Here is a 144,179-nt window from a genome sequence, read left to right as displayed (position 1 = left end):
TCTGAACAGCACTAACCTAATCACAGCTTTGCTGCTCCACAGTTATTAGACACAAGCCTCGTGCTGTGGACATGACGGAGCCGCAGGAGAGAGGTGGAGGCTGAGATTGAGCAGCAGCCTGAGCTGCGACTTCCTGTTGTCTTCTCCCCGCTGGTTTCAGGTGATGACGTCGTTCAGGTACCTCAGACTGTAGAGGATTGACCTTCATCTCTAACAACAGGTTAATCTGTTTCTGTGCTGAAATCCACCTGTTCTCCTGTAGTGTCTGAGCTGCAGCCATGATGAGAGGTAAGGGAAGGAGCTTCACTGCTTCCCACTTTATCTCCTTTAGGAGAGGAAACGCTGAGGAAAGATGCACAGAATGCGCCATCCCACAATTCCTTTCTGCAGCAACATTTAAAGTGACACACTATTGTAGTTTAACCACAGCAGAGCCACATACATTTAGAAACTACAGAGCAGCTGTTCAGTGTTTGTGACCCGATCCAGGACTGATGTAAATCCTGGTCTAAACCTGGTCTGAGCTCCAGATCATAAATAAAGATTTATTTAGATTCAGTGAGGAGTCATCATGAATTTAGAGTTAACACCATAACATAACACTGCACAACAACAACAACTGCTGTTTCACTAAATCTATTAAATTCAGTTAAATTCAGTTAAATTCAATTTTATTTGTATAGCGCCAAATCATAATATACATTATCTCAAGGCACTTTACAGGGTCAGGCTGAGACCTTACTTTGTCAGTTTGGTTTGTGACCATGAGCCTGTTGAACTGATCAGCTGGATCAGTCCTCCAACCTGAACAACCTGAACAAACACACAGGTTGTTTCCTCCAATCATCTGATACGACCTGTAGGAGTGTCCCTGAAATAAGCCTGTGAATATTCTCATTTGTCCAGGTCATAGTATCTCAAAGGAATTTTAAATCGAAAGCAACTGGACTTGGTTATTTGTCTAGGAAGACGTTTCACCTCTCATCCAAGAGGCTTCATCAGTTCTGATCCAAGAGGTTTCATCAGTTCTGATGAAGCCTCTTGGATGAGAGGTGCTTTCGATTTAAAATTCCTTTGAGATACGTCCCTGAAATACTGCTCCTATGGCAGCTGGTGTACCTGCCTTCATCACTATGGTTACTATAACGGCTTGGTTAGGTTTAGGAAAAGATTGTTTAGACGATCTTTGTTGTCATGGTTACAATAATAACAACAAATGGTCATGGATAATAGAAACAACATAAACTGCTAATTTCACATCCATCCACCCCAACCTCCTTCTGGCGTGGACTTTGTCACTCTATAAACTACATCACCGCACTTTTCCCTTTGCTCCTGTCATCATTACTACAACCAATTCAATTCAATTCAATTTTATTTGTATAGTGCCAAATCATAATATACATTATCTCAAGGCACTTTACAGGGTCAGGCCGAGACCTTACTTTGTTATAGAGAAATACCAAACAGTTCCCACAAAGAGCAAGCGCTTGGCGACAGGGGGGAGGAAAAACTCCCTTTTAACAGGAAGAAACCTCCAACAGAACCAGGGTCAGGGTGGGCGGCTGTCTGCCTCGACTGGTTGGGTTTAGAGGAGAAAGAGGGGGTGGGGGGAGGAGAGATGAGAAAAGAGAGAGAGAGAGAGACCAGGAACAGCTGTGTAGGTGATGGTGTTATCAATAATAATGATAGATAACAGTGATTAAAAGTAATGATGAGTAGTGGTGGATCTGGATCCTGCTGCTCCAGAAACAGAGATACCTGCAGAATGTGGACAGAGAGAGGGAGAGAGAGAAAGAGAGAGAGAGAGAGAGACCCCAGTGCATCATTGGTATCCCCCAGCAGTCTAGCTCTATAGCAGCATAACTAAGGGATGGTTCAGGACATACCCAAGCCTGCAGTAACTATAAGTTTCATCAAGTTTGAAGCCTGATCTTAAAGGTAGAGAGGGGGTCTGATCCTAGACCAAGACTGGGAGCTGGTCAAATGCAGCACTAAGATCTAGTAGGACAAGTACAGAGACAAGTCCATTGTCTGAGGCTGTGAGGAGATCATTGGTGACCTTAACCAGAGTTGTTTCTGTGATGGATCTAAAACCTGACTGAAAATCTTCAACCAAACCATTCCTGTGCAAATAATCACAGAACTAGTTTGTAACAACCTTCTAAAGGATTTTGGAAATGAAGGGGAGGTTGGATATAGGTCTGTAATTGGCTAAAACATCTGGATCAAGAGTAGGCTTTTTCAGTAGAGGTTTAATTACTGTGACTGTAAAAGCCTGTGGTACATAACCTGTTGATGAAGATAAGTTAATCAGACTTGATATAGAGGTGTCGATTAAAGGGGAAAAAAATCTCCTCCAACCATGTAAAATGCTAGAAATGAATTTTCAACCTCTACTTAAGAGATGGATAAAAATGTCTGAATATTATTTATTCTGTTGTTGAGTTCCTTATTTTTATTTCATTCTTATTTGAATGGATCAGTTTCTCTGCTTCTGTTTTCCTTTCATTTTATCTTATCTCAACATATCAGTTGTTTGTTTGAAAAAAATCTATCTCCTTCACATCTTTCCTTCACCTCCTAAGGTTTTCCATCGAGGTCAAGGAGATGAGGTTAGGAAAGGAGATTATTTAGACTTTTCAGCTGTGGATCAGAAATCAACACATCTCAGCCTCTGCTGTTTCGCTCATCACCACTTTTTAAAAACTCTCCAAACTTTAAAGACGTGCAGAAAATAAAACCACTGGAGCCTTTAAAGAAAGAGCTTCTGCAGGGTCATTTTAGATTCTCTGCACACAGCCACATCAGGAGGACTGCTCCTCATCAGACAAACAACACAACACAAGATACAGATTCCTTCAAATAATAAGATAAAAAATCTGTACAAACACTAAAATATGAAGCTGAGTTTATTATATTGCACAGTAATAAATGACATGAGCAGAGAAACACAAAACATGCACCAGATGAATGAACAGAAATCAGTGAAGCTGTGGAGGAGGAAACTTCAGGAATAAATAAAGATTCACATTCAAATGACGTCACTGAATCATGTAATGTTTAATGTCTAATGAAGCTGCTTTCATATCAAGTTAAATAATAATGACCACAGAGACTTGAGTTTCCTCAGAGGTCCTGTGTGTCCCTCGGGCCGCCCTCGCACATCAGTGAGTCTCCATGGAGACAGACTGTAGGTATATTTTACAGCCTGTTGAAGGAGCTCAGGAGGGTTTCCTCCTTCACGTCTGCCTCTCCTTTCAAAGCCGTACTCTATTGGAGAGTAACAACAGCACAGAGAGTGTTGGCTCCGAGGCTCGCTGTAAAAGTAATTGGCTTCATTGGAAAGTGGATAAATAGCAGTGGCTGGTTGCGGGGGGCGTCCTGCCGAGTCTGACCGCTCCTGGGTTAATCGCAGTCCCTCTGAGGCTGGAAGCTTTCCCAGTCAGCACTGGCCACCAGCCACTGGAGGCTCTGACTTACAGCACAGCCAGCTGGGGTTCAGCTGCAGGGAGAGGAGGAGAGGATGGGAGTTTATACCAGCACAGTGACACCAGGAACATGATCTTCTTACACTGTCTGTTAACACTGTCCGACTTTTTACTTTAAAGCTCCATCTAGTCTAGAGGTAAATGTCCATGTGTTTCTGATTATAAGGCAGGTCTAGGTTCTATATTAATTCTGTGAAAGTATCAAAGCCTCAGTCCACAGAGAACTGCACACAGTCTGTATTCAGAAACTGAGCCTTAAAACCAGGACATCAGGACTTCTGGAACTTTGTGATATCACAACAAAGCAGTCACTGCCCCAAGCCCCGCCCACCTGGACTCACCATCCAACCTTGCAGGATTTGGTTTCTCTGAGTGTTTACCTGAAATCTGATTTGTTTTTATTGGATCACTCAGAAAATAGTCAACCAATCAGATAAGAGGCTCAGAGCCTCTCTTCTGATTGGCTGACTGTTACTAGAGCTCCAGAGAGAAGCCTGACAGAGGAGATTAAAACTACATTGAGATGGTTTTTGGTTGTTAAAACCTCTGATGGAGATCAACACTTCAGATAAAACACTGTGTGAAACATGGAGCTTTAACAGCTGATCATTTAGTTAATATTTGTGACCACAGTGTAAAATTGTGTTGTTATTCACCGTGTGTAGACTGACACAGGTGTTGTTAGTTCACATCATGTGTCTGATTTACACTACAGCTCCTGATCACAGAGAACAGGTTAGACTGCAGGTGATGTCTGCAATAGGTGTGAGAGTGCAGGTTGTCTGTTAGCCTGAGGTCTGGGCCCTGATCCCCCAGTCCTCTGGTCTGGTCTCCTGTCAGAGGATTAAACGTACAAGGCCTGATTCACTTGACTGAATGACTGAATGGATCTTTTACTCAGTTATCTGAGTTCAGTCACTTTAGTTTACTCTGTCTCTGGCAGAATCATTTACCCTCCCTAAGCAAACACACTAGTCCTTTAATTCTAATCATTTTAATAAAACCCTTATTTGAAGGATCCAGTTTCCACATTTCCTCAAATCAAAGCGGCATTTTTACACATTTTAATCAAACCCTGAATCAACAGTTGTCAGTGTCTGTGACTCTTTAGAAACTCTCAGGTTCTCGGTCTGATCCGGATCTGCTCTGCCCCCTCTGAGCTTCATAAACTCCCAGTTTTCTGCATGCGGCTTTTGTTTTTGATTGATTTGACGTCCGAATAATGCTGACTTTCTCCGGCCCATCGGCTGACTGAAACGGCCTTTTTGTGCCACTTGACTCCCGCTCACACACACAGCTGCATTTGTCTTGCAAATCCATCCCCGCTGCGCCGCGTTCAGACGAGGAAAAGAGAGCAGTCGGACGTCAGTGAAGTTCAAGCCAGCGAACAAGCGGAGAGGCTGTTCCATAGCAGCCGCTTTTGTCGATATCAAAACGGAGAGCTGGTGAAAAATGATGCATGCTTTTACACCTCTGAATCCTGGCAACTGACAGCGCGAGGGATGGGGTTGGCGGTGGAGGACTGGGGGGGGGGGGGGGGGGGGGGTAAAAAGTAAAAAAAAAAAAAAAAACCTCTCTCTTCCCTGGAGGCTGAAGTCAGCGCTGGAGCGAACAAAGAAGGCCCGGTCTGAACGGGCTGCGTGTCCTCCAACGCGCGACGGGGATCAGCGGCGCAGAGAGCGGGAGATGGATGGTGACGCACACGTACAAACGGCCGTGACTGAAATTAGCATATTAGTAATTTATCACTTTGTGGAGTTATTCAGGGATTTTTAAAGAGTTCAAAAAGAAAATCGATCATTTGTCAAACGTGCGAGCGGAGGTAGAGCTGCACAACAGTCACGTGTGAGGCCTGAGATCATGTTATGTACTTGTTTGTGTGTGTGTGTGTGTGTGTGTGTGTGTGTGTGTGTGTGTGTGTGTGTGTGTGTGTGTTGTTGTGTGTTGTCCTCTCCCTGCAGCTCAGGCTGCTTCATTTCCATCTCCTTTCAGCGCCGCTTCCTGCTGAATGGACTGTAGTAATATTTCATGACGGGGCACAGAAAAGCTGTGCACAATGCCGCTCATATCCACCCGCTTTCAGCCGCAACAAAGATCATAGCGAGACGTCTTTGTGGCTAATTCAGTCAAAAGCGCATCTCCCGCCCTCCAGCGCGGAGGTCAGGCCGCCGTGTTCCGTCCACCAGGGGGGTTTTCAGAGGCCAGAGGCGGCCAGCTGGCTCCGTCTCACACACACACAGGCACACACACACACACACACAGACACACACACAGTTTACCGGTATGAGCATTCCGTTATTTCTGCGGTCAGAATGGAAACATTTTAACTGTTTTAAGGTTGAAGATGTGAGGAGCTGAAATTCACTGAAGCAAAAACATCTAGAACCAAAACGTCTACGAACTACTAATTTTCAAAACTAAACCGTTGAGGTGATTTAGCCTTTGACAGGATGCGACATCGTGGGGAAACACCCCACAGAAGCAGAGGCCTCTTCTCTCTCTCAACACGTCCGTGAACCGGACTGATGTCAGACTGTTTCCCCTGCAGCAGCTCCGCTCTGAGAGTTCTGTTCAAACTTGAATTCAACCGGTTGTGATTTGTCCCAGATCAGACAACAAATGGCCCTTTACGCCTTCCATACAGTACGGTTCCCCGTCACTAATGATCATGTTGTATTAAATCTGTGACGGCAGTGAGATGACGGGAGACGTCACAGCTCCTTCCACCGTCACTTCATATCTAAAGTCCTGTCGTGGACAAGGACCAGGCCCTGGCTGGTGCATCAGACCAGCGCGCTGCAGACGCACCATTACGCAGAGGCACAGTGGAAACCCGCCTTCAGCTTTTACGCATGAACACACTGCAGCTGAAATCAGAGTTAATAGTGTGTGTGTGTGTGTGTGTGTGTGTGTGTGTGTGGGGGGGGGGGGGGGGGGGGGGGTCCACTTTCACAGGACTGTCCCCGGGTAAAGTTTAAATGCGACACATTCTGAGACTCTCACCTGTGACTCGGTCTCTGCAGCTGACTCTTTCCTCCCACCACACACACGCACTCACCAGGAGGCTGCAGACTGATTGACTTAGTTTGTTTTATCCTGAAATTCTACCTGAGTTTAACCTGAGTCCACGCGCACTGAATTCAGCCGCAGTCTGCCCGCGCGTTGCCAGGGAAATCCGTGCGCCACAACAACAGTGGTTTAGAGCCAATCCAAGCTAACGCACCTCTCCACGAGGTCAAAAATATAAAGTAATCTCCTTAAAGTTTATGACAGAGCCCGAGACAAAGAAATAAAACCCTGTGACGCAGCCCCCCCCCCCCCCAATGGGGGAGGCTGCTCGTGCGCCCCGGAGCCACTTGCTGCCGGCGCATAAAGTTGGAGCTTTTGAGAAGTTAAATATCCCGGAAAGAACACAAGTTAGTATCTCAAGGGCTCCGCGGGGACAAAAGACCAGCCTTAGTACCATATGCTTAATGGCTACAGCCGCGCAGCCTTTATCAAAGGTAAAAAGTGTTCCTTTAAAAGTTGGAAAGGCTCCTTTATTTGAGTTAGATGGAGCACTTGCGCACAAAACCAGAAGCGCGCGTTGCCATTGACTCGGCCCCTTTCTCTTTCTTTCAGGAGTCTGAAGCGGCCACCGTCATCGGCCGTTTCACTCCAACATAAGCTTTTCATCACCCGCCTTTGTCCTCGGTGAAAGTAATGCTGCGAATCAAAGACATGACAATATTTTCCATCAGCTTGGAGATCCCGGACAAGGGCCCTCGAGCTTTGGCAAAAATCAGGGCCGGTTATTCATCCTGTCACTCCGCACCTGTGGTCCCGCATTCAAAGTATACAAACCTGTCCCTATTAACATTAATTATTCACAAACAACACAAAGGCTGAAATAGAGCAGGTTGAAGTCTGTTTATGGCTCCTAAATGTTTTTTTCCTCTGAAGATGTGCCCAAAGCTCTTTTCTCTCCCTTGCTCGCCACCGAGTGCTCGTCTCTCTTTCAGCCTTGAGTAGCCCTACACTTTGGATTTTACAATCGCAGCATCTGCTTAATCTTGCGGATGAAAATATGACACAAAACGTAGCAGACAGCGGATTTGTTAAATCCCGGTAATGAGTGATCAGCGCAGGAAACAATGGTGCAGGGTGATGAGAGCCGTATGGTTCCGGGGGCACCCGGGACAGTTTGCTCTCTTGGAGAGAAAGCGCCAGGTGATGGCTGGAAAATCGCCGTTTCCGAGGAGGAGAAAACACCAAATCCACCTCCTTTCTCTCCTTGAAAAAATAGGAGACATAAATTTAATTGGCTTATCAAGGCGCGGCGAAAAGAGCTCGCTGTTAATTGGCTGGGGGCGCACAAAACAAACGCAGGGACGTGTTTAGCCTGGCTGGCCCGCGCTGCTCTTTCAGCCCGGTGTCACGTCATTGAAAATGTGTTTTATTATTGCAAAACGTCATGCTTTACAGTTGCCATATTGTGTCTTGGACAAAGGCTGATGGAACATTAAAGACGTGGAAAACGGTGCCAACCCGTCTCGAAGACACTGCAAGGGCCTCTCTGCTTGCTTTCAGGCAGCTGCTGTCCAGGGACTCAGGCGCAAGGACATGAAAAGAGACATCGTTCAGCTACCAGGTGCATCCCCAGAGACCCCGGTTCAGACCGAGCTGCTCCGGCGGGACAGGGAAGCGCTCATAAAGATGTCATTTAGCTCGGAAGGTCACAAGTAAAAGAAAAGAGCGCACGGCCACATCTCCTCCTGCTTCCTCCCGCGTCAGCGCGGAGCCAACAGACCTCAGACCAGACGCGGAGCAGAGAGCCTGGAGCGGGGCAGCCGCAGAGCTGGCGGACTGATGCCAGGCTGCACGGAGAGGTTCATGCTGAGTCTAACCTGACACCAGGCGGAGTGATGCAGAGAGATTAAAGGACTCTTCCCCTCATCTGGTGAATGAATCCGCTTCACACGGACCTGAACTCCTCTTCATTCAGACACATTCAAACACATTCACACAGTCGTGCGTAAAAGCGCTGCACATGCTCTGTATGAAGACATCCGGTGATCGTCAGCTGTGACTGAACCAATCAGCAGCTCACTAAGACACCACAGTTATAAACCATGTCTCAGGAAGTCCGGTCCAGACCTGACCTGTTTATCATCATGACAGTTATTATAACTATGATCATATCCTATGATCATAATGAAAACATTACAGTTAATGTGAAAGACCTTTTAAGAGTTAAAGCAGCTGAGTTCAGATGAGTCATTTACAGATCTCTCAACTTCTCATGTTTCATTTCAATAAATGTCCCGCTGATCCAATATCTGACCAATAATCAGAGATCAGAGAAAAAAATCAGGTCTTTTTTTTCTTTTCGTTCTCGTTAATCACGTGGCGACCCTCAGATTTATCTGTGAGAGATCAAGTTAGAGACGGAAACAGTAACTTTAACTTGAACACATTAATAATAATTCTGTAGGTACTTTTCTGTAGTTCTGGAAGATTTTTTCATGTTGAGTATTTTTACATTACAGTGTGTTTTTTTTTAAATTAATTCTTCTGCCTCTGTTGCTGTCACGTTATTTATATGTTGAAGCATCTTTTAAAAAATAGATCTGGTACAGGGATCAAACTCGCTGAAGGAAAAAAACTCCTCAAAACTAAAATGATCAATATTCACAATAATTAATCAATCAGAACATCATCAGGCGCCACAGGAGAGTTAAAGCGTCACATTAACATCAGTGATCAAATGTACTAGTTAAAAGTACAGAATCAGCTGTTAAATGACTGTGAGTTTATGAACGTCAGACCAGCAGCAGCCATCACTTTAAATATATAATACTGTGACTGAGCCAGAGGAAAGTCTGTGTGTGTGACCCGGTTCACACTGATAAACATCTGAACGCATTTAATCTCTGAGTCTGAGTCTTCAGATTATTTCACTGTCATTAATCAGGTTTTATTTTCACAGCTGTGTCTGAGCCACACACACACACACACACACACACTCGGTCAGAGCAGCGTGCAGCAGCCTGTAGGTATGAGAGTCTGTCTGTGGTGAATCAGGCCTTTCTCAACCAAATTAGCGCTTGACGTGGCCCATAATGTCCAGTCTTGCTGAGAGCGAGAGGAAATAAAACCTGTCACAGTAAAATGCTCGCGTCCTTTTAAGTCGTGCCAAGCCCGGAGCCTAGTGACAAGATAGCCGGGAATATTTCAGCCTGTCCCTTCCGCTTGGCTGCGACCGCACCAAAGGCCGTGGAGAGGCGCGGAGCGGCCCGCGCTCTGAAAACCATCAAGCACACAAAGGTGCGAGACTCCACAAAGCTAGCAGTGTTTTAACCCCGGCTCACAGAGAAGCGGCCCTGCCGCCACAGAGACCAAGCTGCTCCGCATTGACTCCTAACATTTGACTTTCTAATGGCTGTAATAGGATTACATGCTCCTGACGCGCGGGTAATGAGAAGAGGACTCAGAGGACCAGGAGAGTCTGAGGAGAGGGAGAGAGAGAGAGAGAGAGGGAGAGAGAGGGAGAGAGAGATTAGAGCTCCCTGAAGCTTTAAATAAAGTTAAACAGGAGAATAATATCCGATCCTGAGTGTGTGAAACTCTCGGGCTCAGTCTGTAAACAGTGAAAACACACGAGGATCATCTGACACTGTCAGGACGAGCAGAGACGTCCCAGAACCCACCTGTGCTGCCGCAGCGCTGTAATCCAAACTCTCAGTCCTCTCCGCACGCCTCCCGCCTTGTGTTGGCAGCCTCTGGGTCCACCATGGTTCATATATGCGGCGGAGTGTCGTTGGCGTGGGGGCGGCCGCAGAGGAGGCCGCGGGGACACATGTTGGAGGGAAGTCGCTACCACGGGAAAATCTGTCCCGCAAGCACCTGGCAGCACAGAGCGGCATTCAACAGCCTCCCAAACACCTTCAGCTGCAGTGAGTATACACTGGCTCCTCATTAGCATCCCATTAGCATATTTATGTCACAATATTGGGCTTGATTAGTCTGAGTTAACTGTCCCCGTTTGATTCTCTCTCAGTTAGACTGTTACAGTCTCATCTGTCCGGAGGCCGCACCCTGCTGCTCACCGGAAAAACATCAAGTAAAAACTTCAGGTTAATGAGATGCTTCATTTATGTAAGTGTGTATTTTGTAGAAATTTATTATTGACAGGTCCAACTAGTGTGAAACTAAATAAGGTTTGAATCTGAGCTCTGATGAGAATAAAAAGAATAAACCCGTTTAGTCAAAAACAGGAAATGTCAAAATTATGTTTAGATAAAAAAAAAAAACTTTACCCTCAAATATTTCTTCATTAAAAAAATATCTGTTGTTGGTTTGACAAACAGGAGCAGGAGCTTTCAGTCACATTTCGTGGAGGTCGTTTACTCAGCAGGCCTACAACAGTCTACTAAATGTCCCCCTTACTTCTTTTCATGTGATGCATGAGGTTCATGCAATCTCTCTATTGTGAAGCGCTTTGTGCAGCATTTCTTGTATCAACGGTGCTGTACAAAAAATGTATCGTTATTATCATCATCATTATTATTATTATTATTATTATTACGAAGAAACTTTCTGTGATTGAACCTTGTTCAACTTATACTTCTCGTGTGTGTAAAAGTAAATATATAATTTACACATTATTTTTAACATATAATTTATTTATATTAATTATATAACCTATTATAAAATAATTATTATAATAAGTATTATTAGCCTACATATTTTGATAAATTATTTTGATAAGACATATTAAAGAAAACATAGAAAACATGAAGTTTTATGAGTAGGTCTTTTATTATCAGATTGTAATCTATAAATAGAAATCATTATACAACAATATAAAAATATGTTTTCTCTCGTTCATTGCAGTTAAATTAAAACATATATTATCACCTGTGAAAAAATAAATACATGATTGCCAGTTGCCTGAATTACAAAAAATAAAATTATCAACATGATAAAACTATATACATCAAGTCAGATCACGTAGTGTTCTACAGCGCACCTTCGGGTGCAGGTAAACAGACAGGAGCAGGATCTGGCTCTGGGTCTTCACACTGCGCGTCCCACACGACAAGTCCGGAGCGGGACTATGGGGGTGGGCCTCAGGCCACGAGGCCGAATGGAGGCTCGTTTTCAATGTCCGTGAGGCCCGGTTTGTTGTGCAGTTTTCTGGGGTCCTCCGGAGTCCAGACCTTGGCGGTGCGGATGATGTTCTGCTCCCGGAGCTGTTTCTCATCCGACCAGGACAGAGAGTGACCGGCCAGCGGGGGCAGGCCGTAGTCCGGGTCGCTGGGGGAGGGAGACCCTGAGGAGGAAAGAGGAGAAGAAGAACATTAACATCTTTGTTTTTTCATCATCTTCATCATCATCACTGTCATTGTGTTTGTCTGTAGACCAGGACTAAACAAAGAAAGAGACAAATCCACATAAATCTGGATCAGAGGTCTCAGACAGAGTCCTTATACAGTGGGAATGTGGAGGAATGATCTGAAGTGGACCTACTTGTTCCTCTGTGACAGATGATGATCTTCTTGGGCTGCGCGTGCATCTCGCTGCTGGAGTTTCTGATAGGCAGATCAGACTGCACGAGCTCGGCCAGGAAGTTGATGTATCCGATGGCGAGCCGCAGCGTGTCCACCTTGGACAGCCTCTTCTCGTAGGGCAGGGTGGGGATGTGGGAGCGCAGCCCCTCGAATGCGTCATTGATGGACTGCATCCTCCGCCGCTCCCGGACGTTGGCCGCCTGCCTCAGCTGCTGCATCTCCATCTCAGACCTCATCCGCCTCCTGCGCTTCAGGAGCGGCCCGCCGTGGTGGCCTGTGTGCGGGGACAGGTCCGGGGTGCTGTCTGCGCAGCCGTAGGAGAAGGTGGAGGAGGAGGAGGAGAATGACAGGTTGCCGATGTCGTAGTCCCCGTCATGCGGCACCGCTCTGCCGTCGCCGTCTTTGCTGTAGTAGTCTTGGAAGTGACTGGTGAGGAAGTCCACGTCGTCATCCAGAAAGTCATCAGTGTCCAAGTGTCCGTCCCTCGAGGACTGGTCGGTGAAAAACTCGTCATCGTCGAAGTAGGGGGGGGAGGAGAAAGAGTGGAGTCCGGAGAAGGGGTCCAGCACAGTGTCCATGTCTGTCCGGGCGCGTCTCTGTCCTGTGTTCGCGCCAACAATCACCTCTTGTTTCTGCTTTATGATGTGTGCTCGCTGCTCGCGCTCAACACTCAGTTTTGGTTGAGAACCGGCACGCGAGGGTTCTTTATAGCGACATCCATAGTCGCGTGCCGTTTGCCAGGAGGGCCAACCAATCACAGTTCGGTCCGCGAGGCGCACCTCGAGATAATCCCTCAGAACGCCACGCCCCCCCCCCCCCCCCCCCCCCCCCCCTCGACATCCACTGTCCGGGTAGAGCTGACATCTCAACTCGACGCTGACACCGGCTGCTGTTTAAAAACCAGCACATTTACATTCACACCACCTGTTTAATGTTTCTGTGGCGGGGTTTAATGAAGACCAGACTGCACGAGCTCGGCCAGGAAGTTGATGTATCCGATGGCGAGCCGCAGCGTCTGGGCCTGCTGGCCCGGTGACTCTGACTGCTGCAGCTTCATTCTGACAGAAATGAACCTGACGCAAACCAGTTTTCGTGAACTCTGTAGTTAAATGACTGAAAACAACCTGGTGTCTGGTAAAACCTGAACACTACGATCTGGACTCAATTTCAATTCAAATAACCACACTACACTAATACTTCAGAGCGGGGGTGTCCCTCTTTAGCTCCAGTCATCTGTTGAAAACTCGTCTCTTCAGAGAGCACATCCTCTCATAAAACCTTAATATGTCTAATTCTTACTGTGCACTTTTGGTTCACTTCCTTATACAATCTCCTTCACTTATTAAATGTAGAAACTTGCACCAAGGTTTCCAACTGCACTCCGATGTCTTCACTTGTAAGTCGCTTGGGTTAAAACTGTTTGTCAGATAGATTTTATGTAATGTAAAGGTAATGATAATTTACATCTAAATTAATGACTGGCTCATTTTTATAGTCTGGTTTGATATCACCCTGAAACCCTCAGATTATTCTCTGAGAAGAGTCTAAACAACTGATAGAGGAGCTCACAGGACTGCCTCAGGTCAGTGTGAGCAACAGGTGAATCCAACAGGTGAGACACCTGAGAATGTTTTTTTTATAAAACAAAACAAAACAAAACAAAAAAATGCGTCTTCTTCTTCTTCTTCTTCTTACCATTATTATGAGTAGGCTACTAAAGTAGTACTATTACTATTACTAGCTTCTTCTTCTAATAACAATACTAATGATAATAATAATTCTAAATTCTAGGCAAATGTAATTAAATTGAATTACAACAGAAACATAAAATCATATAATATAATAGTTCGACAAATAGGAGCAGGAGCTTTTAGTCACATCTTGTGGAGGTGATTTACTCAGCAGGCCTACAACAGGCATCAGATCATAAAATAAAGTCGGACACTTGATAAAATCTAAATGTTTCGATAAGCTGAAAGTTTGGATGACATCATGTTATCCTGTGATCAACGTGATGTTTGCTGGAGCCGGTAAACTCCGGGCCGTAGCGCCCTGCAGGTTTGATGAACCCGCTGCAGTTTTCCGCCTCTGCAGTGGAGCAAATTGTGTGTTCCGCTGCACTGATGTGCAGAGGGAGGCTTCTTTTTTCTAACAGATAAATAAATACATTCAGACATGAAGGAGCTCAGGCTGTCACCGCGGCTCCTCTTCCCGCGGTCATTTATTCAACGGTAAGTGGGCAGCGCCGCCGCCGTAAATACGTGCACCAGCAGAGTGGTCGGTTTTGACTGGGAGAGCTGGTCGACCAATAAAAGCACAGTGGTGGGCCCCGGGTCGCGCGCCTCTCTGACACCTCGAGCTACAAATGAAGGCTCCCCGGTACACCGAGAGGAGCCTGCCCACCGGCGTGGATCTCTAAGTACGCATCTATTCAGCCCATTGAGTGTGTGTGTGTGTGTGTGTGTGGGGGGGGGGTGTCACTTTGTTCTGCACACTAAATGGAGCTTTTGCAGTGCGAGTCGCGTGTGCGCGCACCGCGTGTGTGGAAATGGGTGGAGAGGCAGAAAGCTGCAACACGGGCCGCGGCCGTGGGAAGAAGGCCACTTGCGTCTCCATCGCCACTCAATGCAACACGTCGCGTTATTAATGAGGTTTGTGTTGCTGTCAACATAATGAAGCTGTAGCCGCCTCACAACAGACACACAATACATGCACAGGTGCTGAACGCAACAACAACACAGCACCAAACACTGACAGCGCCCCGCTGCAGGACCCCGGTGCAGGCCCGCGTCCAGCAGAGGACCCCACGGTCTCAATCAGCCTCTTGTGACCACTGAGCTTTATTAGACTGTGACTGATTATCATCATCATCATCATCATCATCATCCTGAGGGAGCAGGTTCGGGCTGAGATTAAAACGTGTTGTATTCTTTCTTTAATAACTGAATCAAGCAGTGTGTGAAAACGTGTTACTGCTGTTTGATTTCTGTGAGAGCTGCAGAGAAACAAACTGACTCACGGAAACAAAGATGAACTTTAACCTTTTAACTGATAATCAGTCATTTCCCGCCTCTGCTGACAGTTTAATCTATAGTGCCATTCCGTTAGACCGTAGTTCAGATACCAACAGGTAAATATAGCTATTACATCTGCATATGAAATCAAATATGAAACCGATAGAAACTGGAACAGTTTGATATACTGACCTGTTCATCTGCACCTCCGTCACACTGAACTCAACAACTGCACTGAGCCGCAACTGCAAGGAGCTATAAATAAATCTGAAGTTAAATTCTCTTATTTGACTGGAACATTTTTAAAGTTGTTTATGTATTTACAACCACAATTGCAGGTGTTTCTCTTAAATGTGAAAATGTACAATGTCTGCCTGTGTGTCCATTTTAATGAATTTATGAGTCAGTCTATGTATCAACTGTATACGTCTATTTTTGTACCCTTGAAAAAAAAACAAAGATTTAATAACAATAATGTTTAGGTATGAATGCTTATAAATGCTTATAAACATATATGTATTATATGTATGTTGTTATAATAAAATAAACTATATAAATGAAATATATATTGTTAACACGGTATATCGTGAAAAAAATACAATTACATATTTTATTATATGTACATATACAATTTTTACTATAATATATACAGTATATATTTATATTTAATATATATATATATATATATATATATAGTATATTATAAACTTATTATAAACTTATAGGCTATCTCCATATATCCAGAGGATGAATATATGTGATAGTAATAATATTGGCTATCCACTTATATGTGACACACAGGTTGTGTGACGTCATCTGAAATGTGTTGCTGTGGATCACACACAGTTGTACTGTTGTGTGATCGGTGTGTGTGTCATTAGTGTAAAGTCTCTCTGTTTCTCCTCCTGACAGGGATGCAGGGAGGTCCTGGTCCTGGTCTTCAGCTGGATCAGTGGGTCAGACCCTCAGACTGGGAACAGATCCTGAGCCTCCGTCAGTCTGTTCAAACTTTATCACTAAGGCAACAGTGTGTGTGTGTGTATGTGTGTTTGTGTGTGTCGCCCACCCCCCTCACTTTGCTGAAAACCAGATGATAATTCGAACCGTGCAGGTTTTTAACGCACCGTGACCGCGCGCTCCACGCCGTCTCATTGATGAACGGGCAGACCTGCGCGAGCGCACCAAGTGTTTCGGTTCCCATGCAGCCCCCGGTGTGCAGCATGCAGCCGGCGGGACGCTGCATTCAGCCCCGACACACCGGTCACGGTGCACGACAGGGGAGGTGGTGTATGATGAGTGGAGGGAGGGGCGCACACACACACACACACACACACACACACACACACACACATACACATACATAAATTAAGAAGAAAACGCAATAAAAATAAATAAATTACAGATATTAGTCGCCATGATGAATAACAGGCTAAATTAAAACGACTGTCTCCTAGTTACAGCCTGTATGATTGATAATAATGATGATAATAATAATAATAAAAAATAAACTTTATTCGTACAGAACTTTTCATAGAGGAAATGCAGCTCAAATAAATGACGTCACACGACTGCTTCAAAGGGAAAATGTTAATATTTCACATTCACCTCTAACAACCGCTCAAACATTTGATATGAATAAATAAATACTCAATCTACAGCGAGGCCTTTATTATTCCAGATTATTATTTATTTTGTCCAATTAATTTCTGAATCATTTCCTTTGAGTTCCTAGGACAGAAACGTGACATGTGTTTATCTGTAGAGGAAATAATCATCTACATTTAAATATTCTATCATCATTCTTTTATTATCACTATGTATTTGATTAATTGATTTTCTAAACTTAAAAGTAAAAAATCATTTGAACACAATTTACTGATAATTACTGAATGACAGGAAATGATGCTGAGAACCATCAACAGCCTCAGTGCTCCTAGAGTTTGTCTTCCTCTGCTGCAGTGCCTCTGAGCCTCAGCTCTCCTGTCAGTAGGAGGAAGAGGAGGAGGAGGAGGAGGAAATCCAGAAAGTGAAGGAGCAGACAGAATGAGAGGAATTAGAGCTGCAGCTAATCCTCCACTCAGTGGTAATCCCTGTAATCTCTCACAGGGGATTATCCATCTGGATGACTACAACAAATTAAAGGGATTTACTGAGCAGTGATTTAACAACCTCATTAGATGAATCTTCAGCATCAACACAACCTTTGGTCTGTTGATCACTTGAAGGAAGAAGAAGCTGAATTAGCTGATCCCTGATGTTTACTTTATTCCTTCAGTCCAGGAGGGTCACAGATGTTTGAATGTATGTCACATGTAGAATTCAGTTGTTTGACATTTGTAAAGACATCACAAGATCATATGGTTTTTTTTTTTTTTAATGATTTGATCTATTTATTCATTTATTTATTTTTCCTTTAGGCTACTTATTCTTTATATAACTTTCCCTTTTCATTTTGTATTTAATGATATTAGATATTACAACTAATGAATATTCATAATTATTCTAATATTGTATGATGTAAATATTTGTTATATTTATATTATATAACAATATAATTTACTAATAGTGTCATGATGTTCTATACAGAGACAGATTGTTGTGGTGTCCTTCCTTCCTTCAGGTTCGGGGGAAATGGGAAAGACTTAATTTACTTAAATTGTAATTATATATTTCTGTATTCTGTATAAGAAGATGATTAATAAATAAATAAGTGAGAGACGTATTAATCATTTCACTTCACTGATGATGGGGAGACATGGACATGAATCAGAGGCGTTCTTGCTACAAGAATGTGTGACTCGATTTCCTCCCCACACACACACACAGACACACACACACAGGTGGTTCAGTGCTGTTTGACTGTGTGTCCTCCAGAGGACGTTTCCTGTGGACTGCTGGGTCCTCAGCAGCCTAATGACTGAGATAAAGAAGTGGTGGTGGTGGTGGTGGTAGACTGATAACTGATGGACTTTGACTGGAACAGCAAACTGCTCCCGACCAGAAACACCATCATCATCTGTACACACCTATTAAGTGAACACACACACACACACACACATCCAAACAGTGGTGAAAACAGGTCACAGGATGTCAGCATGTAAGTTGCTGCTTTAGCACCTGGGAGGCCTGGGAATCCTGCCACATGCAGGCGGGGCAGAGAGAACAGAGGGAGCTTGCTCTGCAGGCTGACACACACACGAACTCTGTGGAGGATTATGAGAGTCCAGTGCTCCTCCACGTCAAGGCCATGACATCACTGTCTCAGCAGGACACTCAGGTGGTTTATCTGAAGTGTTGATCTCCATCAGAAGATATATTTGTGGTTTTAAGAACCAAAAACCATCTCAGTGTAGTTTACATCTCCTCTCTCAGGCTTCTCTCTGGAGCTCTAGTAACAACAGGTCAGTCAGCCAATCAGAAGAGAGGATCTGAGAAACAACAGCTCAGTGAGCCAGTCAGAGGAGAGGATCTGAGAAACAACAGGTCAGTGAGCCAATCAGAAGAGAAGATCTGAGAAACAACAGGTCAGTGAGCCAATCAGAAGAGAGGCTCTGAGAGACAACAGGTCAGTAGTGCAATAAGATGAGAGGCTCTGAGAAACAACAGGTGTGGGAGCAATTGAACCTGAATTAAGGAACAGAACAATATGAACAGCCTCTGTAGCGTAGTTAGCATTACTTCATTATTCCAATTCTCTCAATAATCATGAGAAAAATGAGGTAAAAATCAACAAGACCACTGAGAACAGGAAGAAATATCTACTCAATTACAAAGAAAATACATGTGAAGAAAAAACATCTATCTGATTAGAGCAGAGTGAGCAGAGTATAAATCAGTCCTGTCTGAGACTGAGAGGAAGACCTGAGTCTGTCAGTAACAATTATCATCATCATCAGACTGGAACTAAACTTTATTAACAACCACACTGATGATCAGTGGATTAAACGATTGAAACAAGTGATGTGAATCAGTGAGGAGAAAATTATTTCTCACTGTATAAAAACACAGGAAGTAAATTCATGACCATGTGACCTGAACGTTATTCAAATAACCTGATTCATCCTCAACCAGTCCACCAATCCTCCAACATGATCAACCAGTCCTCCAACCAGTCAACCAGTCCTCCAACCTGATCAACCACTCTTCCAACCAGTCCACCAGTCCTCAACCCACAGCAGTGTCTCCTGACGTAGTGCCCCTACAGCAGCAGTCATACCGGGCCTCGGTTGTCATGGTTACAGTAAGAAATATGTGAACAGCAACATACTTTGTTGCCATGGTTACTACAGTCATGGCTGGGTTAAGTTTAGGAAAAGATGGTGATTTGGGCTAAAATAAGTACTTCCTCAACGTTAGACGATCTTTGTTGTCATGGTTACAATAATAACGACGAACAGTGATAGGTAATAGAAATAACATAAACTGCAACTTTCACATGGGAATCAAACGCTGCTCTCCTGTGTCATATTCCTGTGTTTTGTTGACCCATCCATCCACCCCAACCTCATTCAATTCACCATCCGTCCCCTCCCTCACAGGTCCAGGTCCTAAACACCACTGGAGTCTGTGTTATAATCCTCAGAAGTCCTTGAGAGTGCTATAGTGGGGGGGGCTGGGGTCAGTCTAGGGGGGCTGTAATTGATTTGGGCGTTAATCTGGTGGCTCCAGACTCAGAGCTGGGCTAATATATGGGTAGACTGGAGAGAGTCCAGCTCTGCCTGGGGGCTGTTGACGGCTAAAGGAGGATTGAAGCAGATTAGCAGATTTCTGAGCGTCCTGCAGGAGCTGCTCTGTTTGTGTGTTCGTCTGTCAGGGCTACCAGACTGGGTCAGGGTCCAGGGAGAGTCCTGCATGCAAATGTGGACATATTTAAAGAGTATTGTTGACAGTGTTTTAGGAAACTATGGGCTTCCAGGGAATTTCCAGGGCCCTTGACTTGTTCCCAGGTGTCAGGCAGGGGGTTGTGGAGGTGCTTCACTGGGATTCGAGTGGGTACTATAGATTGGACTGGATACAAGTGGGATATTCAGGTCCTTGACAGGGTTGCAGGGGTCCTGAACTGGGATCTAGGGTCCTTGACTGTACTTTGCAGGTAAATTACTCTGTTCTTGTGGTTGTTTACTGGGATATCAGATCTGGTCTAGATTCTGGACATCCACCATGCCGTGTGAGTTATCTGGTAGAGACTGGACTGGGGTCTGAGTTTAAGAGACATCTGAACCCCCTGAGGTCTCTCTGTGAGGTTGTCTGAGGTCTCTCTGTGAGGTCAATCGGACAGGTATTGGGATGTAAATTAAAGAGCAACTCTGTTTCCAGGTGTTTCCAGGTATTTCCAGTACTCCTGCATAAAAAAGTAGTAGAGAGCAGTGTGAAGTCTGATAAATGTCCTCAGGTGATGTCACCTGAGTCAGTGTGGGTGGGGTCTGAAGGTCTGGAAAGTAAAACAATCTGAGGGGTTGGAGTAAGAGGCTGCTCTTTTTTTTAAACTTTATTTATTACACATGGACAACAATAAACCATCATTTAACCTCAAAAACAAACAGGATTGGAATGATGAAATAAGACAATATGAAAGGAAAACACAAGCAGAGAAACTGAACCATTAAAATAACAATTCAATAAAAAAATGAACTGATCAGAGGTCAGAATAATTTATATTCAGACAGAAGTTTATAGAGTTTACTGATATGGACGCTTCCGACCTTTTATAGCCTTCATTCATTAAAATGGGAGGGGATTTTAGTAAAACAACATTTATGTATATTGTATTTTGTTATGATGATGATGATGATGATATGTATAAATTCAATATTCTTGTTCTTCATGACAACTCCTGACTGGATTTAAAGAAAATTAATCTGTTTTATGATCTGGAGCTCAGTCAGTCAGACCAGGATGTACATTTCCCCTTCAGCTCACCTCACTCAGTGTGAGCCCGAGTGCCCTGGGCCCTCTGGAGGACAGAGGTGTGTGCTGCAGGATCACTATAATCCTGCAGCACACACTGGTTCTTTAATCCTCAGTGCAGTACCGCCATCATGTGGCAACAGGGGAGAACACATTCAGATTCACTCATGAAACGTGAAGAGATTTTATAGATTTTGTGTCTGTCTCTGGAGAAGAGTGATAATAGACACACTCACCAACAGACAACTCAGTGATTAATTTGGGGAAACACTTCACATCCATTATTTCTCCTGCAGGTGGAGGAGCTCAGCACCATCCACACTTCCACAGCTGTGGCTGCTTTCTGTTGTGTTCTGCACTGAACCTGATTCTGTCTGTTATTTTATTTTATATATACTTTCATATATTTCATCTTCTTTAATTCAGTGGTTCCCAACCTGTTTAAACTCATGGCCTACATCTGAGCCCATAACATTGCGGAGGCTAGATAATGCCTTGTCAGAGCACTTTTTATTTATTAATCTATTTATTTTTTCTGTGACACTGCGCTGAGGCAATACTGTGATCTTACAGAGAGCAGGGTTTGATTGTATCATCATGTATCTCAAAAAAATGATACAGGTGAGGTGAGTGGGTATAAAAAATCTGATGTCTAGCTGAGTAAACAGTGTACTACTACAGTGTGGGGTTCATAATGTGGTGTAGGTCTATGAGACAAAGTGCTGACAGAGAGTTCTGGAAGTCTTCAGATGCATGTGAGTGTGTGGGCATGGAGCAGTGAACAGATTTATCTTGTGTCATGTTCACAAATGAATTCATATCTCCCTCAATAATAAGTTAGAAATCTTGAAGATGCAGTAAAACTGTAGAAAGAAAAACTCTGGTTCATATTTGGACGGAGGATAAACAGAAATAAAAGCTCATTTGTGCCCAGATATAAGGTAATCCAACCATCCTCACTACCAAACTTTCCTCGTATATTATTTCAGTAATAATTAGTCTTTATTTTTGGTCCATTGATGCAGAGCACTTTTTATTTTAATGATAATGAAGATTCAGGACTGTAGCTCAGCTTTTCTTTTTTACTTGACAGAGATCCCCTGTTGATTCACCATCTGTCTCCGACTCTTTCCTTTAACTTTTCCTGCTGTTAACCAGCTCTCCAGTCTGATTCTCTGAATTCAAAAACTGAATCTGATTCAGTTTTTACCATGGACATGATCTTTCAGTGCACATCAGACTGAGAAAGAAAACAAGTACATAATGTGGTCCGGGGGCGACAACATAAAAGTTCCTATCATTGGTTTATCACAATGAGGGATCTTAATAAGCCAAAAAAACAAACAAACAATGACTGATTCAAGATTTCTTTATTTGTCATTTTTATGGTGCACATAAAAACGAAATGGAGTTTCATACATCCACCAGCCAGAATTCAGCGCAAAGAAGCCTGTAAAATTATAAGTTAATAAATAAGATCACTAATACATAAACTAAGATGATACTAAAACAGAATAAAATAAGTAGTTTAATAAAATATTTGTTTTTAAAGGAAAGGCCTCTTGTATGCAGTTGCTGTAGTAGTGGAGATTTTTAACATTTATAATTTTTTAAGGATCATTTTTGTTTTAATTTAAAATTTTAAAACATTATTTATATTTATTTATTAATAAATTATTTACGATTTTGGTGAAAGGATGTAATAAATAAATTATATATATAGGATGCAATAAATAAATTATATATATATATATATATATATATATATATAAAATTTATTTATTGCATCCTTTCACCAAAATCGTAAATTATTTATTGGCCACTTGCAATTCCTTTGCAGCTCAATGGTGGGCCTCAGCTCACAGGTTGGGAACCACTGCTTTAATTAATTTTCTGACCCAATTGTTGTACTTTTAATTGCTCTATTGTTGAACTGGCTCTGCTCTGTTTTGATATGTTGGTATAGAGATCATTGACGGAAGAAGAGTTGATAATTCATTTTATTATGGGTTCATCAATAGTTATGGACATATAATCATCTCTTTACAATACAACAGAAGATCAGAAGAGCATGACAGACCACTTCAACAGAATCTCATATTTTTAAAAAAATCAATAAATAAGAGCATAAATAAACCAAATACATGTTTTTAACTTAGATATAGGTTCATAAGTACTAATATTGTGTCTGCATGCGTCATGAAACACCCTCAACCATTGTCTGTACAAACACAAGAGGTTGGTCCAGGTACAAGTGGAGAGTTCATATACAGATGAGTCTATGAGGCTACTAGACCGTACTGAGGAAAGGCCCGACATAGAAAACAAGGACTCAGGAAGCACTTTATAGAGACCTCACACACACACAGTGCATCTTCCATTATGGTGATATATACACATGAAACGCACACACACTTACAAACACATGGACTGTCACAGTCACTCACTCACTCACTCACTCACACACTCACACACAGTTTGAGTAACAGACCACCATGTCTGGGAGACCCTGATTTTATAGACTACATTTCCCATCTCTTCCTGAGGGAAAAAAAGCACACAGAGCTGGCTCATAAACACCTCTGGCTGGAGTTACATGGGTTTTCAGCAGCATTACATCCATGGTCGTCCTCTATGGAAGTCCATGGCTGCCTGAACAAAGTCATTCTGCAAAATTCAAATTTCATTCTCCATGTGTGCACATCAAGTTTCATGTTTCCTGTTTGAAAATGAATTCAATTTGACAGACAAATACTAGTCAGGTATAAGACTGGTATCACTACAATGAAACTGAGTGGAAAATGGACATTTTCAAATTAGCTTAAAAATTTTACTTAAAAATTGTAGCCTGAGATCTATTTTGAAAATTTTAATAACATTTAAGTTATTTGCTAATGACCACAGAAGAAGGTAATTTTCATTAGAAATGAACTTAATTCAAGGTATATCTCAAATTCAAAATTTACAACACAGAAAAATGTTGTTTGTTAATGATATTGATTTTATTTTATCACATGACGACTTTGGATACTGATAAATAAATGTTGAAAGATGGTTTCATTACATATCAAACACACATTTTATTATATGTTGCAAAAGCAAAATTTACATGACATTGAAATTCACTGTACTTAATTCAAGATATAGTAATTGGTGAGAAACTGAAAAACCAACTGACTCTTTTAATATAATTATTATGAGTTCATTTGTGCTGCATTAATCTGTTTATTTTATATGTCTCTTATTTCCCTTTATCCATTTTTAATGTATTTTATTGTTTATTTTTAATTTGGGGAGGGAATACAGAATAATCTATGGCATCTTTTATTTTATTTTTTTGTATTGTGCAAATAAAAGTTTATTAAAGCAAACTAAATTTTCATTTCATTTTCAAGTTTTTTCAATTTGAAATTGGTAATGTAATGTAATTGTGTTAACGTTTAAATTAAAAATCATTATTTATTCATTTTGGCAGTTGCCATGGATTTACAGACAATAAAAAAAGAAAATGAAATTTCAATTTCATTAAGATTTTCTCTGAATATTTGCAGCCCTGATCTTCCACAGAATAAAAACAGAAAAGGTTGAAACCTCTTAGTTTTTATTTCACATTTGTCACTATTGACAGGATGACTTTTACATCACCAACGAGAAGCTGATGAATCTGCACTAACGTTTTTCATGTGCGAAACTTCAGATCGACCATGAACACATCTTCCTGTTTTCTGGTTCACATTCATGTCATGTTGTTCCTGCTCCGATGTTCCTCCCAAACACACAGACAGTAAGCTTGCTACTAAAGAAATGACTCTGTAAATGGTAAAAAAAAGCATCTGTATGGCCCTTTCCTCTTGATAAGAAGGGTATTTCACATTAAATATGGCTCACTGTCATTGTCACTGTCATCATTTAAACACAGAGGTAATCAGATCCTGTACAAAATTACACCCCTATCCCCCCCCCCCCACACACACACACACACACACACACACACACACACACACACACACACACACACATACACACTAACACACACACACACACACACACACACACATCTAACCTTTACAAAAGAGTAAAATAAATACAGAATACGTTCATCACATCATCATCATTATCTTCATTATCATTGTCTGTAGAGTCCTGTAAAAGCTTCTATTGATTTCCAGACTGTGGCTCTGGAGAAAGTATGAATGGCAGTTATATAAGAGGTCGTCACAGACAAATGTTGGTGTAAACAGATGTTGATGTAAGCAGGAGCAGTATAAAAGATAATTTAACACAAATAACGAGAAGTGGGTCTAAGAAAATCATCTTGACCCCAGAGATGTTTTCTGACACCGGGTGCAGATCAGCTGTGGAGTCCAGCTGTGGAGCATGAAAGTCAGATGTGTCTGGACTTCTGGTCTTCTTATGGCACTTTAGTCCTCTAGACTGCCGCTCCCCAGATGTCTCAGGAGGAGACGTCTCTGCTTCAGAACTCGCTGAAGTCTGATGCTCTGCTTTAATCTTTTTAATCACTTGTTCCTCAGTTTCTGTTTCCATACTCCAGCAATTCAGTTGGAGTACAGAGACAGATTAAAGCAGCAGAGGCCGACAGGTCCTGATCTTTAGCTCCAGAAATGCTGGATCCTACATTTCCCATAATGCAACTTTAAAAGTGTCTCCTTGTCAGAGCCTTCCTACCTTACTAAGCACCCATACCTTTCAAACTCCACATCTCTAGTCTGTAACACATGCTTTCTGTTATCACCTTATAGCCTCTACCCCTGATGACATCATAATGATAGGTTAATGTCAGGGTTATTTTCTGAGAGTTGACGGAGCTCCCGCAGAGACAGAGGATGTTAAACACCAGGACTTTAGGTCTCTGGAGTTCCTCGTTAAAAGAGACAGCAGAAGAAATTAAGAATCAGAACATGAATTATAATTTAGTTTGGTTTAAACAACAGTAGTTATGGTAGAAGTAGGTTATGTTAGGTTAGCTCACCTGACCACGGCAACATGTAAATAATGTGGCTTCCTCATCTAACCACCAAAATAAAGGCACAGATGTTTCAGTTAAATTTCAAGAAAAAAATAATTTAATTTACTGATTTATTTATCCTGGATGGTCATATTCAGTGGACTGATACTGTAAAAATATAACATTGATTTTATATGTATCCAAGCAGAATATTACAAGTCTGTGCAGCTGAGGACGTTCATGAATAAATATCATGTTTTAAACAATTTAAGTCAATATACAGATCAGTCGTACCTCTGCAACCAGCCCTCCAACTTCATCAATCAGTCCTTCAGCTTGATCAACTAGTCCTCCAACCTGAACAACCAGTCTTCCAACCTAACAACCAGTCCTCCAACCTGATCAACCAATCCTCCAACTTGATCAACCAAAAACCCTCTGACACAACCCATAGCAGTGTCTCTTTAAATAACGCCCCGACAGCAATGGGCATACCTGTCCTTGATTGTCATGGTTACAACAACAAACACGTGGACATCCACCCCAACCTCCTCCTGACGTGGACTTTATCGCTCTATAAACTACGTCACTGCACTTTTCCCTTTGCTCCTGTCATCATTACTACGACCACTAGATGTCGCCTAGCGATAAAACCTAACGATGGGTCATAATAACCTTCTGACAGATGACCTATGGGCTCGCTTGTCACAGGATAGTCTCTTGGTTACATAGTGTTGTGGAGATCAGGTTTCCTGTCTGTGATCTATTAATTAATATTACATATTTAATCTAATTCATTATTAGTTCTGACACTTTGTGTTTAGCAGTGAACCATTAGTTTTCTTGTTGCAGGTTAGACGTCCACATTACAGTCTTATTTTCATATTACTTGCCGTGGTCAACTGAACACACTTCTTCTTCATCATCATCATATCTATCATATCATTTTCTGTCTAAATTGGCCACAGATGCAGTGTAGATTCAAATGGCCTCATGTCTGGGAATTAAGGCTAAACTCATCTGTCTGTGTGTCAGTGTTGTGTCTAATTGAGAAAATCTGTTGTTTTGTTGAGGAACCTCCAAATCACCTCCAGCTCCCTGGAAGCTCTTGTTCTCACTGCCACAGTCTGGATTCAGAGCCTTGTCAGCATCAGTCTGTCACCTACAGTCTAAAATCATCTGAGCATCTATCAGATGAATGAAAAATTGCACCTGAACATCTGAACCTTAGAAAGATCAGTTCAATTTTGTTCAAGAGATTCTGCACTGCATATCTGACACAGTCTGACTCCACCTCACTGATTATAGGCTCTCTGAGCACTTCCTCCACCTCCACTAAATATTGCTAAAGTGTAATTGTACCCTGTAAAAGACAAATCACCCCGAAACCCAAGAAGAAGAAGAAGGAGGATGAGGGACGTGAAGGTCAAACCAAAGAGGGAGAAAATGTGTCACCTGTGCACAGGTGGCAGTTACACAAATACCCAAACCATTTCATTATTAGGCATCGTTTAGAGTCTCTGATCCCGTCAGCTCTTCATCGTTCACCTCATGGCGATTGAGGATTTACAGCTGAACCTGTGTTTTTGTTGTTTAGTACCTCAGGCCACCACCTGAGCCATGAGACAGATCTGACACTGATCCCCGTACGAGACCTGGTTCTCCCCATTTTTATAGAACACCAGTGGCTCATCATGTGAAGTTCTTTAGTTCCATGAAGAACCGATGTCGTGTGGGGATAAAGAGGAAGATGACAGAGAACAGTGATCATGGCATCCTCTTCTGTTTCTATATTACAACCACTTGCAGCGTTCATTCAGCCACCACACCTGAAGGAGGAGTTACCTGCGAGTACTGATGAGCTCAGTCTGAGTCAGTTCTCATATGACACAAGGTTAGGAGTGTGTGTGTGTGTGTGTATGTGTGATTGTCCACACCTCTGTACAAACATACTTGTGTACCAAGACCCACAGAGAAAGTCAAACCAGGTCCTGCGTGATCTGACCAAACCTGTAACACTCTGCAGCAGGTCACACAGCTGCAGATGTGGACTGTCCTGGGTTAGGTACATCCAGGTGCAGCTGATCTACCTCTGTCCTCTGTTGGACCAGAGTCACACAACAGTGTCACAAACAGCAAACAGGAGGTAGTAGACCTATCCCTTTGTTTGCCAGCCATGCAGACAGCAGAGCCTCTCTTCTGATTGGCTCACTGACCTGCTGTTACTAGAGCTCCAGAGAGAAACCTGAGAGAGGAGATGTAAAACTTCTCTGAGATGGTTTTTGTTTCTTTCACTGATGGTAGAGTCGACTGTCTGTGGAGAACCAATCACAGAGCAGCAGTTTTATAAAAACGGATAACTCATCATTTGGACTGTAGACAGTGTTCAACACCACAGACATGCTGCATGTGAGTACATCCTGGCTCAGACTGTGGAGTCTTGGTGTACTAGAGGTTTGGGCAGCTCTTATAGGATCTTGTGGGCTTGTAAATTCTGTGTTAGCTGTAACACACAGATACTGTGTGTATCTGTGGAGGGTCTTGGTATTTCTGTGTGCCAGACAAAGGCAGCTGGAGTTTCTTGAGGTTCTTGAAGAGTTCTTCAAGAACCACACTACTTAAGCTGCCAACAAAATGAATTAATATCTTAACCACATGCCTGAATAAATCAAACAATAAAAATGATTTGTATTTTAATTCTACGGAGCCCCTAAAGTCCCAAAAGGTGATCATTTTTTATCTTGAGCGAGCAACTTATTCATCTTCTCATCCCACGATAATTTACTATTAATGCATATGTGCCTCTGACGACTTCAGATCAGTCAATGAAATTCTGGTTGCTCTTGCTTGTAGACATGAGATCGTCATCAGAAGGAATCATTTGCTGTGCTCAATGAAGGAAAACTAAGCTGATCGTCGTGAGTTAGGTCGTGTCATTAACTTCATCGAGGAACAAGTACAGGGTCTGGGAGGAGGCGTGGGTATAGATGGAAGTTTATTCAGAGAAAAGCAATGGAGACTTCACAGGAGATAGTGCTTCTCAAAGGAACCAATTCATATGACAAGTTAAAACCTCTTGGTGTGAGCATTAATGTGTGGATCAACAGGAACATAAAACCAGCAGTGACCCCAGAGTTACTGGGGCTGTTTTGTAGAAGCTTGTTGTTTGGGACGACATGAACACCAGTAACAGGAGGGAGAAGCAGAGCACTCCCTTCAACCAGATCATCCAACAAATTATCAAACACACAAACCAAAAAACAAAAGAAAACTGACTGAACAAACAAAGCATGTGTCAAACACACCACATTTAATCAACAAACTCTTTAAAGCTCTTTAAAACACAACGTATGACACAGACCTCTAATGACTTCACTATGCAGATATTAAAGGTTCTGTAAATGAGATTAATGAGATTTTAAACAATAACACAGCAGTAAACAACTATTTTATATGTAAAGATATTGTGGAGGGACGGTACGTAGAACGAAGTCACATTTTCTCTGTGTGTGATGTGATCTAAGTTTCTCTGTTTTGGTGACTGGTCTGGAAATGTGGGTGGGTTTGAGTCCCTCCTGTTAAACTATTGGCCTTCCCTATGTTTATACGCACAGGCCCTGCCCACACCTGAGCTGACACAGTGCAGTACGTAGCATTCAGGTGAAAGTGACCTTCAGAATTTCCTTCACTGAAGAAGAAACCACATTTTCATCTAAAAAGGCTCTGACAAATAAAGAAATTAGACCAGAGCACAGGAGGACTGGACTGAGGACTAGAGGCTCAACTCCTAGTTGGTTGGTGGCCCATCAAAACAACCAGAAAGTTTTTTAAGTTCTTACCAGCTCCATCATAAAGGTTTTAAAGTCTTTACCAGCTCCATCAATGTTTTTACAGCTACATCAGTGTCATTTGTGCAGCCGGTCCTAGTGGATCAGTCCGAAGCTGAATCTCTTTCCCAGTCCGACAGTGGATCCAGTCCTGGTCTGTCTGTACTGAGATGGAGATCCCTACGAGCTGCTAAAGGCTCCAGCTGGACTCCGAACTAGTTTTCTTCTCCTCCATATGTCAGTAATTCTGTTTTCATTAGTGACGGCTACAGTAGCATTATAACATTAGCTAACTGCTGTTACCAATATTATTAATGTGTTCAGCTAATGTTGCTATTGCTAGCTGGCTGGCTCTATAGCTAGTTAACTGTCAGCATAGCTGTGGTGCATATCACAGCAATGTTAGCTAATGGTTGTGTTTGTTGGCTCTCATGTTCAGAGTAACTTTATTCAGCTGTGTCTCTTGTGTGTTTAGGGACACTTTCACAGGGCTTCATGACACCTTGTTGACAGCGAAAATGATGGGAGATGGTGGTGGTCTAGTTGCTGTGACGATTATATACAGAACCTTTAAGTTGCTCCCACACGATAAAAACTATGACCTTTTAGCTCCATAGAATTCCACCTTCAATAAAAGACAAATAAAACTAGAAATCAGTGATAAAACCGAAGAAAACAGGTTAGATCTTGTCTTGACAAACTAGAGATTGTGAATTAAATAGAGGGAGGCTCAGGTGAGTGTACAGCTGGTCTGAAGTTGGTCTGACAACCCTGACACCTCTTTTGTGAGGAGTGATTGCAGCCAGGTGAGACTCTAAGAAAGGTCAGGGGAGGGGGGGGGGATGGGGGGGGGGCAATATCTGTTCATATTACACTTCTATGTCTTGGTGTGGACAACCATACATTTTTTTGTTTGTGTGTGTGTGTGTGTGTGTGTGTGTGTGTGTGTGTGTGTGTGTACTGTATGTGTCCCTGGTAGTGTCCTCATAGCCTGGTCTGGGCCTCGGGGATGTAGATCTCGATGCTATCGGCGCTCTCTGTGGCTGAGTTCTGTCGTACGGATGCGGCTCTCTTGGCAGCCATCAGGCGCTTCCTGGCCTCCTGCCGCTGCTTCTCCGAACTCTCCAGGGAGCGGTCTCTGGCCAGAGGGGGGTGGTGGTGGGGGCCCTTAGGTGGCTTTTTTGGCACTGGAGGTGGGAGCCGCCTCTCCTGGTGGGAGAGGATGTAGAGGGAGGGGTGGGGTTGTGGGGGTGGGGGTGTGGGCAGAACATTTCAGGAAAAGACAGACAAGTGTGTATGTGTGTGTGCTATAGGCTTTGCTTTGATGTGATAAGAAGAATAAGGTGAATCTGATGTCCTGTACATTTCAGTCTCTCTCTCTTTCTTTCTCTCTGTCTCTATCTCGCTCTCTCTCTCTCTCTCTCTCTCTCTCTGCTGTTTCTATTGTTTCTAAACTTGTTGTTTAACTGAACTGTTTCCATTCTCTCCATCTCATACACTTTCCTGTACAGAGATCTACTCTACACGGGGACAGTAAAACTGCACCAACCGTACAGGACTGTGAAACATGTGCTTGACTCTGTTTAGACTTTCATGCAAGGCAGGTGTATTAGTATTATAAAAGGCAATTTTAGTTCATTCATGCAAATCTTGTGGCAGGGTATGTATGTTTTCATTAATGGTACACAGACATACTCCACTTTCACTATTACGCAGACAACAACATGTTCTATCTTTCTACTACCACTACAAATGTCCTGAGAGGATAAATCTGGTTTATTGGATCTTAATTTCACACTTCTTCTCTCCTGTAGATCTCTTTGAGCTCACTTCAACAGTTTCTTCATCTAAACCGTCGACTTGTCTTTTAACCCCGTTCCAACAAGGCTGTTCAAAGATGTTCTTCCTTTAATCAACACCTCTATATTAGGTAAGATTTTCTGTCAGGTTTTTGATCCATCACAGAAACAGCTCTGGTTAAGGTCACCAATGATCTCCTCACATCCTCAGACAATGGACTTGTCTCTATACTTGTCCTACTAGATGTTAGTGCTGCATTTGACACCATCAATCATAAGATTTTATTAAAGAGACTAGAACATGTCGTTGGCATTAAAGGAACCACACTAAGCTGGTTTAAGTCAGACTTATCTGATAGTTTCAGTTTGTTCATGTTAATAATGACTCTATTACCAACACTAAAGTCAGTCATGTAGTTCTTCAAAGTTCTGTACTAGGACCAATACTTTTCACCCTATATATGCTTCTTTTAGGAAACATTATCAGAAAGCAAAAGATCAATTTTCATTGTTACGCACATGACACCCAGCTGTACTTATCCATGAAGCCAGATGAGACTAACCAGGGCGTCAAAATTCAGGTGAGTCTTAAGGACATAAAAACCTGAATGACCAGACCAGACAAACTGAAGTTATTGTACTTGACCCCAAACAACTCAGAAATACATGATCTGATAATACACTGACTCTGGATGACATCACCTACTGATTGGATCTCTGCATTTGTCATGTGCTACAGTGCTTATAATATTAGGCCCATGTTGTAATAAACCAGATATATCCTTTAACAAGGTGAGCACACTCCATTCACAGGACCTTAAACTACCAGGAATCAAAACCTAATTAGATTTAAATGATTTAAAAGTCTGAGTAAATCGTTATTGGTCCTGAAACTGCCCAAAAACAAAAAAGTAAAAAATCTTCAGCAGGAAAATTACAGCCTTAACTACAGTAATGTTGGGGTTGTTTTCAATTAACTAAGCTTTGACAAGCATTCTACATCTGTGTTTAGTCCTCTCTTGACTGTAGTAATCTGTTAATCAGATTAAACAGGTAAAGGATGTGTAGACTGCAGCCAGTTCAGGTTCCCTATGAGAGACGAGAGGCTGAAACAGCTGCTCTGATTTTAGCTCCCTGTGTCGTTTTACTGCTGATTTTGAAATTTCATTCTGTACTGAGCTGAGCCAGGACAGACAGAGGTATCCTGAACACAGGGAGGTTAGTTAGACTTACTCATCACACCCATGTCTCTCCTCGTGTTGGTTGTATTTGCCTCTTTGATGAAGTGTGTTGAGGTTGTAGTTTGTGCATGTTTCTTATGAAGCTGCTGTGTAAACTCCAAAATGCAAAATATAGTTTTGCAGAAGGAAGATTAGCTGCTCTCCCTCCTGTCCATCTATCTTCACACTGGCAGCTACAACACACAAAACAAAAACCACACGTGGTGAGGATGCTGCAGGCGGCAGATGGAAAGAAGGAAGGAAGGAAAGAAGTAAAGAAGGAAGGAAGGAGGGAGGGAAGCATGGACAGGCAGATGGAAAAACAGACTTGATGGATCTACGGAGGCCCAGAGGTGTCAAGGCCCTGTGGTGTTGGCATTGCAGTTATGTTGACTGATGCATGGCTGTTTGCAAGCGCCTTCACTGTCAACACACAAAACACAAGAAAGAAAAAGACAACAATGAGAGCAAATGAGGAAGCCATCAGAGTCAGTATCACAAGCAAGATCACAACAGACACTGCAGAGAGAGCAACACAGCAGGCAGAGGACACCTAAGACACAGTTACACACACCTGCACATATGCAGAGGGAAAAGCACCTGTACCCCAAAACCATAAAACCATAAAAACAGAAAACCATAAAAACATGAAACCAGAGCTGTTTTTCTGTTTTTTTTTGTCAGACAAAAAACACAAACAAGAAACACTCCAGTTCTGGTGTTTGTAGATTCTGGACTCAGAGTTGGATCATCTTTGAATGTGAGTTTTTGTCTCTGAAGTCTGGTGTATGTTGAGTCTCTGTCTGTAGGGAGGGGAGACTGACGTGTAAATTATATGTAGTTCTGGTTACTTTGCTCTTAATGATTGAATACACAGCCTAAGAGCTGCCTACCGCAGATATTATGATGATCAATACCTTTGGCAGATTGATCAGTCCTTTTGTGATGTCTGAGGACTGATGGATTTCAGAATCAAGGTCATAGTGTCTGCTGTAAGCTATAAACAGTGAACATTAGCTTGATCATGTAGAAGAATATGAACTCATAATAAGGGAGAACAATAATCAGGTAACAGTGGTGACCTCTGCTGGTCACTGTAGACACTGTAGAAGGACCACACAGTGTATTTATACATATTAATTAATTCAAATAACACATCAACCACCTCTGATTAAATATTTTTCATGTCTTAATGGAAAGAAAAAAAGAAAATCATCTGTCTGTACTTCTAAAATGTTACACTATTTAGAATTGATAGTTTCTTTTATTTTGAAACATTTACCTTTACTTCCGTGTCACCTGACTACCTGTCTTCATTCTTCAGTGCAAGAAGGGAAAATGAAAAAGTGTTGGAGTTGGATAGTTTCTTCTTTTTTGTTTTTTAATTCTGACAACAAAAACTGAAAAACAGATCCTTTTTAATGTTTTAATGTTTTTTTGTTTTTACATTTTTATGTTTTTTGTTTTTATGTTTTTATGTTTTTGAAAGAAACAAACTGCCTGAACATACACAGACCACTCTGGTTCATGTCTTGTCAGTGAGACGGAGGAAAAAAGTTTCATGCTGTTTAGAGGCTTCTAAGTTTGTGTGTGTGTGTGGTCATTATTCATCCACAACACAAAACTACAAAGAAAGACAGGGAGACATGTCATCAGCTGGATGCTTTACCTGTACCTGTCTCAGGTTTCCACAGCACAGAGCTGACAGTGATTACAGTCAGTGTATTTACAGCTGTGTTGTAACTGTGTGTAGACATGGGCTGTAGCAGCAGTCATAGTGTGAGTGACACTGATGGTCTGACTGATTCTGGTATCAGAGAGTGAAACCTGACAGAGCACATGCAGTGAATGACAGGGTCTTTCATTCATTCATATCAGCTCATGTGCTGTATGTGAAAGGACTGACTGACATTAAAGGTACTTGTTCAGACATGAGACCTTCAGGTTAATGTGAAGGGGGCTGTCTGAAAGACAAACCTCACAGTTTATAGGGTCCTCTAATAAACCTGTCTCAGTGAATCTGAACCTAAACATGAACCCAGAGACCACATCACTAATCAGAGCTGTTGTCAGCTGTGGTTCTGAGTCTGTGGAAAAAACTGGTCTCACACGTGTGATGCAGTTACCCCTTTAAGCCAATCAGTGTGTTCCAGTGTGTCAGTTTCCTTCAGGGTCACTGTTTGAAAGAGGTCGTGTTCATTTCAGTATTTATTCTGTATATTCACATTCTTTATTTAATACTCTTTAATTGTTGAATGGCATTCACCTACTGCAGTTATTTCTCAGACAAGTACAAAAGGTACATTTAGGAAAATAAATTAATTAATAAAAATAAAAGAAGAGAAGAAAAACTGAAGACTGAAAGCTATTCTTTATCTATTTTTTTTATTATCAGTATTATTTTTTGTATAATATTCACTTTCTGGACCTTCTTCCATCTCATATCAAACAGTTCAGTTAGACTCCTGAGGTTGGGATGTGTTATTTGGTGCCTCCGGTTTCAGAGAGTTTCTGGTTTTCTGTTTGAACGCTGCTACTCTTAATATTCTACTGATATTCATCACTTTGTTGAGATAATCGCCGTGGTGTTCTACACAATGATTACTCAGACCCTCAAAGGAGTTTGCACTGAAGAATAATATCCACAGCTTTAGTTATTTCTGTCCAGTATTTCTGCACAGAAACATTTAAGAAATTAAATTAAGGTTCTGATGATGTATCTAACCCATCTGATATTTATTAGATATTAACCGGAGTATTTATGACAGGACTTTCTTTTCCACATGTTTGTGTTTTAAGAATATCTGACAAACACAGTGTGCAGATGTGTATACTAATGTTAAATAACTGTGTGATCAGGATGGCTGGTTTCTTTTGATCTGTGTGTTGTTGTTCACCTGAGCTGACTTCAGATCAGTGACTTTGCTTTCAGCAGAGTTTAGGTGAAAGAATGTTCAGTTTCAGGCTCCGCCCACTCTATTACCTATTACCTCTTAAACTTATATCTGCTTCTACATTTTAGTTTAAACTCATCTCTTTGACGTTTTAATTTTAATCTCATCTCTTTTTCAGTGTTTTAGTTTAAACTCATCTCTTCTTCTAAGTTTCAGTTTAAACTTGTCTCTTCTTCTACGTTTTAGTTTTAAACTCATCTCTTCCTCTACGTTTTAGTTTAAACTTGTCTCTTCTTCTACCTTTTAGTTTTTAACTCATCTCTTCTTCCACGTTTTAGTTTTAAACTCATCTCTTCTTCTACGTTTTAGTTTTGGACTCATCTCTTCTTCTCTTTTACCTCCTCTGTCCACTCTCCTCCAGAGTCTTCAGCCCCTAAAACAGAGACTTTCAGAAATCCTGCTGGACCTGTTTTAGCCTGAAGCTCCAGGTTGAGTTGTAGTCTGGATGGACAGAAGCAGAAACCTTTGGAAACGATGATGTAGACGCCCATGGTGGCTCCTGATTGGCTCATATCAGCCTGGACTACCAGTGGTGAAACAACATGGATAATGAGTTAAAGTGTCACTGACCTTGTTGTCTTTGCAGCAGCTGTTGTTCAGTTCAGTTCTGTATTTGAACTCTACAAATGTCTTTGCTGTTCCTGCTTCAGAGGATTTACTGGAACTAACCAGCTGAGAGGAGACAATCTGCTTCCTGTTTAAACCAGCTCGCACATGCTCAGTGAACCTGTGTGGTCATGTGATGTGTGTTGTCAGGTGTGTTGGTGTGGACAGAGGTTGTTTTAGTTTTAAAAGAAAGATGCAGTGTGGACATAGCTTCAGAGTAAATGAGATGAAGAGATATAACGGTGTAGTGACCTGTCCCTGTATGGACCACAGACAGAAGCCACATGTTTCCAGAGTTGGACTGAAGCTCACAGTAAACCTGCTGCTCTCCCTGCTCCTCAGCCTGTGTGTCAGTACCTTTCTCTCGGGGGGGTCCAAGGGTCTCCAGTTGTTGGCTCTGAGCTGGTGAAGCTCATCAAACTTCAGGCTTATGTTCTCAATCGACAGCTGCAGCATGTCCCAAAACCCGGCCAGGTCTGAGGCCACAGGGCGGGGGTGGGCGTTGGGGTTCTGTGACAGTAGAAGAAGACATTTCACAGACAAGGAGGAATAAAAATAAAAAAATAAAATGACAACAGGAGCAGCTCACAACAGGTTTCTAAGATGAAGATATGATGTACATCATGGTGAGAAACATTCAGATTTGAGGGTGTCGCTCACACTGCTGTTGCTATTGTGTTTCACCTCCTTCAGACAGATGAAGAGGTAAGCGTTATCCTCCAAGACCTGCAAACAGAGACACTCATGGTCCTGCAGCACAAAGACTTCACCCATCAGGGACCACACAGAAGCAGGTCTAACTGTCCTCAGTGAATAGAGACCAGTCCGGTCCTGATGAAAATGTCCTCGGGTTAAACCGGTTCAGCTCTGACGCTGACACTCACCCATCAGTCATCATAGACCTGGTGATCATGATTTAATCTGATGGATGTGACACAGTAACTGAAGTTGATGTTAGATTATGATATTTCTTCTATTAAATATCTTAAACAGTTTGTTTTCATTGAGGATCAGCATTCTCCTTATTGTCTGTCACACACTGTGTCCTCCAGTCCAGTCCACATGACACTGGTACTCCACTTCATTTATTTACAGTATTCAGGGACAATCCACATGAATCAACATGACTGTAAATGTGCCAGTGTTAGCCTGTTGGCTTATGTATCCTGCTAAAGGTTTCTCTTCAAAACATTTCTCACTCACTAACACAACAGGAAACACACCTCCCTCCAATTACATCTTAGACCCAGCAGTGCTTCCAGCTAGATGCTAAAGACAGTATGCTAATATGCTGATGTTGTTAAGCAAGTATGACGTTCACCATCTCAGCATGTTAGCATGTTAAAATGAATGCAGACTGAGGCTGATAGGAAACCACAGCACTGGACACACTGATGTTCTGACCTGATGGTGATGCTGCAGAAAAAGTCAGCACCTGAAGAGTTGAGCTAACAGCATGGCTAAAATGTACAGAGTCAGTGTTTCACATCTAGAGGCCAATAACTGACAGGGACGTCAGAGAGGATGGACAATGAAGACAGGAAGTGTCACACTCACCAGGTTCTCCTCACACAGCTCCCTGAACTGCTGAAACTTCTGGGACATCAGGAGCTGAGCACTTCCCACTGCACTCCTCATCTTCCCCAGGACTGTGAGCAGAGACAGAGACAGTTAGAGACAGAGACAGAGTCAGTTAGAGACAGAGACAGAGTTAGAGACAGAGACAGAGTCAGGAACAGAGACAGAGACAGTTTCTCAAGATACAGCACAGGAGGCCAGCAGACGAGTAATGGACCAAATCAAACACAGGTAACCAGAGACATGAGATGTGGTTCTAGATCTTCAGGACTCGGGACCCCTTTGAAGTGTTCACATGCAGCTTACATGTGTCTTCAGGGCTCAGCGGCAGAAAAGGGTTGGACTGGTCTGTGTGGACTGTGAGTCAGTTATTACTGAAACACTGACTGAATGCGGGGACAGAGTGAAACTAATGATTCTTCAGACATTGACGACAGAGAATGTTTCCTCAGCTCCGTCTCTATGACACTAACCTGAAACACAAACACGTTCAGTATCATTACAACAGAGTCTCAGGAGGTGGTGGAGGACCTACAAAGACCAGGACTGACACCAGAGACCAGGTTCACATCCAGAGACCAGGCTCACATCCAGAGACCGGGCTCACATCCAGAGACCAGGTTCACATCCAGAGTCAAGCTTCACATCCAGAGACCAGGGGCCGGTTGCACAAAACACCTTAAGTTTTCTTATTAACAACTGAGGTTTAATTTCTCCTCTTAAAAGGTTTCCTCAGTTAAGGAAAAAAGTAAAGTAACTTACAGCAGTGAAAGAGATTTTACAGCAGAGAAATTCTACAGTTTCCATGGAGATCGTTTGTGATACCTGTTCTCACTTTTATGAAGCTGGTAACATTAAGGGAGTCGCTGCTCCTCATCCCCCTGTTGTTCTGATGGGAACGGTCTGTGACCCAGCACACAGGGATTTATGGTCAGCTGTAGACAGGGAAGTGCAGTGATCCAACTGTAGACGGTCAGACATGTCATAAACTGACCTGAGGTGTCTCCTGGTCTGATGTTCTTCATTTATCAACATGAATTCATCATGGTGAGTTCAGAGTCAGAGGAACCTTTAGTTTTTAACCTTAGTTTAGTCTCTAAGGTTGAACTGACTTTAAGTGATTCCTTAAGTATAAGACTAAAATAAGAGAAAACCTTAAGAATACTACAGTGAACATTTTAAGGAAACCTTAAGGACAGGACTTAAGTGTGTTTTTTGCGACGGTTTTATTTTAAGGAACTGGTCGGCACCAGGTTCACATCCAGAGTCCAGGTTCACACCCAGAGTCCAGGCCACATCCAGGGACCAGGTTCACACCCAGAGTCCAGGTTCACATCCAGAGTCTTTGGTTTAGATTAAAACTGTTTCTGTATTAAACCAGACCAGGATCTCAAACCCGAACCACGATCAGTGAGAGTCTGAACAGAACCATAAGCCTGCAGGTGGAGGTCGTTGTTTGTCTGTATTTTACTATATTTTACTGATTCGTTCAGAGTTAATTGTGACCTCTGTGTGAAGTTCATCATGTTAACAGAAGATTTAATCAGGTCACATGTTTTTTCCTATAAAACAGTGAAACTTTAGTTGTATAGAAACAAAATATTCACCTCCATCTGTATGTTATATCATTACACAACTTTTTATGTTAGAGTTCTTCCTTCTCAGATGACAATAGAAACTTTCCATAGCTGTGCAGAAAGGTATGTTTGTTTTCTACTCCAGCGCACCTGTTATGAGCTGTTTATTTTCTTCCACTGTGCCCACACACACATGCAGCTGCACTTTAATAACAGAGGTAGACCCAGTTCATCTTAAACTAACAGGACAACTCGAGTCAGACTTCACCGTGAATGATGTGTCTTTCATGATGGAGACACAAACACTCACTGTCTTCAGGCAGGTCGTTCTCCTGCTGGTCCAGCTCCATCTGTTGACACCAGCCCTCCATGCGGTCAGTCTCAGCCTGCAGCAGCTTCAGGAACCAGCGCCCATCTCTCTGACACACTGAGCGCTGCACCACCTGCCGGTCAAACAGTGACACATGCAGAGACTCACCTGCAGTTTGTACAGTCACAGTGATGTCACAAAGACAGTAATGTGGAAAAGTCAGAAGAGTTAATATTACATCATGAAGATCACAGTTCCTGGAGGAGCTGATAATGAAATATGATTACATAGGAATTTATGGAACTATGTTTTTATGAACAGGGTCCATTTGGTTTTTATCTTGTGTCTGCACAGATGCTTGCATGCTGATGAACTCCATGTTCCTGCTGCTCTGCCTCTTCATGGATCAATAGCTGGTGGCAGTAATGCTCCAAGAAATATAAAGACGTCCTAGAATAAAGGAGGAAAAAGACGGCACCTAGCAAATCTGCAGGGGACACACTGCCTGTACAGAAAGCCAAAGTGGCCAAAATATGTTACTTGATAATTGAGTATCCTGACAGGTGTTTATGTTGTATGAAAAAGGGAGACTCTATAGACTGATCATTGTCTAAGGATGACATGAAATTATACTACGACCCTTGTCAGGTACAAATGGATTCATTAACACACAAGTGATTTAACGGATTTAACCACTGACCAGTTTTCTTGAATGTTCCACACAGCAGTGGTGCAGAGCTGCTGAATGAGTCACACACAGACTGTCTGTGTTTGGAGGGAAACACATGATATTATGATGATATTATTTCTGACTTATTTCAGCACAGTAACATGTAGTACACTGTAGTACTCACTGCCAGCTGTGCTGGGTTTTCTGCAGGTGGAAAAACTCTGTTGAACTAAGTGTAAAATCACCTGCTGGGTAATATTCCCTCCTCTCACTCTGTTAGTGTCTCGTCTCCTTCACTCAGTCCCATCTGACTCATGGAGCCCTGTGGTTTAGGTAGGAGCTCCCTCTCTGTTTGTGTCATATGATCACATGATGGCTGTTTTAATGTCGTCTATTTGTTTGAACTCAGTTGTTGTGATGCTGACACAGCTGACAGTGTGAAGCTCCTGTTTGACTGCAGACCTGAAGCTCCACTGTAATCAGTTCTTCTTTTCACTGCTGAAAACAGCTCGCCACTAACAGAGAGGATCAGCCAGCCTCACGTCACAGCCTGTGGGGGGGTATGGGGGGACAAGATTAGGGGCTTTACATCTATGTCTACTCTGTGACAGAGTGTTTCCTCTTCAAAGACTCTCTTCAGCGAAGCTTCAGGTCAGTAGAGACCTCAGTGTTAGGACTCAGTTCTACATCTGTTAAATCAGTGAAGGAGATCAGATAAAGAAGTGACAGCCTTAACTGTAACATCCTGTATTGTATAATGATAATGACGCTGAACCTTGAACCTTGTAACTAAGTTGCAAACTGTACAGAGATGGATGGAAACCAACATCAGCAGTGTTGATGATGAAAACAGTAAGATCCAAGACAGTGAGATCCCAGATCACTGACAGTCCTGAACCATGAGGAGGTCTGGGAGCAGCTGGTGTTAAAAATAGGCTCCACTGTCTAACAAATACAGCAGGAGAAGGTAATAAGCACAGAGTGGAAGCTGTGTGAAGCAGTCTAGTCACTGCCGAGAGCACGGGTAAAATCCCTGAATATGACAGTGAGATAACCAAGGATTGATTTTATTATTGATTGATCCATCTAATTATTTGATTGTTTGATTAAACCTTTGGAGTTAATATTTCCCATATGACAAGGGACCATCAGAGTCACGTCTTAGACTCTAATTTGATGCTAGTTTATGATTCTTCATGTTCTGATTACTTGACAGCACTGAGGTCAGTCTCTTTTACAGTGGATGTGGGACAATTGATTCTGTATCAAGGAGTGATAAAGTGACAGAGGCCTCATTTACACTTTATATTTCAAGAGTCTTATATCCAGAATCCAGGAAAAGGAAGGAGGAAATTAGCTCTAGAGACCAAAACAGTTTTTTTTGTACCAGGCTGTAAACATGTTTATTTCTGCTGTAAAGTTGGACATTTTAACATGGGAGTCTAAGGGGACTGACTCACTGTTGGAGCCAGACTCCAGTGGTCATTAGAAGGACTGCAGCTTTCAGCTCTTCACTGTTGATGCTTCATATTTCAGACCTGGCGGATGGTGCTTGGTTAACACTGAGACTTTTAAAGCTGGATGAAGTTTTGACCACTTAATAGTTGATGAGGTGAATTTGTTAGCAAACTGTTATAATATTACTGAACAAGCTCCCTTGTACCTCCAGTATAGTGGAGCTGTTGAAGTTGACATCCAGCGGGTCATCTGTCACACTATCTATCCAGGGGTCTGGAGGAGGGAGGATGGACGGGTCGAAGCCAACATCCTCATAGTCATCAGAGGCACAGGCGTGGTAGTGGTTCCCTGAGCCCTGGATGCTGACGGTGGAGGTGGCGGCATCGCGGGAGTATTGTCGAGAGATGGCACCAGATGACAGGACCTCCAGGTCAGTGTCTGGGGAGTCCAGAGGGGTGTCCAGCAAGTCGGGCAGGTCCAGATCTGCCTGGATGGCATCATGAATAAATCTTAATGACTGACTGAATGAACAATGTTTGATACCAACCCTGTCAGCTAAAAAATCTATTTTTATACAAATAAAAACTGAAACAGCAGAGAAACCAGATTAGGTTTTCTCTTGACTTGATGAGGAAATGTTGTTCTGCTTATTTTCTGATAAAATATCTGATGTTGCAGAACCATCTCCACCTGCAGTGACTCCAACATTATCAAACAGGTTTATGGTTCTGTTCAGACTCACAGATCCTGGTTCAGGTCAGAGATCCTGGTCTGGTTTAGTACAGAAACAGTTCAACATTTAACCTAAGCCTCTTGGGTCCTTTTTGGATCAGGTGTCATTTCTTGAAAATGTATTTTCAGCATGTGCACCAGGTTCAGGTTTCCCAAGGGTTCATTTTTGATTAAGTCTAGATTTTGGCTGTCTGATGACCACAGCTTCATGAACACATGACAATGTGTCCATCACTAGGTTCAGCGATGAAGTCAAAGGCTGTTTGAAGGGATTTCTACAGAGTTACTAGTGATGGAAACACGTCATTTCTGGTTTAGTATCTACTACCATGCTTTCAATGAAATACACTCATCCTTCAAACAGTGAATTATATGAGAAGACTCATACTGCGGTTAACCTCAACAATAAGAATGCACTGAAAGGTTATTCTCACTACACAGTGATCAGATCCTTTGCCAAGGCTGCTCAGCCCTCGAAATGGAGTGAATGAAGGAATATTTTTATCCAAGTGTCAAACACATGAAGGAGCCCAGCACTCATGGGCACTTCTCACACCCTCAGAGACAAGAACAGACAAATAGAGAGGAAAAGGAGGTATTTAACAAAAACTGAGCTATCATCAAATGTCTTGCATGTAAAAATGCCATCTACATTAATCTGTCTCACTAAGCAGACTGGGATGTCCCACAGACATTTTCAGGAATCTTTCAGAAGATAATGATAATGTTATGAAATGTGTGATGGCCAAATGATTCTGCACTTTGATCAAAATACAAACAGTGAAAATCAGGCCTCACTTCCACTGAATTTCACTAAAATCAGGGGATATTTTGTTAAGAGCAGTGGATATAAAGGAAATAAACATTTACAGTATGTCCCTTACAGGACATAATGATTTGAGCTGAGTAACTCTAGAACAACACAGCAGAAGTGGGGACTTACCTGTACAGCTGCTGTCACACTGTTGGAGCGCTGGAACCGACGATACCTGACCGGCAGGGAAAAACAAACAGTGAATACTAAAAACCACAGATTTATTTGTCACATTCTCATATTTCTTATCAGTGTTAATGATAGTTCCCAATGATCATTGTAACCACTGATGTTTCTACAGGAACTAGGTTGTTGCTGTATCGTGGTGGAGAGATTTGAGCATTCCTGTGACCCTGGCACCTGCATTGTTGGGACAGGAGCTTCTGGTAAATTGGTCCAACATGAGGGGCAAGGCTTAGAGCATTTCACAGACCCTGAATGAATCAGCCATGATGGAGATGACAGGCGGCAGGCGGCAGGCAGGGACCTAGGTGTGCTGACCCCTGGCATCATATACAAGTTCCAGAGATGTGGAACGTCCCTTCTCTGGTAGGGAAGGAACCTTAGCTGGTTTGGGAGGTTGAGCGGTACTAACTAGAGAAGAATTGCCTTTTATTCACAGCACTGGGTCTCGATCTGAACTCCTGGAGAGGGCTGAACTCTCTCTTTTTCGGGAATTGCCTGGTGTGAGAGGTGCTAGGCAGGTGTGGGGATACTCATCAGCCCCTAGCTGAGCACCACTGTGTTGGCGGTCCCCACTGGGGAGCAAGAGGGTTGCCTCTATGTCACTGAATTGCTGAGGGGAAGGATCTGACTATTGTTTGAGCCAATGCGCCACAGACAACAGAAATCCTGTGCATCCAGCCTTACTGGAGTCTCTGGCAAGGGTACTCCCTGGGGACTCTATAATTATGCTAGAGGACTCCAACTCTCACATGGGAAATTGTGGAGAAACCTAGAGGGTTTTGACTTGGAGGTATGGTCTGCCAGATTTGAACCAGATTGGTGCTTTGTTATCAGACTTCTGTGCTAGTCATAAATTGGCCATAACAAACAAAGTATAGAGCAGGGGTCGGCAAGTAAGTTTGGGCTCAGGCCAATTTTTTCCTAACCCATTACATGGTGGGCCATGTAAGCAAGCCACAGAACCTTTGGAACTTCCTGTTTCATAATAAAAGCTAAAAGCTTGTTTGAACTATAGAATTGCAGAACAACAAACTTGCTTTTATTTTGTAGAACAAATCACTAAAGAGGAAATGTTTCTGTGGGTAACTGCTACTGCTATGATGGAGATCTATTGTAGAACCAGGTGCCGTGCATTACTCCTGATGTGTTGTGTGTATCATTCACTCTCAACGTGGATAAAAGTATAATAAGCATCTTCAGGTGGGAGGAGTTTCTCAATACTATATTTTGATACTAGCTACACCTTAATGTGAGACTGTCAGTTCAATATTGTTGGATTAAAGAAAATCAGATTATCAAAATAATCTGGCAGGCCAGATATTATTGCTGGTGGGCCAGTTTTGGCCCATGGGCTGGCAGTTGCCAGCCACTGGTATAGGGTGATTCATACCAGAAGACATTAGGCCAAAGAGCTGCTTGGTAGTTTATCAACAGATGTTTTCCCGTATATCTTGGACATTTGGGTGAAGAGAGGGACAGGGCTGTCAACTGATCACCACCTGGTGGTGAGTTAGATGAGATGATGGGGTAGACTGCCAGACAGACCTGATGAGCCCAAAAGTGTAGTGAGGGTGAACTAAGAACATACAGTATTTTTGAGTCCTTGAGGTCTTAACTCCCTCCTTTCTCATGCATGCTGGGGGTGATTGGGGACATGAAATATGAGTGGGCTATGTTCAAGCCTCCATTGTGGAGGCAGCTACTTGGAGCTGTGATCAGAGGATTTTTGGTGTCTGTTATGGCAACAACCTGTGAAGGAGGCCATTAAGCTGAAGAAGAAGGCCTTTCGAGCTTGGTTGGCCCGGGGGTTTCCTGTATGCGAAAACCTGGGAGTGGGAGAAGATCAAGGCCATGTAGAGGGACTTTAGGTTTGCCTCAAGGAAACTCTGGCTTAGGCTGTGTTCAGCAGGAGAGGACAACTACTGACCCTGGCTAGGGATATTGTAGAGTGGTGGAAAGAGGACTTTGAGGAGCTCCTGAACCCAATCAACACATGGAGGAGGTGGAGATGGAGGAGGCAGAGTAGGAAGACTCCAGAGAACCCTTATCCATGTTCATTTCATTTCATTTAGTCATTTAGCAGACGCTTTTATCTAAAGCGACTTACAGAAAGGGGAACAATCAAGGTTAAGTGCGATAAGAAGTGTTAGCGCAGCAATAAGTTCTAGTGATGATTCCTTAAGTGTAGATTTGTCGTGTAGTGCTAGGATAGAAGGTGCTCTCTGAAGAGCTGGGTCTTCAGGAGTCTTTTAAAGGTAGAGAGGGACGCCCCTGCTCTGGTAGGAAGTGGTAGCGCGTTCCACCAACGTGGTAGTGCGTTCCACCAAGAGAAGAGTTTGGATTGCCTTGAATGAATGGGTGGCAGAGCCAGGCATCGTTCGTTAGAGGAGCGCAACGGTCGTGAGGTAGCATATGCCTGTACCAGGGCATTCAAGTAGGAAGGTGCAGTACCAGAGACAACTTTGTAGGCAAGCATTAGAGATTTGAACTTAATGCGGGCTGCAACAGGTAGCCAGTGGAGCTCGATGAGCAGCGGGGTGACATGTGACCTTTTGGGTTGGTTGTAGACCAGGCACGCCACCGCGTTCTGGATCATCCGAAGTGGTTGCACTGTGCGGGCTGGGAGGCCCGTCAGGAGGGCATTACAGTAGTCTAGTTTTGAGATGACCACAGCTTGTGTCAGGAGTTGAGTAGTATGTTGAGTTAGGTAAGGTCTGATTTTTCTGATGTTGTAAAGTGCATAGCAGCACTGAGGCGACATGATTGGAAAAGGTTAGTTGGTCATCAATCATAACCCCTAAGTTTCTCACCACCCTGGTGGGGGAGAGCCATAGGGAATCAGTTTTGATGTTGATGTCATGGTATATTGTAGGTTTAGCTGGGAGAACCAGCAGTTCAGTTTTTGAAAGATTCAGCTGGAGGTGATGTGTCTTCATCCATGTGGCGATGTCTGAGAGGCAATCAGAGACCCGTGCAGAGATCGAGGGGTCATCAGGAGGAAATGACAGATACAGCTGAGTATCATCTGCATAGCAGTGATAGGAAAAGCCATGTGAGCGAATGATCAGACCCAGGGAGGTGGTGTAGATAGCAAATAGTAGGGGCCCCAGCACTGAGCCCTGGGGGACCCCTGTGGTGAGGTGATGCGAGGTGGACGACTGTCCAAGCCAGGATACACTGAATGAGCGCCCTGTCAGGTAGGATTCAAACCAGGAAAGAGCCAAGCCAGAGATGCCCATGTTAGAGAGAGTAGAGAGGAGGATGCGATGGTTAACTGTGTCAAAGGCAGCTGATAAGTCAAGTAGAATGAGGACAGAGGACAGCTGCTCTTGCTTTTCTTGCTTCTGTCACAGACAACAGGGCAGTTTCAGTTGAATGACCGCTCTTGAAACCAGATTGATTTGGATCAAGAAGATTGTTCTGTAGGAGGAATTCTGAGAGTTGTTTAGCCACTGCCTGTGGCATCATTAACCTTCAGAGAGGAGAATGTGCTGAGTGGAGGTAAAGCAGAGGCAACAGTAGAGGAGAAGTGGGTTGGTGAGTTACGGCGAAATGTAACCATTGATGGAGGAGCAGAGGGTTGCTCTGATAGAGCAACATTAAACTGGATAAAAAAGTGATCTGATAGGTGGAGAGGCGTTACCACCAGTGCATCTGCGGCACAGTCACGGGTGAGAATCAAGTCAAGGTTTTTGCCAGCTTTGTGAGTAGGAGGGCTCTGGACCAGCTGGAGGTCAAATGAATGTATTAATGACATAAAGTAATCAGAGTCTGGACTGTCTAAGTGGATGTTCATGTCGCCTAGGACAAGCAACGGACAGTCGTGATCAGGAATGGATGACAACAGGGTATCTAGCTCGTCTGTAAAGCCACCCAGTTGGCCTGGTGGACGGTAAATGACAACAACGTAGGCCTTAACAGGGGATGTTACTGCAATGGCATGGTATTCGAAAGTGTCGTAATTAGTAGAGTGCGACAGTGGAGTGAATTTCCATTTGTTGGAAATTAGCAGACCAGTCCCTCCTCCTTGGCCAGAAGGGTGGGGGGTGTGGGAGAGGGTGTAGTTAGTGGAGAGAGCAGCTGGGGTGGCTGTGTTTTCTGGTTTGATCCATGTCTCAGTGAGAGCAAGGAGCGTGAGAGAAAGGTGGTTGGTATAAGCCGTAATAAAATTGGTTTTGTTAACTGCACATTGGCAGTTCCATAAGCCCATGGAAAATGAGGTGACAGTGTGTGAGGACTGTTTTAGAGGCCGGAGGTTACTTGGATTTCTACGTCTTTTGACAGAGTGTTTTCTGTGCGGACCGGAGACCACAGTAGGTATGGGGTGGCACATATTGTACTATTAAGACTGTGGAGGGAATAGGACCGGTTCGCTTTGCTCGGTGAACTTGCACAGGTAAACTTGCTTGTCTTAGCCTCGTCCGTCTTGCACAGGTAAACTTGCTTGTCTTAGCCTCGTCCGTCTTGCACAGGTAAACTTGCTTGTCTTAGCCTTGTCCATCTTCACCGAGGACGGCTGAACGCTACGGTTGACGCTTACGCTGACGCTTCAGGGACCACCCCTGTTTATATAGTTTCATGGAATTGAACGTGGCTGTTCTCACGTATAGGCTGATTACGACTAGCGTAGGCCGCCCTCTGTCGTTGCCGTGAATGGTTTTTCAATTAAGGTGCAAATTGCTCATACCTGAGTCTTCTGATCATCCGTGGATGACCGAAACTCGCAGCTCTTATTGTTCACTTGGCCTCAGTTGTTTACAATGCACAGAGTTGAATTCTAAATGATTCCAGAATTCAGAAGGATTCAGATTTAGACTGCCACAGAAATATTCAGATATTCAGACCGCCCCAGTAGTGTAATGCTTACACTATGCTGAATACTCTGACCGCCCCAGTCAGTATAGTGTAATGCTTACACTTTCACTCACTCAACGCACCAGAAGGACCTTGTCCGCACCAGAAGGACCTTGTCCTTGTTCCTGACAGAGATCTCTGGGATATCATGTTTCCTGTGTCTGAAATGAAACATCTTTATAGGAAGAAAAGATCCTCAGTGACAAGGCACTGGGCCTGGATGTGATTAGCCCTGAGATACTGAAGGTTCTGGACACTGTTGGGCTGTCTTAGCTGACATGGATCTTCAATGTCATGTGGAGGTCAGGAGTACTCAGTACCTGTGAAGTGGCAGACCAGGGTGGTGGATCATGTTATATATATATATATATAGCAAAGTGTCAAACCTCAGATTCAGGAGGTGCAATGTTGATTCTGTCCTTGATTTGGAGCAGTGGACATTTACCTCCAGTAGAGCTCTACATCCTTGTGGGTTACAAGAGGGGTCAGGGGATTTTGCCCATCCAGTGTACATGTGTTTTATGGACTTGGAGAAAGCTTACAACCATATCTCCTGAGGTGTCTCGTAGGGGGTGCATTGAGTGTATAGGGTTAGGGTTAGTTTGGCATTATCAGACTATGACCTCCAGAACACATGGTTCTTAGTGGTTTGCAGCTGAGTGTGAAGCAGTTGATCTGAGAGTCAGGACGTCCAAGTCTAAAGCTGTGGTTCTCTGTTGGAGAATGGTGGTTTGCTACCTCTGGGTTGGGACTGAGTTGCTGCCCCAAGTAAAGGTGTTGAAGTATCTCAGAGTTTTGTTTATGAGTGAGGATGAAGAGTGAGATTAGCAGACAGACTGGCGGAGGAGGAACAGTAATGCTGACATATTATGAGACTGCTGTGATGAAGTGAGAGTTACTGTGGATACAAGCGTCTGAACTGTGTTTTCTGTACAGGGTGCCTGGGCTCTTAAGGACAGGGTAAGCAGCTCAGGGCTGCACGGGAGTAGAGCTGCTGCTCCGTCTTGTCAAAAGAGACCAGTTGAGGTGGTTCAGGGATCTGATGCCTCTGGGGTTACCCACTGTGGAAGTTTATATATATATAGGTTTATAGACCACACTGGAGTATCTGTGTATCTCATTATATTTCATCTGGCCTGGGAATGTTTTAAGATCCTCCAGAGCTGGTTTGTGGAGGATTTGGATGAGGATGCCTGAGCTGCCTCACTTTGCCTGCTACACTCAACAACGTTTATTAGAATTTATAACATAGGATAATCTTGGCAGATGAGTGTGTGGGTGTTTGTTTGTGACCAGAGAGAGAAATAATTACACGACAGTCGGAAATGACTCAGCTAGATCTCCAAATCTGCTCAGACCAGTGTCTGACGGAAAACACACCACGTAACATGATTTCAGTGACTGAATATATCATCTCATCAGATTACAGTGTTTATTGATGGTGACTAACTAAAAAGATAAATAAGGACCAATGATCTTTATCTCTGACACATTGTGTGCACTAGTGTAAAACACAACAGTACATGAGGGACATTTTTCATAGTTTTTTTGTTCTCCAGTCTCTACTCATGTTACCATCAATCGAAACAATGAACAAAACTACCAACAACATATCCTTTAATAGGGCTTTTCTGTTTTTCTCTGCTGACCGTCAGTTGACAACAGCTTCAGCCATCTTTGTGTTTATAAGACCAGAGGTTATAATATGTCTCTGAGCAGCTACGTCTTCAGGACAGACCGGATGCTGCAGTGAGGAGATGGGCCAGAGCTAACTGTTAGCATGCTAACTTCCGTAGATGGGCTGCAGCTAGCTGTTAGCATGATATCCTCAGTAGAAGAACAGACGTGATAGAGTCAAGAGTTAACACTGGTTGTCTCCACCTCTGGAGACAGATGTTGGTGAGTGAAGAAGGAAATTTGATGATGAACTCACCGTCGGGTAGAACCGACATACTGACATCATCCCCCACATAAATTTATTGACAGGAAATTCAGATTTCTTCTTTGATTGAAGTTTGATTGATTTGAAGTGTTCCAGTTGCCATGGCGCCGCGGATGGCTGCCTCGGTGCGTTGGTGCGCACTCTTTTGCCTTATTTTCTTTGTAAATCCAGTTTTCTGCCTTGGTTTCCGGAGCTCTTTCACCAGAGAAGAGCTCATTAACATCAGAGAAACAACTCCAGAGGATTTTTTTCCACCTTTCTCGACTCACCTGTGGAATTATTGGACATTTTGGTCAGAGGTGCACTGACCGTTACTCTCGCAGTGAAACGCCGGAGGAGAGGAAAACGTGCTGGTGCGCTTGCGCGTCTCCGCCGGCGCGGACTCCGCACACCGCTCCCAGGTATCTTTCTCTCCAAGGTGCGTTCACTGCCCAACAAACTGGATGAACTTCAGCTACTGGTGCAGAAGAACAGAGACTTTTCTTCATCTTCTGTCCTGTGGTTCACGGAGACGTGGCTGTGTGGATCGGTTCCGGACTCTGCGATGGAGCTGGCCGGCTTCCAGCTCTTCAGAGCGGATCGCAACACAGAGCTGTCCGGCAAAACCAAAGGTGGAGGAATCTGTTTTTATGCTAACAGTGGCTGGTGCAAAGACATGACAGTGATCCTGCAGCACTGTTCTCCTGACCTGGAGACTTTCATCATAAACTGCAGGCCCTTCTACTCCCCCCGTGAGTTCACCTCATTCATCCTGGTCAGTGTTTACATCCCACCACAGGCCACAGCAGATACTGTGTGTGGAGCGGACCAACCCGGACTCCTTAGTTATTGTCCTTGGTGACTTTAACAAAGGTAACCTCAACCACAAACTGCCCAAATACAGACAGTTTGTTAATTGCCCGACCAGAGAGGGGAACACTCTGGACCACTGTTACACCACAATCAGTGGTGCTTATCACGCCGTCCCCCAGGCTGCACTGGGCCACTCTGACCATGTCATGGTCCACCTGATTCCCACATACAGGCAGAAACTAAACCTGTTGTTTACAAGAACCTCCAAGAACCTCCAGTTCCACCAATCACCAGAACAAATTCCTTGTATGTGGAAACATACTTGGCAATAAAACTGATTCTGATTCTGATTCTGATTGATAGAGGGAATGAAGGAGAACATGAGGACCAACATTCCAACTCCAGACCTACTTCCTGTGAGGTGACAGGGATTTAAATGCGCTGTGGTCATTTCACAGAAATGGACAATGGGCTGGAAAGGTGTGGCTAATGTTTGTCTTCCCCTGTTATACCTGAACCCGGATGTTAGCACCTCCTGTGGATTCTGTCTTCATCACTTAGATTGTAAATGCATTAGAGGGATGTTTAATGATATAACAGATGACAGTGTGTAAACTTTGCTGTGAAAACAGTCTTGCTCATATTCACTGTGGATGTAAAAGGTCAAATATACAACAGAAGAAGAAAAGATGGCTCACCCTCTGTCATCCTCCACCTGCACACCTACAGAAGTGAACTTGGATGGGTCCTCTGGATCTGGAACCTCCTCTGGTCCATCCACCTGCAGAGTGTAGAGAGATAATAATCCCTTTGGTGTTTTCTGAATATGCAGAAACATATTCACAGCTTCTCCATCCTGTGTAAGTAACTGAAGCAAACATGATTTCATAAATACCTGGATGCCTATGGAGAGACATTTGCCTTTCCTGAGTGCTTCTTTCCTGTATTCGTCCCGGTGGTCTTCTACCACTGGCCCCCTGCTGAGGACTGAGGGGGTGGGGGTGCTGACTGTCATGGTGCTGTTACTGACATGCTGACTGGCTGGCCCATGGACCTGCACATGCATAAAGAGAGCACACATGAAGTTAAAACTTGTTTCCTGTACAAAGCAGATGTTGATCTGTACAACAACAACAAATGAACCAGAGCACTGACCTGTGCATTAGCAGCTTCTATGGCAGCTGTCAAGGCCTTCATGCTGTCAATGCTTTCTGTTGAGTTACTGAGCCCTGATTGGATGGTCATGTCACCTCTGGGTCCCTCCTCCTCCATGTATGCGTCCTGGTGGAAACACTGAACTGTTAATATGACCTTTAATATTCCCCAGTGTCATATATGAAAATGTAATTTTGGATGGAAACACAGGGAAATGTTGCAGGTTGCCTGGTCCTGCAGGAGCTGATTATACTGATATGTAGGAAACACACTGAGATGACAGGAGAAGCAGAGCAAACCTCAACAACAGTGAAGGATCATTTAGTAAACTTTATTTATATAATAATTCATTTATCTTTATCTGTCGGGCCGAGATGTCTCCGTTAGCGTCATTTAGTCATAGCCTCTGAACTGCTGGATGTGTAAAACATGGTGCTCTGTACTGTCCAGTCACCAGCCATCATCTGTCTCACATCTAGTCCAGAGAATTTGTGACTACAAGCAGAAATGGTACGGTCCATGCTAAAACAATCATACTTCTTCTACTACTTCTACTCCTTCTACTCCCCCCGTGAGTTCACCTCAATCATCCTGGTCGGTGTTTACATCCCACCACAGGCCAACGTGCAGGAGGCACAGCGGGCGCTCGCCGACCAGATACTGTGTGTGGAGCAGACCAACCCGGACTCCGTAGTTATTGTCCTTGGTGACTTTAACAAAGGGAACCTCAGTCATGAACTGCCCAAATACAGACAGTTTGTTAATTGCCCGACCAGAGAGGGGAACACTCTGGACCACTGTTACACCACAATCAGTGGTGCTTATCATGCCGTCCCCCGGGCTGCACTGGGCCACTCTGACCATGTCATGGTCCACCTGATTCCCACATACAGGCAGAAACTAAAACTGTGTAAACCTGTTGCGAGGACATCAAAGCAGTGGTGCAGTGAAGCCATAGAGGATCTGCGGGCATGTTTGGACTGCACTGACTGGGAGGTGTTCAGGACTGCTTCCAACAGTCTGGATGAGTTCACAGAGGCTGTGACGTCATACATCAGCTTCTGTGAGGACTGCTGTATCCCATCACGCACCAGGGTGAGTTATAACAATGACAAACCCTGGTTCACAGCTAAGCTCAGTCAGCTCAGGAGGCAAAAGGAGGAAGCTTTCAGGAGTGGGGACAGGGACAAGTTTAAAGAGTCCAAGTACAGGTTTAGCAAAGCGGTGAGAGAAGCTAAACGACTGTACTCTGAGAAACTTCAGCTCCAGTTCTCAGCCAATGACTCTGCTTCTGTCTGGAAAGGGCTCAGACAGATCACTAACTACAAACCTAAACCCCCCCACTCCATTAATGACTTCCGTCTGGCCAACGATCTGAATGAGTTCTACTGCCGCTTTGAAAGACAGTGGGACAAGCCTGACACTAACCTCCACATCAGAGCCACATCAGAACCCCCCTCCTCCTCCTCTACCAAAGGAACGTCTCTCTCTATCCTGGAGAGAGATGTCAACAGGCTTTTTAAGAAGCAGAACCCCCGCAAAGCAGCCGGTCCTGACTCTGTCTCTCCATCATCCCTGAAGCACTGTGCTGATCAGCTGTCTCCAGTGTTCACAGACATCTTCAACACCTCACTGGAGACCTGCCACGTGCCAGCCTGCTTCAAATCCTCCACCATCATCCCTGTCCCCAAAAAACCAAGGCCCACAGGACTAAATGACTATAGACCCATTGCCCTGACCTCTGTGGTCATGACATCATTTGAGCGTCTTGTCCTGTCCCATCTCAAATCCATCACTGACCCACTCCTGGACCCCCTGCAGTTCGCCTACAGAGCCAACAGGTCTGTAGACGACGCCGTCAACATGGCTCTCCACTTCATCCTCCAGCACCTGGACTCCTCAGGGACCTATGCCAGGATCCTGTTTGTGGACTTCAGCTCTGCCTTCAACACCATCATCCCGGCTCTGCTGCAGGACAAGCTCTCCCAGCTGAGCGTGCCTGACTCCACCTGCAGGTGGATCACCGACTTCCTGTCTGACAGGAGGCAGCACGTGAAGCTAGGAAAGCACGTGTCTGACTCCCAGACCATCAGCACTGGATCCCCACAAGGCTGCGTTCTTTCTCCTCTGCTCTTCTCCCTGTACACCAACACCTGCACCTCCAGCCATCAGTCTGTCAAGCTCCTGAAGTTTGCAGACGACACCACTCTCATTGGACTCATCTCTGATGGCGATGAGTCTGCCTACAGGTGGGAGACTGAGCGTCTGGTGACCTGGTGCAGGCAGAACAACCTAGAGCTAAACGCTCTGAAGACAGTGGAAATGATAGTGGACTTCAGGAAGAGCCCAGCCCCACCCACCCCCATCACCCTGTGTGACTCCCCCGTGGCTACCGTGGAGCATTTTCGCTTCTTGGGAACCACCATCACACAGGATCTCAAATGGGAGCTAAACATCAGCTCCCTCATCAAAAAAGCTCAGCAGAGGATGTATTTCCTGAGGCAATTGAAGAAGTTCAACCTGCCAAGGACTATGATGGTGAACTTCTACACCTCCATCATCGAGTCCATCCTCACCTCCTCCATCACCATCTGGTACGCTGCTGCCACGGAGAGGGACAATAACAGACTGCAGCGTATCATCCACTCTGCTGAGAAGGTGATTGGCTGCAATCTTCCGTCCCTCCAGGACCTGTACGCCTCAAGGACTCTGAGGCATGCAGGGAAGATTGTAGCTGACTCCTCCCACCCTGGACACAAACTCTTTGAGACACTCCCCTCTGGCAGGAGGCTGCGGTCCTTCAGGACCAAAACCTCTCGCCACAAAAATAGCTTCTTCCCATCTGCTATTAGCCTCATCAACAAGGCTAGAGAGCCCCACTGTTGCTGATCAATTGCACCAATCACCAGAAAAAATTCCTTGTATGTGAAAACATACTTGGCAATAAAACTGATTCTGATTCTGATTCTGATTCTGATTCTGATTCTGATTCTGATAAGAAGAGTCTGTGAAGTGACTCAGTTGTGTCAGTCACACTGTGGTACTTATCTACGGTGGCCCTGACGAAAACAAGTGTTTTCAGGGGACACAAAAAAGTGACAGACCGTCTCAGACATACTTGTTGTTTAATGTTTTGTGACCTTTTAAGTTAAAATCACTGAAGAACAAGTGCATCCCAGCAGATTCATCACTTTTTAGAGTCCCCTGGAAACAGCTGAGGTGGCTCAGCTTTAATCATGGTGGACAGCAACATTTGTCCTGTTATACAAAATAATTCAATAGAAACTGGTATTTTATATTTTTATGGAGCAGCTGCCTGCACCTCCACAGCTGAGGTGGTGTTCTTCCCTCCCGTCAGAGGTACACTCTCCACACTGTGAACTCTGTTCTCACAGATGTGCTGTGTGAATAAGTTTCACCCTCTCTAATAGTGTTCATTAGTTCACAGACAGATGTCCAGATGTTCTGTACACCAGCAGCAGATTAACGTCACAGTCTCTGTACCTGTGCAGACTCTGTGCTGCTCTGGGCTGTGATGGAGATGTAGGGCTTGGAGGCCGTGGAGCAGGTGGAGGTTCGGGGTGGCACAGGTGGAGGGGTTTTCTTATAGGTGGTGATGCAGGATGAAACTAGAAGGAGGGAAAATAAGATGTGTTAGACTCTGTACTGAAGGAACAGGGTCTTCAGGTTCACAGTCAGGCTCTCTGTCAGTAGAAGTGTAGACAGAAACAGAAACCCAACAGTGACGTGTCAAATCCAGTAAACTACACACACAGTCATTTGAAAAATGACAACACTGGTCATTTACACAAACACTCCAGATGTTCCTCCAGATGTGGTGGTGTGAATAAAGACTTGTTCTGCAGTGATGCTGTCTGTTAAGGAGCTGCTCAGGTGGACAGTTTGGTGCCAGACTTTGACTGTAGAGGCTGGAAATCAGAAAACACACATTTTTGTATTGATCACATGTTCTGGGGGGCAAAGAGAAATGATGATGCTCTGATGACTGGGGTCATTGTTGGTGGACTCGTTGGTCCAGTGATAAGTTAAATGACCAGAATCAGACTTTCTAACACAGACCACTGAGCTCCACTGATCTTTTACGTCAGCGTGTTTCCAGATGTTGAGAAGCTCTCATGACTGTGACTGTGTGAACAGGAGCTGTGTGACCTTGTGATTGACTGATCTGTTTTTTTTTTATTGATTTGATGTTCTGAACTGGAACCTGGTTAGACCCAGATGACAGTGCAGCAGTTCCAGCTCCAGGTGAGAGCAGGTGGAGTTGTTTTATATTTCATTAACTGTACTGCTCAAACTGAACTGCTCAAATACCAAATAACACTGACTCTACTGACCTGCTGTCTGTCGTTTACACTGACTTTGCTGTTATTGTTGGTGATTTATGGTTCATGCTGACAACCTCCAGGACAGAGGCAGTACAGAACACTACGGTGTGAATGAGTGCGACAGGGTCCACACTCTGTAAGGGCCACAATCTGTAAGGGCCACACTCTGGATTTAGTGACCTCCAAGGGTCGAAGGTTGTGGTGTCTGATGTTGCTCTTATGTGTTTTCTTTGGGAACATTTTCTCTGTGCATGCTAACATTCAAACCAAATATCAATCCACTGTGATGTCACCCACTGGTTTGTGAGCTGCTGATTTGAAGCCTCCAGTTTGTAGTTTGTCCATTGCCATCTTGGTTTTTTGAAACCAGAAGAAACCATATTTGGAGGAGAAGGTGGAGCTGAGGAGAAGTGAGGGGTGGAGCTGACCTGCTCTGTACTCTATCCTGATTGTCAGGTACAGTCTGTCAATCACACGGTAGCCCTGCCCTAATGCATCCCCTGCTTTATGATCTATTTTCCTCTAAATAGAGCATAATTTTAGAAAAGGAATATCATGTTGTATTGAAGAAGACTTGAAACTAGAGACTGAGACCATAAACTCAACGGTCTGAGGTTCAGACAGGTAATCACTGACCACTGAAAACACCTGACAGGGACTCAGTCTCTCACTTCCACAGCCCCTGCTCAGGTCTCAGTCAGTGATTTCATAGATTATTTCAGCTGTAAAAAGCATCAATGTTATTGATGGCGTTGCCTCCACTGAGGTAAATATCATCTCTGGTGAAAACAGAGAGTGCTGTGGAGAGATGCCACACACAAAAAAAAGCTGTACTCTGAGAAATACAAGGCAGTCCCTCTCTGACATCACTGCCAAATACAACAATGTACGAGCCGTGCTGCTGAAAAACCTTCCTGTGTCAGTGACCCCTCAACTTTTAACCACTGAGTCATGAGATGAAGCCTCATTCTACACTGACAACATTCAGGGCCTCTACATCAGGTACAGGGACCACAATATTTCATGTGCTACATGGCATCAGATACTCTGCAAACACTCAGCACCCCTTTGGCAGCTATGGCTCAGAGTGGCTCGTCCATGAGTCAGAGGGTCAGTGGTTCATAAGAGATACCCAAGATACTGAATCCCGAACTGAGCCTGAGGGCTGTGTGAATGTGGCAGGGAGTGTAAAGCACTTTGAGTGGTCATTAAGACTATCTAAATGTAATCCAGTTACCATCATGCCTTACTGATTCCTAGAACAGTGATCCCTACCTGATGCTCGACTACAGGTCCATATCAAATCTCCCACTTTTAGTAAAATCACTGAAGAGTTTTTCTGCAACTTAACAGCTTCTCAGTCTTAAACAAGTGTTTTCCAGTCAGGATATCAACCATATCACTGAGACTGCTCTCGTTAAGCTCCTGAATGAATCAAACCATTTATCCATTTGTTCTCTACTCTCTCTCCATCTTCTTCCTTCATCTTAAAAACCCAACCAGTCAAAGTAGACCCCCCCAACCTGAATCTGGTTCTGTTGGAGGTTTCTTCCAGGGAGTTTTTTCCTCCCCCCTGTCACTGCTCTTTGTGGGACCTGTTGGTTTCTCTGGTCTGATCCTATAAAGAGATCATGTAGATTATGATTTAGTCATATACAAATACAATTGAATTGAACTGAATAAATAATTTATGTGCATAGATAAAAGAAAAGAGTCAGATTAAAACCATAAAGCCCACAGGCTTATTTCTATTGTGTCAATACCACAGATCTGACAATGACAAAAAAACAGTAATAAATTATTAACAACAATCACGGAATACACTCAGCAAATTATTCACTATATCAACAACATTATTCACAACCTTGGTGCCTCATTGAACAAAGCAGGACCCCACTCAGTTAATGAAAGTACTTAAAAATCAGAAACGTGACAAATAAGTACACAATTATATCATTATTTTTTCTGATCATAATAATTAAAATAAACTTAAAAAATGAAATATAGAAAGAGACCCTCTTATTCTGGGAACCCTCCTCTTTCCCACACCACCTCCCTGGGTCCCATTATCTGCTCACATCACATCTCATATCACTGCTGCAGACGACACCCCACATTACCTGTTGTTCCCTCCAGTCGACCCCATGTCTGTGTGGATCTCAGCTTGTCTCTGACATATCCTCCTGGATGAAGGAACACCACCTTCAACTAAACCTCTCAAAGACTGAAATCCTAGTCATCACGACCAGTCAGTCTTCATCATGATATCAATATCAAAATCTCCTCTTCATCTCTGACTCCAACCAAGGTCGCGAGAAACCTGGTGTCATGTTTGACAACCAGCTCTCCTTCTCTGACCATGTTGCATCAGGCCTTACTTGACTCAGTACACCCAGCTCTTGGTCCATGGTTGGGGTTATTTCTCACTTCCCTCTCTATCTTCAAGAACCGCTGAAAATTCCTCTCTTCAGAGAGCACCGCCTCTCCTAACACTTCTAACACCCTAACATGTCTAACTAGCTCTGACTCTGACTTTCGGTTCACTTCTTTACCTGATCTCCTTCACTGATTAAACAGATGTAGAACTGAATCCTGACAGCAAGGTCTCTACTGACCTGAAGCTGCACTGATCCACCTCACTGAGTCTCTGTGGAGGAAACACTCTGACACATGAGTCAATGTAAAATGAAAATGAATCAGGTCCCTACTGCTTTCCTGTTCAGAGAATTTGAAATTCATGTATTTGACCTTGGAGAAAACCCTTCCAGCCGGCCCACTCCTGACGTATCCAGCACACAGCCATGGTTACAAAACAAACCAAGAAAATGAAATATAGAAAGACACTCTATTATTCTACATGATATCCTATAATAACCTCTGAGCCAATTCTTGGGCTTAATAATTCTCACCTATACCTGCTGGTCATGCCTGACTCTTTAGCAGTGAGCACAGTGTCACTAACAGGAACTTTAAACGATATGTGTCCCACATTCTTCTCTTCTCCAGGTTTAAGTTTGATTCAGGAAACAGGCAGAATTCAATTAACTTTAGTTGACTTTCAGTTTCCTCGTCACAGGAGAAGATTAGAGAGGAGGGAAAGTTAAATTCATGATAATTACCCTGCTTCAATTCAACTGTAATCCCTCCTGTAGAATGGATGAGTGAACGCCTTGTTGGATTAGCACTGGAGCTGTCACTAAGCATGCACACCACCTACAGAACATCCATCTCTCTCTTTCATTCATCCCATGCTGCAGTGGAATGCAGCCATTTCCTTTTATCTATATCTGCATTGTTTGACAATCTGTAGCCATGCTACGTATTCAGCCAGTGGCTACAGAAAAATCTAAATATAGATGTGAAATGACATTTATTCATGCTCATGTGTTAATAAATAACATGCAGCCTGAGGGAGAACTGAAGCAGCTTGTTAGATATGCAGCTAGCTCCTGATGCTCTGCAGGGAAGAGAACAGCTACAGAAACAATTCACAACCACACAGCTCTGTCTCTAACTGTCTCACAGCTGTTAACGGTCTCTGCTAAGAGGACCACCTTAAAACTCTCTGACAGAACCACTGTGTTACAGGATTGTCAGCCATGTTAGTAATGTTGCCTCAGAGACAGGGTGTAGGTTAGTCCACCTTTCCGATCCACACACAGATCTCTCAACAACTATTGTAGAATCATAACTGTAATAACCTTCTGATTCTCTGGGACTGGTTACACAAAACACCTTAAGTTTTCCATGTGAGTATAACACCTGAGGTCAAATTTCTCCTTAGCTGAGGGAGGTACTTAAGGGTGTTGCAGAGAATCTCTTAAAAGGTTTCCTCAGTTAAGGAAAAAAAGTTAAGTAATTTGCAGCAGTGAAATTCTACTGTTTCCATGGAGACCATTTGTTTGTTCTCATCTATATGAAGCTGGTAACATGAAAGGAGTCGCTGCTTCTCATCCTCCTGTTGTTCTGACAGGAAATTCACAGAGAGTTTAAACTCTGAGTGGCCAGCACACTGCTTTAATGTAACCTGGCACACCCCTGATCACGTGACCCAGCACACTGCTGATCTGTGCACAGGAAACACCTGGAATACACCCAATCAGAAAGATCATGTGACATAAAGCTGTAGAGAGGACAGTACAGTGATCCAACTGTCAGACAAGTCATAAACTGACCTGAGGTCAGATCTGTGATGGAGAATCAGGTCCTCATGGTTCAGGTGTCTTCTGGTCTGTAACACTCTTCTGGTCATGTTCATCATTTATCACCATGAACACATCATGGTGAGTTCAGAGTCAGAGGAACCTTTAGTTTTTATCTTAGTTTAGTCTCTGAGGTTGAGCTGACACTGAAGTGATTCCTTAAGTAAAAGACTAAAATAAGAGAAAACCTTTAGAATACTGGATAGATAGATAGATGTCTCCCGACATCCTTATCTATAGACTTTTATTACCATAGCAACGGAGGATAAAAGACTCTCCAGATGGCCACTATCAGTCACAATAGTTGTTGAACAGTAAAGCATTATATAACAGTGTGAGTGAGGCCTAAAAGAAAACTTCACACTCATCACTGTGGACACTGACCTAGTTCTCGGGAAACATTCTTAATGTTAAACTGTCACCATTAAAAGATGACAGAGTAAAAACATCAAACACAAATTGAAATTTAATTTGTCAAATTTCTCTGTGGTTCTTACTAAATAACAAAATACAAAGAAAAGTCATCAACAGTGTTTCTTTGTCCACAGGGGGTGTGGCTGACAGAGACGATGAGACATGTCTGTCTGTGTCTCTTGTAGCTTGGTTCCTGTTGCATCATGGGCCACATGGACACACTGCAGTAGAAACACACACGCTCATGTTGGTCTTCTTGTGGGTAACAAAGAGAAATTGTTGTCAAAGGCTGAGTGCAGCCAGGATGTTGTGTTGCAGGAAAAGTCTGATGTGGCGCCAGATTGAATGATCTGTGTGGGAAACCTCTATTTTTGGTTTTAGTGGGAGTTACGCTCTGAAACTTTTTCTTTCTCTTTTCTAACTTTCTGTAAACCGGGCAGGTCCCACTGAGGCGGAGGAACAGCTGCAAACAGCAGCTGTGTGCAGCTTCACCACCCTGAGCTTCACTGTGCATTTACACAGACCAAAACAAGCCTGTCGTCACAGCCTGACAGAACTGCTGCAGGACGGATTTTAACGTTTGTGTTTGTGTAGAGATTAAACACAAAGTGTCAGTTTTTCAGGTGCTGGTAGGTGACAAAGCCAGTCTGGCTATTTCACCCTGAGCTAAGATAACCACATCCAGACTCCAGCTCTGATCTCAGCAATAAGCTTACTGACACTTTATTTAATCAGGAAGTCACACTGAGATCAAGTGAGAAAAACAAAAGAAATATTAAAAACAGAAACAGAAATTTACAGCCATGTAAATATACATTCAGATACAAACAAGTGGACATGTGTTCATATAGACAGTGATCAGAGTGTATCTTTAATTCCTTTTAAATATGCATTCAGATTTCCAGGTAGACAACAAGATGATGACTTGATGATGACACTTTTCAAGTTCAAGTACAAGACCTCTGACCTCACATGTGAACGGCCTGTTGGTATCAGTGTGTGAGTTTCAGTCTGTTCTCTGAGTTATTGCATTGATGGGGCTGGTGTCTGAAGACTGTCCTGATGAGTATTTACTGCTGGAACACATGAAGTCATTCAGGCCTGAAAACCTGTGTTAAAGATGAAATGTCCTGGACACAGTGGTGATACATCAGCTGTCGTGTCTGGATCAGCCGTTTATAATTTAATAGATAGTGGTGTTGATCTCACCTGACAGATAAAGTGTTGAACTACTCCTTTAAGAACAAACCACCTCAGGGTTCACAGCAGCAATGATGATGAACCAGAGTCAGTCAGAGCTCCTGGTTCTCATGAACAGATCTGAATACAGATCCTTGACAGTTCTCATTAGTCTCTTTGGTACAATTTCAGAGATTTCAGAGATTAGTTCGAGCCAGTTTGATGGAAACATTTTCAGATGGTGATCTCAGCTGGTCTCTACAGCTACGTATTAAAGTGATCTCTAGGAGTGTGCTGCTGCTGTGATCTCAGATAAATCAGGGTCTGCGTCTGTGTCTGTGTCTGCAGCCTCCTCCGTCTCTCCTCCTCTGACACTGAGAAGCTCTGGCTCTGAGGCAACCTCAGGGCTAAACATGGAGTATGAGGACGATCCTCACTGAGGGAGGTTTTTACCCTCTACATTTGGACTCTTCCTCCTCCCTGTCTCTGCTCAGTGAGTCTTCCTCAGCCGTGGACACGTCTCCACTCCTTCTGCTCCAGTGATTCAGCAGAATGTGCAGCTTCCTGTGGACGGGGTCAGGGCCACTCGTCACTCATGGTCTGATGCCTCAGCAGAAAGATGACGGTTCTCTGGAGCCTCTGACTGACGTGGTGACAAACTGCTCAGCTGTCTGATCGGAGATGTGAAGCAGACATACTGCTACTGCCTCCAAATGGACTGCTCGTGGTTGAGTTGCATTATGGGAAATGTAGGTTTTAACAAAAATGATGACTCTGGTTTTGCCATGTAATTTCTGATCCTTTTAAAGGAATAAAAAAACTGGGCCTTATGTCTGAGCATGCTCAAATGGCTCTGACTGTTTCCTGTGAGGTTTGTTTGTTCGACTGTTGAAGTCAGAGTCACTGTTCAACCTGTTGTTAATCACTTGTTTCAGCCTGATGAAGACCACCTGTTCATCTGGAGGTGAACTTCCTTATTAGCATAATCATCACCCACTAAAATGACCATATTAGGCTCCTCCCCTTTCATCATGGCGAAGCATTATTCACAACTAGAACCCCTTGTCTCTCTCCATAACACTGACTAGTTCCAGATCACCTCATTTATCCAGAGTCAGATCAAACATGAACCATCTGTCTGAAATCATATTTCTGTCTGAAGTCATATTTCTGTGTGAAGTCTAGCGTTATGGCTAAGAAATCCTTTTTTTTGCAGTTTCACTGACCTTGACCTTTGACCTTTGACCTCCAATGACCAAAATCTAATCATCTTTTATGAAATTTATAATATAACTTCAACTTGGCGTCATTTTCGCATCAGTCTCTTTGGCTCAACCTGCGGAGTCTTTGGGCATAAACACCTGACAGTTTAATTTTTCTGGTGCTCACCATGATGCTGGCCAAGTGAGGAGGGAAAATGAGTGAGAGAGCAAAGAAGAGAAGACAGGAGACAACCTGTGGAGGAGAGATGATGAAGGGAGTGAGAAGAGGGAAAGGCAGAAGAGAAAAGGAGGGAGGAGAAAAAATGTGATGAAAACCAGGAGGAGAGGAGAAGACAGGAAGAAAGGGAGGGAAAAATGAAGGAGAGAACAGGAAAGAAGGTATGAAGAGGAAGAAAGGTAAAAGAGATGAAAATGTGCTGACACAAGAGGAGGGAAGAGAAGAGGAGGAGAGGAGAGTAGTGACCAGGAGCAGATCAGATGAAGTTCTGTAAATAATATTACAGTTTGTTTCCATGTCATTTATCCCTCCCTGCTGTTCCTTAAAGACAGGGAATATAATTAGAGTAAATTATCTCCCGTTGCTCTGATATTCTGGTCAGTGTTGATGACATTTACTGCTCAGTCAGAGCAGCCCAGGTTATTATAGTCTGGATTTAAATGTAGATTTGAACTCTGCTCCAGCATCATATGACAGAAACAGGTTTCAAGATCAGTGACACTGTTGATGCAAAAGTCATTCCTACCTGTGTTCACTTCATTCAAAACAGTAACATCAGCAGGTTTGTATGTGGCAGGAGTGAAAATGAGTCAGTAACCAAATGTGTTGTGTTGTGGTTTAACAGTGATGGAGACAGTGGGAGAGCAATTAGACATGAAATATGATGCAGGCTCTGGTGGATTCTTCTTCCTCTGCAACTGTCCCATGTTTGCCCGAAGTGGCTTGAAAACTATGGAGCATGTAGTTGCTGTAAAACTCCACCTTAAGTCTGGGCTAAGACCTGAATGTTTCCAATGTCTGGCTCCGCCCCCTGAGAATGGGACAGACAGACAACCTGAGAACATCATGCCTCCTGCTCTGACTCATAAAAATGTAAGGTGAGGGTTCAATCTGTGATGGTTTGGATCACTCTTGGTTCAAGAAGCAGCGGGATGGAGATGGAGTAACTTTGAAGCAGCAGTTTTACTTCTCTCTACACTTCATCCGCTTCACCGTACAACACTTCCTGTTTCTCTAACGCACATGTCGCTAACTAACCAATCAGAAGCAAGAAGGACTTAGACTGAGGTAAATGAGAAGAAAACTAGAGAGATGCATTCAGGAGGTTAGTGTTACTGTTTTTTGAGATGCACATGTAAATATTCAAACTTATGTACAAATATGTACATAATAATTGTGTAAACAGTTGTGTAAACAAGAATTTGACAGTGCGGCACTTTGAGTCTGTTGTCATACATCAGCTAACATGTTGAGCAGTGTCAGTAAAGTCAGAGGAGCCAAAACAACTAGACTGTTTATAGTTCATCTGTCAATAAGTATGTTTAATTATGTTTAACACTCAAGTCTGAGAAAACGTCTATTTTAATGTGTATGCACTGAACATCACTGGATTCACCTTAAAGCTGTGTGGCTCAGTGTGTTCTGCATTAAGGCCAATGTCTACAAATTAAAAAATGTGCTTCTTTCATTGAGTCTTATTTTTTTAGTCTGGTGTTTAATTTTTTCTCTATTTGATTGTAAAAGGTTTAAAAGTCCAAACATAAAAACAATCAGAACAAATGACAGTTAGCTGCAGAGGTGGTTCACCACAAATGTTTAATCTGATTACTGCTGCGTCCTTCCTGCACATGTTCTGTCTCAACATAAATGTACGTTTGTCCATGTACTATGTTTTCATCACTTTTGCACACATCACACACCAGTTCTGATTTTATACATCACTTCTGTAAACAGACCACATTAAATCACATTCATGAGAACAGCTGACACAATGTGCAGCTGAAGGTCATCAGAGGTCAGTGGTCATCAGACCTCACTGTACTGTGATAGGATCAGAGGGAAACCAGCAGGGAGCCACTGCAATAGACTTTCTAAAGCAAAGTGGTCGCTGACTGTGAGAGGTGGTCATGTGATGTCACTGAGACGCTGAGTCAGCTGTCACAGAGAGTTGACCTAACATCTTCTGAAATGTAGCTGCTGTGACTCAATGTGCAGATAAAATCTAAAACAAAAAATCAGAATAAAGTTTTTCTCACCCTGGCTGCTTGTATCTGCCCTCTCATCCCTTCAGTGGTTACCTGAGGATCCTGCCCACAGGTGAGGGCTGGCGTGACGGTTCCACTGAGGACTACGACTCTCAGCCTAAAGCAGGACCTCACACCTGAACCTGCTGACTCTCATCTCAGTCACATGACACCCTGAGGTCACCTGAGGTAAGCTCAAATGTTCCACCTGTTCAAACACAGGTCAAATCAGCCTGTTACAAATTACAAATTAACTGGTTTATATTTTCACTGTTTCTCTCCTGTAGATCTCTCTGAGCTCACTTCAACAGTTTCTTCCTCTAAACCATCGACTTGTCTTCTTGACCCCGTTCCAACAAGGCTGTTCAAAGAAGTTTTTCCTTTAATCGACACCTCTACATCAAGTCTGATTAACTTATCTTTATCAACAGGTTATGTACCGCAGGCTTTTAAAGTTGCAGTAATTAAACCTCTACTTAAAAAGCCTACTCTTGATCCAGATGTTTTAGCCAATTATAGACCTATATCCAACCTCCCCTTTATTTCCAAAATCCTTGAGAACATCATTGCAAACCAGTTATGTGATTATTTGCACAGGAATGGTTTGTTTGAAGATTTTCAGTCAGGTTTTAGAGTCCATCATAGCACAGAAACAGCTCTGGTTAAGGTTACCAATGATCTCCTCATAGCCTCAGACAATGGACTTGTCTCTGTACTTGTCCTTCTAGATCTTAGTGCTGCATTTGACACCATCAATCATAAGATTTTATTACAGAAACTAGAACATATGGTCGGCATCAAAGGAACCACACTAAGCTGGTTTAAGTCATATTTGTCAGATAGATTCCAGTTTGATCATGTTAATAATGACTCTTCTATCATCACAAAAGTCAGTCATGGAGTTCTGTGCTAGGACCAATACTTTTCAGTCTATATATGCTTCCTCTAGGAAACATTATTAGAAGGCACAAGATAAATTTCCATTGTTATGCAGATGACACCCAGCTGTACTTATCCTTGAAGCCAGGTGAGACCAACCAGGTAGCCAAGCTTCAGGTGTGTCTTAAGGACATAAAAACCTGGATGACCAGTAATTTCTTACTCTTAAATTCAGACAAAACTGAAGTTATTGTAATTGGCCCAAAACACCTCAGAGATACACTATGTGATAATATACTGACTGTGAATGACATCACCTTGGCCTCCAGTGCTACAGTCAGAAACCTTGGTGTCATTTTTGACCAGGACTTGTCCTTTACTTCACATATAAAGCAAGTCTCTAGGACAGCCTTCTTCCACCTTCGCAATATTGCAAAAATCAGACCCATTCTGTGTCTAAAGGATGCTGAAAAGCTAGTTCATGCATTGGTTACCTCAAGACTGGACAAATGTAATTCTTTCTTGTCAGGATGTCCCAAAAATTCAGTAAAAAGCCTCCAATTGATCCAAAATGCTGCAGCACGAGTACTGACAGGAACTAGGAAACGAGATCACATCTCTCCTGTGTTAGCTTCTCTGCATTGGCTCCCTGTAAAATCCACGATAGAATTTAAAATCCTTCTCCTCACTTACAAAGCCATTCATGGTCAGGCACCATGATACCTTAATGAGCTTATAGTTCCCTATTTTCCCAATAGGACACTTCGCTCTCTAAATGCAGGTCTACTTGTGGTTCCCAGAGTTTCTAAGAGCAGAATGGGTGGCAGAGCCTTCAGCTATCAGGCTCCTCTACTGTGGATCCAGCTCCCAGTGTGGGTTTGGGAGGCAGACACCCTCTCTACCTTTAAGATCAGGCTTAAAACTGTCCTGTTTGATAAAGCTTATAGTTAGGGCTGGCTCGGGTATGTCCTTAACCATCCCTTAGTTATGCTGCTCTAGAGCTAGACTGCTGGGGGCTTTCTCTCTCTCTCTCTCTCTCTCTCGACTACTTTATGCCATTAACTTTGTATCTTTTTTTCTCCCCCGTAGTTTGTGCTTCTCCTCTCTCTCCCTCTCTCTGTCCTCATTCTGCAGGTCTCTCTGCCTCTGGAGCAGCAGGATCCAGATCCACCACTACTCATCATGACTATTAACCACTGTTATCTGTCGTTATTATTGATAACACCATTACCTATACAGCTGTTCCTGGTCTCTCTCTCTCTTTTCTCATCTCTCCTCCCCCCACCCCCCTTTTTTCTCCTCCTAAACCAAACCGGTCGAGGCAGACGGCCGCCCACCCTGAGCCTGGTTCTGTTGGAGGTTTCTTCCTGTAAAAGGGAGTTTTTCCTCCCCCCATCGCCAAGCGCTTGCTCTTTGTTTGGAACTGTTGGGTTTTCCTCTATAACTTTTATAATATGTAAAGTAAGGTCTCGATTATCATTATCTCAAGGCACTTTACAGGGTAGTGCCTTGAGATAATGATAATATAATGTATATTATGATTTGGCACTATACAAATAAAATTGAATTGAACTGAATTGAATTGAATATGCTTCAGTATGGCATCATAAAGCACTGCTACTGAGCTAACAAGGCTAACTGAGGTAGCTAAGTTAACAGGGCTAAGTGACCCAGTTGAGCTAACTGAGTGAACAGAGCACACAGATATAACTGAGCCAACGGGGCTAACAGATCTAACTGAGCTAACTGAGCTGACAGAGCTAACTGAGCCAGCTGAACTAATGAAGCTAACTGAGGTACATGAGCTAACGGAGCTAACAGACCTAACTGAGCTCACTGTGGTATCTGAGCTAACAGAGCTACAATAGCTAATTTAGCTAGCCTGGACCTATGCAGGACCTGGTCTCTGAAGTGGATGGGCTATATGAAGCTGTCAGCTGCAGCAGAGCTTCTCTCCTTCTCTTCATGTCCTTCATCCGGGACCCTTCACTCCTCCTCTCTCCTCTCCAGCTGGTTGAACTCCTGACTCCCACAAGGAGCAGTGACCTGTTTCTCATGCGGCACCAGTGTAACCTTCATGAGAAGCTGATTTCATGAATATTACATGATGAGAAACTTTTTCTTTCCCTGAGCCTCACCTTGTGCAGTGGACATCTGCAGCAGCTCCACCTCCTGGCCTCTCCACGGCTCAGATCCATCCACCTGCAGCCTGGCTGAGAGCCATCAGCTCCACTGACCACCAGCATCAATGTCAGGTCAATGACAGCAGCTCTGCCCCCTCCATCTGAGGGTGGACCCTCCACCAGGGAAGTTCAGGGTGAAATGAATGGCCTCTGTATCACTGACAGTGTTTACAGGGATGTGCTAACAAACAGTAACAACTGTGCACATTCAGACCAGTGAAACACACCGCAGAGACGTCGGTGCTTCATCCAAAATAAATCAACATTAATCAACTTACCTACAAAATAAGAGATCTGATTGGCTACTGTCATCAAGAGGTTTGTTTCATTCTGGGTCATATTTTTGTGGTTAGTGTAGCATACAGGTGAATCTCTGAGTTAGTTTTTTTTTCTTTGTGTGTGCTTTGTGGTGGGGGGGATGTAGTTGGGTGCTTAGTTCTGCTTGCCTGTCTATAAAAGTCAGAGCACACCATTGTGTCATACTATATGGACCTTTAAATATTCAGACTAGATCTACCTCCTCCTGCTCGTTTCCTCCACCATCGTTTGGAGCTCTCTACCCGAGTTTCCCAAACTCCTTTCAAGAAGAGTCTCTATGTTACAGTTATTGTCTTTAGTTACTGCCTTTACCGTTGTTACTTCTTAACTGTCATTACTGTCTTCAGTTACTGTCTTTACTGATGTTATTGTCTTTAGTGACTGTCTTTACTGTCGTTACTGTCGTTAGTTACTGTCTTTACTGTTGTTACTGTCTTTACTGACATTATTGTCTTTAGTTACTGTCTTTACTGTCGTTACTGTCTTTACTGTTGTTACTGTTGTTACTGTCTTTACTGACATTATTGTCTTTAGTTACTGTCTTTACTGTCGTTACTGTCTTTACTGTTGTTACTGTTGTTACTGTCTTTACTGACATCATTGTCTTTAGCTACTGTCTTTACTGTCGTTACTGTCTTTACTGTTGTTACTGTTGTTACTGTCTTTACTGACATCATTGTCTTTAGCTACTGTCTTTACTGTCGTTACTGTCTTTACTGTTGTTACTGTCTTTACTGACATTATTGTCTTTAGTTACTGTCTTTACTGTCATTACTGTTGTTACTGTCTGTACTGATGTTATTGTCTTTAGTTACTGTCTTTACTGCCGTTACTGTCTTTAGTTACCGTCTTTAGTTACTATCTTTATTGTTGTTACTGTCTTTACTGTCGTTACTGTCTTTACTGATGTTATTGTCTTTAGTTATTGTCTTTACTGTCGTTACTGTATTTACTGTTGTTACTGTATGTACTGACGTTATTATCTTTAGTGACTGTCTTTACTGACGTTACTGTCTTTAGTTACTGTCTTTATTGTTGTTACTGTCTTTACTGTCGTTACTGTCTTTACTGATGTTATTGTCTTTAGTTACTGTCTTTACTGTTGTTACTGTCTGTACTGACGTTATTGTCTTTAGTTAATGTCTTTACTGTTGTTTCTGTCTTTAGTTACTGTCTTCAGTTACTATCTTTACTGTTGTTACTGTCTTTACTGTCGTTACTGTCTTTACTGATGTTATTGTCTTTAGTTACTGTCTTTACTGTCGTTACTGTCTTTACTGACGTTACTGTCTTTAGTTACTGTCTTTACTGTTGTTATTCTCTTTACTGTCGTTAGTTACTGTCTTTACCGTTGTTACTGTCTTTAGTTACTGTCGTTACTTTCTTTACTGATGTTATTGTCTTTACTGTCATTACTGTCTGTACTGACGTTATTGTGTTTAGTTACTGTCTTTACTGTTGTTACTGTCTGTACTGTTGTTACTGTCTGTACTGACATTATTATCTTTAGTTACTGTCTTTACTGTCGTTACTGTCTTTACTGTTGTTACTGTCGTTACTGTCTTTACTGACATTATTGTCTTTAGTTACTGTCTTTACTGTCGTTACTGTCTTTACTGTTGTTACTGTCGTTACTGTCTTTACTGACATCATTGTCTTTAGTTACTGTCTTTACTGTCGTTACTGTCTTTACTGTTGTTACTGTCGTTACTGTCTTTACTGACATTATTGTCTTTAGTTACTGTCTTTACTGTCTTTACTGTTGTTACTGTCTTTACTGACATTATTGTCTTTAGTTACTGTCTTTACTGTCGTTACTGTCTTTACTGTCGTTACTGTCTTTACTGACGCTACCTTTAGTTACTGTCTTTACTGTCGTTACTGTCTTTACTGTCGTTACTGTCTTTACTGATGTTATTGTCTTCAGTTACTGTCTTTACTGTTGTTACTGTCTGTACTGACGCTACCTTTAGTTACTGTCTTTACTGTCGTTACTGTCTTTACTGTTGTTACTGTCTGTACTGACGTTATTGTCTTTAGTTAATATCTTTACTGTTGTTTCTGTCTTTACTGTCGTTACTGTCTTTACTGATGTTATTTTCTTTAGTTACTGTCTTTACTGTTGTTACTGTCTTTACTGTCGTTACTGTCTTTACTGATGTTATTGTCTTTAGTTACTGTCTTTACTGTTGTTACTGTCTGTACTGACGTTATTGTCTTTAGTTACTGTCTTTACTGCTGTTACTGTCTGTACTGACACTGCCTTTAGTTACTGTGTTTACTGTCGTTACTGTCTTTACTGATGTTATTGTCTTTAGTTACTGTCTTTACTGTTGTTACTGTCTGTACTGACGTTATTGTCTTTAGTTACTGTCTTTACTGTTGTTACTGTCTGTACTGACGTTATTGTCTTTAGTTACTATCTTTACTGTTGTTACTGTCTTTACTGTCGTTACTGTCTTTACTGATGTTATTGTCTTTAGTTACTGTCTTTACTGTTGTTACTGTGTTTACTGTGTTTAGTTACTGTGTTTACTGTCGTTACTGTCTTTACTGATGTTATTGTCTTCAGTTACTGTCTTTACTGTTGTTACTGTCTGTACTGACGTTATTGTCTTTAGTTACTGTCTTTACTGTTGTTACTGTCTGTACTGACGTTATTGTCTTTAGTTACTATCTTTACTGTTGTTACTGTTGTTACTGTCTTTACTGTCGTTACTGTCTTTACTGATGTTATTGTCTTTAGTTACTGTCTTTACTGTTGTTACTGTCTTTACTGTCGTTACTGTCTTTACTGATGTTACTGTCTTTAGTTACTGTCTTTACTGTTGTTACTGTCTGTACTGACGTTATTGTCTTTAGTTACTATCTTTACTGTTGTTACTGTCTTTACTGTCGTTACTGTCTTTACTGATGTTATTGTCTTTAGTTACTGTCTTTACTGTTGTTACTGTGTTTACTGTGTTTAGTTACTGTGTTTACTGTCGTTACTGTCTTTACTGATGTTATTGTCTTCAGTTACTGTCTTTACTGTTGTTACTGTCTGTACTGACGTTATTGTCTTTAGTTACTGTCTTTACTGTTGTTACTGTCTGTACTGCCGTTATTGTCTTTAGTTACTATCTTTACTGTTGTTACTGTTGTTACTGTCTTTACTGTCGTTACTGTCTTTACTGATGTTATTGTCTTTAGTTACTGTCTTTACTGTTGTTACTGTCTTTACTGTCGTTACTGTCTTTACTGATGTTACTGTCTTTAGTTACTGTCTTTACTGTTGTTACTGTCTGTACTGACGTTATTGTCTTTAGTTACTGTCTTCACTGCTGTTACTGTCTGTAGTGACGCTACCTTTAGTTACTGTGTTTACTGTCGTTACTGTCTTTACTGATGTTATTGTCTTTAGTTACTGTCTTTATTGTCGTTACTGTCTTTACTGATGTCATTGTCTTTAGTTACTGTCTTTACTGTTGCTACTGTCTGTACTGATGCTACCTTTAGTTACTGTCTTTACTGTTGTTACTGTGTTTACTGTGTTTAGTTACTGTGTTTACTGTCATTACTGTCTTTACTGATGTTATTGTCTTTAGTTACTGTCTTTACTGTTGTTACTGTCTGTACTGACGTTATTTTCTTTAGTTACTGTCTTTACTGTTGTTACTGTCTGTACTGATGTTATTGTCTTTAGTTACTGTCTTTACTGTCTTCAGTTACTGTCTTTACTGTCTTTAGTTACTGTGTTTACTCTCCTTATTGTTTTCAGTTACTGTCTTTACTGTCTTTACCTTCATTAGTGTTGTTACTGTCATTAGTGTTGTTACCACTGGTGCCATCTCTGGGGGGGCACTGGGTTTTATGCCCTAACTTCAACATTGGGGGGGGAAAAACCACTCAATAATAAAATGCTGTGGTCAGTATCATTGAATAGGCTACGATTAATGCCGACCGCCAGACATCTTGGCTGTAACGAAATCAAATCTGTTGCAGCCCAGCAGCTATTGTTCAGCCCCCTGGCCCCCTCCCTTCTCCTCCCACCACCAATCAAGTCAAAGCAAGGCTGGCAACATTCCAGGCATTCCAGTGGTTGGCATAGGGCAGACTAACTGACAGGTTGAACCCTGCAAATTTTATATTACCACAGTACCACTGTTTACACAAACCAGATAGCATTAGCTGAAATTAGCCAGACACAGCATGCTAATTAATGAGTCAATTTTTAAATATAGACAAATGGATTATTTGTAGGCCCACCACTGCCAATAAAGACAGTAATACCACTGAACTGAGTACTACACCTACCGTTTCCAGCTTTGTAGGTGCTGAACCTCTGAGTGACATTGGTGCCTCCCGAAAAGTCGAAGTCCAAGACAGTCCTACTCGCAAACGTTGGAGGAGTGAGGTCAAGAAAATGAGTTCATCTACCAGAAGCTTCAGGGAGGAGTGGCTGTCAACCTACAATAGGCTTAAATTTGATAACAGAAAAGCCTTTTGTAAAGTGTGCAAGACGTGATGAATGAAAACTGTTGACATTTTCCACTAAGAGAGAGGGAGCCTTTCTTTCTGATGGATTCCAGAACTTCAGGAAAGGCCCAGAGAAATTCCGAGCACATGAAAAGTCCCAGTACCACTGAGAAGCTGTCTCCAAATATGCAAGTTTTGTGCGCGGGATCAATGTTCTTCACAGTATGTCTGCCCAAAAAGCGAAGGATATGGTTAAAGTGAGAGATGCTCCATCATCTCAATGCTACAACTGCTGGCCCAACAGGGCATATCCATCAGAGGGCGCAAAGATTTTGATTGCAACTACATGCAGCTAATACAGCTGAGATCACTTGATAACGAGACTCTTGCAGGTTGGCTTAAAAGAAAAGAAAAATTCAAGTACTTGTCTCATGAAATTCAAAATAAGATTACCAAATGCTGGCTCTTGATGTTTTGAGACAAATCATTGTGGACATTAAAGAGGCGAAATTGTTCTCTGTGAGAGTGGATGAGGCCACGGATGTCACACAACAGGAGCAGATGAGTATTTGTCTGAGGTATGTTGACCAGGATTTTAACAGTATTGAAGACTTTGTTGGATTCTACCAAATTGAGTCAACCTCTGCTGTCAAACTGTTTTCTGTTCTGAATGATGCCAATTAGATTGGGTTTGTCCTGGTCTGACTGCAGAGGACAATGTTATGATGGGGCCGCAAATATGTCCAGGTGCACATCTACCTTACAAGTGCGCATTAAAGACATTCAAGAGGCTGCAATGTCTATGCACTGTAATGCCCACAACATCAACCTTGCCTTTCAAGATGCTGTTGCAAAATTGAAAATATGCAGGGACGCGATGAATATAGTTGTTTGAATATTGAATATGTTTGATGACATCTGCAGAGCACGCAGTGTCACTATTCGCTTCATGCACAATCTAAGGAAGTTTTTCAGAGCTGAAGCAGGGTTGAAGGAACTGTTTACCGGTAAAACAGTTAAAGCCATTAAGCTTTTTTACATATTGCCAGTCACAACATGATCCGCCCAGTGTTGACCTGAAGTTGGCACCAGTGGTCATTACAGTCTTTACCATCGTTAGTGTTGTTACCATAGTTAGTGTTGTTACTGTCGTTAGTGTCTTTACCGTAGTTAGTGCTATTAGTGTCATTACTGTAGACCCAGTTTAAAAATGCCGAGTAAAGTGAGGTGATTCAGTTCAGTGGACATGAGAGCAGCGTTAACAATCTGCAGTCATGTGGAAGAGGAGCTGACCATCTACTGTATGTAAGAGTGAGCATGAGTAACATTTGCATACACGCTTGTGTATCTGCATGTGTGTGTGTCCTCTTAGTTAACTCTATAAGAACTCCCAGAGCAACAGCAAATGTGGGTCATCTCCAGCTGAGTTCTAACACCACACCGTCCTCACACAGTCCCCTGAGGCTGCACTGAGGCCCGCTCCCTGAGCACCACACATCAACATGGGATTATCTCAGAGCTCTGCTCATTGTTCGACTGCACAGAGCAGTTAATGTATGTGTGTAACTGCACAGTGTTGTGTTGTACTGTAAGTCTGTAAAGTTTTATCTGGATCAACTGACACACAGAGAGAGTGTGTTTCCCTCTGATCTGTGTAGCAGAGTTGTCCGGTCATGTGATCAACTGAGCTGCAGATTAAAAGCAAGACAATAACTAAATGAGTTTTGTTCTGATCCCTGTTATACCAGTGGCCTACTTTTTTAAAAGGACCCTGGATGTCATTTTCAACTACTCACTTGCGCGCGCACACACACACACACACACACACACACACACACACACACACACACACACACACACACAGTTTCTTCTCTTTTACAGCATGTCACCACTGAGTCACGCTTACAGTTTTATTATCCGACATTGAACACTCGGGACACAAACAAACATTTATTAATATTAAATGTTTTTACAGAAGAACCATCAGAAGGCCATGTTTGAAATCACACAGGTGACAATATTGATCTATTATAATGAGTAAAACAATATAATGATAAGACATCACCTGGAGATGTAATCGTCAGCTGATTCTTTTGGCTCATTACGTCATTACAGACCTGAATCCTGGTCCCTCACTGACCCAGCTCAGACATCAGTCAATGGTCATACAAGCAACATGTAAGATCACTGGTTACACTACTACAGGTCATATTACTGTTTCCATGACAACAAATTTCCAATATGTCTGCCACTACCTACCAGGGTGAGGTCAGGTGACCTGGTAGTTGAGGCATTTAAGTGGAGACTGATCAGACGAGGCCATGTGAGGATTTTTAATTGACTGACTCTAGGTGAAGTTTGTGAATTTGGGTCTAATAATGAGGAGGTGACGTTCACAGTAAACCTCCTGACACGTTCAGAGACTCTGTAAACTCTGGACAGCTCATTGGCACTGATCAGAACCTGAAACACAACACTGCATGGATTTGCCCTGAGAATCATTACAGTGATGGGCAGTCTCTGTTTCCAGTGACGGGTCCTGGGCCTCTGCAGCAGATCTAAGCATCAACTCTCAGCTGTTTCTGTTTTGTGATGATTTGACTTTTTGTTATGAGAGAAAATGAAAATGAAACCTTCCCAAACATGTACACACTGACTGCACAGCATATGATTCACACCACCTTTATGCTCATCACACCGCTCAGTCCACACAATGTCATACAGCCTCCAGACCCCCCACTGTGGGAGCCAGAGCCGGAACTGTTGCACTCACTCACTTATCATTTCTCTGCAGATCAGTGTTGTTCATTAACAGTGAGGAGGAGGTGACGTTCCCCTGAAATGTTTGGATTCACATCAAACACATTGAGACCAACCGTCCACTCACGCCCTGTGGTGTCCTACCTGTGCTGCTCTGGATGGTCCTGACGGTCGTGGCAGATGTGCGTGGTGGGGAGGACGGCAGCAGGAGCAGCGGTCTACCTCCCTCTCCTTCCTCCTCCCCGGCGCAGCCCTGGTCGATCGCCCTCACATAGCTGTGACTCCGCATCCGGAAGCACCCTGGCATTGGCAGGGTGTCCATGGTGTCCATGCTGTCCATGGCGGCCTCCATGGCCTGGGACTGCATCTCACTGTACACCTGCTCACACACCTGTTCAATCTGCCCATTCACCTCCACCTCACTCAGCTGGAGGAGGAAGAGGGGGGGGACAAACAGTTGAGAGAAGGAGGAGGCGGAGTCAAAGTTGTCTGTGTTTAAAGAGGTGGAGATATGAAAGATGAAAGAACATTTTAAACTGTCGTCAACATCTGTGACTTTAGGCAGTGAACTGGGGTCAGTCTGAGGTCAGATCGATGATTATGGCGGGAAAATTATTAGTCTACATAACATCAAAAGGTCAGAGGTTACAGGCTACTACAGAGACAACAATATTAAGGATAAATCCACAGCTGCAGCATCATGTCAGTAGAACAATGCTCACATCACATCCAGCAGCAGTGCCTGTAAATCGGTCCAGTGATAACAACATCCAGTATGGCCGCCCTGATTTGACACAACATTAACAATATCAGCTGAGCTACAGAGAATAAATCAACCTTTAGATGTGAAACTGTTTGAACCTCAGATAAGCAGAGGTCACTAGATGTCAAGAATCGAGCTCAACCAATCAGGACTCAGTAAACATAAGGTTGAATTTGATCTGAGACCTGATGCTGTTGAGGCAGTTTGAATGAAAAACTGTGAGTATGTTAAAGTTCCTGATCAGCATCAAGGTTAGGAGCCAGTGGGCTGGTGGGATTTCATTAGTCACTGTTACTTTTTATGGAGTTCATATCAAGTTCATTTGTTTCTTCAATAGTGAATTTGTTTTCTCAGAGTGGAAATAAACCTTCCTCTGTGTCCTTACTTCACATTTTGATTTTTAACACATGAAGCTTTTAAACAGTGAGGAAGACAAAATTTTACTAACTGCTGGAGACCTGATGATGATACAAGTTTATTCTTTAGGATAAACCCTTGAGATGAACAATCATGTTTTTGAGTGGGTCCTATCATACAATACAGGTAATCATTAAAACACAACAAAACAAAATACCAACTAACAATTGGACACACGTGCAACAGTGAAGACAATAAACACACAAACATAAAAAAATAAGTACAATGGTGAACATAACCACATGGTGGCCATAGAGAGCCCATGAACAAATGCCTGCCCAGCAAAACTAAAATATTGTGTATATATAAAATGTACTGTGTTATGTTCACTGTATACAGAAATAAAATAAAATCATCCGTAACATAAACTATTATTCTCAAGATAGGAAGACCCACTATATTTAAAGAAGTATTGTGCTGAATGCCTTGTACTATGTACGGAATAACATGGTACCAGAAACTGCTGTAAGTAATGAGGATAGTTGAAATGTAATGTATGAATTAAATGTATGTCTTCTTATATTGAGTGGAGGCCATTTACGAGAGTTGTACATTAAGCAGTGATCAGTGCTTTAGGGACAACCAAAAAAAAAGATTATTGTATGCTGTATTAAGCTGTAGGTGGTTTGTTTTGGATGTGTTTTGATAATTTTTTGATGTTCAGCATAGTCAAAATATGGTAGTTTAAGTTGTGATGCAAGTTTCTTCAGGACACTAAGCATAAAACAGTTTCTTGACTGAAATAGAGCACTGGTTCCAAAATTAATTTTACATAGAACATGATCAACATGATGTTTAAATGTAAATTCAATGTCAAGACATAAACCCAGGTATTTAATTTGATCAACTCTGTGCAGACTTGTACCATCATTAGACGTTATTATTAAATTATTAGATATTGTTTTAAGGCTCTGTCTGGTACCAGAAACCAAAGTATATGGTATAATTGTTTTATGAACTAGCAATTTATTACCTAAGAGCCAGTTTTGTAAGGTATTGAAATCTGATTGAAGAGCAGTTTGGATTTGCAATAGGAGAGAGTTAGAGGTATACACTCATCAGCCATAACATTATGACCACCCTCCTAATATTGAGTAGTTCCCCATTTTGCCGCCAAAACAGCCCTGATCCATCGAGGCCTGAACTCCACTAGACCTCTGAAGGTCTGCTGTGGTATCTGGCACCAAGCTGTCAGTAGCAGATCCTTTAAGTCCTCAAATTTGTTGTTGTGTTCCTCAAACCATCCTTGAACCATTTTTGGTTGGTTGGTTTGCTGAAAGAGGCTACTGCCATCAGGGAATACCATTTCCATGAAGGGTTATACTTGGTCAGCAACAATGTTTAGGTAGGTGGTATGTGTCAAAATAGCCACATCCACATGAATGGTAGGACCCAAGGTTTCCCAAACCCCCCATGACCCTGTTGCTGATTCACCGATCTTCCTTCCTTGGACCACTTTTGGTAGGTCCTGACCACTGCAGACCAGGAACATCCCACAGGTGCTGCAGTTTTGGAGATGCCCTGATCCAGTTGTTCAGCCATCACAATTTGGCCTTTGTCAGAGTCACTCAAATCCTTATGCTTGCCCCTGCTTCCAACACATCAACTTCAAGGAAAAAATGTTCACTTGCCGCCGAATATATCCCATCCACTGCCAGGTGCCACTGTAACGAGATAATCAGTGTTGTTCACGTCACCTGTCAGTGGTCATAATATAATGGCTGATTGATATATATGCCAGCATCATCTGCAAATGGTTGGACAGAAGAACTGGAACATACCAAAGGCAGATCTTTAATAAAAATAGAAAAAAGAAGTGGAGCATTCAAAACTGCTGTAGGAGTTTTTTTGTTTTTCTTTTAATGAAAAGGTACTGCATTGAGATGAAGTATTATTGAAATGGCAATGGCATTTATTAGAGGTGATTGTTAAGGATTTTATAGTGTTCCAAAACTGTAAAACTGCAAAAACCTTTTACCTGACCCTCAGTCACTAAAGAAGTGGACCAGGTGGGATCTGAACCCTGCCTCCCCAGCTGGGAGTCTTCACCCCTGTGCTGTAGAGATACAGCTTCCTCTTCATTACTAACACAGCAGCAAACTGGGACTGTGGTCTAACACAAGTTCACACTCAAAATGACGTCACATCATGTGACCACAAGTGTTGCAGCCTGTCACTGCTGCTCACTCGGCTTAAAATGAATGTTTTACTGTCCTTTGTTCTTCCTGTGTCACGTGACATGGAGATTACATCACCATCAGCACTGACACCGTCTACTCCTTCCTTGCTCGCTGTTCCACCCTTCACCATCCAGCAGGTCTGAGCAGGAAGAAGCTGATCCACCATCAACGTCCTCCACAATCTTCTTTTTATTTTTCATTCTTTTATTTCCATCCTTTATTTTTGTTCCTCTCCTCTGAGCCTGTACCTGACCACAGGTGAGCTCACATCAGGACTGAAGTACAGGTTACAGATGGTGTGACCCTGTCAGGAGCTTTCAATCATTCATGATGCTGCAGCTGCTGTGAGACAATATGAGTCTCCCTCAGTCACATTTAAAACTGGACCTTCATGAAGGAGTCAAAACCTGTGTTTTTGTGTGTGTGTGTGTGTATGTGTGTTATGGGGGGTTATAATTAGATTCATGCAGAGGAGAATCAGACCGTTAAGTGAGGTTCAGTGTGATGATGATGATGATGATGATGATGATGCTGAGGGACAGGCTCAGGGTGAGAGGTGGGGGTTACCAAAGTGGTGCCAACACAGATTTCATAACACAAAGAGTGAACAACACGTCTTTATCGTGGCTGCAGAGTGAGCCAGGTAACACAGGTGAGAATAGGAAGTGCAGGAAGTGCAGAAGCCACATAACTTTAGCTTCAGTAACTGGTTCATCAGTTCCCTCTACCTGTCTGCGAACAGGTACAACAGCTGCCTATCACTGAGACACACCTGTCCATAAATATTCCCTCCTCTGTCTCAGTCCCACTGTGTTGGGGTCTATTTTCAGTGGCGGATGAACAGCTGTGAGCAGGACAGTGTGTGTGTGTGTGGGACTGAGTCAAAATAAACTACAGTGTGTGTCACAGTTGTGTTTCTGGGAACAGTGGAGCTCACATCAGACTGTGACACACACACACAGTCCCTGTAGGAGGATTCACCAAGTCACCAAGAGCGGTCGCTACAATCAGTAAGTAAGAACAGTCACTAGAACCAGTCAGTAAGACTAGCCACTAAGACCAGTCACCAAGACCAGCCTGTCCTGGATGACTTTTCCTCAGTGATGACTGCCTGTCTTCAGTCTGATCAACCTCTGACTGAAACTGGATCATGTGTCACCAGGTCTGACAGTACAGGAACTCATGAACACACTGTTTTCTGACTGAACAACTGTTTCCTATCTGTCTTTTTCCCGACTGTTACCTGTCTGTTTGCTGTCTGACTGCTTCCTGTCTCTGGCTCAGGACAGAGATCAACCGAGTTTACCATGTGACAAGAAAGACTGAAGCTGGTTGGTTCAGTTTAACTGTTTTGTCGACAGATTTAATGATTACGGTAAAATGTGTTGTTTATAATTATAAATGATATGATTTATATTTGAGTTTTGTGTTAAACAGTGACTCTGATCCTTAGAGACTGTACTGGACTGGACTGGTCTGGACTGGAATGGACTGTACCGTACTGGACGGTACTGTCCTGTACTGGACTTCATCTCCCACTAAACACTAAAATATTTTATTTAAATAAAATATTTCATTAAATATTTTTATGTAACCAGGAGTCAACCAGAGGCCACAAACTCTCCCACCATGAGAAGGATTTCAAACACCATCCTGTCAATCCAGGCCTGTTTGTGTCTGTGTTTGTGTGTGTTTGTGTGTCTGTGTGTGTCTGTGACTGTAACTGTGACAGTATTGGCAACCAACCTGACTGATGGTGCTCATGGCCCTCATGTAGCTTTCATTGCGTGAGCGGTATTGGGGTGAGGACAGCAGCGATTTGGGGTCGAGGAGGGTTTTGGGGTCCAGGGTATCCAGGCTTCTATTGATTGAAACCTCACTCACCGCACGCAGGTAACTGTGGCTCCTGATCTGCAGTTTGGGGGAATGCTCCGTTGAAATCCTGCCAGAGGAATGATAGGGTGGGTGGAGTTACACACACAATCACAGAGCAGTGGTGATGGTCCACGTTACAAAGAAACACATGTGTCTCAGTTCAGGTCTCATCTGAGGACTAGACTGTCCCAGTTCAGAGGTTCCTTCTTTACCTGGACCATGAAGGATCCAACATGTAGATTCTTAATGGTCCAACATACCCCAAGATTCATTACCTGCTGGTAATGAAAATAATATGTCAGCAAACAACACTTACAGATCTGCTTCATAGTCTACGAAGGGCCACACCTTCATAGACCGGGTCCTGTGAAGGATGTGGCCCCTGAACTGATAGACCAGGCCCTGTGAAGGATGTGGTCCCTGAGCTGGGACACAGCTATAGTCATTCATCAACCACATAGTCTCTGCTGTGACAAATCTGTGTCATCAATCAGTCACATCTACAAATGCTTGTTGGTCTGTAGCTTTACACAGTGATAACAGCTGGTGTTAGTGCGACTGTGGAGGCTACAGAGGAAGGAGCCTCTTAAATATTTTATAACATATAGTTTCGTATGTGACATTGATAGAAATTTACATCTAGTTCCTTTAGAAACAACAGCATTTACCCACATACAGCAGTTTAACTAGAACTAATGCTAGAACAGTGCAAGCCATGCTGATGAAACATTATGGCAGAATTTAGTTGTTTTAAACGTCTGAAGAAGAAATCCACAGAGGTCCACAGAGAAATGACTTCTGGAACTTTGTGATGTCAAAACAAAGCAGTCACTGTGTTGAGTGTTTAACCTGAAAACTACTATATTTTTACTGGATCAGTCAGTAGACCTGTTGTTACTAGAGCTCAAGAGAGATATATCTTCTGATGGAGATCAACACTTCAGATAAAACACTGGAGAAGAGTAAAAAAGTTAAAACATGAAGGTTTAATGAAAATTGATCTCAGCTGTTTGCTCCTAACGAGAAGAGCGACTCTATGTATGATATGGTATGAGGACAGAAGTATGTAATGCACCAAAGTATATTTAACAGCTGCTGTCATAATGCTCTTCAGCCCACCAGAGTCTGTTCTATATATGACTGATTTAAGACTTGTCATCCTGTAAATGAACCTGCTGAAGCAAACTCAAATACATGTGGGATTTAATAACTGATTGTGTATATCCAACATATGATAAACGTGTGTTGGTTTAAGACAGTGGAGGCAGCTCCACACATGTTTCTGACACAGTAAGAGCAGACAACAGAAAAAACTGAGCTGCAGCCTGAGTCCCTCGACTACTCACTGTAATTACTCTCACTATTTAGAGCTGTGAAAGCTTCATCAGACAAAGGTGATATTTCTGCTTCCTGCTGCAGATCAGACTGAAGATTACACCTCTGAGTAGCACGCTCTCCGAGCTTCAACACAAGATTCAACACAAGGGCTGGTTCCGGTCTGTTTTCTTCTAGAATTTCTTCTAATTCTTTTAACACACATGTTTAAACCAACTATTTCAGGTCAAAGTTGAAATATAAGATGCAGTTATTACATATGGTGTAATATTAATCTACTGAACTGATCAGATTAAAAGTCAGTGAGAAGAATTCTTCAGTAACGGTCTAAACTGAACATTAATATGAAACAGTCACTTCATTTTAAATTATTCATATTCAGTTTATCAGTTGTTTTTATCTATAGACGACTGTAAACACAACAAACCGTAACACAACACATTTAATGTGAGCTCAAATGCTTGGGGTCCCGAGAGGAAAAGGTTTAAGGGACATCTGTAAATTGTAGTGTCTGCCGATAGTCTGCATTGATGCATTCAGGGAACATAGTATGTATAGTATAAGTATGCATGTGAGGCGTTTATGGGACATCAGTAAATTGAAGTGTCTGCCTAGAGTGTTTGAAGCTGTTTGATACCTTTGAGGCAGAAGTCAGTGGGAGCAGATGATACACTGTGTTAGATCTACATGGTATATTTCCTTTGAGAAAACTGTAAGTAAAGCAGATTGTTTGTATTCAGAGGAGGAAGTAGTTATATAATGTTCTGTCCTGTATTTACTTCTGTTTTCTATAAACAGGATAAAGAACAAGATCCAGGTGACGCTTTAAAGGTTCCACTACTGTTATTTACCTGTTCTTTATTATTTTTGTTATGGAACAAATTGGCATTTATTTGTTTGTTATACATAAAATCATCATCCGTTCACTTCCCTCACTCATTAAATGTTAAATGGCTCTTGGACCCTTGATGTGGACACCAGCTGGAGGCTCTGTGGGGCAGTCATTCGTATCACCTGTCACATATGATCTTCACATATGAGGAGAAAACTGCTGATAGTTCTGTCCATTTAAAGTCCTCACACTGAAACACAACACAACAATCCATTAGGACTCTGTGAAATCTTACTGTAGAGTGGTCATCTCAGTCAGGGACGGCTGTGTGGCTTTCAGGTAGCTGGCCCGGCGAGCCTGGATCTTGGGGGAGGGTTTGGGACTCCCATCAGAGTCTCCACTGTCGTCCTCGGCCATGGCTTTGACGTAGCTGCCGCTCCTCATCCTCCGACAGGGGATGTCATCCTCCTTCCCCAGAGGAGAGAAGCCGCTCCACTCATCCTGAGGTACCTGGTGACCGGGCACAGAGGACAGAGAGCCGGTGTCAGGAGGATCCACGCCGCTGCTGTCTGAGTCCCAGCCGCCAGACTGGCTCCCTACACTGTCCTGATGGTACATGAAGAGAGCTCACACACAGCGCAATAAGAACACAACACAGACTGAACTAAACTGACGGCTGGTATCTCTCTTCATCCACACACACACACACACACACACACACACACACACACACACACACACACACACACACACACATACACACACATACACACACACACAACACACACTGCTGAGGGACAGTGTTGGCTAATTAGCACAGAGCAGGATGTGCACAGCTCTGAGATTCTCTCTGGCTAATTCATACATCTGCTCTCCAGGAGTCAGTTCAGTTCATCAGCACAGAGAGGAGTGTGCGTGAGTGTGTGTGTGTGTGTGTGTGTGTGTGTGTGTGTGCACTTTGTGAAGTTGAAACATCTTACCCCATATTACAAGAGCAATAAAAGACAAACTCACACAAAGATGAAGCAGCTTCATGTTTAACCCAAAATAAAAACCTCAGCTCAGTCTGATCAAATCAGTCCAGGTCCTGAGTCTTTGTCTCTTAGTGGAAGTGACTGGACTTTAGTCAGTGTCAGGTCTCTGGTCACAAACCAAGACTTTTCAGAGTCTATCTGCATCTGAGTTTTTGTTCCTCAACTTACCCCTAACAGATTCACAGTCTCAGCTGTATGATGTCCAGGTCAGTGACAGAGAGGACTGTCACTAACTGACAATTCACAGGTTAATCGATCACTGATCAACCAATCAGTGACTAAATACACTGGATAGAAACTGAAGAATTAATATCAGTAAAAATACTGTTGAACAGTCTGAAGTAATAATGTTGACATAAATCAATATCACTGCTACAACTCCCAGTGAACAATATTGTAACTACACAACACAAATACACAGTGTGTGTGTCGGTCTGTGTGTTTCTCTGTGTCTAAAGGAGAACACACACAGAAATAATACAAAAACAATACAGAGAAGAACAGGATGATCAATAAGAGAAATAAAACCTAATCAAGTCTGAGGCTTCACTGTGGTTAATGATTAATAATTAATAACTGTTCTCTCTGAGTCTGACATGGCACAAGTGAAATGTCCAAGAGAAAGAAAAGATACTTGACTAGTGTAAATGTCTCTGCAGTAATAAAACAGAACATGAGTCCTCTGTCCCTCCTGACACAGGAAGTGAAGTAGATATTAATAACCACTGATTTAGTTTCTTCTCTCCAACATGATGAATGATTACAGTCAATGTTAAAGCTCCATCCAGTCTAGAGGTGAATGTCCATGTGTTTGTGATTCTAAAGCAGGTCTAGGTTCTATATTAATACTGTGAAAGTATCAAAGCCTCAGTCCACAGAGAAATGCACACAGCCTGTATTCAGAAACTGAGCCTTAAAACCAGCCGTCAGGACTTCTGGAACTCTGTGATGTCACAACAAAGCAGTCACTGCCCTCAGCCACGCCCCAAGCACCGCCCAGCTGGACCCATCATCCAACCTTGCAGGATTTGGTTTCTCTATCTGTAATCTGCTGTGTTTTTATTGGATCACTCAGAAAACAGTCAGTCAATCCGAAGCCTGGGAGAGGAGATGTAAAACTACACTGAGATGGTTTTTGGTTTCTTAAAACCACAAATATATCTTCTGATGGAGATCAACACTTCAGATAAAACACTTGAGAAGTTAAAACATGGAGCTTCAATGTTATTAGTGTCACCTGTGTGTGATGAGTCCAAACATTAGAGAGATGAGGGACAAAATCATTTCTTCTTTGAGTGAGTGATTGATATGAACTCTTCAAACAGTCCTGAGACCAGATCCAGATCCAGACTGCTGGGTCTCAGTTCACTGTTAATAGCAGTGTTAAACTGTGATGTCAGGTTTATATACAGGCCACTCTGGCTCATTACTCTTAATTAGCCACACCTTCTGAGCATGCTCATGTCAGCTGGAGTGACTCCAGTCAAACCTGCTTCAGACTGGAGGCCAGAGAGAATCTGACAGACGATAACAGAGACAGAGGAGAGTTGCACCACTGCTCTGACTAATTACATGTGAATCACTGAGGGAACAGATCTGCTGGGATAAATGTCTGTGTGTGTGTGTGTGTGTGACGTCAAAGAGACACAAATGAGCAGTTTGGCTATAAAAAGCGAATGCGGGGAAAGGACCAGCTGCAGCAGCATCAGCAGCGGCTGCACCCACGCACAGGCCTCACTTCCTCTGCAGCTCGGCTCTCAGTGGTGGAGCTGCTCACTCGTCCTCTCAGCTCAGCCTGTCTCTGCCACACCAATGCAGTTTAGCTACAAAACCAATCATCTTTAGGAAATAAGCCTCTGTGCATGTGACATCCACAGAGACTCAGTGTGGATACAGTGGGTCCACACGCAGCATCCACTGAGTATTTCATATTACAGCCTGTTCATCGTTTCCTTGGCAACACTTGGCTGTTTTTAATGGCTTCAGGCAGCAGCGTTAGAAATAACAGGTACTGCGCCTGTGCTGCTGAGATGCTGAAGATAATAATTTGCACATTGAACACAAACAGGCGAGGGGACATCTTCACTGTGTCCTCCTGACACGACGGTGTGCTGCTGCTGCTGCTGCTGCTGGTCGCCACAGCAAGTCACACACGACCCAGATGTTTACAGTGAATCCAGTTTTCTCCTCCGTCGCAGTTTTTATGATTATACATTTTTGTCTTTGAGCTTCAGAGAAACTTGCTCTTTAGTTGACAGATCCACTAACTGTCTGATCTGAACCATCGTCTGCAGCCCAGTGTCTCCACACCTCCACCTGAGACACAGTCCACCCACATCCACTTCATCAGGGTCTTTAGGGAGGAGCCTCATGATCACCATGGTTACCTGACCTTAACCTTAACCTCCCAAATGTCTGGACTCTGGAGTAGGACCCGTAAAAGGGGCAGCCCTGTATCACTGTATAGGAAGAAAAGAAAAGAAAAGGAAAGGAAAAATGAAAGAAAAGAAAAAAAAGAAAAGAAAAAAGAAATGAAAAAAAGAAAAGAAAAGGACAGAACACCCTCCATCTCCCCAGTGTTGTGTAAAATGAATGAATAAATAAAGACAGTGTCCTGAGCTGAGGTACTGATGAGATGGTTCATGGCTCTGGTTGTTCACAGCAGTGAGGAGCGACTCATGTCTGAGGAATTTTTTACAGTGTAATCTGTATTAATCCAAACACTTGTCACTAGTTTATTTATAGTGTATTAGTCAGCTGTCACAGATTACTGACTGGGGTAACTGTGAGTGTTAGACCACCTGATTTATGACAGTACTGGATTTATATGATTTTTGCATCAGTTTGATGAAGTGTTTTAATCTTCAGTATCTAATTTGCAGGATGAATCAGACACAGAAATTTCTTATTTCACTCATCAACAGATATTTAAAGGTCCATGTTTTAACTTCTCCAGTATATTTGTGGTTTTAACAACCAAAAACCATCTCAGTGTAGGTTTACATCTCCTCTGAGTGATCCAATAAAAACATAGCATATTACAGGTAGAGAAACTGAATCCTGCAAGGTTGGATGGTGGGTCCAGGTGGGCAGGGCTTTGTTGTGACATCACAGAGTTCCAGAAGTCTTGACGGCTGGTTTTAAGGCTCAGTTTCTGAATACAGGCTGTGTGCATTTCTCTGTGGACTGAGGCTTTGATACTTTCACAGTATTAATATAGAACCTAGACCTGCTTTATAATCAAAAACACATGGACTTTTACCTTTAGACTATATGGAGCTTTAAGTTAAATTCTCATCACCCACCAGTACAGTAAAAAATGAGGGAGGGTCTGAACACCGTCTCCACATGAAAACTGATTTAACAAAGAGACCTCACATTTTTACACTTTCCGCTGTGACAGAAACTTCTTAAGAATATAAGAGAAAATAAATGTAACTCTCAGTTTTAAAACCCTGCCTTTGTAAAGGAGGAATATTCCCGCTCTTAATGCACAGTGAACAAAAACCGTGTGGTTTCACTTCCTGTCAGTATTTGTGAGTAAACGTGTGTGTGACAGCTGATAACTGAGTCACAGTCTAAATCATCTCTGTCTCCTGCCCACACAGGTCTGCTCCTGACACACACTGCACTTCCCATGATTCCTCTCATGTATTCGGTTACCATAACAACCATTGCTCTGTCTAAAAGATCATTAACTGGCTTAAAAAACCTGTCGTGAGGGGCGGCCCGGTGGTCGAGTGGTTAGGGCGCGTTGAGCACAAGACGCTTTTAGCAGGCAGTCACCGGTTCGACTCCTGACCAGTCCAACTCTTTCCTGCATGTCATTCCCCTCTCTCTACCCCCTTTCCTGTCAGTCTCCACTGATCTATAATAAAGGCATAATCCCCCCCACGCAAAACTAAAACTAGAGTCTACTCCTCTGGTTGTTTCCTCACACAAGTATCGGGAAACATGTTGTTTTTGCAGAACATTATGACATCACAGTGAGGGTGACCTTTGACCTCATGGATATAAAATATAATAATTTTTCCGTTGTTGGCAACACTGAGATATCATGTTCATGAGAATGACACGAACAACCTGAAAACATGAGGCCTCTGGCTCCGACTGACGGAGGGATAATAAAATAATATTTGTACATTCATGTGTAAAGTCATTTTATTATTAAAAAAAAATTTTAAATTTAAAAAAATTTTAAATTAAAGCTCAGCAAAAAAGTAATTAGCTGTGTTATCCTGGCTCCACAACAACATCATCATCCTCACCATCATCCTCTGTTAACAACCATCTTCACTGTTTGTTGTTATTGTAGAACATCTGTGCAGATTTGTTGAAGCTCTGACACCCTCACTGTTGATGATGTATCCAGGTAGACCAAAGTAAAGACATCCCGGAAGATGAAATAGTCTCTAAGAGAAGTACTCTTATGTGCTGGTAACTCTGATGTGTGTCATACATGTGTGTTGTGTCATACAATCTTTAACCACAAACACACACACAGACAGTACAGATAACAGATAAACAGCAGCAGTGGGTGCTGGGGAGGCCGTTTAACTCTCACAGAACAAACAGAAGCACCTGATGTCTCAGTGGAGGTTATTAAAAGGTCACCAATAATGTGTGTTTGTGCGGTCGATGATCGGCTCAGTACAGAAGCCCTGAAAAGCTGGTGATTTTTTTTCATCCCCAAATGTTTTTTTCACTTGCCTCTCAGGGGCAGTTTTTACAGATGTTTTTTTTCTCACTAAAATCAATAAACAAATAAATAAATAACATTTTTTTGGTAAGGCACTGCTGGGGACACTGTAGGACTGTAGTAAGTAAGGTCTCGACCTTACCCTGTAAAGTGCCTCGATATAATGTATATTATGATTTGGCGACATACAAATAAAATTGAATTGAATTGAATTGTATTCCTCCACCGTGGAAATTAATCCATGGATAGAGGAGTGTTTTAGAGTGACATCATGATGTCTGCGTGTTGGTGTGTATCTCCACTTTTCATCTTGAATTCTAGTCAGAATATGAGTCAGAATATTGAAAAAGCTAAAACTAGAATGGTGCATTGCTCCACCTCGACAATCCTGCACAAGTCAGATCAGGAGATGTTCAGATACCTGAGTCTGTGTATCAGCTGACACTGATCCGACACGTCACACATCGCAGGTGAAACCCTTAGAAAAACATGAACAGATACATAACTGACACAATCTTTGATCATGTAATCTGACTGTCAGTTATTAACATCAATAAATAAAGGAGTTAATGACTCTTCCTGCACGAGTGCCACCCTTCAAAACACATGGTCATGTTAACACTGTAACATGTTGCCACCAAAGTCAGTTCTTCTTCACTGCTTTAAAAACAGTAGGTGCACAGCCCAACTTCCTGTGTAGGCTACTGTTTTAGAGCAGAGAAGAAGAATTAATTTCTTTATCCAGGTTTGAAACTATAAAGTTTATTTATAAATGATGTGGCATCAGATCGGTGCACAGACATGTATTCTTACTGATACCTAATGCAGTATTTTAGGCAGTATCTGGGGTACTTCTGATATTAGTATTAGTACAGAACCAACTCTGGTCAGATCTGCTCCATATTGTACAAACTCACAGATCAACACCAATAATACATAATACAACCAGTCCTTCAACCTGAACCATCAACCCTCTGATACCACCCACAGCAGTGTCTCCTGAAGAAGCCCCTACGATGGCAGGCCTACCAGGTTGTCATGGTTACAATAATAAACATGCAGACTGTGCTGAGAGCAGCGTACCTGCCTTTGTCACAATGGTTACTATAATAACAGTCATGGCCTTTTTAGGTTTAGGAAAAGATGGTGATTTGGGTTAAAATAAGTACTTCCTCAACATTAGACGATCTTTGTTGTCATGGTTACAATAATAACAACGAATGGTCATGGATAATAGAAACAACATAAACTGCTACTTTCACATGGGAATCGAACACCGCTCTCCTGTGTCATATTCCTGTGTTTTGTTGACCCATCCATCCATCTGCAACCTCCTCCTGACGTGGACTTTGTCGCTCTATAAACTACATCACGGCACTTTTCCCTTTGCTCCTGTCATCATTACTACGACCACTAGATGTCGCCTAGCATCAAAACCTAACTATGGGTCATAATGACCTGCTGACAGGGCTTGTACAGGACAGTCTCAGGAAATGAGGGTGTGAACAGAGTGTAGTTATTAGGTGTAAACATGTTAAACCTGTGGTGTGGTCCTTCACACCTTCACACTGTTGTTGTGTCATCACTGTTACAGGTTAATTCAGCCTGACAGGTCAGTGCAATGATGAAGAGAAGACTGATGAATAAACTCAAACCCTCTTCAAATTTGAATTGAATCAAGATTTGAAGTGGGTTTCCTGTTTGTAGGTAAACACCTCCCCAACACTTACAAAGCACAGCACAGCACGACAACATAACAACACAACAACACGACAACACGACATCACACCACGGATACACAAAGACTGAGGAGAGGCAGGAAGGGAAGCACTAGTAAATAAAAAATGAGGTCTAGAAACAGGAGAGGATGTTGTTCTTCATGAGTTCATGTTGTCACCTAGCATTCAGAGAGTAAGGCTGCTACTGGCTCTGCACTTACTTCTCTCTTCAACTCAAAAGGAGGACAGAGGAGGAAGAGGAGAAGGAAGAGGGAGGCTCTCCAAACCAAGAGGAATTAAAGGAGGTGGAGGTGGGTTGGGTTGGTCGGAAGCGTGGGGGTGAGTTGGGTGAGTGAAGAAAAGGCAGGGGGGGAGGAGAGGAGGGAGAGGGTGGCAGTGGGGTTCTTCGGAGACCAGAGTCTGGTGATGGGGGGCAGTGTTCCCCCTCAGACTGTGGACACACTAAGACCGGACTGTGAGTCTGTGGTGAGACCAGGTCTCAGTCTGAGGTTTTCCTAAAGGATCCTTTCAAAGTAAAGTTTAAAGTTTGTGATCAGTGAATCAGAATCAGCAACAGCAACAGTGTGAGGCGACTGTGAAAGATCTCTCAGTACTGTTTCCTTCGTTGACAGATAGTAAAATAATACACAATAATACACACCTGAAATATCTAAGTGTGGTGCTCACACAGAGAAGACGTCACAGTTACACACTGGTCAAAAACTCACACGTCTATACTGGAGGCCCAGTAAAATTATTAGCTAGCTAATGAGCCTGCAGGCTAATTAAAAAGCAAAAGTGATCAATTACTATTAACGAGCTACAACTGACTGATCATTCAGCTGGTGTGAAACTGTGTTGTACCTGCCTTTCACCACAGGTCGTATCACAGAGACTTCCAGACATACAGATCGGTAACCATGGCAACTTGGGTTAGGACCTGGTTCAGGAAAAAATCATTACAGATAAACAGTTCCTGAGTCAGCGTTTCTGTCCTGACTGAACACAGGAAGTGTTTTACATGAGCTTCCTACCTTAACTTACTTATTTCACAGAATCTAAACTTGAGAAGAACTGTTAATCTGTCTTAACCTTCACTTCCTCTTAGCTGACATGCTTCATCCACATCACTGCTCTTTCATTGCTTTTACACAGCCAACTCAATTCATCACTAAGACTCATGACAGACTTTCCTAACTTGAGATAAGACAGGACTGATAAAGTTAGTCAGATTAGTGTTTCTGCTCCTCAAGTAAGAGGTTTCTGTGACACAGCTCAGGCTCCACACAGTTCACGGTTTGGTTAGTCTATTTACAAGACAGGCAATTAGCTAGTTAGCCACTACAGCTCAAATATAGCACAGAGTATGTTTTTAATAAGCTAATTAAAGCTGAAATGATTAGCTGATTCACTGATTAGGCAAATAATCGGTCCCTATTTCAATATTTGATTAAAGGTTACATTAATTTATCAAAATCATCATTCTTTGTTTCCATGTGTATGTGATGAGTTTCTCCTCTAATGTGATGTAAACTGATGACATCATCCTGACCTTTAGAAAACTGTGGACGGTGTGTTCCACCATTTTATATTTCAAACAATTAATGGATAATGAAAGCACCAGTTAGCTGTAGCACTAATGCTAAATAAAATACTGCATGATATCAAATTTAAGTATTTAAATAAATTGAACTGAAAGGATCCTCTGGTCCTGAGCAGAGGGACTGACAGGACCCTGTAAACATACATTATTATATATGATGAGAGTGGCTGAAAGTTGTGTGGGCTGACTGTGGTAAATGCTGCTGAAAGCCTCATATTAGCAGCTTTAGTGTGTCCGCAGCCTGACACAGTGATGTCCAGTCCTAGTTCCTGTAGTTTTTATTCCAACCAAACACTGAAGCCACACAGGGGCTGGGGGGAGAAAGACCCTGGACTCAGACCAGTATATCACACAGGCCTGCAGGTCCACTGAGCCCTGGTATGGTGATCGTGTAAAGCTGTATAAAGTTGGGGATGCCCCTGCTCTGAGAAGACTCGACAACCCCATCCACCCTGTCAGCTGACTCTGTCATCTCACTGTAAACACCTGTACACTGACTGTACACCAACCTTTAAATGACGGAGATACATGCCTCACTGCCTCTTCAACCAGATGTTAGGGTAGTGACATCTGCTTTTAGATCTTAACATGATTGGATGGGTGTGATCTCTAGTCATGAGATGCTGAGTTTTCCTAGAATGCCCCAGTGTCTAAAATGTTCCAGTGCCCTGGATGTTCAGCCCCAGAATACGTTGGCTCAGTCGCTCACTGACGTCAGTACTACTACTGCAGCAGCGTCTTATACAGAGCTTTAATACACCTGCAGGCTCCATATGAAGACAGGTATGATGTCAGGTGTTATCAGTAACAGTAGCAGGTTGTAACCTCCCTGTATATCACACATCAGTCTGCGGATATTAAAGGAGCTGAATCCATGATGGTAGCATTGAAACAACCTCAAACTTTACTAGGTCATTCCCACTGAACCAGTACTTCCTGACCCATGTGACCCAAAGATAACGAAACCCTCCTTATGAAACTGGATCCCTGTCACTGGTCGGCTCTACTCAACCTGAAGATGGATGTGATGTCAGGGAGAGTCGTGTTTGGTAGGACTGAAACCCTGAAGCCTGTCAGGACTGGAAACCACTGAGTTAGAGGAAACCCTAGTGAGGAAAGTAAGTCGTGGAGAAAAGGGGGTCAACAGAGGGGGGAGGGGTGAATCGACTGGTTTTGGATGGGAGTCGGTGAGGAATTATTTACCTGTAAGAAATGGCAAGAGCGCTCCTGCTGCTGACTGCCCTTAGATTTGACTAGAGCTCTATCTAGGTTTAGGTTACCGGATCCTGCGCTGGCTCGTAGCTGGTTGTGGCTGCTGTTGTTGGTGTAGACCTCTCGGGCCCTGCTCACCGTTAGGCTCGATGACCACGCCCCTTTCTTCACAAGGGGCCCGTCCACAAGGCCCAGTGGCAGCAAGGGGCCGCTTCCTCCACCGAGACCGCCGCCGCTGTTATTGCTGCTACCACTAACTGGCACACAGGCCGACGACGCTGCGTACTTCACGTCATTGTTGCTCCGGGAGGCTTTGAGTGCGGGGTGGTGGTGCGTGTGGCCATGGTGTGCGTGGGTGTGTGTGTGCTCGTTGAGTGTGCCATAAGGGTCCATCATGAAGTACTGCTGGGACTGCGAGGAGGAGAGAGCAGAGAGGGGAGTCTGAGGGAACTTGTCGGGGTTGTTGCCGAGGTACCGGCCCATTGTCATGGCGATGGGCGAGGGGGAAATGGAGGGTGAGGGTGAGGGTGGAGGTTGGTGGTGGTGAGGGTGGTAGAGACACAGCTCCCGTTCCAGGTTGTCATCTGAGCTCCAGTATCCAGAGCCCGGAGCAGATGCTGAGCCGTGGAGCTGGTGGTGGTGGTGGTGGTGGCTTCGCTGCTTGGGCTCCGCTGATCGACAGCGCTCACGGCTCTTGCTGCGCTTCCGGTGGCGCACTCCCACTGGTGGAGTTTCACCCTCTGGGCTGGCCCGTGAACCACCACCACCACCTCCTCCACCACCACCACCACCATTAACGCTCCCATTATTGGCCCCCTTGGAGGACTGCGTGTGGTGTGGGCCCTCCAGTGAGTGTGACTTGGTGAAGAGTTTCTGGACTGAGTGGACCAGGTGGCGGATTCTCCCTGGGCTGTCATTGTTGTTGTTGTTGGCCCCCATCCCCCCACTGTGGGCCAGCACTCCTCGTTTATACTGCAGTGTGTGATAGCCATCTCTGGAAAATGACGGCTGACGCTCAAACGGGTCCGCAAAGTTTGCTGGGACCCGGGTGGGCGTTTTACCTCCATAGCCTCCTCCAGCTCCTCCTCCTCCTCCTCCTCCTCCTCCTCCTCCTACATATGGTACCATGGCCATACACTCATCCTTTACCTCAGGATGGTGAGACGAGGAGGTGGAGTGGCACCTCCGGGGGAAGGTTCCGTATGGGACGATGCTGTTGCTGTCAGAGGGGTACGAGGTGCGCTGAGCGTTGTAGTAGGGCAGCTCAGCTGGGTGTGGCATGGGGATGGGCACGGGTATGTCCATCTGACTTATCAAATATGGCTTGCGGTCAACATGGTGACCCAGTGGATCGTACGAGGGCTCATAGGAGACCACGTGATGGTGACTCCGACTACTGGACAGGCCTTTCATGACAGGGGGAAGGATGGGTGGATGGAAAGAGGAATGATATGGATGAGAGATGCCGGGCTGCCCTGCGGTCAGCGGAGGGCTGCAGAAGAGTGTCCCTGAGAGGAGAGCTGCAGACTCTGCAAGACAGGAAGAGAGAGGAGCAAAAGGACAGAGAGTTAATGCAGGAAGGCAGCAGGTCAAAGCACGAGAGTGGAACCAGGACTGGGTTGAATTCAGAACTGTAGAGGTTAGAGCAGGTCCCCATTGTCCTGGGAACTTCTGCACCTCTCTGACCAAACATGACAAAGATCTGCAAGACATTTAGAAACTGGACAGACACAGACACGCATTTTTATGTTTTTGGTTTAAAACAAACTGCCTGTACACACACAGTCATCTATCATTGGATAATCCTTAATTCATTTATAATTTAAAAATGACAATACTTAAATCTGTTATCAAAACCAAAAACCAGTTTTGGGTCAGAATAAAAAACAAAACAAAACAAAACAAAAAACAATCAAAATGGTCTGTTTTTTGTTTTTAGTCATTCCGTTTATCCTTTATTTAGTCCTTTATTTATTTCCTTTGCTTTTCATTGTGGGTTTAGAATAAAAAATTACATACAAGCGTGTGAATTCAGCTTTTGGTTTCAAACTAATAATGATAAAAGAAACAAAAAACAGACCATTTAGATTTTTTTTTGTTTTTGAATTTAATGACAGATTTACAGTTGGGGTTTTTTTTTCACTTGAAAATTATAACTGAATTACAGATTATCTGATAATGCCCAGACACTAATTCAGGAGACCTGTCTGCAGGCTGGGAAACAGGGGGCGGGGCTTTGTAGATCATGTGATCTCAAGTTCAACTAAACCTGTGTGGACTGTGATCCTTATGATCTTTTGGCCAGATCAACCGCCACGAGGTCATCTATAGCCCCGCCCACAAAGAAGGCAAAAAATGACTGTGACATCATGACACCTGCATGGGTAACAAGTCTGTATTTAGCAGAATCAAAACAGTGCTGCAGAATGTCTGCTGGTGTAATGATGTATTACAGCACAATAACAACTTCCTCTGCAGAGCATCAGTCTTTCTAATGGCTGACTGTGCACGTTCACAGGGTCAAAGGTGAATCAAGGTGAACTCTGACCTGCAGGTACACCAGAGCTGACTGGAATCAGAAGAGGAAACACATGCTTGTCTGTTGTCTGAGCTAAATGGAGGATGGAGGACACACCTGTAGATCAGTGTAATGTGACCTCACATGGTAACCAACAACAAGCCGTTGCTCAGGGCAACATCAAACCTCTAAACCCCTTGACCAAATTTAAAACATGAGACCAGAGGACTGAGAGGGAGGTCTTCTCCCAGCTGAAGACCTGGAGGCAGACACGTCAGTCGGCAGGTAACAGAGCTGTGAGACGTCTCCTCTCAGTCCTTACATAACGGTCACTCCTCAGGAGGCTCTGCAACAAGGCTCCAGGGATCAGACTGCTCACAAGGCACTTTATTACACATGAACAGCCAGGCAGTGTGTGTCCCTGCACTCCTGCATTTGTGGTGGAGTTGTGGGATAGGTGTGTGTGTGTGTGTGTGTGAGAGAGAGAGACAGTTTCCTCTGTCCTACTTGGCCCATGACACAACTGCTTAACACAACCTGACAGCTCCACTGGTAGAAGGGCTGCTAACAAGCTACAGTGACTCTCAGTGAGCTGGGGAAACCTCTCACACACACACACACACACACACACACACACACACACACACGCAAACACACACACACCTACTCCCCTCTCTCCCTCTGCAGCTCCACCACAGTAAATCCTGCAGATATCACACACAATCTGAGGGTTTTGGTTCCTCGTTGTAAAGATAAAATAATTATTAATCATGATGATGAGCACATTAGGGCATTAGGGCGGGGCTATAGTATGATTGACAGACTGTACTTGACAATCAGGATAGAGTTTCGAGCAGGTCAGCTCCACCTCTCACTCCTCCTCAGCTCCACCTTCTCCTCCAAATATCGTTTCTTCTGGTTTCAAAAAACCAAGACAGACATATTACAAACTGGAGGCTTCAAAACAACAGCTGACAAACCAGTGGGTGACGTCACGGTGGGTTGACACTTGGGTTATAGTGAAATTGTTTTGTGAATTTTAAAAATCTCTCAGGAACCAGGTCCAGAGTTCTTTGTTCTGACAGTGAGGTTAAATAGCATCATCCAGAAATGTCACCTGATCTCTTCAGGTGCTTGTCTGCTTTCACCCAGGTAGTGCAGTCTGTTTGTGCTGGGGTGAAAACCTGAACAACTGGACTGGACCGGTCCTGGGGACTCTGGTAAAGCAAACAGACCAACCACAGGACTTGAAACTCATCTGGTGGTCGTGAGCTGTTCAGGGAGCGACTGTATAACTGATGTGCACACTTGATGTCAGAATACAACACTGACTGTTCATACCAGGGGTCTGCCACCATGTTTTAACTGCTGCTGTACACTGACTATGTGGAGGGGTGTGTGTGTGTGTGTGTGTGTTTGTGTGTGCGGGTCTGTGTGTATTATCACACGGTGTGTGCAGCAGCCTCTGTTGATTTCTGTTCTTGCTGTGGTATTGAATTTGGTATCGAGAACCGTGGAACATTGATGTGTTGGTACCGACCACCAACAGTCTGGACTGGTGACATCACTCCTGCTAACCACAGGTAACAGGTAACTGCTCTCATTTCTATACATTATCCTTATCCTTCTGTCAGATGACTGACAGAGCACAAACAGTATGAACACACAGACAGAAACTTCAGACTCCAGAAGAAGAAGAGCAGAGTAAATGAACCATGTGTCGTTAGTTGTGACTGAACACTTGATGTCTGCTTTACACGTAATTATGGGCAGGACGCTGAGAGTTAAGACACTGTACTCACAACACAGTGTCTAAAAATAAAACTTGACTGAATGAAGGAAGTGATTCACTTCAAATGATGTGTTAGTGAAGTCAGACGTTACTGTACCACAACCCAAATAACTCAGCCTGTTTTATTTCCTGTCTGGAGAAATATTCATCTGATTACATCAAATACTTCATGAGTCATCACACACACACACACACACACACACACACACACACACACACACACACACACACACACACACACACACACACACATTCATAACGTGTGACATGTGTGTACGATGACTGTGAGTATGTTTGTGCTCACTTCACAGTCAGTGTTGTGTATGGAAGCTTATAGAGCACTATATTAAAATGAAAATGTAATTCCACGATAGGATGATAATTTTAAAGTAAAAAAGAAAATGAAATAATCCTGTTTTTATTTTCAGTGTCACACACTTGTCGTTCTGTGATATTCATATGAGTCATACTCTTCTGTGCACTGGACAACATTCAGATGTTAACTCAAGTTTAACAATTAAATGTCAATATAAAACAGTGTAACTTGATTTTCTATTTATGAAAAGATTCGAGGCACAATTAAAATTAAATGCAAATTTCTTACAAGTACGGTAGAAAAAGAAAAACAGAATTTGACATTTAATTTTCAAATACTTAGAGTATGTGTGTATGTGAGTGTAAAATGTGTGTGTCAGAATATATCTGTGTAGGTTTTAGTTTTAAACTCGTCTCTTCTTCTACGTTCTACCGTAGTTACGATTTGAGCCGTTGTGAAATGAGAACAGAAACAGACTCTTTATTGTGACTGTCAGGTCACTGATGAACAGACTCACTGTGGTTCATCTGAAGTGGCTTCTATGACTTAATAAAAACAGCTGAACATAGATGTCAATCAAAAGCACTGATCACAGTGTTTCATGTTCAGTTCTCAGCACAATTGGCAGCGTTGGTGGGTGGGAAGCTGGTGAGGGATCATGTCATGAGAGAAAAGAGCTGCAGAGAGAAGACAATCAGGACGGGACCAGAGTGTCAGCTGGTGTCATCACAACCTGGTTGTTATCAGGATGATTCTATGTCGTCTCCTGACTGAGAGCTCCTGATACACTTTCCTTTAATCAGTCTACGTCAGGAAGAGCGGGAACACGTTGCTCTGCTGATCCACCGTCACACAACATCCCACATGTAAATCTGTGCGAGGAGAAACAACAGAAACAACCTCTAACATTATATAGAGGGGATAAAAGCACGAGAGATTGACAGGTGAATCCCCCCCCCCCCAATCTTTTACACCACCTCCTGCTGCATTTTTCAAAGAGCCATATGTGGCAGCCAGGCTGGGCTGATGCTGTGTGTGTAGGAGGAAAGAGAAATGAAAATAGGGCTGAGATCAAGTTATTTTGGGCTAAATGGAAGCTGCTGAACAAAAAGCCTTTGACTCACCCTCTGAGGGCGGATACCAGCACCGCAGGCAGACAGGATCCTCAGCTAATGTAGCCCGATGGGCATTTACTTCCATACCGGGGCACAAACACAAGGGCTGTACCTCCATCTCACATCCAGTTCAGTCCTAATTCTGTGTTATTTACAGCAATGTGGTTACTGTGGTTCTGTTCTTTCTATATTAAAGATGAATCCATGGGCAAATAAAAAGGGGGTCTGTCTATAGGGTTGTGTTTAAGTTGGGTCTTCTAACCTCTAGGACACAGCTGCTATCAGGGTTATGGTCAATCAATCAATCAATCAATCAATCAATTACCTAAATTAAGCAGATACTAGATTTAATTTAGTGGACCTGACAAAACCAAATCTCCTAGAAATCGTGTGTGTATAAAAGTGATGAGTGACGCCCACAGTGTGATGACTCCACCAGGACAGCTTCCATGAAACCACTGCTCATATTTAGTAAACAGATAAAATAACTTAAGTGAAAGATACAAGCAAAAATCTTTCACATTTACTTCTATACATGAAATTCATCGGATAGATGAATAGATTACTGTGATCACATGATGAAGTCATCACTAACTGCTGAAGAAACTAGCAGGTCTGAATAACATAAACAACGGAAACACCTGCAACAGGAAGTGAGACAACAGACTTCCTGTAGCACAACAATAAAAGCCCTGTTAAGAAATAAAGGGTTTCTACCCACTGAAGCACTAAAGGGCTTTTTCTCCTGTTTGTTTTCCCCAGCTGTTGGTGGAGACCAAACACTGAGCTGGAGAGAGCGAATCATGGAAAAGACAGGAGGGAATAAATGGGAAATAAGAAAAATGTTCATTAATTTATTGTAAAATACCCAATAATGCTTTAATGTTGCTGTATTGTCCTACAAGAAAACAGTGTTGTTTGTTATTAAAGTTCCGTATTTTATCCACCACAGTAAGTTACATATTTTATCTGATTGTATTAGTGGTCACCGGGGGTCATGCATTAAACGACCACTCATTTAACAGTGATGGCTGACAGTGTGTGACTGTTGTGGTGAAATGAACAGTGCTGAGCTCTGCTGAGAGAAGAAACATGTCTCTAACTGAATCCACATCAGTCGAACAGCAGCTGTTATGTGTGTACAGTGGTTCTCAAACATTTCAGATCAAGAACCCCTAAAGAGACAGAACCCATCTTCTTACAAAATGTGTTTAACAAACGCACATCCTGTTGTTTCTTACTAATAAATAATTCCCCTTTTTGCTGGGGATCCATGGGAAAAATACCTCAACTTTATAAAAAAAAAAGATTCCTAACAAGAAGCTACAAATACAAATACACACACACACACAAACACTGAGCCTAGATAAGAAGACATTTCAGTGTGATTCAGGCTTTAATTGTGCAGGATGGGGCCTAATAAAAGGAATAATGGTCTGCAGTAATAGACTACACTTAGAGGCTGCTATTGTCAGCCAGTCACTGTGCAGCAGGAGGATCAATGGGAATGGGGCCCCTGGCAGAGCCACTGAAAAGAGCAGAGGGAGGCCTTGATACAATATATTGATTCTCTCCCTCTCTCTTTTCTTTAGACCTTCCCTTCAAGGTTTTTTTCTTTTGTTATGTCATTATCTCCTGTTAGTGCTTGTCATTACCCAGTGAACACTGCTTCACCTACATCACCGCCATGTTTGAATGCAAACAGAGCCTGATAACAGCAAAGAAGCACTGCTATACACCTTGATGATCTGTGTCCTGATCCGGATGAATCCAGATCCTGTCTACATTGTTGGGTTTAGTGCAAACCACATGTGACAGACAACTGGTGAACAAACTCTCCCTCCCCCTCTGACTAATGACCTCAGCGCTGAGCAGCTACAGACACAAAGATTCATCTAGAGGAAGCAGCAAGTGTAAAAACTGATGGCAGGGAAATATTTTTAAAATACCAGAGTGATGCTGGAAATGAATTTAAAACTGTGTGTGAAATCCGATTCTGATTCTGCTTCTTGATTCTGCTTCTTATCCATTCATTGTGGTTGAAGAGGTCAGACGTTCAGAAAACAACACATTTAAACAACATAAATTCTTTTCAGTGTTAATCAAATATTCACAAAGTAAATATATTTACTACAATAACAACATATGGCCCACAGACATGTGCACTGAAATTATTTAATACTAGATAAAGATGAGTGTGGAGCTGTTCATTAAACAAACTACAAACACACACATCTTTGTTTGTCCTGTATTTTACTAGTCTAGGACGTCCCACACTGTCTCCTCTGTCACCACACAAACACCTGGTCCACAGGTAAAGGAGATTAAACTCTTGAATCGAGGTGATGAGCAGCCTGACTTTCAGCTCATCAGCTTCTCACAGACTCTGCACTGAGATGTACGTCCTGTGTAGGAACCAAAAAGCAGGTCAAATATTTTTTCAGGTTCCTCGGTTCTTAGCATTTTGGAACTGGTTCTAATTTGGCAGCAGGTGTCAATCCTCACCTCTGTCAAACTCACTGCAGAGACAGTGAACCTGCCACATCTGGTGCTGATGTTACAGGACAGCTGGTGCCTGGAATCATAAACTCAACCAGTGATTTTGTTCTCATTATTTTTTTTGACAATACACTGCTTTAATGTCTGACAACAAACCTCCTGGTGCCTTCAGGACAAAGAAAAATAATAATCAATCAACAAATCCACCAGGGGATGGGAATCTCCAGGCACCTCACAATTCGATTCCGATTCAGAGGACTGTGATGAGATGATAAAACGATTATTGATGCATCGTGATGCATTTTTTTTTCTCATTGTGTGACTACTTGGTATTTTCAAAGTAGTATTTGTAATGATCCATTTCCAATATCTTTTATTAATATTCATATTATTTATTAATATTTATTAGCATGAAAGCCCTGGTTCTCAAAAACTGAATATAGATGCAAACCCTTGGCAATGAAAGTTGTGATTGATGGTCCTCTGGTTGGCAGCAACAACAACCAGGTGTTTTTTTTCCTCCTCTGGGTGTAAACATGTAATATGGTTTCTCATGTTTGTCGTGTTTCCAAAATATTTTAGTTTGACACAACTTGCATATAGTGTGGCTCTTGTCCAGGTCTTTTTCCCAGTCTGCTTTCTCACTCAGCCATCTTGTGTCTCTGCACTTCCGCACTTCCAAGTATTGCTTGTTGTGTTCCATCAAATGTCGTCATCAACTAACATTTAGAAAATCGATTTTTGACATTTGTGATTTTGTTACATCTGCACCGCGATGCATCTAAGAATTGATTTTTTCCCCCTAAAATCCACAGACTCCATCTTTAGGCTGATTGTTCATCTGAATGTAAGTGAGCAGACAGAGAAGTTAAACCAGAGTCACCACGAATGTTCAGAGGACTGTGCTCTGCTCAGGTGACCTCAGGTAATGCTGTTTAGTTTGTGTTGAACTGTGATGAGGAGGATGACCATGACATCAGTAGCTGAGATGATGGACACCCACACAGCTCAGTATTTTTAATCCGCTCCACCATTTACGTCTGCACTGCCGCCTTTTATTGCTCCTCCTGCCAGCAGCACTACAGTATCACAACTCTCTTTTAGTTGTGGGTATGAATTTTAGATTAAAGGCCAGTTAATTGGGGACAAATGTCCACAATTAGATTTCTGGGTGAGTGGTTACTGTTACAGAAGTTTATGTAATTTCAACAAACTGTGTCTGTGTGTGTCTGTGTGTGTGTGTGTGTGTGTGTGTGTGTGTGTGTATGTACCCTTGCCAGAAATTTTCTCTTCCTTTCACTCGTCTCTCCTTCTGCCTCTCCTTGCCTTAAAAAGAGAAAGGATGTGTCGCCATGGCAACCACAGCAGTATGTGAAACAGACTGAGTGAACACAAAGTTAAAATGGAAAACATCCACTGTACTATATGTTCAGTCAGCACCATAGAAAGCAGCTCTTCCGACTGTCGTCTGAGTTGGAGCCATGACAGTGATGCAGATTATTTCTGTGTTGTGTTGTCAGATTATGTAGACACAGTAGATACACAACTTTCTTCACAGGTTCTCTCTGAGTGCAGCCGTGAACCAAATCTCTACCACACAGGCTGCTAATACTGTACAGTACATTAACGATGAAGATCAGCTGTTTCACCTCATTACCGTCCACATGATGTTTTTCTATAATAAAGACATATGATGAGTGAAATAATCAGTCAATACCATGACAGTCTCATAAAAATAGATTCAGACAACCAGGGATTCATACGTCATAAAACCTCAGGAACCAATCCTGTCAACTTGTGGGGATGGGGGCGGGGCTAAATAAACCCTTGTTTGTACAGAGAGCCAGAGTGAGCATTAGCACAAGCACTAACACTGTGTCAGCTACTGCCAGTTACAAGCTAACAAACAACATAAACAAATAAAAGATGCTAACTACGCTAACAGTTCTGATCTGTCTGCTAGTCTCTGATTCTGGTCTCAACAGACTCCTCATCTCAGTCTGGGTCTGACTGAGGCTCAAACATGAGGCTGAGTCTCTCTGATATTTCCTCCTCTAACCATCTTCATACCCTCTGCTCTTTCACCTGGACACCTGGAGCAAGCAGGTGGTGGGTGGGGCCAAGGCCTGATCCAGGTTTCTTAATCAGGAAGTCAGCGTAGAAGAGCTTCAGACCAGTTTTACTGTGAAAACAAAAACTACATATGAATCATAGCAGAGGATTTCTGCAGAGTTTAAAACTTGTATGGAGGAAGTTTAACTGTTAGCATGTAAGAAATTAACCAATGTGCTCTCTTCTTTATGTGCTAACAACAAGTGATGCAAAACATGTTGGATAATGTCAGTTTTCAGTCATTTCTAACCCTAATCCTAACCTCAAGCGAAGTCTTTAATATTTTTCTGTCTGAGTACCTCATCCATTTCCTTTGTGCTCTGCATTCACTAATTCATTCTCTCAAGATAGTCCAATGAAAGCAGTCCTGACAAACTGTAAACTGCATTGGAGGAGATCAGTGCACTGAATCACTGCCCCACTTTAAATCACTGCTCAAACATATTTGTGTTAAGATGCTTTTAATTGTTGACTTCAGAGCTTTAGAAAGTACAGTAAGAACAGCAGTGGTCATAAAATAGACCCCTGAGACATGCCCTGGATCATAAATATATATGACAGATGTAGAATAAATACTGACGTTTCTGCGTATTCTTAATTTTGTCACTTTTCCAGTGTTAACACCGACTCAAACCTGCGTAAACACATGTAAACAGACAAAACACAAACAAATTCATCAGTTTGACAACACATGAGCTGTAAATACTCACAACAGAAGTGTTTCCAAGGGACGCAAAACTGTGATGAACCTGCTGGGGCACACAAGTATCATAATACGTACATGGAAGTGTGTCCCAGTAGGTTCATCATAGTTTTGCATCCCCTGAAAACACTTCTATTGTGAGTATTTACAGCTCATGTGTTGTCAAACTGATGATTTTGTCTGTTTGCATGTGTTTTCTAAGTTGCAGTGTGTTGAGCCACCATACATTTGTCATGTATGTATGCGTATATACAATTTCAAACCACAGCATTACAGTTACACACTGTACATGTTTACCGCAACACAGTCAGTGACATCCCTCCAGCAGCATGACCTTATATCAGCAGAAAAATGTGAAAACAGTCAAGAGTAAATGAAGCTGACGACACTGACAACCAAATTATATTTTTCACAATATCAAAAAAATAAACTTAAATTTTGCAATTTTGCACAATCTGCTCTGCTGCCCAGTCTGACCCTCATACCTGTGCACATGACAGATATAAAGGTAGAGTCTTGGTCAGTGTGTGAGCTTTACAGTGGAGGGCAGGTGGGAGATTTCCTGGTGAAAACTCTGTGTGCTGTACTGGGCCTTCATGCGATCCTGTGCAGATTTTAAAGATATTTGAGAGTTGTGACAACATTGTGATAACTAGAGCAGCTTCTCTGTGAATGTGTGATGAAGGCAGATGCTTCTTTGACGTTCATGAATAAGTAAATGTTCACAGAGGAAAGTCATGGTCACTATTCCGTTGTCAGGAGCTTTCTAGGAGCTCTCATATATATTGTTATACCCAGTCTTACAGTTATGACTGATGCATAGAGGCTGCACGTGTTTGTTGTCTTTTGTTTGCCTTTTTGTAAAAAGCACTGAACAATAATATAATTCCTTTAGAGTTAGTGTTTGCGAGGCACACATCTGTCTTGGTTAAGTGATACTGAGGAAATGAGTATGGACCTGAACCAGAGAACTACAGGTTTCTATAGGTTTTTCATTCATAAGTTATTCATTCAAGTAGATGTAACACAACTGATGTCCATGTGTGACCTTGTAAAGAGAGCTGTGGCGCAGATCAAGACAGTGCCAGCACAGGTTTATCCTCCACTAACTGTCATTTTTACTACGATTGAATGCAGCTTGTTTAAACATGAAGGCCCATATTCGGCCCATAGGTTGGTATTGGTCCACCACTCCACTACACTTCCAGGAAACAAAATACCACTCTCAATTAGTCGAGCCATGGCATCACACACAGTCAAGCTGCTTCATTTCCTTTTGTTCAACAAGAATGGGTGTTAACCCAGTACTTTAACCAAGGTGCCAGCCCAGTATCAGCTGGGTTCAGTCTAGTATCAGCTGGTTTCAGCCGAGTGTCAGTTGGTTTCACCCTAGTATCAACTGGTTTCAGTCTAGTATCAGATAGTTTCAGTCTAGTGTCAGCTGGTTTTAGTCTAGTGTCAGCTATTTTCTGTCTAGTGACGGCTGGTTTCAGCTGGTTTCAGGCTAGTGTAAGCTGGTTTCAGACAAGTTTCAGCTGGTTTCAGCCTATTATCAGCTTGTTTCAGTCTGGTGTCAGCTGGTTTCAGTCTAGTGTCAGCTGGTTTCAACATAGTATCAGCTGGTTTCATGATGAAGCTGTTCTCATTTACATGTTTTTCTGTTTCTGTTGTCATGACAATAGAACAAGTTTGAAACAGGGACTGAACATTGGTCCATTAATACGACATGTTAACCAGCAGTCACTTCAAGCTGCTGCTAAAATCCTGGTTTTATAACCATGTCGTCTGACACAATCACCAAATCACCAATCTAGTGACAAATGAATTAAGTTGTAAGTTGTCAACACTGCTTGTTTGTGTTAAATTATTTTGTTAGAGGACCAGTGAGGAAACTCCAACTCTCAATGGTGTAACCTCATCAATCACTCAGTCACAGACCCACTGGAGCCACTCAGTCATAAACCTACTGTTCACTACGTGCCCCACACTGGGGCCTGTTTCATCACACAACATGTGAGCCGTCATTTGTTTTATTTATTTATTTATTTTTCTGGCTTTTTATGCCTTTATTTATGGGTACAGTGAGAGACAGGAAATCTGGCGAGAGACAGAGAGGGGATGACATGCAGCAAAGGGCTGCAGGTCGGTGTCGAACCCTGGGCTGCTGCAGTTAGGACTAAGCCTAAATGGTACGCGCTCTACCAGGTGAGCCCCCAGGCGCCCCGTGAGCAGTCATTTGTAACATCCCATTATTCCTCTGGCGACAGTTTCATTAATCCAAACAAACACAAAACTTGTAACCGCTGCAGGATCATGACAGGGACCTGCTGGACTAAAGCTCTGAGGGACACCTGAGAATGATGCCTCTGCTGTCGTGTGAGTGTGAGCAGTGTTGGCTTTAGTGACACAGGAGTGTAACTGACTCATCTGTCACTTATAGCAGAGGTTCTGATGAACCAGACACAGTTGAGACCACACCCCTAAAGCAGCTAATGCTGGTTTAATCAAACACTTTAACACTGCAACCAATCAGCATCATACGTCTTTGACTGAATCTGATCAATAGAATCTGATTAGGATTATAGAAAAACAGATTATTGATCTGTGTGTGTGTCAGACAGAGTCTGAGATGCTGCAGGTGAGGACAGTGAATGTGCCTCAGCTGCTCTCAGATATTTATACACTGCATCTCTGAAGGTCTGAACATACTGCTGCTTTCTTTGAAGGAGGAGGGCCAAGGTGAGCGAGTCCAGGGAGAAGCCATCATGGTTGCTTAGTGCTTTCACTGTGGGTTACAGATGGGTTAACGCTGCATTCTATTAAAAATGTGCCGAGGTCTGAAGATTTTCTGAATGAGCTGTAGCTACAGAAACATAAAACCAGGACTCACGTTACAGACAAACAACCTCTGATTGGGATCATGTAGATTTTCTGGTGGTTGTGGAATTAAATTCCACAGTCAGTGAGTTGGTGGAAATATTTACCTGATAACTGACAAGCTGAGAATGAAGCAGAGACCCAGCACTGCACAGAAATATCTTCTCTTAGCCGTAAAGACATGAATCCTTCAGCTGCACTGCAGGATGTGTGAGGCTGATGTAAGCATGTTCACTCATCCTACCTCAGTCTGTTAGCATGCTAACATTTGATCATTAGCACGAACACACTGGTTGGCTGATTCTGAAGAGCTGTAACTGACAGCTACACAAACATTGTGTAGATTTTCTTTAATGGACAATTCAACTGTATGTTCAGAATAAACTGTTAACTATTAAATAACAGGGTGAAGGTCTCTCTCTCTCTTTCATCAACAGTGGATGATGATTATTATTGATTATTATCTGAGGCACAGCAGCAGCAGTTCATCCGTTTGGCGTCAGGCTCAGGTGAGCTCAGAGGTGTGGCTCTAGTTTTTGTGAAGTTGCAGTGCATTGAGTTTGATTAACATCACACATTCTGATGATTGGTACGTACACAGGCGACACTACTGCCGGGTACGGCTAAAGCTAACAGTGATGTCACAGTGATGTCATCAGTTTTACATTATTTGGTCAGTAACCAAAGTACTGGACATATATACAGACACATATATCATATCAGTTGACTTGGGTTTGGTTACTGAACAGATGTGACGTCATGTTTGAATCAAAACTGTGACGTAGATGTGAGGACTAACATCATTATACTGAACTCACCTCACAAGGTCTGGTTTTCTGAGCTGCCATGGTATTCTGTGAAATCAGTGGATCGCAGGAGGTTTGCTCTACAACACACCAGCTCTGAGGTGGGGAGGACTGGTTTCCAGAGCACATTACTACTGTAGTGAACTTCAGGTGATCTGACTGAAGCTCTGTCACATCAGTCCATTGTACAGAGGAGGGGAGGAAGAGCGTGTGCCCGGCATTTTGCAGAATGCCATGGTGTTGTCATTCCATGTCGACTGACGGTTCCACCTCAGCGCTCATGTTCTCTCAGTGAATACCCTGAGAACACAGTGTTACTGCTGGGGGATTAGTTTGTCCCTCTTGCTGTTCACAGTCTTTGAGAGCTCCATCACTGCCAAGCCCAACAGTTGAACCGTCATCTATAAACAGTTCAATCCCTGACGTAAGTCTGTCTGACTGAGTTCTGCCTCTGTCGTGAGGATGTCATCCAGCTGATTAGGTTTTATCAAGACACAAAATATCCATTAAAATCCCATAGAGAGAGGCGAGGGGGGGGGGGGCTATACGATGCTGGAGGCTATCAACAACTCCTTCTACATCCCTCCCTCTCTTCCCATCATCCCATCCACCAATCGACTGGAGACATACGTCAGAATCTGCGTGGAAATGATTTTTTTCCTCTTTCTTTTCGCCCACTGACTGTTATGATTCAGCCCAGCCTTTAGAGCAGGGTTGAGAAGAGAAGAGCGTGGGCTTAACCTGCTTCTCCATGTCTCTCTCTCTCTCTCTCTCTGTCTCTCTCTCTCTCTCTCTCTCTCTCAGTACCTGCTTCCCTTCTGCACAGAGCTGCTCTCTGTTACTCAGAAATTAAATCCTGGTTTGTGCATGCCTATGAAGTCTACAATAGACAGGCAGATAGCAAGGAACAGCTCAGTGGTGGGATGTGTGAAGGAGGTGGGGACCGAAACGACCAGCTGACTGTGAAAGAAGCGTGAATCATATCTTTAACACTTATTTTCTTCTGTCACATTCCTCACTAACTGGTGGACTGATCACTTTAGAGAACATTTCTGCACCAATGCATTAACACCACAGCAAGTTATGAGTCTCAGAAATATATAAATACCATAAAAACCAAAGTAGCCAGTGGAGTGTAGTGCATATGTCTATGTTCCGGCCCCTGTAATAAATAGGCCTGGCTGATATACAAAATGTAATATTTCAATACAGTCCAGCCCAAATATGGTGATATACAATATTATCATTTTTTTCTATAATACATAATTATATTATTGTATTTTATGTTTCAGATTTTTAAAAATAATATATGACTATATATAACTATATGTATTTTTTAAAATAATATATACATATATTATTGTATTTCATGTTTCAGATGTGTTTTATTGTATATAATTATATTATTATGTATGTTTCAGTATAAACTGCCACTAAACAGCAGTCCAAAGTTTTATTTGTCACATGGTACAAAGTAGAGTAAGCAAAGCAGTGAAATGAGGATGGACTCAGCAGGAGAGCAGACTGTGCAAAAGTGAGAAAAAAAATGAATGAATAAATGTAAAAAAAAAATATTTTTTTTGAAATTCTGAAAAATGCAGCATATGGAGGGAAATATTGTTGTACTCGGTATTACTGTATATCAGCTTGAGCCAAGAAACAACAGTGTGTTAGAACATAAAGAGTTCAGAGTAATTAACAAGGAGCACTGATGCTAACGCCGCATGATACTTATACTTTGATACTAAACAGACTCATGATGATTGACATTCATTGACAGTGACTTGGTCAAATAGATCAGACTCTACTGTCAGTGATGTCCAACTAATGTTAGAGCCATACTCTGGCATACAGCCGATGAACTGGAGTAAGATAACCTTTGAGTACTCTGGGTTACATTTGTGCTAGCATAGTTAGCTGCTAAGCTAACTATGTTAGTCCGAGCTGCTCAGCACACTCTAAAACCTTGGTCTTCACACATGAATTAGGCAGCTATGGGGAAGACAACAGACTGGTCTGAAAGAATCACAAAGCGGATTCCTCTTCATCCAGAAAATGGCCTGTGAAGAGTAAAGTTCCTGTGACACAGGCAACATGATGATCAGTCTTTTTCCCTGCAATATTACACATCAAAGCCCAACCAAACAAACACACACACACACACACACACACACACACACAAACACACACGCACAGTGACACAAACGTACAACACAAGCAGACATAGACACACAGTCACAGTTACTACAGAGGTTACATGTGTGAAATACTGGTTTTCATTAGATCCTGTGAGCTGGATCCAGACCCTCTGCTCCCCCTCAGCCAGACCTCAGTCTGGTCAAACTCACACAAGTGTAAGGAAAACACCAGGCCCCTCAGAGAACAGCAGGTATGTCAGAAAACAACAGGTCCTTCCAATGTCCTCTAGTCACCATTTGACTGGTTATGGTTACCACCTACACTTAAGTCTCTGTTAACCATCAACTCATCCTGGTGACAGACTATACCACTAAACCAGGCCCAAGCCCCACCCATCTGGATCCGCCATCCAACCTTCCTCTCTTCTGATTGGCTGACTGACCTATTGTTACTAGAGGTCCAGAGAGAAGCCCGAGAGAGGAGATGTAACTAAAACTAACTAAAACTAACAAACTACACTGAGATGGTTTTTGGTTCTTAAAACCACAGATCTATCTTCTGATGGATATCAACACTTCGGAAAAAACACTGCGTGAAATCTGGACCTGTAAACCCTAAACCCTGGTTTGGAGACTGTGGTGCAGATTACTGTGTGTTGTCAGGTTTCCTGAGGGATTATTTCATGTTACTCTGTTAAAGAGAGATGATAATGCAGCAGTTTGTGTGGATGTTAGACATCTGCAGCATCAGGTTTTTACAGTGTGAGGAATAAAACTGCTGCTGATGTGATGGAGAACAGAAACCACTCCTGAGTGATTCTCAACTTGTAACAGCAGTGCTGGGTAACAGAGCATGAAGGTATCACACCACATTAACAAGCTGTGTTTTCATTATCTGATCAGAAGAAGCACATTTTCTCTCAGCATGACTGGTGTTCTCAGTCTACCACCGTCTGTGACTTCCTGTCTGAGCCTGACCCCCCTGAATGAACCATCAGGTACCTGTCCACCCACTGCACCTCTCACCCGACATCTGACTTCTACTGATGGATTCTGACGTCAGTCGATAGCACAGCTCAACCTCCAGCAGGTGTACGAGGCTCTCACCAGGATGCAGTGTAGCTGACACCAGCACTGCTGACACTGACAACATCAGCCTATGTAACAAAATGGATTAAATTCATTTTTACCTCAGAATTCTACACACAATACCCCATAATGACAAAGTGAAAACAGTTTGCTTGAAATTTTTGTAAATATATTAAAAATAAAAAACAAAAAAAACACATGTACATAAGTATTCACAGCCTTTGCCATGACACTCAAAATTGAGCTCAGGTGCATCCTGTTTCCACTGATCATCCTTCAGATGTTTCTACAACTTGATTGGAGTCCATCTGTGGTAAATTCAGTTGATTGGACATGCTTTGGAAAGGCACACACCTGTCTATATAAGGTCCCATAGTTGACAGTGCATGTCAGAGCACAAACCAAGCCATGAAGTCCAAGGAATTATCTGTAGACCTCCGAGACAGGATTGTATCGAGGCACAGATCTGGGGAAGAGTACGGAAAAATTCCTGCAGCATTGAAGGTCCCAATGAGCACAGTGGTCTCCATCATCTGTAAATGGAACAAGTTTGGAACCACCAGGACTCTTCCTAGAGCTGGCCACCTGGCCAATCTGAGCGATCGGGGCAGAAGGGCCTTAGTCAGGGAGGTGACCAAGAACCCGATGGTCACTCTGACAGTGCTCCAGTGTTGCTCTGTGGAGAAAGGAGAACCTTCCAGAAGGACAACCATTTCTGCAGCACTCCACCAATCAGGCCTGTATGGTAGAGTGGCCAGACGGAAGCCACTCCTCAGTAAAAGGCACATGACAGCCCGCCTGGAGTTTGCCAAAAGGCACCTGAATGGCTATGAGAAACAAAATTCCTGATGGTGCTTGAGAGGTTCTGCAAAGAAGAATGGGAGAAACTGCCCAAAAATAGGTGTGCCAAGCTTGTAGCATCATACTCAAAAAGACTTGAGGCTGTAATTGCTGCCAAAGGTGCTTCAACAAAGTATTGAGCAAAGGCTGTGAATGTAAATGTTATATTTTTGTTTTTTATTTTTAATAAATTTGCAAAAGTTTCAAGCAAACTTTTTTCACTTTGTCATTATGGGGTATTGTGTGTAGAATTCCGAGGTAAAAATGAATGTAATCCATTTTGGAATAAGGCTGTGACATAACAAAATGTGGAAAAAGTGAAGCGCTGTGAATACTTTCCGGATGCACTGTAAGTTTGTAACACTCACTGCAGCCTGTTATTTCTTGAGATATGTCTAAACAGCTGGTGCATTATTGTCACTGCTTTTGGTCAATTCATAATGTAAACATGAATATTTTTATTACTGCACCAGGTTAAAGGAACAATTCACAGAGAATCTCAAACTGATGATGTAACTGAAACACCTCTGATTGAATCTATATCCAATCAAATCAAATCAAGACCTTGTGAATCGACACCCAGTCCTACTGTATAACAGGTCAGTGATCCATAATAACCATGATAACCACCATCATCCTGTCAGAACAAAAACCAAACCACCACCCTGAGGACACGTTAAGCTAATATTTTCTGTCATTAACAGAATTTTTTTAACAATGGTGGAAAAATCTGAAGGTCGTCCTCCACTGTGACAGATTAGAGCAGAGTTAGACAGCAGGTCCTGTGACATCATGCTGACATCACACACCTTTTCCATTTTTTCTTTGCATTTCATTTTTTTGCATCATGGAGTTAAGAATTGTCCTCAGAGCTACATCTCAGTGTCTGGGTGCTGATGGCATGTTCTTGACAGAGGGCCTTGAACATGGTCTGGGACTACCACACAGAGGTTCATCTATTGACATGAAGTCTTTTCTCTCCTCACCCTCATAAACACATGATCCAAGTTGTGTTTAAAAATAAATGCTGTTAAACAGACTCTGTCTCATCATCATGTAAAATCAAAATTAAAGTGACCAGTGATAATAGATCATGACAGAATTTTTCTGACCCTGTCATTAAAATTGAAGTCTAACACCACCTTTGTTAGCACCAATCAAACAAAACCTCCAGACTGACTGACACACACTCAGCTGTGTGTGCATACATCCTCTGTTAGCTTTCTTAACAGTCCACAGTCACGCTAGCAGCTCCATCAGGCTGCATTCAGACACACCAGTACTTTGAGCTAAATGCTAACTACATCGTGCTAACATACTCACAATGACGCCACTAACACCCTGATGTTGAGCAAGTGCTTTTTTGCCAAGCCCACCATCTTTGTTTAGCATTTTAACATGCTAACATATGCTAACATTAGCACCAAACATCAAGTTCAACTGAGGCTGATGAACAGATCGTAAACCAACGTGGCCTGATGCTGAGGAAACGTCAGAGGAATACCAAAGAGTTTGTTCTACACTGGTCATCAGCCATGGTGCCACCACACACACACGCACGCACGCACGCACAGACACACACACACACACACACACACACCAGCAGCAGCAGCAGCAGGTGCTTAATTGTCTACAAATAAGCAATTTCTTGTTCCTCAGTTTCAGATTAATTTGTTAACTGTCTCTGATTTGTCCCACAGCTGATGATGGGAAATGACACCCAAGGGCCCCATTAGGATTTTTTTCTCTGGTGGAGACCTGATGAAGCTGTTGCCTGGAAACAGGCTTATTAGAAACGTGCAGCTTGTGCAGACCCACAGTTTGAATGGCAGACATGTGTTTAGCCCATCTGAGCCTTTACTCTGTGATAAGAGGATCAGAGAGCGACTGCACTTCAAACAGCTGACTGTGAGCATGCCGCTGCACATACAGCTTATTTACATATTAAAGCCACGCTCTGCTATTGTAAAGCCTGATGTGGTTTTCTTAAGCTTTATTTACTGCAGTGTGGGGTTTAAATACAATCCGGAGTTTGAGTACAAACATCAGGTCCTCCCCAGTGACAGGAGAAAGTCTGACCTCAGCTGGGAACCATTGAACCACTGTGTCACACAATAACAACCTGACATGAAACAGTATAGAAATTTAATATCACGACTATAGGTACACCAAAATTATCATGGTTTTCAGTTTTTTCACAATGTTGTTAAAATATGCTGAAAATGTTCAAAAAGCAGTAAAACTGAGTGAACATCTGCATCTAAAATTAAAATAACATGTCCAGCACATGTGTCTCAGATGAGGACCAGGGACTAGTAGCAGTACTGGGTCTGTACGCCCTCTGTGAACAAGAGAATAGCAGACACTGTAAACACACCTGTCACCTGTCGACCACAGTGCTGCTGAACCACAAACACTGTGGATGACACTGAGCTGCAGCCCTGCTCCGCAGCTACAGCTCACTCTCTTTCTCCTGCGTCTGTGCTCTGTGATGTCATGTGATGACATCACTTCAAACAGTAAGGTTAACTCATCTGGCAGTGTAAAAGGAGACACTTTTTTTGTGAGTTTACTCACTTTTATTTGGTGTAAAAAGGTTTTAGAGGCTGAATAATCTCTGGAGTATCTCTGTCACTGTCTCCTCCATGTTTAAACTGACACATAACAAACCCACATTGCTCACCGCAAATGTGTCTGGAGACTGGTTACTGATTGATGCTGAGTAATTAACCACAATAACCAACCACGATTACTGATAATTAAGATTTAAATGGTAATACTAACCATCTGGCATTTTTATTGTGATATAGCATGAAACCAAAACCCTTTCATCTCCAGTCTCAACAGCATCAATCGTGAGATGTAAAAACAGACACCTGACGACTTCATTCATTCAGCTTCTTCATTTTCATTTATAAACAGAGGCCAAAGAGACTAAAGTTAATGTTCCTACAGAAATTAGATCTTACGTCCAAACCTGTGACATCAGTCAGTTAAATCACCACCTGTCCCACGAGCAGCTCTGACATCTCTGACACGCACTTTATTTTGATATAAACACACCTCATTTCGAACCTCTAACCTGTTTATTTCTCCACTTAAAAAACTAGATTTGGTGACACAGCATCATTTGTACCGAGGACCTGATCAGGTTTTTGGTCCTGATCCTGATCAGAATCCTTTAATGTCAGGTACCAGCTGATTCTGATACAGTCATTATCAACACCCTGACAAACTGAAATAACAGCTGTACATACTAAATCTGACACGTATGATTTTTAATGAGCTACTGGATTCTTCAGATGATCACAAATTATTGATATGATATCAGTGAAAGTTTAACTGACAGGATGTGACTCCTCAAACTGGTGTGATGTCATCAGACACAGAGGAAGAAGACGTCTCACTCTAATCAAACTACAGGACAATGATAATACTAATACAGTATATATATATATATATATATATATATATATATGTATATATATCAATTTTATATCTGTTGATCAGTCATGGGTCATTTTCCTCCCTGATGAACACAGAGGCCACATTCAAACCTAGTCTGGTTCCTGTCAGATCAACAAACAGGTTAGTCTGCCTGTGTGTGAGGAATGGAGTCAAATCTCTGGGGATGGGAACTGACATGATTTTTATTGATACCAATGTCATTATTGATTCTACTTATCTACTTATGTCTTAATTCCTGATCAATTTTCTGTGTGAACAGAGGTGTACACACACACATCCTGTTGACTGTGTCTGCATCTTCATTATCAATATGATCAGCTGATTCAAACTGAGTCCACACATTTCACTGTAGAAATGTTTAATTATAAAATAATAATATTCAGACTGTGGCTGAACACATGATTGTTATTATTGTCTGAGAGGTGTGGATCCATAATTCTCATCTCATCAACATTTTAAATTTAATATCTAATCAATAATCAATGTCAGTCCTTTAGTCCAGAGGTGTAACTGAACAGACAGAGAGACCAGATGATCACTGTCTCATTTTAAATTGATGTTTGTCATGTATCATCTGAACCGGTCCACAGAGGCTGCTGCTGCTGCTGGAGAGCACCAGCTTCATTGGTGCACATGCACATGGACGTGTGTGCATGACAGAGACAGAGAGAGAGAGTGAGAGAAAGAGAGAGAGAGAGAGAAACAGACAGAGAGAGAGAGAGAGAGAGAGAGAGAGAGAGAGAGAGAGAGAGACAGGGAGAGAGAGAGAGTCAAACAATTTTAGCTTCCTGTCACATGTAGAATTGACTTTAAGCTCCACCTCCTTATATACAAAGACCATCATCGGCGAGGACCAATCAACATCACTCACTCCCTGATGAACTACATTCTTCCACTGAGATCATCTACCTCTGCTTTATTAAAGGGTCTAGGGGCAGCTGGAGGGAAACTGGGGTCTACAGCTGTCATCAGGCACAGCCCAAAGCTATGGAACACGTTACCTATTATTATTATTATTATTATTATTATTATTGCTAGTAATAGTAGTATTATCAGTATTAGTATTAGCATTAGTATTAATGAGCATATAGACCCACCCAGGTGTGGAAGACATGCCAGCCATTCTGAACTGGATCAGGTTCTTGAATCCCATCTCTAGTCACCACAGTATAAAGCCTCTTTTCCACTGGTCAAAAAAACTGCTGATGTAAACACTAATCCCGGGTGAACACACACATAACTTTCAGCCCTGCTGTGACGTCTTTCAGAGCACAGACACTGTAGACACACCTGCCACCTGTCCAGGTGCTGCTACACCAGAAACACTGTGGCTACACTGCACACAGGGATAAAAGAGTGAGCACAGCTTCAGCATAAGTTTTAAAAACAAAGTTACCAATCGAAGTGTCTCACACGGAGGCTCCAACACTTTTACAGGAGTAACAACCTGGAGATGAGACTGATCTGTTTCACCAGCTCACTCTTCCTCCTCTGTTTCTGTGTGTGTGCTCTAAGTGCATGTGATGACATCACTCCTTGCAGGTGTGTGTCCTCAGTCCGAGCAGAAAGACAAACTCGACTGACAAAGGAAAAGCAGTCAATCAGCTTTTCTTAGCAGGTTTACCCACATTTAAAAAAAACTGCTTTAATGGAAAAAGGGTATCTCTCTCTCTCTGTCTCTCTCTCTTTTTCTGTCTCTCTCTCTGTCAAACTGGACTGACCACCGTTGTGTCCTCTTCCTGTAGCAGCAGGATCTGCTCTGATGGTGACCCTCTCAGTCTCTGTGCTCTCTGTGAGGGTGCAGTGCTCCTCCATTTGTGGTGCAGTTGTCTACGTGACACGTGTGTTGTCTATACAAGCTACAGTTTTGTGTAACTGTGCAGTGACCTTGGCACCAGCTGAAGTTGTGTGTCTTCAGTGTCAAAGAGGAGACAATGAAGGGGGGCATGTTGTTTCTGAGGGGGCAGGGACTCTTCTGGGAGCTAATCATCATCTCAGTGGTTTAATATGATAATCCATTCTAATCCCTGCCCTCAGCCAAAACACCAACACACAAAGATCCAGCAGCACAGCCTCAGACACACAACTGCCAACACACTGTCAGCTTGTAAGTGAGCAGAGGTCGTCAGTGTGCAGATGTTACACCGCTGCGGCCAGCACCACGAGAAGAACCCACAGGTTGTAGAATCCCTCCACGTTTCTGTCAAGCTTCTATTTTAAAGCTTTAACGACATCAACACACATACACACACACACAGATATATGAGTGAACACAGCAGCTGCTCTCTGTGGTCACTGTCCCTGACCCGACCTCTGTTCTGATAATCACATGAAACTCGGTCGAAGCTCAGTCCTGGTCCCAGAGTGAGTCTGAGGAGTCCTGAAGCTTCAAGAAAACATTCCACCTTAACAGTGTGTGGTAGCCGCTGGTAGCCTCTGAGCTGCTCAGTGATGAAATGGTTCATTAGTAAAGAAGAAAAGACAGAAAACATCCTTTCATTCATCCTTCACTCTTCTGATGTTTCTTTATCTGTGATGATTCACACACAAACACAACAGATTCACACTGTTACACTGGAGACCACAGCTAGCTTAGCCTAGCCTGGTAGCTGAGCTACATTTTCATAGCCAAGCCTGTTAGCCTAGCTGGAAACCAATGAGGGTAGGGGAGGCATGTGAACTCCACACAGCCCCACCAGCTTGTTCTGGACTCAGACCAGGACTTGACTGCTCCAGTATGGTCAGGTAGTGTACAGGTGAAGAGGGACAGGTATAATATTTGAGGCACTTGTTGTGTCCACTTGTTGATTCTGTAACATCCTACTGATCATTTATTCAGCCGTATTCACCTGGTTACACCTGGTTACACCTGGTTACACCTGCTTGCACCTGTACAGCTTCAGGTTGTTTTAGTGTCTGGATGTGGGTCAGTGGGTCACACCACCTACTGGCCCACATCCTGAGAACAGCAGGTGTAGAGGTTGTAGCTTTTCTTGACAATCACCTGGGAAACTAAACTGGTTATAGATAGAATAACCAGATAATAACCTGGTTATGATTAATTTGGTGAATTAAATGACTGAAATATCAACAAACTTCCTCATATTAATCCAGAAATCATATAAACTTTCCTAAACCCTGACACCTGTGTCTCCAACATGTTTGTACCAAGCAACAGTGAAGAGCTAAAAGCTGCAGTTCCTCTAATGACCACTAGAGTCTGGTTCCAACAGTGAGTCAGTCCCCATAGACTCCCATGTTAAAATGTCCAACTTTACAGCAGAAATAAACATGTTTACAGCCTGGGACAAAACTAACCCGAGGACTAAAGCTATGGAGAATTGAGGGCGTGGCCTCTTTGAGTGACAGGTGGGTGCATGAATGCTTGACACAAACCAACATGCACCGAAGTCTCTGCTCCACACATGCCCCACCTCTTTGACAATATTTGGATTAACTGGGAGTTAGGGGTGGAGTCAACTACAACTACAACTGTCACATTAACAGCACAGTTTACAACTCCTAAACAACACAAGGACAAGCAGAGTAAACACATGTCAGACAGGTTAGAGTCTATCACAGATACGTTAGCATCACACAGGTAAAGATTTTCATTATCAATCAATCTTGAGATAGATGAGGAAGAACCTATCATCATCCCTGGAGTCTGAGACGATGTTTTTAGATTCCTTGTTTGGTCCAGGTCACAGCTCATTTTAACTGATGATCAGAGCAGCTGATAATATATTTTTTATTGATTAATAATTAACTGTTTCAGTTGTACTGTCTGATAATTTATAAAGAACACCTTGGATTCTAGAACCAGCTACAGTCCATGGTATAAAGTCAGCTGTGGCTCTGACAGCTGAGTGGTCCAGGCTCCAAGCAGCGAGGCCCCGGTTCGACTCCAGCCCGACCGGACTCTCTGCTGCATGTCTTTGCCCTTCTCTCTGTCTCTCCATTTCCTGTCTCTCTACACTGTCCTGTCAAATTAAGGCAAAAAAAAAGTAAGAAAATAAAATGTTCCCTGAGCTGAATACAGATGTTCAATCAGCTTCACCAAGGCTGTGAGACCACGTTCAACTCGAGTCCTTCACTGCGTTACTCTGGTCTCTGTCAGTCGCTCTCTCACCTGGAGCGTTTGGTTTGTATCTCAATGATCCTGAAGCAAATTAACCCTGTAATGCCTGACCCCAGAAATAATGGACAGAAAATTCAGATTTCTTGAATCTGGAAACTTTATTTGGCCCTTTCACAAAATTTGAAAAAAAAAATTACAAAAAATTATTTGCATATAGGTTTTTCCAAATTTTATACACGATTTTACTACATACTAAAATGCAAAAAATTATGTAATTATAACTTGCTTCAACAGATTAAGTGTTCATGGTAGAATATTACTAAAAATTTCAAAGAAAATGTCACTGGAAAATCGTAAAAATTGCAATTTTCTTTACCTTGATCCAGTGAGTTGGGAACTATCTGAAGGTGGACAACTTGGGTTGTCCCATGTACTGTGTTTGAATTGTTGTAGTGATAAAGGTATCCACCAGGGGTTGGAAGACAAGTATCAGATTGGATACAAGAGGGTTTTGAGTGAAGTTTTTACCATAAGGTGATGCAATAGGTCTCAGAAATGCTTGTATCAAATTTGATGCATTTGGCATTATAGGGTTAAGCAAAGCCTCATGTTGACGACAATTCGGCTGCGTGACCTTTACCGTGTGAAGTAAAGGTTGTGTTTGAAACTCATCACAAGTCTGCACTACCAGAGGGGACCTGGAACCTGGTCCAGCAGGAGATCCTGAGTCACCTCCAACCTGTGACATCACCTGGCTGCAGGTATTCAGATCTCTTAATCAGCACAATCAAGCTTTAACTCTAGAGCAGAGCCTGGGCCTCCTTCCTTCAGGAATGAAAGATTATTTATCACCTGGGACCTCACACCTGATCATACCTGAACGTCTTTTTCTTCCTTGGCTGAAGATTAGACAGGTTTTTTATTTTCATGTTAAAACAGGAGCTGATGGGACAAAGGAGCTGGTGTTTCCCTCCCTCTCTCTTTATCCACCGCCACATGGCAGTCATGCACAGCTCTGTAATCATATCTGAAACTACACAATGTGTCAACAATGTAGGCAGACACACACTCTGTGGCTCAGCAGCATTCTGCCCTCTTCAGTCCTGTTGCACGAACATATGCTGCAGACTCTGATGGGCTCAGTGTTTGTACAGGATATTCACTGAGTCTGTTTCTGAGTGTTGCTGTAATCACAGAGTGTACTGTCAATCCAACATGTCCTCTGAGCAGCATCAGGACTCTGCTACACAGCACATTAACTGCGTGTCAAAGACAACAGCAGCCTGCATGTACACAAACTCTTCAACTCAGACCAACAAACTCTTACTCTTCCTCACCTGCTTCTCTTCAGGTTGATTTTTACACCATCTGTTTGTTATGTTGGTTCCTAACCAGTAATATCATATATTGGGATATTTGGGCTAGACTGTATGGAGATATTACATTTTGGATATCCTAGTTCAATCATGTATCAGTTTGTTTTGTACTCATCTTTCTCCTGTCTTTGAGTCCAGCTCTGCACTGGTACAAGCAGCTTCCAGGAAATAGCCACAGCCTCACACTAACCCAAACCCAAACCAGGACCTCGGAGATGACTGGGCGCTGTAGACTGACATCTCCAGACCAACTTGTGTTTGAGAGGTGGAACCTCTCACTTCAATTTCCAAGTTATCAACGGTCGCAGTCTAAAATGCCTCTGGACACAACTGGACAGACCAACAGGCAATCAGAGCAAAGACACGTGTGTGGTAGCACAGAGTGGAGCCAGCTGGTTAATTAAACCTTTTCTAAATCCTGTTGGTAGAACAGCAAACACATCTGTCTGATCGACACCACTGTTAGTGCAGCTGTTTGTTCTTCTTCTACAGGAACTACACCGTCCACTTCCTTCAATACTGTAGCGACTGCACATTCAACACACCTCTTCACCGGCAGCCATCTTAGCTGTTAACAGAAATGCTTCAGTGCCGCTCCTCTGACAGTCATTACATCGGACCGCCTCCTCTTAGATAAATGGTTGTGATTGGTCCAATTGGGGGGGGGGGGAGTATTAAAGCTGCTTTTAATACTAATTCAATTCAATTCAGAAAAGGCGTTATAGAGTTAACATTGGTGTTTGTCTCCACCTCTGGAGACAGATGTTGGTAAGTGAAGGATGAAGTTTGATGATGAACTCACAACGTTTTTTCTGGAGCTCCTTTAAGACCTGGTATTAATTGTCTTCAGTGATGTCATCACAGGTGCTCAGCTCTCAGTTCAGTTGACTTTCTCTGGATCAGTTTTGCTACTTGCACAACATGACAGTGGCTGAGGCCACAGCTGGGCTACAACGCCTGCAGCCTTTGCACTGAGAGATACACAATCAAACCAGCAGAAGTTCATCTTTTAACAACAGCACACACATCCTGCATTGTGTAGGTGTTTGCTAAAAGAAACTATGCTCAATAATAAAACACTGATGATGAAAACATTCAGCCGTCAGAGCACAGGCACTGTCTGGGCACTTAAACAAGGTGTTATCAGCCACTCTAATAAAGCAATGCTAACCTGTTGCCTTAGCATTGGGAGAAAGCTAACATTAGACCAACTGCAACATCACAGCAGCATCAGATGTGAGCTCTGGAGCATTACAGGAAACAATGTGGTTACACCAAAAATCAGATGTAATTACCTGTCGAACAGACAGGACCCATCACCCAGGACCCTTTACTCAGGACCCATCACCCAGGACCCGTCACTCAGGACCCTTTACTCAGGACCCATCACCCAGGACCCTTCACTCAGGACCCATCACTCAGGACCCTTTACTCAGGACCCTTCACTCAGGACCCGTCACTCAGGACCCATCACTCAGGACCCATCACCCAGGACCCTTCACTCAGGACCCATCACTCAGGACCCTTTACTCAGGACCCTTCACTCAGGACCCGTCACTCAGGACCCATCACTCAGGACCCATCACCCAGGACCCTTCACTCAGGATCCGTCACTCAGGACCCATCACTCAGGACCCGTCACTGGTTGGTTGGTTCAGATTCTCACAAATGTCACGAGGAGCCAGAGGACGCCGACTTATTCAGAGCACCTTTGTCCTGTACTGACAGTGACTGAGACAGTGACACATTCAGTTATTGAACCTTTAAGGGCGGGGAACCTTTGTTGTCATGGATACGATTATAATTACATGGTTAAGGCTGTGAAAAATCAAAGTTAAAAGAAACACATCCACCCACCCCAACCTCCGCCTACATGGACTTTATGCTACGTCACCTGACTTCCTCCTTTGCTCCTGTCATGATCGCTTTGACAACTAGAGGTCGCCTCACAACAACTACAGGTCAGAATAAGATGTTGCACAGACGACCTGCGGCTCGGTTTCCACAGAAACCAGATTCCCCAGGGTCCCAGGCCCCAAATAAAAACCTGCACACATTTAAATAACAGCGACTCATGGGTCAGGGTCCTTGTTCCGTGCTATTATTGATAACACCATTACCTATACAGCTGTTCCGGGTCTCTCTCTCTCTCTTTTCTCCTCTCTCCTCCCCCCACCCCCCCTTTTTTTCTCCTCCTAAACCCAACCGGTCGAGGCAGACAGCCGCCCACCCTGAGCCTGGTTCTGTTGGAGGTTTCTTCCTGTTAAAAGGGAGTTTTTCCTCCCCCCTGTCGCCAAGCGCTTGCTCTTTGTGGGAACTGTTGGGTTTTTCTCTGTAACAAAGTAAGGTCTTGACCTTACCCTGTAAAGTGCCTTGAGATAATGTATATTATGATTTGGCGCTATACAAATAAAATTGAATTGAATTGAATAAAGAGTTTCATCTCTTCCTCCATCAGGTGCTGCAGTAATATAAATAGAATTAGAGCCTGTCGAGCTCTGTCCAGGTGTCCCCATCTCTTTCCCAGAGCAGTATGGGTAATGGATGATATTAGTGATGACTGAGTGGGAAGATGATAGGCTGAATTTTCCTCTTTACACTCACATTCATCTGTTCACACCATCCTTTATACATCACACACACTCAGACAATTTGTGGTTTGATATATCTCGTCCCAGGACTCTCTAGCATGCAGACTGGAGGAGCCGGGGATCAAACCACCATCCTTCTGCTCCACCTCCACAGCCTGTGAGAGCAGGATCAACTCCAGGTTTCCTGTTCTGCTGCAGGTTGTGTGTGTTAGCGTTTTCATGTTTGTTTCCTGTGTTACACACTGAGTGTGTTTTATGTTGACACCATCAACTGTCACTGTGGTTGGATACGATGATGAAACAGTCTGAGTCTGTCAGCATCTTCTCTTCTTACTGAGTCAGGGTCACTGTTGTGTTCTGACACTGACAATGATGATGATAAGCCTTCATTAGCACCAGGAGCTGGTGACAGCAGGTGACAGCAGGTTCTCAGTTTTAACTCCTGGACCTTCAGGTTTTTACTGTTTTATGATAATAAAACTAATAATGTCACATCAAACGTGTTGGAAATGATCTCATGAATCTTAAATCCTTGGAAATACAGCTGCTCTGCTCTGACTGATGCTTCACCTCCACAACTCTTACATGACAAACATACAGAGGAACATCCAGAGGGAAAGTGGACTGACGTGTTGGACTGAGACTGACGGGATTTTGCAGAAAACTCAGCTGTGAATGTGTTTCCTCTCAGTTATGGTCTGTGAATAAACCTTTGTTTTCTTCTCTCACGATATCGCTCTGATTAAACATGGCGACAGATTTCCAGATCATTGTTGGGACGACTGCATCCACCACAGCAGCTGATGTATTTAATCAAAGGTGACGAGGGACGTGATGAGCATGACTCGTTTTTAAGTTCACAGTAAGAAGGATAATGAAAACGTAGTGACTGAGACTCCACCCGATATCTGAACCCCCCTCCTTCTGACGACCTCTCCTCTACTAGAGAAAACGTGTCATCTTAAAGAGCCCTGACTTTATTTCTCTCCTTGTTTCAGTTTGGATATTTCTTTTCTTCCTTGTGTCAGAGACTTGTTGAACTTGTTATTATTCTCATGAGACGTAACCATCATGTCTGACACGTCTTTATTCACTGTAATTATGTCAGAACAAATTATATTTTATCAGAAACTCCTCTACTGGATGTCACTGTCCTCTGGAGGCAGAGCTGCTCACTGATTGGTCTGTGGCAAGACAACATCACATTTTCCTCTGTTACCAGTGCTGGAAGTGTCCATTTCATCTCCATGATGCTCCACTAACCTGAACTTCAACAGAACGTTCACCTCTGCTGCTGCATCATCATCATCATCATCATCATCATCATCATCATCATCATCATCATCATCATCACCTTCACTCCAGACACCTCCACAGTCAATCAGCTGTTCAGACACAGCGATCACAGCCTCTGCCCTGCTCACCAGGTGAACTCAGAGATCTTCTCCATCCAAACATCTGACCTGTCCACCTCTCTCTCTCTTGCTAATGTGACCTTTACTGCTTCCAGTAAAGGTCACATGAGTTTGATTCACCCAAACAGAAATGTCATATATGACACATGTCACCTAAAAGAGGATACACTGTATTAATATCACATATATACTGGAAATATGAAGATATAAGTTAATAACATGTATGAAATACTCATAGTAAAATCTGTATTAAAATATCTATGTGATGGATTTTTAAATGGTGTGACATATTTATTAATTATTTATGTTTAACTTATCCATGTAAGTTTAATAAAACAACATCCATCGATCCATTATCTATATCGCTTTTCCATACAGGGTCGCAGGTATTAAAACAACATGCATATTATAATTCTATATGTTTATATATGTTCTTATTATTAATTTCTCACAAACATCTTCACATTCTGGTAATGTGGTCTCAGACTCTACTGTTTCTAATATCAACATATAGGCCTAGCGACAAGCTGTGGGATGGATATATATCTATGTAACATATATCTACAATATAAGCATTCATACACATTTGCATGGGTTAGACATTTAGGTCAATATATGAAATTATTCCCATTACGAACAGGTTTCATACATAATTTGTACGTTTATCTGTACATGTATAATATATTGACAGGAAACTATTCACCTGCTGCATAGTTTCCTGTCAAACTCCAGTATTACATGACTGTCTGAGTAGTGGGTGTTTGTTGTGTTGTGTGAGTCTTTGTCGGTGTGTGTAGTAAATGTTTTCAGTCACTTCACGTATCTGTACCTTGTTGTTTGTTCAGGTTGTTTCTTGAAGTTAGTTTGTGTTTCACAGACGTTCTGCACTCATCACCCAGAGAAACACATGTATTTGTTTTATTGTGCCGACTCTGGACAAATAATTAAAATGGTTCCACATGATAATTCTGATTCCATATTTCCCCCCATAATGAAGATGTTAGCTGCAGCTCAGCAGCTTGGTGATGGCTGCTGTCTACATGTATGAGCTGTCATCACATTTCATCCAGCTAAATGAGAACAACTGCATGATGCACTGAGCAGCATGAAAACTCTTTCTCCTTTCTCTCTCTCTCTCTCCCCCTGCACAGGACGAAAAATTGGTTTTAAATGTGAAGACAAAGAGAACAAACTAATGAACTGCATCATTGAAGATTTGTTTGATGCTCCTCAGTTCTTCAGGTCCTGGATCCAGATGAAGGGGGTCTACTGGATCGTGTTCTGGACCCTGAACTGAACTCACTGTCATGTTGATGAAACCAGTTTGTGTCATTGAGCATTATCCTGCAGGAAGTAGCCGTTAGAAGATGTGAACTGTGGCCATGAAGGATGAACATAGATGAACAAGGATCAACAACAACACTCAGACAGACTGAGACATTCAGACCAGGACTGACTGTTATTGAGGCCCAAAGTGAGTCCAGAAAACATCCCCCACACCATCACACCACCACCACCACCACCTGGACAGGTTGGGTCCATTGATCAAGACTTGGACCCTAACATCTGTTGCCTCAGCTGACTGTTGTTGACTCTGAAGCTTCTCTGCTCAGCTCAGTTGTAAAGAGTGGTTATCTCTGTCCTTACTCCTCTGACCTCTTTCATCCATACAGAGCTGCTGCTCACTGATGCTTCTCTTGTTGTAAAAATGTTAAAATCAGCAGGAGTCACAGTTTAACTCATTAACAGCTGTGGCTCAGGAGGCAGAGCAGGTCGTCCAGTAATCAGAATGTCAGTGGTTTTGATCCCCGGTTCCTCCAGTACACTGTCGAAGTGCCTTTGAGCAAAATACTGACCTCAAATTGCTCCATTAGTGTTTGAGTGTGTGTGAATGGTAGAAACACTCTGAGTGTTTGAACGTGGCTTCCATCATAAAGCGCTTCCAGTGGTCGATAAGATAAGACTGGTCCATTAACTGAAGCTCTTCATCTGGATCACTAATATCTCTTTGTTCACACTTTCAATGAAACAAAATCTCAGTTGTATGAAATGGGATGGGGATAATGAGGTTGGTGCTTGTTTCTTTTGTGTGTGTTTATATTACGTAATTGATTTTTTTATTATTCTTATTATCACTATTATTAAGTCATTTTCCTTTGTTGTGTAATTTGTTTCTCATTGTCTGATGGTGGATGGAGCTGGGGGGGCTCCTGATGTGTTAGCACACTTTGCATATGTTTCATTCCTCCAGTTATTTGTAATAGTGTCTTGTATTTTGTGTTTTGTTTTGTATTTTCTTATTTATGCAATACATTATTGATCACAAAAGAAAAATCAAATGACAGAGGGTTGAAGGACTTGGATCAGGACTGAGGCTCCACACACAACCACAACATTAACAGGTTTAAGACTGTATCTATATGGTGCTTGATTTAATCCACTGACCATACTGAGAGAGAGAAGAGTGTGACCCACACAAACTATATGAACTGTATATGTGAAGCTTTATCCTCTTCATGAAGACAGACATGGAGGCTGAGAGTTTCAGTGTAGCTGAGAGGTCCATCCTCAGTATGATGACAAATATTCTACATTATATAATGGAATTGTTAAAAAAAAAAAAGACACACATTCAATTGTGAAAATTAATATTTGATTATGAAAAAAATGTGATGTACAGGCGCACCCATCTCCTGTCTCCTGAACATAAAATGGGTGTTTTTCAGGAGTAATAATGAAACGTCATCTCTGGTCAGTTTTGAGCAAGCTGATGAAGGCAGGAATATATGAGCTGCAGGAATGTTCAGCTGGTCCACACAGCAGGAGGTTCTGTATAATTTATCACAGTACACTAAAATACCTCCACTTAGGAGTAGACACGGGTGGGCGGCAGAGGATAGGTGAGAGAGGGGGCTATCCTCTCAGAGGCTCCTCTGTACAACAACACAGGAGAGATTTAAGGACAATTCAAGAACGGCAGGGACCATGTTTTACCACGTCTCCAACAGGTCTCTGTGTGCTTAGGTAGATTGTCTGGATGTCACCTGAAACTGCTTTGTCCAGGTATTATTAACTAATGCCAATAAAATCACTTATTCTGAACTATATAATGAAATATAATGATACTGCATCACCCACAGGGAGTCATCACAGCTCTTCTGAGAGACACCTGTGATCTTCACTGAGCAGATGACACAGTGTGACAGCAGAACAAGTGACAGTCAGGACCTACGACTGAACTCATCGCAGACCACACAGACTCAGGAGGGCTCACATGAGAGGAGTCATCAGAGAGCTGTGAAACAAGCAACTGAACTTCATGCTGGCGACAACGGCAACACATGAATCGTACACAACAACCAACTGCAGAGTGTTGTTACCTGTTAAACAGCTAGCCCGCTAACTGCAGCATGTTGTTACCTGTGAAACAGCTAGCCCACTAACTGCAGCACATTGTTACCTGTTAATCAGCTAGTTCGCTAACTGCAGCGTGTTGTTACCTGTGAAACAGCTAGCCCACTAACTGCAGCACATTGTTACCTGTTAATCAGCTAGCCCGCTAACTGCAGCATGTTGTTACCTGTGAAACAGCTAGCCCACTAACTGCAGCACATTGTTACCTGTTAATCAGCTAGTTCGCTAACTGCAGCGTGTTGTTACCGTTAAAGAACTAGCCCGCTAACTGCAGCATGTTGTTAACTTAAACAGCTAGCCTGCTAACTGCAGCATGTTGTTATCTGTTAAAGAGCTAGCCCGCTAACTACAGCGTGTTTTTACCTGTTAAAGAGCTAGTCCGCTAACTGCAGCATGTTGCTACCATGTTAAAGAGCTAGCCCGCTAACTGCAGCGTGTTTTTAACCGTTAAACAGCTAGCCTGCTAACTGCAGTTGGAGACATCAGTCCTTGTACTGCTCTGCAGCCTCGGTGAGTCTGTTGTAGCTCCACATGAACCACCATCACCAGCTGCAGTCCAAGATGGAGGAGTTACAGTCTGTCCACAGGACCAGAGACCTGCTGCAGGCAGGGAGACAGGAAGCAGAACGAGCTGGGGCAGAGACTGAACTTTCAAATTAAGGCTCTTCCATATAGCATCTCATAAATAAATAAATGCCAGCACCGTCCAAAGAATTACTCCATATGAACTAATCAAAAAGTCTGATGGGTTGTGACACAGTTTATAAACAGAAGACTGCATTGTGGAAGAAGAGCAGCAGCGAGCAGACAAATGTCTGAAAGAAGCGTCAAAGTGGCAGAAAGATACAAATCACAACTTCCTGCCAGGACTTTCAGAATAAAATTTAAGCAGAAACAGGACGCAGAGATTCGTGAGTTGGGTCTTTGAGTTGAACTGACTTGTGTCCAGGCAACGACATGCACACCTAAACCTGAGGAGACTCTGATTCAGATCATGGATCATGTTTCTACTCCTCTTCTGCTCAGATCTCTGCCTCCCAGTGTCTGCACCAGGAGCAACTGCAGGAGTCACTGCAGGGAGGTGGAAACATTCAGATAATAACTGGGGACCTGGTGGCTGGTCCTGACAGAAAGATATCAGCCGAATGCACAGCTGGCAACCCAGGAGCTGCTGATGGAAACAGCAGGCTGCTGAAATGAGCAGGGGTTTAGGTCTAAACTAATCTGTGTCGCTCCTGAAACGGACAACCTTACTAACTTTAGCACCAACAGTGAGTTGTGTTTGAAGTTTATGAATTATTGATTCACTCTTGAACAAGTATTTCTCTCTCTGACCCTGTGTAAACCTCAACACTGTGGTCCACTCAGTGTTTTACAACATAACTAAACGCTGCCTGTTCAGACAGTCTGACTCATTAACCACCACCTGACCCTGGAAGTGTTCTGAACACTGAATTTTTTATTGTTCACTCTCAGAAACAAAATGTATGAAAAGATGAAAATGAATTTCCTGGACTTTTAGTCTCTTCTATATCATGTGATGAGTAAACCACAGGCCTCAGACTCCACCACACAGTAACTCAGTGAACATCACACGCTGAGTGGAAGTGACAGTGGAGGAGTAACAGGCCGTTCACACACAACTTGTCACGTCATATTTTAAGTGTCGAGCCACTCATTGTGTTCACACGAGATGTGTTGTCTAGTCAGTGCATCAAAACCAAGAGCTGTAAATGCACCAACAGGAACTCTCTCCGACACTGTGAGTGACTCATCCTCCAGCTGATGAGCTGAAGGAGTCTGAGGAGGGTCAGAGACGACCCCACTCTCAACCTGCAGCCACAGAGCTGAAACGCAGAGCATGACGTCTGAAAGCATGGAGGACGGCGATGGAGGGACGTCTCTGAGGTCAGCAACAGAGTCACACAGGTGACGTGTCAGAAACGTTACAGTACTGTCACCACCTCTGTGAACAGATGTGGTTCAGCAGTGTTGTGAAGTGTTTGAACAGTCTGACCATGATGCTGTTTACAGTTCAGGTGAAGAGCACAGACACAAATATTTTGGAGTCATGAACAAAGAATTAGACCTGTGTCAATTATCGATCATGTAAACTATCAACACCTGAAGAGACTGCTGATCTTACATCCTGTCTGTCCAGAGTCAGATAACATGTGCAGTGAAGTGAAGAGAGGAATGATGTGAGTTTTATAATAAGTAGTGTATGAATTATTTAATTATGGTCACAAATGCTCTTTGTGATGTCACAGTGACCTTTGCCACAAAAGTCTAATCGGTTCACCTTTGAGTCCAGATGAAGTATGTGTCAGATGTAATGAAAGGAGGATGAGGAGGAGCACGGCTGTCGTCAGTGCAGAGACACAATGACATGAGAGAGCAAGATGTTTTTATCTGCTGCAGACTTCTACATCAGCAGATGAAGCTCTGCTCCTCACTGTGTGACAGACGTGAATCTATCAGCATCATCACTCTCTCACTGACCTGCTTTCATGCCATTAAATTCACTCCTTTCCAAACCACAACAGAGCACCAACACCTGTGAACCAGCTAGGCCTGCAGAGCTCTGTGACAGCCAATCAAATACATGCGAGCACACACTCCTCATAATTTACTTATGTAACATGACTGCACAATTATTACAACAGAAGACACAACAGTTGCCACTACTTCAACTGCAGCTTTCCACAGAGACCAGAGACCACGGTGCAGCATTTCAGATTCTGAGAACCTCAAACTGCACCTCCTGGATTTACTTTCATGTCTCACTGAAGCAACAAGCCCACACAGTCTGTGGCACTGTTTTAAAGGAGCTACCTGTGAGTTTTTTGTCAGGTGACCATCACCTCCACCTGCTCCTGACAAGAGCTTCAGTCATCATTGTCTTTATAGGACCAGAGGTTATAGTACGTCCTCTGAGCAGCTGTGTCCTCAGGACAGGCTGGAGGCTACAGTGATGAGACAGGCCAACAGGAACAAATCTAGCTGGTTAGCATGCTAACTTCAGTAGACAGGCCAGGGCTAGCTGGTTAGCATGCTAACTTCAGTAGAAGAAAACTCGTGACAGAGGCAAGACTTAGCACTGGTGTTTGTCTCCACCTCTGGAGACAGATGTTGGTGAATAAAAGATGAAGTTTAATGATGAACTCACAACGGTTTTTCTACAGTGGTGAGTAAACTGCTGCTAATGCTAACATTAGCTATGTAGCAATAGCAAAACTTACAACTAGCTTGTTTAACAAAGGACTAATTTCAGTTTGAACACCTGCTAACCCTGTTGTCAGTACACAACCACAGGTGCAGTGCTGCTGGAGCGCAGCAGAACAAACACGCCCTCACACAGAGAACTGACTAATGCAGTGTCCTGTTCTGCACCATGCACCAGGCCTCAGCACCACACAGGGGGGTCAAAACACTTAGTGTAGTTCTGCTGGGGTGCACCAGGACGAAACTCAGCCGCTTTACTCTCTCCAAAAGAGGAAACATGACCTGGTTCAAATTCATTAACATTTTCTAAGATCTTGAAGATCTGATCATCATTAAGCTGTGTGTCATACTGGAGCTAATAAAACACATGAAAATGTGTTTTATGACAAAGTCGTCATATTGACATTTAAGGTGTACTGACAGGTTCACATCAACTCATGAATGGAGGAGCATGCAAGAAAACATTCCACCTTAAAAGTTGCCAGAAGCCACTGAGCAGCACAGGGAATTAATTTATGAATTACCTGTCATTAATTAGTACAGATCTTTACTGTGACAGAGCCGGCCTGTTACACCTGAACAGGTGAGCTGCTGGAGAGGAAAGCTTGTCATATTCTCTACATGATGAACCTGTTCATAGAGTCAGTCTAACCAAGCACCAGACCTGGGGTGACAGGGCTTTTCCCACCACGGCCCCCTCCCTCTGGAACACATCCGTGACTGCACAGATCTGACCACATTCAAATCATAATTTAAAACTTTTCAGAACTGCTGTTAATGTGTCATCATAACTTACCTTTTTTTTAAATTAATAGTCGTTTTTAAACATGTGATTAGTGATTAATGTTGTGTCAATTGCCTTATTGTGTTGTCTTCTTGTTCATTTTAAATGTTGAGTACCATGAAAAGCACTCTATAAATAACATGTATTATTATTATTAAAATTACTGATCATGTGACCAGTTATAGTTGACTGATGTGTGTAAACTTGTCAGTTGACTCTCCCAGCCTCACCTGTGAACACTGAACACATCCTCAGCCTGGATGTTGGATGATAAGTGACCGTCAGTGAAACTTCATCACAGTCTGACTTTGGGTCGTTACTCACTATGAAAAATAATTGTTCTTATGTCAAGAAAGATGTGAAGTGGTTGATGTGTTATTACTGGATTTGTTGGGTTTATTGGATTTGAATGTGATGTTTATTGATCTGTTTAGTTTAATCAATCAATGGAGAAACAAGCACTGTCTGATCTAAGCCTCTGTTTTGGGCTGTGAGGGAAGTTAGCCTCGTGGAAACATTCAAATTAATTTAATAAAATAATGAAACACCTACTGTGGGTTGAGTTGATAATCATATTGTGGTCTGGGTCTCTCCACCTGACTGAGGTTATCCAGAGCTGCTATGTAGACTGGCACAGCAGCTTGTGATACCAGCAACTGTACATACACCTGACACATTTCACTATAGTTCAGTGTCTGGACTTTATATGAATATGATACAGACATAAAGAACATAAATAACTTATATTTTTAACCAACCAACCAGCAGCTGCATGTAGAGACAGAGGAGGCCTTGTGCATTGTATGGTCACAGCAGAAACACAGTGCTGGTTCTAATTATATGATGTCAATAATTTAACAGGTGAAGGGCAGTGTTTGATTGACTTTCCCTCTCTCTCTCTCTCACACACACACACAGATAAACTCACTTTGTCGCTTTCTCCAGTTCCCGCTGCTCCAGATACAAACACACACCTCCTCACCTACGTCACACACACCAACAGTTTTCTGGATGGGTGAGGGAGTGTGTCTGTGAGAGAGAAAGAGAGAGAGAGACTCTCCACAGGAGAGAAAGAGAGGAGCGAAACACCAAATCAAATTTCATGTTGCGTCATAAAACAATTATGTGACACTTTATACTCAATGTTTGTGATATAGTCATTTACCACATCCACATGGAACAAGCCACATTACATCAAGCATATTGGATGTATCACCCACCGCTACTAAAGGGCTTTTAATTTGAAATGGTTCCAGGAAATGCTGCGTTTGTATTAACACATAATGCAGTAACTTTAACACAGCAAACAGGAGCGAATCAAAACCAGGCTTTGTACTAAAATCCAGCTGTGCCCAATGCTGCATATCAAACAGAGAGAGATAAAGACCTGTCACCTGCTGCAGGTAAATAAAGGCTCCGCCCACTATTAGAGGAAATATGCCCCCCTGACAACATCATAGAAAATGTTCACATCAAGGCCAATAGGAAAGCCCAACACTCAGCCAGCTGACTAATGGTGTAGCTTCATCACTCAGTCAGTCACTGTAACCGGTGCAGCAAAAAATAATGATGATGATGATGATGAGGATGAGATTTTTGTCAGCAGGCTGCAACGTCTCGGCAGCATCACAACACTTCATTGTGACATGACAGCATTTGACCTTTTTCAAAAAAATTGCAGCTTGGAATTTAATTAAAATTAATAATATTTCAACAAATTGTTTAGCCGCACTGATTCATGACCCCCGTCACCTCACGCTTCCTGTTCACTAATGTGGGATACCCCCCCTCAGCCCAGAGCTACCTGTACCCAGATACAGAGCTGCTGTGATCACTCTGAGGTTTCCACTGTAGTTCAACTGATTCCACACACACTCGTCACCTTCAGTGAAGCTCCTCCTGCTTCATGTTGTTGAGCGGCTCAGGGGCACACACCACACACACACTGAAACACACACTTCTTATTACACTACAGTCTGCTTCAGTCACACCATCACTGATGAACATGCAGTTATAAACCAGTGTAATACTGCAGCTGCTCATTAACACGCAGGTTCTGCAGGGGAAACGACCACACTATCAGTGCGCTGCTGGTTAAAACACACAGACGCTCCTGGCCGTCCCAGCTCCTCCTGACACTGTTTCACTTCACTTGAACCTCAACCATAATCCTGACAAGCGAACCTGAACCTCCCTTAAAGGGTCAATTCACCCACGCATCTTTTTCAGTGACCCCCTCAGATCATTTTACCCTGTCCAAAAAGACGACAACTCTGATCATGAAAATATGCTTTAAACTTTAAAATGCTCTAAAAATATCGATGCTGTGTGTTGTTGGTTGCATGTTTTTCTTTTCACTGAGCCCATTCTAACAAGTTCTGTCCCTCAGAGCGTTGCAGATGACGAGGTAAAATCAACTGGATTGGATAAGGTTAAATTAAATGTTCGCTTAGCTTCAACATTCACTGCGTCAGGTAAAGTAACTGTAACAACAGCGATGTTAGTTCTTTCTACCTGGAGGTCAGTGAACAGAGCTGGGTCTCTGAGATGAAGAGGAGGAGTTGCACCTTCCTCCAGCAGGTTCTGGCATTTAATTTCCTGCTGGTCTTTGTTGTGGAATCCAGAGTATTTCCACATGTCCAACTTAACTCTTTTTGTGTGGGGGGGGGGGGGGGGCAATGGACAAGCCATGTCTTCAGCCATGGTGACAGGAGTATTTAGAAATGACTGGAAAGATGCAGCTCCCCCTGGTGGCAGCTGAGGGCTGTATGTTGGCGAGCTACACAGCATTAGAAAGTCACTCCTGTGAGGATATGCACGATTATCTCGGTGATGGGAGTTCATCACATTCAACTTATTCTGAGTGTTTTTTATTGCAACATGCAATAAAATCATAGATCATCCCGTCCCTGCTGCTGGTTTCACACTGAAGGTATAGTTGCTCAATAAAATACTGAAACAACACAATCCTAAAAATTGATGCAACTAAATTCCTGTCAATCAACTAATTGTCTCTGCAGCACAAGGACTTGTGCTGCAGAGACAATTAGAGACAACAAGACAATTAGAGACAACAAGTCCAAGGTCCATAGAGTATAAATTATAAATAATAATTATAAAGCAGGTCTAGGTTCTATATTAATACTGTGAAAGTATCAAAGCCTCAGTCCACAGAGAAATGCACACAGCCTGTATTCAGACACTGAGCCTTAAAACAAGTCATCAGGACTTCTGGAACTTTGTGATGTCACAACAAAGCAGTCATCACTCTCAGGCCACAGAACCACTGGATGCATCGAGTGTGCGTGGCGGCTGCGGAACATCTTGGTTTTCATTTCAGCGCCCATGTTAACAGATCAAAGCGGACACACTGCCTGTGTGAGACACACGTCTCTCGCGTCACGGCCGTGTCCCAGAATCTAGAAGTTCAGCATCTTGTCTATTTTTCACGTGTGATGCACAAGTCTTGCAGCAAAAATAGACAAAGACCTGTTGACAGTCATTTTCATACAAGCAATATGACACAAAACTGTGTCTCTGTGTCCGGGCTGAATCTGAGCGTGACACAGACATGAAAAAATATGAACATATTTTTTAACCGTTTTAGCAGCAGCATGTGGAGACAGTGGTGTTTCTAAGTATTTTCTGTCAAAAATAAATCAGAAATTAATTTAAAACGTTGAGAAATCCAACATTCAAGTATGCTGTAAACTCTATGAACACAGACAGAGCTGCAGGAGGAGCGACGGAGCAGCAGGTGTGAACACGCAGGCTTGTTTTTCCACAGCAGATCAGGAACGGCAGCCACGACGCACACACCACACATCCCATGTGCCTCCTGAGTCAGCCTTGCCCAAAGCCCCGCCCACCTGGACCCAGCATCCAACCATTTTGTTTTTGTTCTAACTTTATGAACAAAACAACACCAAGCAGACATTATGTTGCTCAGCTAGCAGCTACAAGACAGAAACATATGGAGCCGGTCAGGAAGCCAATAGAGGATGCAGAGTCTTAACCAGGAGAGAAATATAAGAGTAAAGTTCAGATCATTTCAGAGCTGACTGACCAGAGCCATTTGCATTTACTAATGAGTTTAACCAAGCTACAGAAGCAGGTTACAATCTGTTACCATGCATCACTCAGAAACCAGTCAGCCAATCAAAAGACAGGCTCAGGGCCCGTATAAAACGCCCTCTTCCTGCTAGAGCTCCAGAGAGAGGAAGACTGTAGTAAGACCACAGTGGAAGGGTACTTAAAACCAGGATGTTTAAAAAGGAGTAAATGTCAAACTACATATTCCACAGACCTCACTGTGACTGTTTTCTGTGGATCTGTGTGGGTTTTTCTTGCCTGTTCTGAGTGGGCGTATCCTTGTTTCCGGTCTATGGTGGTCCTGTGATGCCATTTTATTATCACAATTTATAAATATCAATGCAAAAGAATTTACTGAGCAACACAAACAGAAAAATGCTTGGAGCCTGTCCACAAAGTGATTCATCTTCTCCTACTGTAATTGAATGGACCATTACAGCTACAATATTCTGTAATGTTGGCTGGATAATAATACATGTGTCTTTATGGAGGAGCCGCTGTGGCTCCATCCTGTGAGACAGGACCAGAATGAAGGTGATGATGAAGAGGACTCATTCTCTGCCCACACTCTGACCAGTTGGTCTTCTTGAATTAGAAACATGCGGGATCTGCATGTCCCCTCATCCTCAGCCACAGGCGACAACTGACGCTCCTCTGAGCTCACAACTTCTCACTGGAGCGGAAGATCAGCGCGCACATCCCCGCAGAAAAACACCGCACCGCACTGACGACACCGCACGAGTCTTTTCTACCTCCTCTCAGGGCCAATGCGCTAACTCTCAGCAGCTGGATGAGCCCCTGCTCCCTCCATCCAGCTGTGCCCGCGCTGTCCGCATATCCACGGTCAGCCTCCAGGAGGTGTTCAGTGTGTGCTGGGGACCCCCGTCACTGTGTCGGTGCGACATGCAGCGAATGTCACATCCCATTTCCGGCCGCTCACGGTGCGGGTTCACAGCCACAGACACAAACCCTGAATCTGAGGCGGTTACTGAGCAGGGCAGCCCCCTGATAACAGCACCGCGCCTCCGGGCAGCGCGCCTCTCCGTGTGGACGCTCGGTGGCGGGGCGGCAGCGGGTTGTCACGGTGTCAAACCACAAACTTTAAACGTGCTGAGACCGTGTGGCAGTTGAGGGTGGAAACCGGAGAGCGGTCACCCCGCGGTTTGTGGACACATCTTTGAGCAATTCCGTGACGTTACACTCGAAACTGAAGGACAGCAGCGTGACTCCGTTGAGGCTCCTCCGTTAACGGCAATGCAGCTGAGAGCATCACGGGCGTGCAGCGCACGGCCGTTAACGGCGGCTGACAGCCCGCAGAAACACACCGTTTCACCGGCGGTGGTCCCTCCGACAGATGTGACTCACTGGTCAACAGGCAGCGGTGCTATTGATGGTGCTGGATCCTGACGCGCTCCGACATGATTGTTAAAGAGTCGGTTTAAACCGCTTACCTGTAGCGGCTCCTCACACCATCGCTGAACGAAGGCACCGGCTGCTAAATCCAAAAGCACGGCCGTTTGTGGGAGCGGGAGGCGATGACTACAGAGGCACTGCTGGAATGTGTTGTGTGTGTGTGTGTGTGTGTGTGTGTGTGTGTGTGTGTGTGTGTGTGTGTGTGTGTGTGTGTTCGTATGCGCGTGCTTGTGTGTGAGCGTGAGCGTGGGGGCATCAAGTGGCGCAAGCCTGCGTTCCGCGAGCTTCGGCAAGTTAGTCAGAATGACACCGGAAACCCGGCGAGTTTACGCTACAGAATAAAAGCACACAGACGTTTCTTGGCTAAAACATAAATGGAGATGATTGATTTAGAAATAAATGGTTTACTGACATAAATTCTGTGTGTACAGAAACACAGCAGCTATCCAATATGTCCAATTAAACCTGGGGCCAAGGAATGGGGACGAAGAGCTCTTAAACTTTGATAATCTGTCTTCATGAGATCTCGACCTGACCCTGTAAAGTGCCTTGAGTTAATGTATATTATGATTTGTTGCTATACAAATAAAATTGAATTGAATTAAATGAGGAGTCAGTTTTCCAGCCACACATATAAATACACTCAACAGCATCTGAACTCCCACACACTGATAACATTAAAAGAGAAGTGTGTTAATAAGATTAATGATATAAATGTAGATGATGTGCAGTGTGAACAACCCACATTATCCAAACTGGGACAGATGAACCTGTGGAAGCCCCACCCCCCTCTGCTCTCTGTGCAGTGTATATGACCCATGTTGTTTTTTCAGTGTCTGTCAGGGACAGTGTGCCCAGCAGCAACACTTCAATACAATAACACAACATTAAATAAAACAATAAAGTCATACTACTGTTGTAACCGTACTAAAATTCAATGACATTTGCACATTAGCTCCATCGACAGGTTCCCTCTACACGACTGTGGCTGAAGATGTGGTTAAAATGCAGGAGCCCCTCAGAACCTTCATGATTTCAGTGTATATTGTCCTGTGTTGGTGCATATATCAGCTTAAACCACAGGATGAGCCTGTGGCCTGAGAGTCATTCAGCCTTCATTCAAAAAATACTGGATTCCTGACTCTCAGAGATGTTATGCTTACTAAGCACTTATTTTGAAGCAAAAAAGGAAGTAGAATTTTTTTACAGTGCACTTCACTGTCAATTCACGCAACTGAGGAAGGAACAACGTTTCAGCTTCACTTCCACCACCAGAAATGGAAGAATACTAATTCAGCTCAGTTCATGTGCTCATGTATTCATGTGTTTATGTGCTCATGTGTTCATGTGTTCATGTGATCATGTGTTTATGTATTAATGTGTTCATGTGCACGTGTGCAGCAAAAGATGAAAATCACAAGTATTGAAGGTAAAATGGTCACAAACAGATAATTTAGATTTTTGTTCTAATTCTTGATGATTATTCAGAGAATTCTGAATTTATTCCCTCAAATCTCAACACTGTGGTGTGAAAGTGTTTATGACTGAATTAGATAGCATCTATCTCTGATTTATAGGGAAGCCCTGGAAGGCAGTGATTTTGTTTTCCATCTCTTAAAACTGGTGATTTTATTTTTACTTGCCCTGGAATATGGAGGCCCTGAAAGGCAAGTGAAAATTTGCCAGAAAAATGATCCTGGTAAAATAAATAAATTAATTAATTAATTCAATTTGCCATGTGACAAAAATCTCAAGGTAAGGTCCACCTGCTGGATTTTTCCAAGCTTTTCACCACATCATGATCTTCTTTAGCAAATGGACTGTGAGATGAGGTTAAAAGACATGACAAAACTACTGAGTGGACCTCTGACTCAGGATTATTTTTATTGTATGTAAAAACAGCCCCTTTAGATAGATTCAGATGTGCTGAAGTGGAGTCGTTGAGTTTTTCTTGAGCTCTGTTGTCTCTTCTCTAAAATATTTTTAAAACCAATGCATCAGTTTTATTTTCTGTCTGACACCAAGTTAAACCCCTAAAGTGGGAATTCAAGATGGCGGCGTAGAGAGTGGTTGCCCTTTTCTGAGCTCCGCACCACCGCACTGATATTTCATACAAAACTCCGTCCAATTCAATACTCGCATTAATTTCCACGTCGCATATTTTAATATGAGTATTGACGAGTATTTTTTGAGATCCCGGGACAAGATACCACCAAAAGAAAGTCAAAATCCGACCAAGACGAGCTGGCCAGAAGCTACTGCTAGCATGCCTGACTCTCCGCCAGTGGAGGGAGAGCAGCAACAGCTACAAGCTAATACCGAGGTTGTCCTTGACCCGGCTTTTCATCGAACTATCCAGGAAATAACGGCAAACATAACCAGGGTGATTGATGAAAAGCTCGGACCATTATCCCAAACTATACAGGCCCATGCCCAGCAGCTGAAAAAGATTGAGGAGAGAACCACCAAGGCAGAAAACAGGATTGCTGCGGTGGAACACACCTATGAGACGGTGGACACACGGGTTCAGGTGCTTGAAAACCAAATACAAAGCATGGCTGAGCACATCGACGACCTCGAGAACAGAGGCAGGAGGAAAAATGTCCGGGTTATTGGTTTGCCAGAAGATGCGGAGGGGAGTAACCCAACAAAGTTTTTAAAGAGCTGGCTACCCAACCTGCTCGGGATGGAGACGGTTGGTTATCGCGTGGGGAAGGTTCCTCTCACAGTGCTGTTGGCACGTCTGTTATTTGTAATCTGTGTTGTTTGTTTTTTGTTTTTCAGCTGGGTTACAGTCAGGTGCAGAATCTGCATGGAGATTATAATACATTTGGGGGCTTAAATCTTTTCAATAAAAAATGCTATGACCTGTGATACATTGAGGCTGTGCGCTTGGAATATCAAGGGAAGCCATTCTCCCATCAAAAGGAAAAAAATACTGTCATCTTTAAAAAAAGAAAAGATCGATATTGCTATGTTGCAAGAAACACACCTGAATGATGAGGAACATTTAAAGCTGCAACAGTGCGGCTTTGATCAAGTCTATTTCTCATCTTTCACCACCAAAAGCAGAGGGGTGGCAATACTCATTAGGAAAAATTTACCAGTTAAAGTGTCAAAATGTATTAAAGATAAATATGGACGGTTTGTACTTATTTCAGCCTCCTTACATGGGGAGGACTTTGCTATCTTAAATGTCTACTGAAAGAAATTACTGCTATTCGCTCCACATTAGACTCCTTGCTAACAAAAAAGGCAGGGGAAAAATTAGGATATGCAAAACAAAGACTATTTGAACATGGGGACAAACCAGGAAGATATTTAGCCAATTTAACAAAAAAGCATTGGGCCTCTCAAATTATTGATTCAATTTCAGACGGGTCAGGGACTTGCTCCTCTGATTCTAAAAAAATTAACGACACCTTTAGAAATTTCTATACAAAATTATATCAGTCGGGACAAGCTAACAATGCTAAAACTCTAATGGAAGCTTTCTTCTCTGAACTTGATCTCCCAACTATATCACAAGATCAGAAATCTAAATTAAATGCCGATTTCAGCGGCTGAACTGCATGAGGCCATTCAACTTCTTCAATCAGGCAAAGCACCAGGCAGTGATGGTCTCGGTAGCGAGTTCTACAAAGAATTTCAAAATATTTTATTAGAGCCTATGATGAATATGTTTAATCACTCTTTTGAATGTGGCACTCTCCCTTATAACAACATTAGAAGATTGCTAAATATTATCCAGTTATCCGAGCAGCAGAAAACAGATGGTCTTGTGATTTCCTTAGATGCGGAAAAAAATTCGACTGCGTTGAATGGTCTTATTTATTTTTTACACTTGATCGGTTCGGCCTAGGTGGTGACTTTGTTAGGTGGGTGAGGGTCCTGTATACAGAACCAATGGCTGCAGTACTAACCAACGGACTTAGGTCCACAAATTTTGTGGTCCAGAGGGGCAGCAGACAAGGCTGTCCTCTGTCACCACTTTTATTTGCAGTGGCTATTGAGCCTTTAGCGGAAGCTATCAGACGAGACCCTTTAATGGTTGGACTGGATGTGGGAGAAAAATCTCATAAAATTTCATTATATGCAGACAATGTGTTGTTGTTTATGCTAAACCCCTCTGTATCAGTTCCTCGACTTATTCAGATTATTGATCGATATGCTGCCTTTTCTGGATATAAAGTTAATTTTTCCAAATCAGAGGCGATGCCTCTGGGTAATTTACAATAACCACCAGATAACCCTAATCATTTTCCATTTAAATGGTCCTCTACTGGTTTCATATACTTAGGTATATATATTACACCTAAATTTAATCAGTTGTTTCATGCCAACTTTAACCCACTATTTGATAAAATAAAGCAAGATTTGGAGAGATGGAATAATCTTCCCATATCATGGCTGGGCCGGATCTCGCTTCTGAAAATGAATGTCCTTCCGCGTCTGCTCTATCCAATACAAATGATTCCCATCTTATTCAATCATAAAATAGTGAAAAAACTCAATGGTTGGTTTAGCTCATTTATTTGCAGTAAACGAAGACCACGAATCAGGATGTCAGTGTTGCAATCATCAAGTGCTATGGGCGGGCTGGACCTCCCAGATATCAAGCGATATCAATTGAGTGCCCATTTAAGATACATAGCCGTTTGGATTAAAGATGATGCTTCCTCAATCTGGCTTGATGTCGAGAAGTCCTTATCCAATTGTCCTCTAAAAAATCTACTTTTTATTGATAAACTGAAAAGTATCAAAAAGCTTTGCAGCAACCCAGTTACAATTAATACTGTTAGAGCATGGAGGATCACACAGCATATGGAAGGCAGATCAGGGCTTACTTCAGTCTTCACCCCGATCACTGATAACCCTGATTTTCTCCCAGGAACCCTAGACAGAGCTTTCAAATGCTGGACAGCTAAGGGAATCGTTTCCCTGGGTGATCTCTTTGTTGGTCCTACCCTCATGACCTTCAATCAGGTTTTGGAAAAATACAACATATCAAGAAATGATCTTTTTCGTTACTTTCAGGTTAGAGATTTTATTATAAAAGATACATCTTTGCTTGCTGATACGAATGTCACACAGATAGAGAAACAAGTACTTTGTCTTTCTCAGGGCAAGGCTACCATTAGAAGCTTTTATGCCAGTTTGGGGGATTGCTCAAATTTCGGCACTCGGTCACTGGGAGAAGTCTGGGAGAGGGAGCTGGGCGTTGAGATAACAGAGGAGAT

General features: G+C 42.9%; 2 protein-coding genes and 1 long non-coding RNA gene across 4 annotated transcripts; all 3 read right to left on the bottom strand.

Annotated features, from left to right (window-relative positions):
- Positions 1-2,894: 2,894 nt before the first annotated feature.
- LOC139629794 (uncharacterized) lies at positions 2,895-10,407 on the bottom strand. The gene is made up of 2 exons (XR_011693048.1): positions 10,181-10,407; positions 2,895-3,505 (listed from the first exon to the last, which is right to left on the bottom strand). It is a non-coding gene; the product is annotated as an uncharacterized lncRNA (long non-coding RNA).
- An 865-nt stretch (positions 10,408-11,272) lies between these two features.
- Positions 11,273-12,715, bottom strand: ptf1a (pancreas associated transcription factor 1a). Its single transcript, XM_071491577.1, has 2 exons — positions 12,003-12,715; positions 11,273-11,805 (listed from the first exon to the last, which is right to left on the bottom strand). Exons 1-2 carry the CDS (start codon positions 12,619-12,621, stop codon positions 11,603-11,605), a joined length of 822 nt encoding a protein of 273 aa, XP_071347678.1. The 5' UTR covers positions 12,622-12,715; the 3' UTR covers positions 11,273-11,602.
- A 12,254-nt stretch (positions 12,716-24,969) lies between these two features.
- On the bottom strand, positions 24,970-139,214 carry LOC139628985 (disks large-associated protein 1-like). 2 transcript variants are annotated; one of them, XM_071491281.1, is made up of 16 exons: positions 138,978-139,214; positions 134,363-134,463; positions 94,267-95,804; positions 84,305-84,519; positions 81,714-81,909; positions 76,752-77,034; positions 55,909-56,033; positions 52,405-52,530; positions 52,145-52,303; positions 51,948-52,030; positions 43,605-43,650; positions 42,135-42,416; positions 39,802-39,934; positions 37,894-37,985; positions 36,694-36,846; positions 24,970-30,966 (listed from the first exon to the last, which is right to left on the bottom strand). In XM_071491281.1, the coding sequence occupies exons 3-16, from the start codon at positions 95,686-95,688 to the stop codon at positions 30,742-30,744; spliced, it is 3,540 nt and encodes a 1,179-aa protein (XP_071347382.1). In that variant the 5' UTR covers positions 95,689-95,804; positions 134,363-134,463; positions 138,978-139,214; the 3' UTR covers positions 24,970-30,741. The 2 variants fall into 2 exon arrangements, with proteins under 2 accessions (XP_071347382.1, XP_071347381.1); XM_071491280.1 differs by lacking the exon at positions 134,363-134,463 and having other exon boundaries at positions 51,948-52,303.
- Between the last annotated feature and the right edge of the window lie 4,965 nt (positions 139,215-144,179).

Source organism: Trachinotus anak, unplaced genomic scaffold (assembly GCF_046630095.1).
Source record: "Trachinotus anak isolate AG129_WGS33_773 ecotype Australia unplaced genomic scaffold, CSIRO_AGI_Tana_v1 ptg000012l, whole genome shotgun sequence".
Classification (NCBI taxonomy): Eukaryota; Metazoa; Chordata; class Actinopteri; order Carangiformes; family Carangidae; genus Trachinotus; species Trachinotus anak.
This window is presented reverse-complemented; position numbering and strand designations above follow the sequence as displayed.

Coding starts and splice junctions, on each gene's coding strand:
- ptf1a (XM_071491577.1), bottom strand. CDS start 12,621: ATGGACACTGTGCTGGACCCCTTCTCCGGACTCCACTCTTTCTCCTCC. Junction 11,806..12,002: donor CATCTGTCACAGAGGAACAA/GTAGGTCCACTT, acceptor TTTCCTCCTCAG/GGTCTCCCTCCCCCAGCGAC.
- LOC139628985 (XM_071491280.1), bottom strand. CDS start 95,688: ATGAAAGGCCTGTCCAGTAGTCGGAGTCACCATCACGTGGTCTCCTAT. Junction 52,531..55,908: donor GCAGCACAGAGTCTGCACAG/GTACAGAGACTG, acceptor TGTTTCCACCAG/GACGCATACATGGAGGAGGA. Junction 39,935..42,134: donor ACAGCTCCACTATACTGGAG/GTACAAGGGAGC, acceptor TTTGACCGGCAG/GTGGTGCAGCGCTCAGTGTG.